At 40.8% G+C, this 144,179-nt stretch overlaps 2 protein-coding genes, 1 long non-coding RNA gene, 1 other non-coding gene and 1 pseudogene across 15 annotated transcripts, besides 2 other annotated features; 3 read left to right on the top strand and 2 right to left on the bottom strand.

Moving 5' to 3' along the window:
* Positions 1-10,333: 10,333 nt before the first annotated feature.
* Positions 10,334-10,455, bottom strand: Gm25539. Its single transcript, XR_003956579.1, has one exon. It is a non-coding gene; the product is annotated as a small nucleolar RNA SNORA3/SNORA45 family (small nucleolar RNA).
* Positions 10,456-30,641: 20,186 nt separating this feature from the next.
* On the bottom strand, positions 30,642-32,914 carry 3010003L21Rik (RIKEN cDNA 3010003L21 gene). The gene is made up of 2 exons (NR_144294.1): positions 31,351-32,914; positions 30,642-30,834 (listed from the first exon to the last, which is right to left on the bottom strand). It is a non-coding gene; the product is annotated as an RIKEN cDNA 3010003L21 gene (long non-coding RNA).
* Positions 31,104-31,138: an enhancer, noted in NCBI's record as "m1b fragment". NCBI's record gives its function as "high activity enhancer in undifferentiated mouse and human ES cells" and the evidence as "EXISTENCE:reporter gene assay evidence [ECO:0000049][PMID:17784790]".
* Positions 31,117-31,123: a transcriptional cis regulatory region, noted in NCBI's record as "motif 1b; binds an ES cell factor". NCBI's record gives its function as "necessary for full enhancer activity in ES cells" and the evidence as "EXISTENCE:site-directed mutagenesis evidence [ECO:0005528][PMID:17784790]".
* Positions 31,301-56,714, top strand: Sinhcaf (SIN3-HDAC complex associated factor). Of its 5 annotated transcripts, none has more exons than NM_019643.4 (6): positions 31,301-31,479; positions 44,623-44,769; positions 47,121-47,220; positions 49,136-49,262; positions 51,608-51,758; positions 54,741-56,714. In NM_019643.4, the coding sequence occupies exons 2-6, from the start codon at positions 44,642-44,644 to the stop codon at positions 54,898-54,900; spliced, it is 666 nt and encodes a 221-aa protein (NP_062617.2). In that variant the 5' UTR covers positions 31,301-31,479; positions 44,623-44,641; the 3' UTR covers positions 54,901-56,714. The 5 variants fall into 5 exon arrangements, with proteins under 5 accessions (NP_062617.2, NP_001348327.1, XP_006507137.1 ...); XM_006507074.4 differs by lacking the exon at positions 31,301-31,479 and adding an exon at positions 31,607-31,724; XM_006507075.3 differs by lacking the exon at positions 31,301-31,479 and adding an exon at positions 32,361-33,021.
* On the top strand, positions 76,602-76,910 carry Gm7618 (predicted pseudogene 7618; annotated as a pseudogene).
* Caprin2 (caprin family member 2) lies at positions 81,514-135,279 on the top strand. 8 transcript variants are annotated; one of them, XM_006507041.4, is made up of 19 exons: positions 81,514-81,753; positions 82,615-82,834; positions 87,100-87,162; positions 94,237-94,323; positions 99,791-100,029; positions 101,236-101,288; positions 104,608-104,763; positions 107,115-107,158; positions 108,126-108,782; positions 111,819-111,941; positions 114,199-114,268; positions 115,303-115,367; positions 117,183-117,284; positions 119,030-119,170; positions 126,328-126,496; positions 129,480-129,665; positions 131,518-131,618; positions 132,536-132,599; positions 134,373-135,279. In XM_006507041.4, the coding sequence occupies exons 2-19, from the start codon at positions 82,658-82,660 to the stop codon at positions 134,939-134,941; spliced, it is 3,066 nt and encodes a 1,021-aa protein (XP_006507104.1). In that variant the 5' UTR covers positions 81,514-81,753; positions 82,615-82,657; the 3' UTR covers positions 134,942-135,279. The 8 variants fall into 8 exon arrangements, with proteins under 8 accessions (XP_006507104.1, XP_006507103.1, XP_006507102.1 ...); XM_006507040.4 differs by having other exon boundaries at positions 101,236-101,318; positions 134,376-135,279; XM_006507039.4 differs by having other exon boundaries at positions 81,514-81,774; positions 101,236-101,318.
* Positions 135,280-144,179: the final 8,900 nt, after the last annotated feature.

Below are 144,179 nucleotides of genomic sequence, written 5' to 3'. Positions count from 1 at the left end.
GCTGAGAGCAGGAAAAACAATCTCCTCTGGAGAGGAACACATCAGTTGATTATCCAATACCAAATGGGCAGTCCTGAACGCATATATAAATATATAGCATGTAATCGCAATAATGAAGACAGAAGCCAGGAATTTGAAAAAGCACAAGGAGGCATGTATGGGAAGGTTTGGATGCAAGAAAGGAAAGGAAGAAACGGTGTAGTTGTAGTATAATCTCAAAAATAAAAACTTTTAAATAAAGAAGAATACAGGGGCAATAGAAGAAGCCATGCACTCCAGGACAGAGTGAGAATCAACTGGGAACCACTCGACCTGGCCGTAACCTGCCCTTCACTAGCCTACTGGGCTCTTTTACCAACCCTATGTGGAGGATGACTGACTTACAAATGTCACAGACCATTTAATTTATAGTACAGCTCTCGTTTGCTTCGTTTTAACTGTCATTACAAGCATCCTCTCTTTACTAAGTATATGGATATATTTTATAGTTGTTTTTTCTCTGTGGGAAGTCACTTTGTTGAATACTTGTTTTAAATATTCTACTAGAGTTTTAAATGTAACAATCAGATCAATCAGTTTGTTTTCATTTTGTCACCAAGGACACGGGTTACCTTTCACAGGTTCCTGCTCTCATCCTATATAGATAAAAGAATTTAGGGCAGGCATGGTAGCTTATGCCTTTAAACCCAGCACTCAGGTGGCAGAGGCAGGCTGATCTTTAAGTTCAAAGCCAGCCTGGTCTAAAGAGTGAGTTTCAAGCCAGACAGGGCTACATAGAGAGATCCTTTCTCAACAAAGGGAGGATGGATGGGAAGTTGAGGCTATTTAAGCAACTGGATCAAGGAAGGGATTCTGGGATATATATGTACTAACTCATTGAGGAGTTAGTCATGCTTCTATCTCATATCTTTGAGTGAAACACACACACACACACACACACGCGCGCGCACACACACCCCTTCTTGCTTCAGGCATATTTTCTTTAAGATATAAAACTGACTACCCATCTGTCTCCAGAGTTCTAGGAATAAAGGTGTATACCATCACACCTGGCCTGGCTTGGTTTTTGTTTTTAATCTTTTTTTTTTTTTTTTTTTTTTTTTTACTTTATATTTACTCTTTGTTTGTTTCACATCATGCACCCCAGTCCCATTCATCTCCCCATCTCCTCATATCTGCCCTTTGCCATTGCAACCTCCCCCCCCCCCAAGATAACACACACACACAAATAAATCAACCAGAACAAACCATAGAAAACATCTCATCGTGGAAGCTGTAGTGTTTCACAGTGTGTCCACAGTATACCCCTCTATCCACACATTTTTAATTGCAAGTGTTCATTGCAATGAGTCATTGTTCTGGTTCTTTGAGACCTCTGGCTTCTGTGATACCATCAATATTGGATCCTCACTGGGAACCTCACAGTTTTCTTGTTGCCCTGTGTCATGGAGATCCTGCAGCTTTGGATCAGTAGGACTGGCCCTTTCATCCATCACAACCATTTGCAAATGATACAGATTTTGGAGTGAGCCAGCTCAGAGCCCTGAATCTGGGCCTGGGTGGCATCTGAGCTGATCAGCATACCAGCTCTTCCCTATTCTCACCACAAAGATGAACTCTGCAGCACTGCTCAGGTTTAGCTACCCAATGACACTATCAGGAGGCAGGGTTGGCTAATCATGCTCTCATGCTCTTGGGGCTGGCTCACCTGCACCCATGCCTCCAGGACCAGCTCCACTGTGATACACAGTCAAAGGGGCTGGAGGCACTCTGTAAAGTGCTGCAGTCTTCCAGGGGCTGGACTAGCTCTTCTGCTCTCAAATCTCCTGGTCTGACCCACCGGGGCCTTTGCCATCAGGGCCAGCTCCATTGTGTTGCCCAGGCAAGGCACAGGGCTAGCTCTTCTGCCCTCAGGACTAGCTCTTCCTACTACTGCAGGTGATAGGTGGGGAGAGCATCACCCTCACACCCATGCCACCTCAAGGCAAAGGAGTGGAGTATCAGTTCTCCCTTATCTTTGGGCAGGTTCACCTGCATCCCCACCACCAAGGATCAGCTCTGCTATGCTGTCCAGGGCCTACTTTCTGGAGTGTTGCAGCTGGTGAGGGTCAGGTCTAGCTCTCTCAGGCTCATAACTATGTGGGCAGTTTTCCCAACTGCCAGAGGTGATAATGGGGTGGGGTTTGGGGGAGTGACATCACCTCTGTGCCTGTGCCACCCTATGACAGATGAGTGGCAAGGTCAGCTCTCCCACTTTGGAGCTGGCTTACTCATGCCCTTGCCACCAGAGTCAGCTTCACTGTGCTGCTTGAGTGAGGGGCAGAGCCCACTCTCCTGGGAGTGCTGCCACCAGTGAGAGGTGAGGCCAATTCTCCAGAGCAATACAACCAGTGAAGGGTGGGGCCAGTTCTGCACAGTCCCTAGACATCTACATGGTATCCAGCAGCTGCTCCAACCAGGGATATCCCCATGTTCTCTAGTGGTAAAATGAGTCATGGACATCAACACTGACCTCTGCCGCTGCATAGCCACAGACCCAGACATGGGCTTCAGCAGCAGCTAGGGCTAACCTCATCATGGTAGTGTGGTTGGCCACTCAAAACAGGCTACTTGCCGGGCGTGGTGGCACATGCCTTTAATCCCAACACTCAGGAGGCAGAGGCAGGTGGATTTCTGAGTTCAAGGCCAGCCTGGTCTACAAAGTGAGTTCCAGGACAGCCAGGGCTACACAGAGAAACAGTATCTTGAAAAAACAAAACAAAACAAAACAAAAAACAAAAACAAAAACAAAAACAAAAAACATGATAATAATAAATAAAATAAAATAAAATAAAATTCCACAAAGCTTTACACAGGACCCATCAAATCAAAGGTCAATATGAACTATTATATCTAAAATGGCTTGAGTCAGAACTGACCACTAGGCAGCCCTTCCTGTACCTACATATGAGCTCACTGTGTTTTTTGTAGTTGACACTGAAGAATGCTAATAATAAGCCAAAATGTTATGATTATAATACTCATGCTCTCTTATCTCAATATTTTGAAATTCTCCTGTTCACTACCTATCCACTACCACCCTTACCTTACTCAGGACCAGTCAGCTTAAAGGTTAGCTGGCAATACTTGACCTAGTAAGCCTATTGCTCCCCTCCTTGCCCTTTAAACTTTTTTTTTTTCCTTTGGTTTTTCGAGACAGGGTTTCTCTGTATAGCCCTGGCTGTCCTGGAACTCACTTTGTAGACCAGGCTGGCCTTGAATTCAGAAATCCGCCTGCCTCTGCCTCCCGAGTGCCAGGATTAAAGGCATGCACCACCACCGCCCGGCTGCACTTTAAACTTTTGAACCTGGTTTTTCCTATAAAAAGCCAACCCTGAGAGCAGATTGGGACCACAGTCCTTTTTGCTATCCTGGATGCCCAGTATTATTGGTGTGCATTCAATTAACTATTCTTGCTTAGCTGAGATCAGTGTTTGATTGGTTTGAGTGATGATTCCTGAACTCCAACATCCACCACATACTTGCCCATTGTAGTAGTTCCTGATGCAGGTTGGCCAAGCAGCTGGTGGGACCCTGGGTGACATCCTCCCATAAATGGGTATCAATGGCCCATCTTTGCTGTGCACTGGAGGGCAGGTCTTGTGGGTGACCTGGTGCTTCTCAGCTCTCTGTCTTCCTCCTCCCATGCTGCTCTTTGTGGTAGTAGAAGGGGCTCTGTGTCTATGACCACCCTTGAATATTTGTATATCGCTCACAATCAGCATCTGGATGCTTCTGATGCTCTAGTCTGCATTTATCCCCATTCCTCTGAGGAGCTCTCCAGACCTCTATCCCTCTTCATTCGCCTATCAACACACATGACTTTTGACCACGTCCATTTTCTGGACTTCATCTCAGAGAATGACTTTTCTTAGTTACTCAAGCCAGAAAGCCAGAAAGTGCTTTCATCTGGGCATGATGCTGTATTTATAATCCCAGCACTTAAAAATCAGAGGAAGGAGGATTTCGTGAGTGTAGGAGCAACCAGCTTATCCAACATAGCAAATCTCGAGGCTGAGCTGGAGAGTTGGTAGAGTGCTTGCTGAGCATACATGAAACCCTGAGTTTGATCCCTTTTCCATAGTGGTTTTTTTTTTTTTTTTTTTTTTTTTTTTTGGTTTTTCGAGACAGGGTTTCTCTGTATAGTCTTGGCTGTCCTGGAACTCACTTTGTAGACCAGGCTGGCCTTGAACTCAGAAATCTGCCTGTCTCTGCCTCCCAAGTGCTGGGATTAAAGGCATGCACCACCACCACCCGGCCCTAGTTTTTTTTTTTTTTTTTTTTTAAATGACTTAACACTCCATCTGCCTCTCTGGTCACTCACTACCTTGGTTTAGGATTACTAGTTGGCTCTCCCTTCCCTTCCCTCTCTTTCAAGTCAGTCACTCTCTCTCTCTGTAGTCCACACTGGTCTTTCGAGTGCTGATTCCAGGCATGTGCCACCATGCTCCATTCCACTTTTAATATTTTAAAAGGCATTTCTTCCACATTAGCCACCAGGATGAAGTTCTCTTTTTTATTTTTTTTTAAAAAAGGTCTTCATCTGCAAGAGAGCCAGCCCTTCTTTCAAGAGAACCACAGAGAAGCCAGATAGAATCAGTCAGCCTAGAGAGGACTTTGAACCAGAACAGCTGAGTTGAACCAGACAGCCAGACAGAGATCAGAAAGAACTAGGAAGGCATGAGCTTATTCAGCAGCAAGTCTCAGAGGCTGAAAACATTCCAGGCCTAGATAAGATTATATATGGAGGCTAGAAGCTTCCAGGATTTCGTATAAGTTAACAGACTGCGATAGTAAGCCTTGGAGGCAACAATTACATCAGGAGCATAAAAGATCCTTTTATATATACACACACACACACACACACACACACACTTGCAAGTATGTCCTCTCTCAGCCGTACTGAATTTTGCCTGTGTTCACTGCCCTAGCCATTCTTGTTTGTTTGTTTGGGATTTTGTTGTTTTGTTATTGTTGGAGACAGAGTTTCTCTGTGCAGCTCTGGCTGTCCTGGAACTCACTCTGTAGACCAGGTTGGCCTTGAATTCAAGATATCTGCCCAGTGCTGGGAGTAAAGGTGTGTGCCACCAGCCCTAACCAGTCTTAGTTCCTGCCCTCTCTTCTTACTCAGCCCTGTTGCTTGCTCCCCAGATAATTAATAATAATAATTAATAATAATAGTGTGGGTACTGTGACATGTATGCAGCCTTCAACCTCCCAAGTGACTCTTATACCCGCTGTGATCCTGGCCTCCGGGCATTCCTGCCCCTACATAATAAGCCACTTCCCTCCAGTGCACTATTTCTGGGTGCAATTCTGAATAGCAGAATTATTAATCAGTAATGGGATGTAAACTCTGAGGCTAGGTTGCCTGCAAACTGTAGTTTTTTGTTGTTGCTCACCCTTGCTCTTCAGACTCCCTGCCTGTGAGCAGTGGAGGGAAGCCTGTGGCGCTCCGGAAAAGGAATTCAGCACCATTCCTGTGGGTGGGCCTGGGGTGCAAGGCTTTCTTCACTAAGGGGCATCCCGGCAGGCAGCTTCCCACTACTTCAGGAAAGATTAGTTAAGCAGCGCTCTGTCAAGCAAACCAGATTTCTTACACAGTGTGTTTGGGAAGTTAATTACATAGTAATAGATAACCGATGTTGCCACGGAACCCCTGCCTGCCTCCACACCAGATTCACCATCCTGTTCTAGGGCAAAGTGTCTGTATCTGCTATCTCTAGCCCTGAAGCCTTTCCTATAAGTGACCAGTGTCTTGTTCATACTCAGGCCTCCAGGTTGTGATACTGAACTGAGAGAAGGGAGGAAGGGAGGAAGTTGGCACGATTCTCCCCAGTCCTCTTAATCCTTGCCTCTTACTGTCAACAGATGTTTGCAGCGAACTTGGTGAGGGGGAGGAGGGCACTCTCCTGGAACTTTCTGAATGAAGGTGGGGAGGACGCCTTCCAGAGTGGGGGTGGAACGCCCAGTGGGGTGTGTGTGTGTGTGTGGTCCCTGCAGAAGTGAAACTGGAAAGTGGAGCCTGGTGTCTTCTAGCAACTTTCTTTTGGAGCTGCAGAGCAAGAACGACATCACCACCCCACCCCATCCCCTGAGGGCACCTGAAGCCTGGCCTGGCCTGGCCTGTCTGTCACCGGGTCCTGAAGGGTTGGAATGCAGGAATACAGTGGTCCCTGAACTCTATAGAGAGTGTCTGGGGACAGAAAGGCAGTCCCACTGTGTTGTACTGCTGTCTCCCAACCAGTTGTTGTGAGTCCTCCAACACTCCTTTGATTTCGGTCCGCTGTACTGAGGTTGCATAAGCGGACTGTGGTACACATTCATGGCTAAATGGTTACTAAAGGGAGTAGGTTAGAGAAAGAGAATCCTCCTGAATTTCAGTTGTGTCATTTATGACATGACTTGACCTGACCATCTTTCGTTCTCTGAGTTGGCTGGAAAGCCATTTCCCAAGGTTGTTCTGAAATAAAACTAAATGGCAGGTAGGACATTTTGTGGTATGCAAATACTTGTGTATTTTAAAGGGAGCTTAGGGCTGGAGAGATGGCTCAGCGGTTAAGAGCACTGATTGTTCTTCCGGAGGTCCTGAGTTCAAATCCCAGCAACCACATGGTGGCTCACAATCATCTTTAATGAGATACAATGCCCTCTTCTGGGGTGTCTGAATACAGCTACAGTGTACTTACATATAATAAATAAATAAAAAAATAAAATAAAAGGAGCTTAACAATCTTATTTTTTCATTGGCAATGTAAGAAACAAAAGAAGCTCTGGGGTTTTGTTGTTGTTGTTTGTTTTCTAATACTGAGGCTCAAACCCAAGGCTCTTCCAATGCCAGCAAGTACTTACTACTGAGTGAAACTACCAGCCTTAAAAAGATACTGGTATCCAGTTGACAAGATGCCACATTGAGTTTTTTTGGTGTGGTGGAAAAATTTAAAGGTAATGTTGAGGGACTTTTTGTTGTTGTTGTTGTTTGTTTTTGTTTTTCAAGACAGGGTTTCTCTGTATAGCCCTGGCTGTCCTGGAACTCACTCTGTAGACCAGGTTGGCCTCGAACTCAGAAATCCGGCTGCCTCTGCCTCCCAAGTGCTAGGATTAAGGGCATGTGCCACCACTGCCTGGCTTGTTGAGGGACTTTTATGATTGTTTTTATTGCTTGGTTGTTTTATTTCCCAAGATAGGGTCTTGATATATAGCCGAGGCTAGCCTCAAATTCATTATGTAGCCTAGTGGGCCTTACACTCCTGCCTTAGCCTTGTGAATAGTGAGCTTATAGGCAAATTACAACCTTGTAACTTCTGTTTTACTGTTTTGTTTTTTATTTTCCTGTTGTTGTTTGTTTCTTTGTGTAGAGAGGATCAAACCCAGAGCCTTGCTCCATTAGGTAAGTGCTCTGCCATAGTCCTGTGTTATTAGTTTTTTGGCTTGACTCTCAGGCCTGCTGTTTTAGGTGATTGCTGTAAACCAGCTCTAATGCCAGAACAGATGTGCCTGAACCTGCCCCTGCCCCTCAGGAGGAGAGGTATTGCTCCTGTTTGTAGTCAGATATCTGCACCTTTGTGCTCCAGTCCTGAAGCAGATGGATGTGGCCATGGAAGATCCAGAAGCACAAGAAATACAATGGTGGTGTGCTAAGTGCCCCCTGTCATTGTCAGCAGACTCACACACATCATTCCATTCTCCAGTCGACAAACCTGTCTTCATATTCTGTTCCTTATTCAGATTAGAACTGGTAAGGAAGATCACTAACTCCAGGTTTTTGTTATTTTTCCAATCAGCCATGATTATCACCTGACAGTGTTTAACTGCCCAGATCTAAGCATGATCAGAAAAAGATCCAAACACATTATACTAGGGGACTGGGGATGTGGCTCAGTTGGCTGAATGCGTGTCTTGCACTCATAAATTCCTAGCATTTCACAGAATAAGTTGAATGCTGTACCCTATAGTCTGGAAGATCAGAAATTAAAAGTCATTGTTGGCTACATAGTAAGTTCCAAGCTAACTTGGGATACCTGAGACCTGATAGTTAAGAGCACTGGTTACTCTTTCGCAGTACTGGGGTTCAATTCCCGACACCCACATAAAAGCTTGCAACTGTAACTTCAGTCTCTGGGGATATGACACCCTCACACAGACATCCATGCAGGCAAAATATCAATACATATAGAAAATAAGTAAAATCATTAAAACAAAACAAAACAGAAAAGCCAGGTATAGTGGCCCACACCTTTAATTCCAGCCCTCGGGAACCTGAAGCAGGCAGATCTTTGTGAGTTTGAAGCCAGCCTGGTCTATATAGTGAGTTTCAGAACAGCCAGATCTACATACATAGTGAAACCCTGTCCTATCAAAAAAGAAAAAATAATTTTTTGTTTATTGTTTTTTTGAGACAGAGTTTTTTTGTGAGCTCTGGCTGTCCTAGAAGTTGCTCTGTACATCAGGCAGGCTTTGAACTTCAAGAGGGCTGTCTTGGGGGAAAAAACCCAACATATTAAAAAAAATTAAATAAATAAATAAAATTAGTGTTAGTTGTCAATGATGGTAATTAAGATAATCAAGATGTTGTGAAGCTAAATGAGTTTGGCTGGTTAAAAATTTTGTGACCTGGGTTGGAGAGATGGCTCAGTGGTTAAGAGCAATGATTGTTCTTCCAATTAAACTATGAAAATTTCTCTAGAAGTCTATATAGCATCATGAAAACAAACATACAAGATGATTCCTGGAGAATCATAAGTCAGGCACGATTATAAGTACTTTATGTGTCTAAACTCTCTGAACCCAGTGATAATCGTACCAGGGAGAAGAAAAAAAAAAAAAAAAAGCCAAAGAACATTAAATGCAGACAAGGCCACACCTCCTGTCTTAGTTAGGGTCTTATTGCTTTGAACACACACCATGACCAAGGCAATTCTTTTTTTTTTTTTTTTTTTAAAGATTTATTTATTATATGTAAGTACACTGTAGCTGTCTTCAGACACTCCAGAAAAGGACGTCAGATCTTGTTACAGATGGTTGTGAGCCACCATGTGGTTGCTGGGATTTGAACTTCAGACCTTCCGAAGAGCAGTCGGGTGCTCTTACCCACTGAGCCATCTCACCAGCCCAACCAAGGCAATTCTTATAAGGACAACATTTAATTGGGGCTGGTTTACAGTTTCAGAGGTTCAGTCCATCATCATCCAGGCAGGTACCTGGCAGCATCCAGGCAGGCATGGTGCAGGAGATGCTGAGAGTTCCACATCTTCATCTGAAGGCTGCTAGCAGAATAATCACTTCTGGGCAGCTAGGATGAGGGTCTTATACCCCACACCCACAGTGACACACCTACTCCAAAAAGGCCACACCTTCCAACAGTGCCACTCCCTGGGCCAAGCATATACAAACCATCACACCTTCATTTCTTTTTTTTTTTTAATTAATTTTTTTAATTAGGTATTTTCTTCATTTACATTTCCAATGCTACCCCGAAAGTCCCCCAAACCCTCCCCCCCAACACCTTCATTTCTTTTTTATGTAGTGAGTCTCTTTCCTGACATTAGTTCATCAGGGCGACACAAAAATTAAAGTCTAGAACAAGTCTAAAGTCAGCAAATTCTAGGTCACAGACAGAGTGCAACCTGCACCTTTTTCTATAAGGTCAATGAACTGAGACTAATTTATATATATTTAAGTTATAAGGAAAAAATAAAGAAGAGACTATTCTGTAAAACCTAAAAGTTGCATGAAATTCAAGTCTAAGTGTCCACAAGTACAGTTGGATTAAATATTGCCATTGACATGCTCACTGACATATGTCCTGTGACTGGTTTTCTGATATAAGGGTTAAAATAAATAACTGCAATTCAAAGAAGGACTATAAGAATATTTAATTATAATAATTAGTGTCCTTCTGTTTACTGTATACGTATATTGAGTTGTCATACTATAAACATACCTATAAACATGTATATTCATGCATGTGTATATATATGTAATTCATCTTTTGATGTGTTATGTTCAGGTGTTTTTTTCTTTTTTTCTTTTTTCTTTTGGTTTTTTGAGACAGGGTTTCTCTGTGTAGCCCTGGCTGTCCTGGAACTCACTCTGTAGACCAGGCTGGCCTCGAACTCAGAAATCTGCCTGCCTCTGCTTCCCAAGTGCTAGAATTAAAGGCGTGCACCACCACTGCCCGGCGTGTGCAGGTGTTTTATGTTTTGCTGGGCGTGTTCTTTCATGTCTGCATGTGTGGAGGTCGGAGGTTGGCATCATTGTTTTCTTCAGTTTCCTGTGCTCTTTTGCAGACAGGACATGTTTCTGGTCTGGGTACTAACAGGGGCACTGAAGACTTCCACCAGTGAATCAAGACCTGTAGATCCTCCTCCAGAACTCTGGAGCACCAGGGAAAGTACCAAAGCACCATGTCAGGATATGATTCTAGTCTCCTGTCCTTGTTTTGTTTTGTTTTGTTTTGTTTTGTTTTGTTTTGTTTTGTTTTAATAGTCTCACTATATAGCACTAGCTGGCCTCAAACTCACAGATTCACTTGCCTCTCTCAATATTTTTGCCTCTGAGTATTGAGATTAAAGGCATGCGTTACCATGCCTTCAAAAGTTTTTAAATTGTTGTTGTTTTTTAAAGTATGTGTACCCATGAGACTATGTGTACATGAGGGTAGTTGCCTATGAATGTCAAAAGAGTGTGTCAGATCTTCTGAAGCTGGAGTTGTAAGCCATTGCGATGTATATGCTGGGAAGCTTTTAACTTCTGAGTCATGTCTCTAGCTCTCTTTACTGTAAATGTGACTTTTATTCACCTGATATAATTGTTGTTTCTGTGACTTCACTGCCTCAGTCCCTAACCTAGGCCTAGTCCTGGAAGTTTCTAGACTTTGTACAATCTTATCTTGGTTTAGAATGTTTTCTGACTCTGAAACTTACAGCTGAATAAGCTCACTCTTTCTTGTTCTTTCTGATCTCTGGCTAGCTGGATAACTCAGCTGTTCAGGCTCAAATTCCTCTCCAAACTGACTGATTCAATCTGGCTTCTCTCTCAGCCTCTGACTATTTGCTTTGCTTTGGCCTCAAACTAACTCTGGCAATCTATTCTAAACTTGTGGCTCCTTCTCATTCTCTGGCTTGTTCTAACCTGTGTCTAACTTATTCTCTCTGTGTAACCTGTCTCTGTAAAACTGCCTCCTTTTTTTTTCTTTCTTTTTCTGCACTGCTCTTTTGAATAGCTTCCCTTCCCTCTCTCTTTTCATGAGGGTTGGGCCTATCCTATTCTGTCCAATACTCTGCTGAAAATGTTTGCCAAAAGCCCTAAGCCAGGTGTAATGAAGAGATGGAGGCAGAAGTCTTAGAGTTTGGAATCAGCCTTGACTACAAAATGAATTTGAGGCCAGCCTAAAGTTACATGAGTCTCTAATCCAAAACAACAGCAAATACTGACATGAAAAGAGCTTTTATTCATCAAGTGTCAATTTCCAACTCAGAGCCCTCTAAACTGTTCCTTGCCTGTTCCTCTTCCCAAGTAACTACAGGTGAAGTGAGGTCTGTTTACATTTACACATAGGTCTCTCTTGTTGAGCTTCCACCAGGGTCCTCCAGTGCTGCTATTGTGCCTTCCAGTTGAGACCACTAAAACACAAAGACCATAAACAGGCTACTTGCAATTGTTTTCAGGGTGTTTGAGATGTATTCTCAACCCACTCATCACCTCCCTGGGCTTCTTAGTTTTTTACAGGTTGCATTTCTTTTTCTATGATTCTTGATTTCTTCCTATTTGTGATGGGCAACAGAAAGGTAGAGCCCTGAGCCTAGTTTAAGGCAAGTAGTTATAGAGGCAAGAATGGATATCTAGCCTGGTACACATCTGACTCAGGGGACATTATGGCCTTTAACATAATTGGCTGGTGCTGGTAGCCAAACCATAAACTTAACTTCTGCTTTCCTCCTAAATTGGTGGTTGTTAGGAAGTGAAGTGTCAGGGCGGCTTGTAACCTGGGAGTTTAGATTTGTTGGGGAATAACCTGGAAACTAGTGCTAGATGCAAGTTTTGTTGTGCAGGGTAGCCTGGAAACTGGCGCTAGGTACCAGCCTGTTAGTTAACTTGCATTGAATCTTAGGTCAAGTTCTCTAAGATGGAGCCTGAACCCAAAAGATTTGGTGTCTCATGGCCATTGGGACCACTGATTGGAACATCTATATATCCATGTGTTCTTTACCCCCTTCTAGGATCTTCATTGCCATTTCTGCCAAATATTACAAAGAAGGGACTCATGATGAGTACCCAATTGTCACCCAAGGCTTCCTCCAACAGTTGTTAGAGTCCCATAGCCAAACATAGGCAGAAAGAGGCCAAATTAGAGATCTCCATCGGGTTCCTTGGGGAGTTTGAGGAACCCTGTGAAAGAGAGAGAAGAATTATAGGAGCAAGAGGGGTCAAGGAAACCATGAAAATATGGCCCACAGAATCAAGTAAGAAAGGCTCATAGAGGCTCACAGAAACTAAAAGGACAATCATGGATGATTAGGTCCTCTGCATATGTTACGGTTGTCAGCTTGGTGTTTTTGTAGAACTCCTAAAAGTGTGAGAGAGGTCTCTCTGACTATTTTGCCTGCTCTTGGGACCCTTTTCCCCCTGCTGAGTTGCTTTGCCCAGCCTTGATGTGAGGGTTGGTGCCTAGACTTATTGTACCTTGTTATGCCTTGTTTGGTTGATAGCCCTGGGAGGCCTGCTCCTTTTTAAAGGGAAATGGAGTATCAGTGGATCTGAGAAAGAGGGTAAGGACTGGGAGGTGTGGAGATAATAAGAAGAAGAAAAAAATGGGGGCTGGAGCGATGGCTCAGTGGTTAAGAACATTGACTTCTTCCAGAGGTCCTAAGTTCAATTATCAGCAACCACATGGTGGCTCACAACCATCTGTAATGGGACCTGATGCCCTTTTCTGATGTGTCTGAAGATATCGACAGTGTAATCATCCACATAAAATAAATAAATAAAATCCTTAAAAAAAAAACTTTAAAAAAGAAAAGAAAATAATTTAAATCAAAACAAAAGTAATAAGATGAGAGCGCAGCCTTGATGGATACAGGGGGAGAGATAGCTATGATTAGATCTAATCCTCAGTGAGGCAGGGTCCACAGAGAATACCTGACCAGAATCATCTCGTAATGAGGGTGCTTCAGCAGTAATTCAGTCTGCCCACTATGTAGCCCTGACTGACCTGGAACTCACTGTCTCAGAGATAGGCTCATCTCTGTCTTTGTCCACCTTCCCCACTCCGCACCCCCACACCCCCGAAATACTGGAGTTAAAGGCCTTGCCAAGAATGTTGATTTTGTTTGTTTGTTTGTTTGTTTGTTTGTTTGTTTGAGACAAGGTTTCTCTGTATAGCCCTGGCTGTCCTGGAACTCACTCTGTAGACCAGGCTGGCCTCGAACTCAGAAATTCACCTGCCTCTGCCTCCCAAGTGCTGGGATTAAAGGCATGTGCCACTGTGCCCAGCCAGGAATGTTGATCTTATAGCTCAGCTTGCCTCAGTCATGTACATCTGGACCTGCATTTGACTAGGAATGAGAAGTTAAACTTGCATAGGGCCATCAGAAGACTGCAGAGCAGTGTGAGCCTGCAGAGCAGTGTACTTGAGATGTCTGCTGGTGTCCAACTGTGGTATCAGTTTCCACAGAAGATGCCTACTAGAAGGACATGGATTTTCTCCTTCCTATTGCTAGGGGTTGAATCTAGAACCTCTAAAAGCACTCTACCATGTAGTACACCCCCAGTCCAAGAAGACATGTACTTATTCATCCCCCGACCACCGCTAAGGGCCTCATGTATCGCAGCTACCTTAGGAAGGATGCCTTAGGAAGGATGAATGGTATAAAGTGATAACAAGGATATGTGATTTCTAGTCACTGAATGTTTAGCTTATGGGGAAAATACATTAAGTAAATGTGAATGCAAAATAAATACTATTAATACGTAATTAAAATATGTAGAAAATATTCTGGAGGAAAGTGGTGAAAAAACATCGGAAAGCCCTACTTTTTTATTTTTGCTTTTGAGTCAGGGTCTCAAGTATCCCAGGCTAGCCTCAAACTCTCTGTGTAGTTGAGTATGACCTTGAAGTTCTGATCCTCCTGCTTCTTTCTTCCTAGCGCCACCAAACCCAGTTTATGGGATGGTGGGTATAAAACCCAGGGCTTCATGCCTGCTAGACAAGCACTCTTCTAACTGAGCTGTTACATCATGCCTTATTTGTCTTTTGAGATTGTCTTGCTATGAAGCCCAGGCTGACCTCAAACATATTTCAATGCTGCTGCTTTAGTCTCCTGTATACTAAGACTATAGGAATGTACTACCATAACTGCTATAGTTTCGTTCTTTAGGAAGTATTTCCATTTTTTTTTTTTTTTTAGTTATACTGTACTGATAAGTTTTCTTTCCCAACACAACTGTATTCTGTGAGCAGTTGCTCAGCTGTGATTGCAACACCTAATAAAATTCATCTGCCCTCAAGTATCATTTAATAAGAGCTAATAATAATTAACCTTAAGTATAAGAGTTATATTTAATAATCATCTTAATGCCACAGATATTACCTCATTTAATCTTCACAGTGAAGTATGCTTTGTTACCTCTTTTAAAATATATACATATATATTTATATATACATATAGAAACCTTTTAAAAAAGAATTATATATATATATATATATATATATATATATATGAATACACCGTAGCTGTCTTCAAACACACCAGAAGAGGACATCGGAACCCAGTATAGATGGTTGTGAGACACCATGTGGTCACAGGAAATTGAACTGAGGACTTCTGGAAGAGCAATCAGTACTCTTAACCACTGAGCCATCTCTCCAGTCCCTAGAAATCTTTTTTATTGAAAATAGATTCTTCTCTCATACAATAGTTATCTCTTTACAGAAATGAAGAAACTGAGCCAAGAGATGTTCAGGGCTGGTAAGGTCACATGACCAGTGTGAGATCAGATTCTGAGTAACAGACACTCAAATATCAAGAAATGTGGTTCTTCCCACATGTAGTGTCATGGCACTTGAAGCTGATGTTTCTGAGGTAATCACAAATACTTTGACTACCTATCAACCAGGAGGAGCCTTTAAAGAGAAGCTGGGAGAAAGACTAGAAAAAGAAATGCAAAATTTTGCTGGACCCATGGAGCAGCTGCTTCAGAAGCTAAGTCAAAAGAAAAGAAAGTTCAAAGTCAGCCTAGGTGGCTTCATAAAACTATGTGTCAAAATAAAAGTCAAATATGTGCTGGGAATGTACCTCAATGGTAAGAAAGAAGGAGAAAAAAGGGGCTGGCGAGATGGCTCAGTGGGTAAGAGCACTGACTGCTCTTCCAAAGGTCCTGAGTTCAAATCCCAGCAACCACATGGTGGCTCACAACCATCTGTAATGAGATCTGACGCCCTCTTCTGTTGTGTCTGAAGACAGCTACAGTGTACTTGCATATAATAAATAAATAAATCTTTAAAAAAAAAAAAAAGAAGAAGGAGAAAAAAGAGACTGGCCAAAAAAAAAAAAAAAAAAAAAAAAAAGCCGGGCGTGGTAGTACATGCCTTTAATCCCAGCACTTGGGAGGCAGAGGCAGGCAGATTTCTGAGTTTGAGTCCAGCCTGGTCTACAAAGTGAGTTCCAGGACAGCCAGGGCTATACAGAGAAACCCTGTCTCGAATAACAAAAAAAAGAAAGAAAGAAAAGAAGAGAGAGAGAGAGAGAGAGAGAGAGAGAGAGAGAGAGAGAGAGAGAGAGAGAGAGAGAGAGACTGGGAGGGTTGAGGAAGAAAGAAAAGAAAGAAGTGCTTATTTGAAATGGCGTCTTACTAGATTGTCCTTGCTGGCCTCTAGCTTGTGGCAATCCTGAATCTGCTTGCTGAGTGCTGGGATTATATTATATTATTATAGTCCTGTGCCACCACACCTTGACTGAAAAGAAAAACAAATAGATCGTTCAGCTTGGTGAGGTGATTGTGTGAGTGTTCTGAATTCATTACTGAGGGTCTTTCTCAGGTCAGTCTTGCTTCTGGTAATTCAGCCTTTGTGTTAGAAGTTCCAGGGACACTGAGAAACATTCTGGTTCCCTCCCCAGTCACACCAGACTCTTGTGTTTACTAGCAGCTGCTATAGGAACATGCTGGTAGTATTTCCTTTCCCACCTCACTGTGGAGCTTTCTTACCTTTCTGTTCAGAGAAGTGTGTTTGATGTTTGGATGAGATCACAGACATGAGAGAGCCACGTTGCTATGTGACCAGTCTCTCACACCACAGCCAGGAGACTGAATGTGGAGGCAGAGTGGAGCTCTGTGGTGGTGGTGGTGGTGGTGGTACATGCCTGTAATTCCAGTATTTGGGACATTGTGATAGGATTTCTGTGAATTCAAGGCCAGCCTGGCCTATGTGGTGAATCACAGACAAGACTGTGTGAGTGTCTGCCTCAAACACTACCCTCCATCCCAGTTCTCCCCCCACCCCCCACCAAAAAGAAAAAAAAATATTTCTCTGTTGTGTCCTTTGCCAGCTGTCAGAATGGGTCAGAAATGCAAAGTGATTACGTTTGAACAAAGTGAACTAGTGTTTGGGAACCATCCACCACACTGAAGTTATACTGTCAGTCTCAATATACTTATAATAACGCTATAGACTGAGAAGAGGAAGCCCTCTCCTAGGAAATTGTCCATAAACACCAAGTAGACAAAATGCTAGCTTGAAGGCAATTGGATTAAGCCTAGAATATTTAAAATCGAAAGTTACTACACTGGGCAGGCGAGATAGCTCATGGTAAAAACACTTGCTGTCAAGTCTGTTAATGTGAATTCAGTCTCTGGGTCCCACACAGTGAAAGGAGGGAACCAACTCCCACAACTTGTCCTGTGATCTCCGTGTGAGCATGTACACATTTACACAATTAAAAAAAAAAAAAACATTTAAAAGCCTATGGAAAGGACTGATTCCATGCTCATTAGCCATGAGAGCTGAATTGATTGTCTCAAGTTCATTTTCTCAAGTGATAAAATAGGTGTAAAGATTAGATGCTTGCAACCCAGGGAAGGTGTGCCCTAAAGAGATCAAGTTGATAACTGTTCCTTCACATTGTTTATCAGGGCCTCTAGTCAGCATTAACTCTTCTCTGCCTTAGCTGTGGGTCTGAGACGCCTCCAAGAAAACATGAAGAATCCAAAAGGTTTTATTTGTTTGTCTTGTTTTTCCCTTTCTCAATCTCTGCCTTCTTTCCTTCTTTTTGTTTTTTCATTTGTTTGTTTTGTTTTTAGGAGGCAGGGTTTCATGCAGCCAAGTCTGGCCTTGAGCTCCTGTCACCCTAGCCATCTCCTTCGAGCTTTTGAAAATAGTAATTTAGAAGTAGGAGTGGGAAAATGAATGGTGTTTGGAGAACTGGGGAGCTGGGAGGCATGCTACCCTCAGCATTGTAGTAAAGGTGTGAGTGTTTAGTAAAATCTGGACTAACGGCTGTAAAATATGTCACCAATCATTCCTGACACACAGATGGAGTCTTTAGAACCTCTAACTTCCAGGTTTAACTCGCCTTGGGACTCAGGCAGCGTTTGACAGCTGGATCCTTGCTGGTCCTGTTCTTCCTGAGCTCAGAACCTGTTTATCAAGACCAAGACCAAGGCTGTTGGCTGGTCTGCAAAAAAACAAAGCCATTAATGACAGTTAATGTATTAATTGCAGAAAGTGCTTCTTTAGGTTTCTGTTGGCAACAAGTTACCAGCTTACTCAGTAAGTGAAGTATATCCAGACTCAATTTACAACCTGGGCACGAAGGGGTTTAATCCTCCTGCTGCAGGCTTTCATTATTACAGTTGCCCAAGTGCCAAGCTATCTACAAGCCATACTCACATGTCATTTAGAAAGAAACCCAAGCCTAAAAATAGGAATGAATCTCATGAAAACACCAGTTAAATAAAGTTTATGTCCAAAGGGGGAAGCTTGTAAACCAGTGCTCAGGGTTACACTAATTACTTACATTCCAACTGATTAAAGCAACTGCATTCATTGGTCAGTCTGCCACCACTCAGAGGAAGCCAGCAGCCTCATGGTTCAGAAAATGTCCTCATTTTTAACTCCTGTCTCCTTTTTTTTTTTTTTTCAAGACAGGGTTTCTCTGTTTAGCCCTGGCTGTCCTGGAACTCACTCTGTAGACGAGGCCGGCCTCAAACTCCTGTCTCCTCCTTATTCATCTTTACTAACATAGTGCTCTTTCTACAGCATCCAGGAGAATATGTTCCCTGGGATGAACTGTACTCAAAGTGTGGCCCTTATTGGGAAGGGTTTCCACTGCTCATCAACATGTGCCACTTAGTCATTTGGCCACCCTCTCTATCTATAACCAGCCAGATGGTATACATATACAAAATTTTCAAGCCAAGACAGAGCAAGAATGAAGAAGAATACCTGAAAAACATTGCTTCTGAGCCTCAAAACCTGGAACTTTCTTATGGCTAATCAATTCATTCTATTATTTCTTTAGGGTTATAGTTGTCTCAAAAAAATTTTTTTAGACTTATTTTACTTCATCTGTGCGTTTTGCCTGTGTGTGTGTGTGTGTGTGTGTGTCTGTTATGGGAGTGGTAGAAGAAGGCTTTGGGACCCTAGAAACTGGAGTCACAGAGGGTTTTGAGTCACTGAGTGAGTGAGTGAGTGCAGGGAACTGAATGCTGGTCCTCTGCAAGAATGGGAAGTACTCTTTTGTTCTCTCTCTCTCTCTCTCTCTTTTAAAAAGATTTATTTATTTATTATGTATACAGCTTTCTGCTTGCATAGATCCTGCAGGCCAGAAGAGGGCACTAATCTCATTATAGATGGTTCTGAGCCACCATGTAGTTGCTGGGAATTGAACTCAGAACCTCCAAAAGAGCAGACCGTGCTCTTAACCTGAGCCATCTCTCCAGCCCTGGGAAGTACTCTTAACCACTGACCTATATCTCTCATCCTGCTGTCCCTCATATGGTAGTTTCAAGAATCAGTTCAGTGGGGCTGGAGAGATGGCTCAGCGATTAAGAGCATTGCCTGCTCTTTCAGAAGTCCTGAGTTCAATTCCCAGCAACCACATGGCGGCTCACAACCATCTGTAATGGAATCTGATGCCTTCTTCTGGTGTCTCCGAAGACAGCTACATTGTACTTGTCATATATATATATGTATATATGTATATATGTATATATGTATATATATACATATATATATGTGTGTGTGTGTGTGTAAAATAAATAAATAAATAAATAGAATCTTTAAAAAAAAAGAGTCAGTTCAGCTAGGCTTTTGTACTGTCTTTAATTGAATTAGGTGTTGTTAAGGTATTTTGTAGATGTGCTTAACATCCTCAGTCAGTTGGCTTTAAGTACGTTGTATGGGTAAGCCTTACCCAATCATTTGAAAGTACATGAGAGAGAAACTTTTCCTCATTCTTAGATTCAGTGGCTGAGATCTGAAATCAAATTCACACATATCCAAAACAAATCAGTGGAGATAGGGAAGAGTCAGTTTATCAATATCCAACAGGCACACAGAAGAAAGTACCTAGTGTTAAATTACTCAGAGGGGAAGTTAGGATTTCTTGTTTCTGTTGCCTGTAGTCTTATACTAGGCTAAGGGGAATGAAAGGTAGGTTCTTGGAGGACCTGGGAAAGGATTAAGTGTGTTTTCAGAACGATGGAAGTAAGAGCTTTTGTGATAGTTTGTATGGGGATGAGTCGTCTTACTGTCTGCCTCCTGTGGTCTATAGCTCCCTGAAGGAGCAATTCAGACATGATTCAGTCCTGAAGAGGCATGTAAGGCAACTTCATTCCCCTCAGCTTGTTTTCAGTCAGATGAGAGAGGTTCCAGGCAGCTATGTTCCTACATCTGGTGAATCTCTAATGTCATCACTTAAAAATAATATTGATATCAACTCTAGATTTCAGGTAGATGTCTGTGAAAGGACTATTTGTAGATGGAGAGAAAAACAAAAAGAAAGAAAACAAACCGAGACTCAGTTCCTCCTATCACTGCAGGGGTTGCCTCTGATACCTGTAGTCTGTAATTTAAGCATGAAAACCTTATCTGTTCCTGTTCTAACTCTCTAATAATTGACACAAAGCCCTATTAAGTTTATTCACAAGCTTTAGTACTATGACTGGGCAGACAGAATAGATGGACATCTATTCTAACTAAGTATTTACCTCTCAGACATGTGGTCCTGTACCTTCAAAATGAGTATTGCCCTGGCTTGCTCTGTTCCATGTACGTCCTCATGGCGAAACCACCTGGTCTCTACCTCTTTCCTTGTGGTTCTTTTTCTACTTCTCTCTACCTGAGACCCCTGGCCCTGGGATCAGAAGTCCTACCTTCTCTGCCCAGCCATAGTCAGCTCTTTCTTACTCAGTCAAAAATAGTTGGGGAGATGGTTCAATTATCAAGACAATGCTAACATCCGGACTGATCTCTGGACTTAGAAATCAGCATCTGAATACACAGTGCACAAGACTAACTCCCGCCGGGAAACATATGTAGGGGTTCCTGAGACACAGAGCAGTATGTAACTGACAATGGATTATGGGCCCCAATTTGTTTTATTTTTTTGTGGTGCTGGGAACTGACCCTAGGGAATTTTAGGGAACCCACACATTGTAGGCAAGTGCCCTACTACTGAGCTACAGCCTACTCTTTCTCCTAAGTTTTGTTTTTGTTTGATACTGGGTGTCACTATATAGCCCTGGTTGATCTCTAATTCACTATATAAACCAGGCTGGCTTTGAATTCTCTTATGTTTGAACCTGACCCTGAACTTCTGCTCTTCATAATTACTGTATAGCCCAGGCAAGCTTGGAATTTGTGACAATCCTCCAGTGTCAGCCACCTGATTGTTGGAATTATAGACATGAGCCATCATGCTCAGCTCTTCTCCCTTAATTTAGCGTGGTGTTGCAACCACCTATTGGAGATAGTGTCAGATCCCAGAGGTGGAAGTTCATCACTAGGCCCCAATGGCTTCAACTATGGTTTTGCTCAATCACTGCCAGTCAGTGTTTTAGAATGTCTCATTTACAACTAATTTACTTAAATAGCTCTCAGACTTCAGGGAAACATGTTTGTCATGTAATAGTGTGAAGGATCGGATGCTCTAGACACAGTTGTTGTAGTAAATCTCCAACTCCAATATGCCTGTGCAAAAACACACAACTCAGTTATAATATTAAGCTGCATGCCTAGATTGGACAGATTTATCATTACACTACTTTATTCCCCAGGTATGACATCCCTGTTACTTGCAAATTTTCTGGGACATGTGGTTTTCTTCCATCTTCACTTCCTCTCCTCTCCCTCATCTTCCTCCATCTTTCCTGTCTTCCTCTCTTCCCCCTCCTCTCTAAAACTTCTAGTCCCACCTTTCCCTTCCACTGCCCAATCACAGGCTTTAGCCTTTATTTGAATGGGAGAAGGTTCATGTGAAGTCACCTGAGTAGTACTTGATCCACTCCTCCTCTGGGCAGTCCCCCTGGAGGAAGCAGAATTAACATCAGAATACAAACAGCACCAGGGCAACCAACAACCCTTGCCACAGGAGCCCCACTCCCAACAGCCATGTACTCAGGCAAAATGAGACTGACTCTCTGAACCAAGTCAATTGAGTCTTTATGGAAACTTCTTTAGGTAGGTATGATCAAACAATGCACTGCAATATTGCAATGGGATTGGACCAGAAGTTGATGACATAATCAAGTCTAACAGACACCTGTCAGGTGGGAAGCCCAGCAAGGCCTGTCTGTCAGGATTCTTCAGTATTTCTCCTCTACCTATGGGGGCAGGACCCTTTGTGAAACTGGTCTTACCCTCATCTGACAAAGGGCCAGAGGAACTTTTGGCCAGTTTCAGGGCTGGAGGAGATAAGCATTTCTAAGAACTGCCTGGGGGAGGGAGAGGAGGAGACAAGGAGGCAGAAGGTCAGGGGTGTTGCTGGCTGAGGCAACATCAATTCTAGTCACTTAGTAACAAGAGCTACAGAAGTGGTTGCTATTTTTGAGACAGGGTCTCCTGTACTACAAGGTAGCCTCATATTTAGTATGTATCCAAGGCTGATCTTGAACTCCTGATCTCCTGCCTCCACACCTTTAGTGCTGGGATTACAGGTATTTGCCTCTACATCCATTTTATGCAGAATTGAGGACTGAACCCTGTCTTCCTGCTTGTTAGGCAAGCACTCTGTCAACTGAGCTATCTCCTCCAGCCCATGATGTTTAGTATATAAGGTTGTTTGAGGAAAGCTCACCTCACACACTCAGATGTACACATGTACACACAGACACACAGGTTTTTGTTGTTAAAAAGTTACCAATGGAGAAACAGCAATCTCATCTAAAATGACTCCTCAGGTAAGAAAAATCTTTATGGGCTGGAAAGATGGCTCAGAGGTTAAGAGCACGGACTGCTCTTCTGAAGGGCCTGAGTTCAATTCCCAGCAACCACATGGTGACTCACAAGCATCCTAAGTGAGAGCTAATGCCCTCTTATGGGGTGTCCGAAGATAGCTACAGTGTACTTACATATAATTAATAAATAAATAAATCTTAAAGCTGGGCGTGGTGGTGCACACCTTTAATCCCAGCACTTGGGAGGCAGAGGCAGGTGGATTTCTGAGTTCGAGGCCAGCCTGGTCTACAAAGTGAGTTCCAGGACAGCCAGGGCTATACAGAGAAACCCTGTCTTGAAAAACCAAATAAATAAATAAATAAATAAATAAATAAATAAATAAATAAATAAATCTTAAAAGAAAAAAGGAAAAGGGGCTGGTGAGATGGCTCAGTGGGTAAGAGCACCCGACTGCTCTTCCGAAGGTCCAGAGTTCAAATCCCAGCAACCACATGGTGGCTCACAACCATCCGTAACAAGATCTGACTCCCTCTTCTGGTGTGTCTGAAGACAGCTACAGTGTACTTACATATAATAATAAATAAATAAGTCTTTACAAAAAAAAAAAAAAAAAAGAAAGAAAAAAGGAAAAGAGTCTTTACAGTGCATGTATGCTAAGTTCTATTCAACCATACTCCTGCCAGGTCTCCATAAGCCCTTCCCCTAGGTCAACTATTCAAAGGACAAGCAGCTTGATCTAGTACTCCTTGTTAAAGATTTTATTTATTTTATTTTATGAATATGAGTAAACTGTAGCTGTCTTCAGACACACCAGAAGAGGGCATTGTATCCCATTAAAGGTGATTGTGAGCCACCCTATGGTTGCTGGAGATTGAACTCAGGACCTTAGGAAGACGAGTCAGTGTTCTTAACCACTGAGCCATCTCTCCAGCCTTGATCTAGTATTCTTGCTGTCTTACAAGTCTGGGAGAGTTTAGGAAGCTGGACTCATTTATTCTTCTATGGTCATAAACGTTTTCAAACAGATGAAAGCTGGACAAAATGAGTATTCTTCAAAGAAAAACGGCTGTTATGACAAAGATGCGTCCAGATCTCATGGCCTGTGAGCCTGTGTCCATTCTCTGTGGCGGTTTCTGTGCTAACATTTTAGGTGTGTTCCTGTACACCTTCATGTCATTCTGTTAACCTGTGGTCTACCATGCTCTCTGTAACCTCACCCACCCTATCCTCACAGTGCCCCTCACATATGTGGGCTTATCTTCTAAGAAAAGCAGTGCTTATTCCACATTTGGGCTTAGAAATTTTTTTTCAATTAAAAATATAGGTCAGCTTAGAGAATGATGGATTTTAATATGCCATTTTTATCCATATGTACCATTATACTTTGTTCTCCCTTTGTTCTTCCATGCCCTGATCTATCTAGTTGGTCCCTTTTCTTCCTCCAGATAATCTGACTTTCTGTTCTCTTATGTACACATTTCTTCACTTTCCATTTCTTCCTTTGCTCTCACGAACCCCTTTCTAGTTTCATATCTCTCTCTCTCTCTCTCTCTCTCTCTCTCTCTCTCTCTCATACACACACACAAACACTTACACACTCATGTGCACACATTCCCATATGCACGCATACCAATTAAAACGTTTTATTTTCAAGCCAGGCGTGGTGGCACATGCCTTTAATCCCAGCACTCAGGAGGCAGAGGCAGGTGGATTTCTGAGTTTGAGGCCAGCATGGTCTACAAAGTGAGTTACAGGACAGCCAGGGCTATACAGAGAAACCCTGTCTCGAAAAAAAAAAAAAGAGAAAAGTTTTATTTTCACTTGGGAGGCAGAGGCAGGCAGATTTCTTTCTTTCTTTCTGTTTTATTTTGTTTTTTTTTAAATTAGGTATTTATTTCATTTACATTTCCAATGCTATCCCAAAAGTCCCCCGTCCACTCCCCCACCCACCCACTCCCACTTCTTGGCCCTGGTGTTCCCCTGTACTGAGGCAGATAAAGTTTGGCAGGCAGATTTCTGAGTTCGAGGTCAGCCTGGTCTACAAGTGAGTTCCAGGACAGCCAGGGCTACACAGAGAAACCCTGTCTCGAAGAAACAAATTGTTTGTTTGTTTGTTTTTTCGAGACAGGGTTTCTCTGTACAGCCCTGGCTGTCCTGGGACTCACTTGTAGACCAGGCTGGCCTCGAACTCAGAAATCTGCCTGCCTCTGCCTCCCAAGTGCTGGGATTAAAGGCGTGCGCCACTATGCCCCGCTATTTGAATTATTAGTATTTTTTATTTTGCATGTATTTATTTAGCAGGTAAAGGCACTTGTCACCAACCTCATGAGTTGAGTTTGATCCCTGGACCCTATGTGATAGAAGAAACTTAACTTCTGGTAATTATCTTCTTACTTCCACATGGCATGCTCAAATTCATATACATATAACACACATATGATAAAAATAAATAATTCTAAGAAAATTCCAGGGCTGGTGAGATGGCTCAGTGGGTTAGAGCACCCGACTGCTCTTCCGAAGGTCCAGAGTTCAAATCCCAGCAACCCCATGGTGGCTCACAACCATCCGTAACAAGATCTGACCTCCTCTTCTGGAGTGTCTGAAGACAGCTACAATGTACTTACATATAATAAATAAATAAATAAATAAATAAATCTTAAAAAAAAAAAAAAAGAAAGAAAATTCCAGGGCTGGTGAGATGGCTTCAGCGGGTAAGAACACCCGACTGCCCTTCTAAAGGTCCTGAGTTCAAATCCCAGCAACCACATGGTGGCTCACAACCATCTGTAAGGAGATCTGACTTCCTCTTCTGGAATGTCTGAAGACAGCTACAGTGTACTTACATATAATAAATAAATAAATAAATAAATAAATAAATAAATAAATAAATTCCATTGTGTGTCTGCACCATGGTTTCTTTCTGTATTCATCTGTTGATGAACAGCTGGTTGCTTCCATTTTCTGGCTACGGTGAGTATACAGCAGTGAGCATGGTGGATATCTCATCAGCCCTAACATGTTTTCTTAAATCACTTTTGTTTATGTTGTGTGGATGGGGTGGGGTAGGGTTGGGATTCATCATGGCATGTCTGGAGAGGTCAGAGAACAACTTGCAGAAGTTAGTTTTCTACTTCCACCATGTGCATCCTGGAGGTCAAACCCAGATTGTCAAGCTTGGGAACAAGCAATCTTGCCAGTGCCCATTTTCAACTTTTTTTTTAGAAACTTCTTGCTGATTTCCATAGTGGTTATATGAGTTTACATGCTTTTTCTTTTTTTTAAAAAATTATGCTTACGGTTGTTTTGCCTACATGTATGTTTGTAGACTGTCAGGTTCAAAGGGCAAAACACTCCACCCCCATCTCCATCTTTGTTAGGGTTATTGTTGTTGTAATGAAACACCAATACCAAGGCATCTTGGGGAAAAAAGGTTTCTTTATCTTACCATTCCACAGCACTGTTCATCATAGAAGGAAGTCAGGATGGAAACTCAAATAGAGCAGAAATCTGGAGTCAGGAGCTGATACAGAGGCCATGGAGGAGTGCTGCTTACTGGCTTGCTCATTAATCATGGCCTGCTCAGACTGATTTCTTATAGACTTTAGGACTAGCAGCCCAGGGGTGGCACCACTCACAATGGGCTGTGTCCTCCCCATCAATCACTAATTAAGAAAATGTCCTATAGGCTTGTCTTATGGAAGCATTTCCTTTTTTTTTTTTTTTTTTTTTTTTTAGAGACAGGGTTTCTCTGTGTAGCCCTGGCTGTCCTGGAACTCACTTTGTAGACCAGCCTGGCCTCAAACTCAGAAATCTTCAGACACACCAGAAGAGAGCATTGAATCCCATTACAGATGGCTATTAGTTACCATGTGGTTACTGGGAATTAAACTCAGGATCTCTGGAAGAGCAGTCAGTGCCCTTAACCACTGAGGCATCTCTCCAACCCAGGAGGCATTCTCTTAATTGAGGTTTTTCCTTCCTCTTAGATAACTCTAGCTTGTGTCAAGTTGACATAAAACTAGTCAGCACCCCCCTCCCCCAAAAAGAGCAGGCCACCGACTTTGTCCAAAATTGAGTCTAGGCCCAGCTCAACCCATACTATGGAGGAATGTATAGTGGTTAAATAAAACTAGCATTCCTCAGGGACTTGTGAAACTGGTTTTTGTGTCTCAAAATGGGTAACATAGGGCTCTCCACTGATGTGTACCTGTGGCTGCTTGTCAAAGCCCATGCTGGCCTCTAGGCTCCCTCAGTCTCTACAAAAATTTCAGTTACCCTGGTCTGGGCCTTTTCACTTCCCCAGGGGTCTCTCCTTCCAGATATCCTTTTTTAAAGAGCTTCCCCTGCTGCTCCTCCTATTGTCCATTCTCTCACTGATAGCCCTGGCAGCCAGCCACATTAAGTCTGTTTCTCTTACTCTTGACCGCTGGCCATTTTCACTATTCTTTCTCTCGTTATTATCTATCTTCTTGCTATGGCCACTACTCTCCCTCCTCCTATGATCTCTCCTGCTCTCCTGCTCCTTAGCATTGGCAATATTCAGTCTGCTTTTTCTCTCTGCTCTGGACTCTCTTTTACTTGCCACAAACACCTTTGCCTTAACCATATCATGGGGCAGTCATGTTGGCAAGCTCTTTACTGTGGCCCCTAACATACATGGGCCACTTGTGTGGCTGGTGCTCAGGGAGGCCTGAAGAGGGTACAAAGTTCTGAGGCACAGTGTGGATGCAGGGAACCAAAGCTCTGAAAGAGCTTTAAAGTAGTGATAACTGCTAAGCCATCTCTCCTGCACAAGTGTACATTTTTAAAAATTATTTATTTATTTTATGTATATAAGTACACATCAGAATAGGGCATCAGACCCCAGGACCTCTGAAAGAACAGTCAGTGCTCTTACAGCTGAGCCATCTCTCCAGTCCCATCCAAGCTTATATTCTTTTGTCATTTGGGTTTACAAAAACAGTTGATAGTGACACATCATTTAACAGACGTTTGTTAGGCATCTGTGGTGATGAACACTGATCGTCAATTTGACAGACAAGGAATGAGAAGGTTGTAGTTTCTCACTCACCAACCACTGAACACTGAACATGGAAGACACTGAAGTAGCTCCCTAACTGCTGACAGACCAGCCTGACTCCATCTTAAGATTAAAAGCCATCTTATTAGAAGGTCAAGATAAGTTTATTCCCATTTTCTGTAAAGCTTGGGTTTGACCATGTCTTGACCTATTTTCTGGAATTTGACATGTTCCACACCCTTTACCTAACCTCTTACCATGATAGGATAAGAAGCTTTGCTAAATAATTTTGATTTGTTCTGCCAAGTTCCTATGTAACCAAAAACCTTTGAAAACCCCTAGCCTTGCAGTCTAGGGATTCATATAAACCCTCTCTTCTCCTGTGTTCCATGCTATTTTCCCAAACCCTGCTTTAGGGACATAGGCCTGTCTGACAGAAAATAAAGCTTAACATAATTTGACAAAAAATTTGGGTAAAATGCTCTTTACTCTTATCTGGTTGGATTGATACTACCAAGTTTTATTTTATACATAAATGAGAAAGAGTTGGCATCTCTACTAGAGGGTCCCTGAGATGATGTTAGGCAAGGAGAGATAAAACATATGGACACACAAGGAACAAAGCTCAGCATAGAGAAAAGTTCTGATCCATAAACACCAGATATATAGTTTATAGGGCTGGAGATATGGTTCTGTGGTTAGGAGCATGTACCCACTCCGAAAGAACAGTTTGTTTCTCCGAACTAGTGTTGGGTGGTTCAAAACCATCTCTAAGCCCAGGTCCAGGGCATTTAATCCTTTCTCCTAGCCTCTTAGGCAACTGCATTCAAATGTACATACTCATGCAAAGACATACACAAGCACATATTTAACAGTAAATGGAAAAATAATCTTTAAAAATATAAAAAAACAGTTTGTAAAAATTTAAAGAGTAGCTGGGCAGTGGCGACACATGTCTTGAGACCCAGCACTTGGGAGGCAGAGGTAGGTGGATCTCTAAGTTTGAGGCCAGCCTGGTCTACAAAGTGAGTTCCAGGACAGCCAGCTACATAGAGAAACTCTGTCTCAAAACAAAACAAAACAAAACAAAACAAAACAAAAAAAAAACCAGCAAACAATAACAAAATTCAGAGTGCAAAATAAATGTCACTTACAGCTTGTGCTGACTGGTTTTGTGTGACACAAGCAGAGAGAAAGGAGCCTTGGTTAAAGAAATGAGGAGATCCAGTTGTAAGGCTTTTTTATTTTATTTTATTTTTTCAAATGTGATCAGTGGGGGAGGGCCCAGTTCATTTGGGTGGAGACACTCTTGGGTTGTTGGTCTTGGGTTCTATAAGAAAGCAGGCTATGTGAAGCAAGCCAGTAAGCAGCATCCTTCTACTGCCTGTGCTTCTTATCTTATTTTTGAGATAGGATATCACTATGTAGTCTTGGCTGGCTGGACTGGAACTTGCTTTGTAGACCAGGCTGGCTTTAAACTCACAGAGATCCATCTGCCTCAGCCTCTAGAGTGCTAGAACTCCAAGTGTGTACCATTATACCTACACTAAAGTATTATCTTTACTTGACAGCAGTGGTTTGGGGAGAATGCAGGCATTTCCTATGATGTAAACAATACTGTACCTAATAGTGTCAAATTATTTGTCTTGCTTTGATTCCTTGCTAGTTGCACATTATAGTAACTTAAGTAGCAAAATAGTGTAATTGTTTTGTGTGAGGTTATAAAGTCTTTAGTTTTTGTTTTTTGTTTTTTGTTTTTTTTTTGGTTTTTTTGAGACAGGGTTTCTCTGTATAGCCCTGGCTGTCCTGGAACTCACTTTTTTAGACCAGGCTGGCCTCGAACTCAGAAATCTGCCTGCCTCTGCCTCCCTGAGTGCTGGGATTAAAGGCGTGTGCCACCAAGGCTGGCTGGAAAAAAAATTCTTTTTTTTTTTTTTTTTTTTTTTTTTTTTTTTTTTTTTAAACTTTTTTTTTTTTTTTAAGATTTATTTATTTATTATATGTAAGTACACAGTAGCTGTCTTCAGACCCTCCAGAAGAGGGAGTCAGATCTCATTAGGGATGGTTGTGAGCCACCATGTGGTTGCTGGGATTTGAACTTCGGACCTTCGGAAGAGCAGTCGGGTGCTCTTACCCACTGAGCCATCTCACCAGCCCGGAAAAAAAATTCTTAAAGCTGTAAAATTTTATTACCTAAGGACAAAGATGTCAATTAAAGTTCACTATAAGCCCCCAAACTCCTTTTAGGTCAAATGCAAAAACTGTAAGGTATTTTAACTTGCAATAAACCAATAGGAAAATTTAAAAATTCAAGTATATTTTATAAGCAGTTACTAAGAATCCATCATGTGGTGAGCATTGTTTTAGGTGCCTGAATACAAACATAAGGGAAAAATCTTTGCCTTTAAGAGTTGTATTTTAGTGACAGTTGTCAGGTTTATTTATTTTACTCCTTTACAGGAAGAGTGTTACAGAACTTTAAAAAAAAAAAACGTTGAGGTCTTCACAAGTAGGTTTAAACTGTGTTTTAGGAATTGGCTATTGAATTAAAGTAGCATTTCAGAAATATTTGTTTGAATCTGCATACAGCAAAAGCAGTGAATCTTGTCTTTTTTTTTTTTGTTTGTTTTTATAGTTGGTTTCCATACTTTGCAGCAAAGGACCAGTATCAAGTTTTGGTGAAAAAACATTCTCTTTCCTACCTATCCTCCCAGGATCACTGAACCAGGTGTTATGGGTCGCTGGGCTTAAGGAGTATCACAATTATATTTTCATTTCTTACTTTTTCATCTGAAAAGTTACTTAAGCGTCTTCCTCCTTTTTCCTCCCTCCTCATTGTCTGGAACCTCCCTATTCTTTGTTTTCTCTAGATTACTCCCTTTCTTCTACAATCACCTCCCTTTTAGGTTTTCTTTAGAAACATTTTGATGTTCGATTATCGTATATTCCACAAGGAATAGTGTGTATTTTGCTTCCACTTTCTCCCCTCACAAGTGGTTTTTCTGGGCAGAGGAGCTCTTCACGGCTGGAGGATTTGTGTGTTTTCAGAAAGTGGCACCATTCCCACGGTAATTACCACCATGAAATTCGCAGAGGCTTGAAAACTTCAGTTCAAGTGAGCAAAGCAAAACCACTCAGTTATGGGTTGGGTCATGTTTGAGAGGGACAAGACGGAATTACTGAATGGACCATTTCAAAATGCGACTTTATTAAACAATTTATCATCAAAGCCCCAAAGAACGAAAACTCTGTTGGAGAATTGAAATTTTAATTTGTGTGTGCATGTGGTGCGCGGGGCGAATTTGCAGAAGTTGGTTATTGCCTTCAGGTGATCAGACTTGAAAGTACCAGTTGAGCAGTCTCACAAGCCAGGCAGGCCCTGAAAGACAAAATGTAAAGCTCACCTTCAAACAGAGTTTAGGAAAGGCAGGAACAAGTACAAACTGAGTGGTTCCACGACAACTTTCTCTGCCACCTCAAGCCAGAAACTGGGCATAGGTGCGCGAATGCTGCAAAAGCAGCTTCCAGAACTTTCCAAGCTCAGTAGCTTCCTAAGGGGTGCCATTCGGTGAGGACAACGCTCACCTTTACACCTTTCGCGTCCTGCCACGCCCCCGCGTCGCCTCCTTTTCCCCCGGGGGCTGGGGAGGGCGTTTGTTTACGTGACGTTGCGGAGTAGGCAGGACCCGCCCCCGTCCCCGCGGGCCGCCGCGTTTCCCGCGCCTCGCCGCTTCTCCCCTTAAAAGGACAATAGAGGCCGCGGGAACGCGCGCGGACGCCCTGCCCTCTCCCCGCCCAGCCCGCGGCGCGCACGCGCCCGTATGCAAATCAGCTCGATTCAAGAGAATTTGGTCCCGGGAGCCGCGCCTGCGCAGAGGGAAAGCGGAATCTATACCTCCGTTCGCGGTAGCAACTGAAGAACTGCTGGAGACAATCTTTCTGGACTCGGCGCTGGCGGAGGGAGTGCTTGCAGGAGGTTGGCCTGGTGCAGTTTGCACCGTGGGGACGCTGCTGCGCGTGGAAGGTGAGTGATTCTAGTCCGGACATCGGTGCAAAACTGTCTCCGAGGTTTTGTTTTCTGTGATTTTTTTTTTTTCTTTCCTCCCTTTACCTCCCCCGCCTCCTCCGTCCTTCCCATACACAAACACACAGGAAGTTTTGTCTTGGAGATGGCATTGCGGGGAGCGCTGCCCTCGTGCTCTCCGGACTCCAGATTCTTTTGTACAGAGGCGTTGGAGATGCGCTTCTTAATTGAGGAGGATATTTGAGGTAAACCGAAAGTCAGGGTGTGGGGAAAGTGAGTGCAGCGTGGAAACGAACGAGCTGCGGCGGACTTGCATCCACGCTGAAAGTGACAATGACTTTTCTAGGTCGTAGTGTTTCCTGCAGACCCGGAGAGCAGGGTCGGGGTCGCAGATCCCGTGTGGGCTCTGCTCTGGCCAGGGGCTTGGGCTCCGCGTGCACCCGCGTGTTGCGCTACCCCGGCGCTCGCGACGGTGTTTGCACGCGGGTGAACAACAAAGCCGGAGCTCGGAAACTAACTTGCCAGTTCCTGGAGCCGGCGGCCACACAGGCTGAAGGCAGCTGGTGAGGGCCAGCGCCGGGATGGCGCGACGCACGCGGCGTGGCGTTGTTGGAGAAGTCCGCAGGGACGCGGCTGCGACAATGAGCGCGCAGCACGCGGTCTTTGCACTCGGCCGGTGCCGAGTGGTCTCTGCAGCCCAAAGTTCGCTGTCCGTCTGGTCACCTGTAGCGTGGGTGCGGGCGACACGGGAGGGGTGGCCGTGGCCCGCGGCACCAAACAGTGCGGATGAAGGCGGCGGCGCGGTCCGCTGCTTGAGGCACCCAACTCTTTTTTTTTTTTTTTTTTTCCCTTTTTGTTGTGTGTGCTTCACCTGACAAGCCACGTGCTTAGGGCCGCGACCGTGCTACATCTCAGTGTCCAGCTCGGAGTGAGCCGCGGGCTGCGGTCGCCGTCGGGGCTGTCGGGAGCAGGACAATGTGATTTCCTGGTGATGGCGTCTTGCCAGTTTCCAAAGCACAGCGAAAGTCGCCAACTCGCAGCATATGCACGGCGGCGGGGACCTCTGGGCGTTTCTCATCCGGGACTCCGCAAAAGTTTGGCCCCAGGGACCAGTGGCTCAGGATACCCGAGCTCGCGTGGGTCCCCGGGCGCGGGTCCGGGTCGCCCCGACGTCGCCGATGCCGCCGGACAACAAAGGGCCGCGTGTGCCCGAGCGGCGCGGGCCGGGCGGGGCGCGGGGCGGCTTTTGTCCCTTAGGTCCTCTCGGAAACTTCAGCGGCGGCTCAGCGAGGCTGTGTCCGTGGGGGCGCCTCGGCCTGCGGGTCACCCATGCGGAGCGACGGAGCGCTGCTCGGCGGGACGCACGCGTGGCCGGGGCTCCGAGGCACGGGAGGCCGCGTCTGGGAGGTCCGTGCATCCGCCTTTGAAGTGGAACTGTTGCCATGTTTGAATTACGTCAGGCCGAGCGTGCGGAGCGGCCCGGGAGCAGAGGCGCGGCCTTCGGGCGGCGCCGGCGGGGCGCGGGCCGTTGTTCCAGCGCAGGTGAGGGCGGCGGATGGCGCGTGGTGCCCGGGGACCCCGGAGCGCTGGGCTCCCTCCAGGAGTGGAGCTCCGCGCCCTACCCAGGACCTCCGACTACACGCGGGGAAGTTTCGGGGCGCCGGCTCTTGCCCCTCTTGGAAGTGGAGACTGAGGAACTGGGGGTGCGTGCAGCCTTTGTGTGTTTACACGTGGGGCGACCGGCGAGGCGCAGGGCAGGTTGGGTTGGGCGGCTTTTAAGACGGAGCAGTTCTGGTAACCAGCACCCCAGTCCGCCTCTTGTTATTTTTCTTCTCACCTTTCCTTATTGCAGGTGAAGAATGACTACGAGCCAGACGTGCACCGTGTCCCCCCTCCCCCTCCATGTTAGGAGTTCGTTTCAAGTAGGCTCTTGGTCTTCTCTTAATGCTTTCTAAAGAAGGATCCGGCAACTTTTTTAGTGAGAGGTGGACGTAAAACTTGTTTCTAGCAGTGTCCGGAAAACATCTGCTTTTGAACTGAAGTTTGTCAGACTTGAAAATCATTTTAATGGTTTTTGTGCTGCAAAACTGAACGCGAAAGTCTGGGGTTCGTTTTTTGAGTCCCCGCAAAGCATAAATGCATTTAAAGTATTCTGAGGATGTTTTGTGTTTTGACCTTAAAGTATGCAGGACTCAGATAAATCTTAGATAACCTTGAGAACTGCTGCATCTGGGGAGTAGGGCCTTTCCGAGATAAAGGATGCTGGGAGAAGTTGCCAGTGTAGGGAGCCCTTGCTAGTTTCACAATTCCTGGGAACTGGGACTGACCTTCTACTTACCCTCTTACACTTTTTTCAAGCTAACTTTTTGGTATGTGGCTCCAGGCATAGCTCAAAAATTATGCTCGTTTGACACATGGATGCTTCTTTGGTATTTGGGGTTTGCTTGCAGTCTAGACATCCAGCCCAGCAACACCATATCTGTTGCGACTTTCACAATTAATCCTGTGTTTCAGTTAGCTTGTTTTCATCTAGATGTGGCCTTGACTGGGAAATAATAATTTTTGAAGTGAATAGAGAGTGTGTCAAGAAAATTAAAAACCTTGGATATTACAACCTTGGCTTTCCTTTGGGTGACTCCAGGGACATGTGAAAATAACATGAGGTACTTTGCAAACATTGTTTTGTTTTTAAGTAGACTACTTACTGCAAGACTTCAGCTTCCTAGGAAAGTCTATACACACATGTAGAACTAAATGATTCTGTTATTATCAAATGATGTTTCTAAGAGAGATTTGAATGAGTTAAGAGAGAAAGAAAAGCAAGGTCTTCACTGCCTTCTTTTATTTTTGTGGGTGGCTGGAGATTTTAAAGAACATCTGTGTGTGTGTATCTTCATATATGAGGCCAGGTGACTATTGGGGATAGTCACCTCAACCACATGAATTTAGGGATCAAATTCAGGTAGGTGGTCAGGCTTCATTGGCTGAGTCATCTTGCCAGCCCTGTTTTAAATGCCCACCCTCAAAACTTGCTATGCTTGTTTTGAACCCCATGATATAGCACCTGTTAGATAAGTGTTGTACCACTGAGCTGCCTCCACAGGTATAAAATGCCACCCCCCTCCCCAAGACAGGGGTTCCATTGTAGCCTTGGTTGTCCTACAAATCACTTTTTAGACCAGACTGGTCTTGAATTTGGAGATCCACCTGCCTCTGCCTCTGCCTTCCAAATGCTTGGGATTAAAGGCCCATGCCACTGCCAGCCAACTAAAATAAACTTTTAAATGGGAAAATATTTTTCTCTTGTTTTGATCTCTCTTTCTCTCTCTGAAGATTAATTAATGTGTGTTGGCATTTTGCCTTTATGTATGTCTGTGTGAGGGTGCCAGATCCCCTGGAACTGGAATTGTGAGCTGCCATGTGGGTGCTGGGAATAGAACCAGGGTCCTGAAGAACAGCTATCAATCTTAACTGCTGAGCCATTCCTCCAGCCTCAATGGGAAAAAATCTGAAGCCAACTTCTTAAGGCTGCTTTGAGGACAATTAATTTCCTATGCCAAGCTTTAGAAATATGTCCTTTGGGGTTGCTTGCTGCTCTTCCTAAAATCTTGATAATGGGATCCCAGCACTCATGCCAGGTGTTCCATAACCACCTGTAAGCTGCAGAAGACCAAACGCCCTCTCCTGGCCTCTTTGGGCACTCTGACACTTGTGCACACACCTACATTGACATACATACAGGTAATTAAAAATAAAAGAAGAGCCGAGCATGGTGGTGCACGCCTTTAATCCCAGCAGAGGCAGGTGGATTTCTGAGTTCGAGGCCAGCCTGGTCTACAAAGTGAGTTTCAGGACAGCCAGGGCTACACAGAGAAACCCTGTCTTGAAAAAACCAAAAAAATAAATAAATAAATAAATAAATAAATAAATAAATAAAAATAAAAGAAATCTTTTTAAGGTTTGAACTATTTCCTAAGTACCTAAAAACAATTCTTTAAAAGAAATCATTTTCCCTTTCTCCGGAGATGATAAGACAAGACTGACTGACTGGGAAGAACGGTAACACAATTCTCAAGCCATACTTAATTGTTCAGAATGCTTAGTGTGACACCTGTAAAAGGGGCCTGCAAGCAAGTGGGATGGGTCTCTGAGTTTGAGTCAGCCAGGGTTTCACAGAGGGACCCCATCTCAAAAGAAAGAATGCCTCCGGTGGGAAGCTGCAATTCTTTTGATTCACTTTGATAATGGTAGTAATACCTAATTTCACAGGGTTGAAAACGACTGAAATGTGAAAGTAAGTGGCTGCTGTCCTCAGGGTTGGGAAGTGGACATCTTACAGAAGATAACACTGAGACGAGGGTCAGTTGCTTTGCCCAGAGAAACAGTGAATGCTGAATGAAAAGAGTGAGTGAGTGTGTTGTGGCCCCTTCCCCCACCATCAGAAACCAGTTCTGGGAAGACACTGCCCTCAACTTCTGTTTGTCATTCCAGATCTGATTCAACCATTTTACACCAAAAAGTCCGGTGAAGACCTAGTAAATGTCACTGCTTTGTTCCTGGTTTCTCTGCGGTGCCACCCTGGGGTCCCTCACTTTTGAGTCCTTGCAGATTTAAGTAGGAAATTCTTGATGTCATTTGGTTCTCAAATCTGTTTTCTTTCTTTCAAATTGTTTCTGCAACTAAGAATTCTAGTATTGTAGAAGTAATCTTTTAAATCTAGTTCAAAAAGAAAGGCATTTGTTTCCAAGGCGAGAAGGCTTTCTTTCTCCACCAGGAATGCAAAGGTCACAGATAGTTAGTGGCTGTTACAGATTTATTTTGTCGTAGTACAAAAGTTGAAACCTGAGCTAAAATAACTCATTTCTAGTTGTGTATTTTGTTTCCATCTATTAAAAGTTTGATTGGGTTTGACATTTTTATCTGGTTAATGTTAATGAATGCTAGGTTGAAGTAGGCTCATTTCTTCTCATTTTCCCCCTCTTGAAATAGTAATATTTTTGTACTATTTGCTATAAAAATTGTTTACCATTAATCTTCTTAGTAATTCATTTCATTTACATTTTCTGGAAATATTTAAACTTTTATTTTTTTAAACTACAGGAACCCATAGATTAGAAAGTTACTTTTGGAAACTTACAATCTTTTTGTTCACTTATTTTATGTGTATAAATGTTTTACCTGCATGTATGTATGTGCACCAAGTATGTGTCTGGTTCTTGCAAAGGCCAGAAGATGATTTCAGATCTCCTAGAACTGAAGCTAATAGATAGTTTTGAGCCTCCATGTGGGTGCTAGGAATTAAACTTGGGTCTCCTGGAAGAGCAATAATTGCTTTAAACTGCTAAGCAATGTCTGTAGTCTTCACATTTTTATTATTCTTATTATAAATTATTATTTTCTTTATAATAATATAGTTATTTTTCTAGTCTCTGCCTTTATGTTCATCTTTGCTATCCTGCTTTTTTGGTAGTAAATGCATGCCCATTTTTGGGTATAGGGTTAGTACCTGGGTGTAATGTATGACTTCCTGATCTGCCAGGGTTAATTTTTTGTGTGTGTGTTTTGGTTTATCGAGACACACACACACACACACACACACTGTGTAGCTTTGGCCATCCTGGAACTTGTTCTATAGACCAAGCTGAACTTGAATTCAGAGATCCATTTGCTTCTGCTTTCTACACCCACAAGGAGGCTTACAACTATCTGTAATGGGATCTGCTGCCCCCTTCTGCTGTGTCTGAAGAGAGTGTCAGGGTACTCATAAAATAAGTCTTTTTTTTTTTTTTTTTTTTTTTTGGTTTTTCGAGACAGGGTTTCTCTGTGTAGCCCTGGCTGTCCTGGAACTCACTTTGTAGACCAGACTGGCCTCGAACTCAGAAATCCACCTGCCTCTGCCTCCTGAGTGCTGGGATTAAAGGCGTGCGCCACCACACCCGGCTAAATAAAATAAATCTTTTAAAAAAAGAAAAAGTTGTGTGCTGCCACCACCACCTGGCCAAAGTTAAGCAATAAGAGGGATCCTATTTGTTAAGCATTTTATTAAATAAACGTGTAAAAGAGCTAGGCTTTGTAGCACAGTCCTGTAATCCCAGACTGGGAGATGTAGGGGGAGAATCAAGAATTTGAGGTCATCTTCAGTTATATGGTGAGTTTCAGGACCTCCTGAACATGTGACAGCCTCAAAACAATAAAATTGAGCTGATTGGTGGTGGTGCACATCCTTAATCCTAACTCTGTGGAGACAGGGTCAGGTGATTGTTCAAGAGTTCAAGGATAGAAAGGGCTAACCAGAAATCCTATCTTCAACAATCAACTAAACAAAACAATAAAACTGTAGTGATGAGGGGCTTGGTGAGGTAGCTCAAAGATATGTGCATGAATTTCAGAGGACCCAAGTTCAGATCTTAATGCATACGACACAGCTCCATAGGGAACCAGTTATGCTCTCCCTGACCGCCACTGGGCCCACACACAGCAATATGTCCACACGTGTAGAAACCCATACACATGAATAAAGATTAAGTGAGTTTTGAAAGAATGAAGGTGTGGAAAAGTTTTATGAATAAAATTTTCCTAGTGAGGGATAGAAAAGAAGCCATCTCAGACAGAATATCAGCCTGAGTCCTGGAGTGGCTAGTTGTGAAATCTTGATTTGGCTCTCTTGGAATACCAGTATTACAAGGTGGGAGCAGTTGGTAGGCAGGACTAGATTCTGAAAAGCTTTGAATTCATTGCCAAGGAGTTCAGAGCTTATCCTGCAGCCAGAGTTGGTACCCTGGAAGGATGATTAATATTTGAGTTGTAGAAGATAGTCTCCAAGATAGACAGAGAAGTAAATAAAGCAGCAGACTATCTAAGGGCCTTTGAGATGTGATGGAGGGCCATGGACAGAGTGAGAAGCAATCAGTTAATTTTTCAGATTTTTATCTATGGCCGTGGATCATAACCAAGGAAGAGCAGATTTGTAGGGGCACTGTTATCATCAGTTTGGGGCATTTCAAGGTTGGAATGGTTGGTAGTCACAAAAGGAGGAGATTGGATCTGGTCAAGGATGTTTGAGAATTTCCTGAGAGTGGACTAGTCCAAACTAATGGTAGAATATGATGTTGAGGGAGAGTGGTGGGAGAGGAGCTGGCCTTAAAACAAAACTGTCAGTTGAGTTAGAAGTACAGCATAGTGGATACACAAGTCCTGGTCCATCCTTACCACCACAAAAAGCAGCTGTCAGTAAAGAATGCTTGCTGAATACCAGGCCCTATTTTAAGATGAGATGAAGTTTAAGAATGCACCTGAAGTTTGGGCCAGGTGTGTATCTGTCATTCCTGCATTTTCCTGAAGAAAACACTCAGTCGAATACCCAGGATATATTCTAGGAATAGAAAACTTTGTATTTCAGTTTATGTGCAGATTGTAACAAATTGAAAGGAAAAATGTATCCCAGAATTTTTCATATTCTTGTCAAGAACTGAGATTTCACTTTAATGTTACTGAAGGGCCAATGCAACCAGAATCAATTTTTTGTTTTTCTTGTGTTTTGAGACAAGGTTTTTCTGTATAACCCTGGTTGTCCTAGGACTTGCTCTGTAGACCAGGATCCTTGGACTCACAGATATCCACCTGCCTCTGCCTCTGAGTGCCTTTAATCAAAGGCATGTGCCATCGTGCTCGACTAGAAGCAGTTCTTTCTCTTTTTTCCAAAAGATTTTACTTTTAGTTATTTCTAAATGGGTTTATGGATTTGGGTATGTGCATAAATTCAAGTACCCGTGGAAGCCTTCCTCTGAAAGAGCAGCAAGTGCTCTTAACCACTGAGTCTCCCTAAGAGCATTTTTTTTAATCATCTAAACTTCAGAGGCCTGGGTTTGTGATTTAATTTTTAACCTTTGCTATCTCAGTAGACTTGTTTATGAGTTAAGATGTCTTTCTTGTTAGTATTAGGCTCTGCCAAATGCAACTACAGTTAAAAATACTTCAGCATATGGTTTCTCAGAGATAGGATATATGTTTGGAGCTCTTGGCAAACAAGTGGGAACTACCTCTGAGATTCAGCACTCCAGGTAAATTTGGAAGCTTTAATGCAGGGAGTAGGCAGGTATCTAGGAGAGGGGAGGAAACAGTAATGCCTTACTGGTCTCCTTCTCTCCCTGAGCGCTGATCAGTGAGTGGCTTTCATTGAGTTCTGCAGCCAAATGGTCTGGCAGTGGGAGATACACGAAGCTTCTTCTCTTGACCCTTTATGGAGGGTGTTACTCCAGTTACACTTTGTTTGTTGGGTCCTGTGAGCACAGGTGGTTACAGATAGCAGCTCACAGTTAATTCAGATACTACCATTAGCAAGTGCAGCTACTTGGGAATCCCCATACCATGTGGTCATCAGTGGGTTTTCATGTTGACTTTACATTTTCCTTTTCTGTCTTTATTTCAAAGTTGGCTTGGGATTTTTCTTAGTTCCTTTTGTTTTTTCCATAGCTGTGTCCTTTGCTGCTTTATAAAGGTGTTCTCATTCTATCTATTCTGTAGTATCTGCAGGGGAGTGGAGTGTCTAACAGGTAGGTATCTTTTTCCACCTGTTTTGATTTTAAGAAATTTACTCAAGCTCTCTGCTTTTTAAGATCCTTGGGGCTCCCAATGGAGGAGCTAGAGAAAGTACCCAAGGAGCTAAAAGGGATCTGCAACCCTATAGGCGGAACAACATTATGAACTAACCAGTATCCCGGAGCTCTTGACTCTAGCTGCATATGTATCAAAAGATGGCCTAGTCGGCCATCACTGGAAAGAGAGGCCCATTGGACACACAAACTTTATATGCCCCAGTACAGGGTAACGCCAGGGCCAAAAAGGGGGAGTGGGTGGGTAGGGGAGTGGGGGTGGGTGGGTATGGGGGACTTTTGGTATAGCATTGGAAATGTAAATGAGCTAAATACCTAATAAAAAATGGAAAAAAAAATCCTTGAAGTGAATGAAGGTGTGATAATATAATGGTTACTGGGATGTGGTGTAATACTAACCTGTGGAATAGGATAAAGCGAGGATACCACTATTTTCTATTTATTTTATTATTTACTTACTTTTTATGACTTCTTAAAAGCAAAAGTATTACAGCAGGCTCCAGCATAACACTTCATTGTGGCGATAAGCAGGGAATTCAGATAATTAAGTAGGAATAGAAGAGGGTCACCATGTCAGGTGCAAGGAATAGCTTTTTACTAGATTTCTTTTTAATTTTAATTTTTTATTTTCCAGAGCTGAGGGCCAAACCCAGGGCCTTGCGCTTGCTAGGCAAGCACTCTACCACTGAGTTAAATCCCCAACCCCTTTACTAGAATTCTTAATTCTGCCTGGGGCTGGAGTGGGGGAGGGCCCTGGTTCTTTTTTCTGTTTTTGCTTGAAAGTTCTGTCTGCTTCTTGGGCTGTTACAGGGCTGTCTTCTTTCTGACTTCCACAGTTGCCTTCCCCATACACTGATCCTTTTTTTTTTTCTTTCTTTCAATTTTTGAGACACCAAGAAAGTGAATATAAAGGATGCTTTTTTTGTTTTTGCTTTTCTTATGTCTTATGTGTATTTTGTGTGCATTTGTGTCTATGTACCACATGTGTTCTGGTGCCCAAAGAGGCCAAGAGAGGGTGTTAGATGGTTGTGGGTCACCATGTGTATACTAGGAATTGAACCTGTGTCTTCTAGCAACAAGCGCACCTAAGTGTTCAGCCATTTTTGTGGGCTCTTTTCTTATTTTACATAGGATCTCATATGGTCCAAGCTTGCCTGAATTCCGTGTACTGTGATTAAGATTGTGTGTGTGTGTGTGTGGGGGGGGGTGTTGTGTGCATGAGTATGTAGTGGAGGCCAGCAGAGTTTTGGATGCCCTGGAGCAGAAATTATAGGAGGTTATGAGCTCACCCATGTGGATCCTGAGACCAAGAGTAAGAATCCTGAGCCATCATTCCAACTTAGCCCTTAATCTTTCATATGGAAGATTAGCTCACCTCTTTTGTTGTTCTAATAGTACCTCTGATTTTATTAATAGAGCATAGTGTTTATAGTCATTCATCCTCTATAATTTTATGAGACATTCACTTTGTAACAAAATAGCCATACTTTGATATCAATGCAAATACGATATTTATACAAGGAAGTTAAAGAAAGGAGTGTATATGTTGAATGGATATGTTATTACATATTAACTATTTATTGTGGATAATAAATTGAGAAATCATAGCTTGTGGTTTCTGGTCTGCATGCATTTATGACTTTGAGACACAGTTTGTGTGTCATAAAATTTATTCTTGGCTATGCATATAGTTCTGTGGGTTTAGATACTCAGTTTGTCACCACCCCCTCTATCTGTACCTTTAGGGAAGAAATTGCACTTTTAAAGTCCTTTCAGAGTTTTTACTTTGTTTCTAAGTCCCTTAAACACATACACGCAAATGAGATTGTGTGGGGTCTTCTCTGCTGTGAGATGCATCTGACTTAAGCTCAGTCAGAAGCAGGTGAATGCATCTGGTGCAGAATGGCGTGGTGAGGATGCTTGCCAGTACAGATACGATGCATAGCTAGCTGGCTGGCCAAGCGATTTGAGCAAGTGAGACAGTTTCACAGGAACCACTTACTGTTTGACAGAGGTGGGACTTAGGTCGCTGTAAACAAAGTGTTTGCTGTAGGTTCCCAGGTTCCTCTTAAGGGCAGCTCAGAGGGGCTTTAATAGGGTTAAGTCCATCCAATCAAAGACTTCCTGGGTGCTCTTTGAGTAGTGCTTCATTTCTCATAGCAGTCTAGAAGAGGCTGGACCCTGGGTCTCTGCTCCCACTCAATCCTTTTTCTAGCAAAAGCCAGGCCGCAGGACCCTGGTGGATTGTTAAAAGCCACTTGACAGGGGCTGGTGGGTTACTATTGTGTTTGTCCTCACCAAGAAAGTTAAAGATTGACAATGACTTGTTGGTTAAAAAAAAAAGTCTCACTGTCAAACAGTGGCCATAGCATTTCTTCACAGCTTGTCAGTATGGTAAATGACCAACCTGGCTTCTCCTGGATCCAGTCTTGAGGGCGTGTCTCACAGCTTACACAGATAGTCTGAGTGCCCTGTAGTTTTGACATGGTGTTTTTTTGCAAGGAAGGAAGGGGAGTGAGGGTAGATTTGGAGAGCGCTTTGCTGTGTGTACTTCCTTTGTCCTTGCTCAGGAGGAGGCTGAAATTTCCTAGTGCTATTGATGATTGTAAGAGGAACTGCAGACTTTTGACCTTGATGGCCAGGGTGTTTAGAGAAGAAACAGAAATATGCACAATCAAGAACTACTTTGTCTACTTTCTTGAGTCTGTCATTTGATACTATGTAGCCAAAGTGGCATTTGCTTGCAAGGACATTTCTTGATAGTTTTTCCATGAGTTCAGTTTAAGAAAAACAAATCTCATCTTTGCAAGTCTTGTCCTTTAGTTTTGTGTATTATGTAGCACTGTTCTCACTTTCCTTATACTATCTAATGTTCCAGCTACTTAGTTTCTTTCTGTCTTAACAGATTTTACAGGTAGCTGTTAGCTTAGACTTAATAATTAAAGTGTGTTACTGATCTTACTCATCCACTTTTGCATGACTTTGATCCTAGCACTCAGGAGGAGGAAGAATTTTTTTTCTAAGTCATTATTTTCAGACTTTCTTCAATCTCCAAAAAATGATACACGTGCCCCTGGAAAGAGGTTCCTTCTGAACCTCTTTAATTGTACCTTTTGTGGCTTACTGAACAACACTGGACTCGGGCAAAAGATAATCTAGTAGCAGAAAGGAAGCTTTGTTGCTCAGACATTTCATTCATGTATATATATTCCCTTAACGACCCAATGCTAGCCCTTCCTCTCCTCCCAGTACCCCCTCATGAAAGTTCTCCCCCATTCCCTTTCCCCTTCTTTTTTGAGAAGAAGCTCCCCTCTGATGTCAACACTCCCAACCCCCCTTTTATTTCTAAAATAACATAAAGATGGTTCTGTGGCTATACAAAGGAAATTGTCCTTTTTTCTTGCTTTGTATGATGCCTTTGTGGTAATTGGTCCACACATTCTCTGTCTGGTTGGTCCATTGGGGTTTAAGTTAGCATTGTTTATTGTCCCTCCACCCACACCTTGGAGTCACAGTGGTCCTCCTGCCTCAGCTTCCCTAGTGCTGGGATTATAGGCATGTGCCACCACATTGAGCATTCACTGTCTTTTTTTTTTTTAAGATTTATTTATTTATCATATGTAAGTACACTGTAGCTGTCTTCAGACACTCCAGAAGAGGGTATCAGGTATCAGATCTCATTATGGATGGTTGTGAGCCACCATATGGTTGCTGGGATTTGAACTCAGAACCTTTAGAAGAACAGTCAGTGCTGTTACCCCCTGAGGTTGATGTATATGTGGCTTCTTGTTCCCTAGGGACAGAGTGGTCATGGTGAATGCACACACTTTCCTAGCAGGGAATTAGATTAACTTAAAGGCACAAAATACCAAGATTATTGTAACTAAAGTTTTATGCTCAATCTTAATGGCGTGTGGGGTATGTGAGAAACTGCAAACACGACTGCTCCATGATATGGTTACGGTTTTTATTACAGATATGAGAGTAAGAACGGCCAGTGGCATCTGAAAGAGTCCAGAGCAGAGAGAGAACAGTAGACTGCACATGGCCAGGGCTCTCTGAGAGAGAAGTGAAAATAACCAGAGTTAGAGAATAGAGAGAGCACAGTGACAATAGCTGGGTTCTAAGAAGGATGAGTAGCTGGAGGGAGGGCGCTTGAGGGAGTTTAGGGTAAAAGGGGAGGTGAGAAGGACTGGGTAATACAGATATTTGTGATACTGAGAGAGCCTGGAGCCCAGAACGGCTTATATATGCTGCTAGGTGCCACAGGTAGCCATATATTATAAGTTGATAATGCTATCCCCTTTCTAGAGTATTTGCAGAATTAGCAAAGCAAAGGAGGTAGTGGATGCCTCCTAGTGAACACTTTTCTGTATACTTTGTATACAGAGTAGTAGATCTGGGGCGCCTTCTTCAGTTTGTTTGACTTGGTTTTTTTTTTTTTTTTTTTATAAAATTCCCTGTGCTATGGAGTAGAGAAAAGTCCTTGCATGGTTTCTTCTTATTGACCTCAATCCCCTTGTCTTTACAGCTTTGAACCAGAAGAAAAGATGTTTGGTTTTCACAAGCCAAAGATGTACCGAAGTATAGAGGGCTGCTGTATATGCAGAGCCAAGTCCTCCAGCTCCCGGTTCACGGACAGTAAACGTTACGAAAAGGACTTCCAGAGCTGTTTTGGGTAAGATTAATTATGTTCCATTCTTACAGGGAAAAATAGTTTTAGAAAAATGTGGAGATAATTCCATGAAAAGCAATGGGAGCAATGAAAAGGGAGCAATGTGCTAATAATTAAAACCACTAGTTTCTAATACCTGGGTATTAAGGATTTCATGTTCTTAAAATGAGTTAGTACTGACTGCTTACTCTGCCTCTTTATGGTTTTAGCTGGACAAACCCTTTTGTTCCTAAAAGTGTATTTTAAAAATGTATCCTTATTCTCTGACCAGGAGTGGTCCTCCTGTATTCTTTCTGCATTGTTTTTTTTTTTTTTTTTGGTTTTTTCGAGACAGGGTTTCTCTGTATAGCCCTGGCGGTCCTGGAACTCACTTTGTAGACCAGGCTGGCCTCGAACTCAGAAATCCACCTGCCTCTGCCTCCCGAGTGCTGGGATTAAAGGCATGCGTCACCACCGCCCGGCTCTGCATTGTATTTGAAAACAGTTATCGTTTAACTTGCTGAGGAGGATGGTAGTAGTATACTTAAATATTCTGCCCTGAAACTTAACAGGGTATGTTAACTTTCCAAGAGATACTTGAATAAAATATTGAATACTGAACCATTTTTCATAGTAAAAGCTACATGTGCACACCTGCACTTGATGAGACAGACATTGATTTTGGTTTGTTTGATTGAGTGCATATGTACCTTTCCTTTTTGTTTTTTGTTTTGATTTTGTTTGTTTCAGGAAAAGGGTGCGTATAACCCTGGTTGCCCTGCATCTCTCTGTAGACCAAGCTCGCTTCAAACTCAGAAACTCGCCTGCCTCTGCCTCAACTGCTGGGATTAAAATCGTGTGCCACTACTGCCTGGTGCATGTACACGTTTGAGTGCTTGCATGTGCTGTGGGATTCATGTTGGGGGTTGGGGCAATCGTGAGTGTTGATCCTTGGCATACAGGTGATTATTTTATGTATTTTCTGCTTCTTAGGCCAGGCTACTTGGTTGTGAGTTTCTAGAAATTCTCCTGCTCCTAAGTATATTATATATATGTATGTAGAGCACTTGGGCTGGAGAAATGGCTCAACAATTAGGAACACATGTTGCATTTCCAGGGACCCTAGTTCAGTTCCCAGCACCCACATGACAGCTCTGTAATTCCAGTTTGAGGAGATCCTGTTCTCCATGGCGCATGGCACACACACACTGATATACATACATAAAAACTAAGTGAATTTAATTTTAAAAATACTTTTACTAATTTTGTTTTATGTACATTGGTTTTTACCTGCATGCATGTCTCTGTGAGGGTGTCAGGTGCCCTGGAACTGGAGTTACAGATAGTTGTGGACTGCGTGAACTCGGGTCCTTTAGAAGAGAGCAGTCAGTGCTCCCAACTAACCGCTGAATCATCTCATCTCATCTCTAGCCACCTCCTCCCCACTCTTTTTCAAGACTTATTTATTTATTATATGTAAGTACATTGTAGCTGTCTTCAGACACTCCAGAAGGGGGCGCCAGATCTCCTTACAGATGGTGATTGCTGGGAGTTGAACTTAGGACCTTCGGAAGATCAGTCAGTGCTCTTAACCGCTGAGCCATCTCTCCAGCCCTCCTCCCCCCTCTTTTAAGGCAGGCTCTCACTGTGCAGCTTTGACTGTTCTGGAACTCACTATACAGACCAGGCTGGCTTTGAACTCAAGAGATTCATCTGTCCCTGCCTCCCAAGTGCTGGCTGTTAGTGGTGGCATGCACTACTACATCTGGCTTAAAGATTTTTTAATTGGAATACATTGATTTGATTGATTGGGTTTCTTTAAGCTAATTTTTTAAATTAAGAAGTTTGTTTCTTTATTCATGTTTTCATCAAATCTATCCTTATCCTTTCTACCACTCTCCCAACTTCAACTGCCTAAGTTCCTTCATTTCCTCTCTCTCTCTCTCTCTCTCTCTCTCTCTCCCTCCCTCCCTCCCTCCTTCCCATGGTACATGCCTTTAATCCCAGCACTGTGGAGGCAGAGACAGGCAGATGTCTATGAGGCCAGACCAGTCTACAAATTGAGTTCCAGGACAGCCAGGGTTGCTTAGTGAAGTCCTGTCTAAAACCAATACATAAAATACATAGTTTGTTTTTAATTCTTTTAAGATGCTACTGAATCCACTTAGTGCTACTCACTTAAACGTGGGTGTAGGACCACTACCAGAACATTAATTTTATATCTGAAATGTACTAGAGAAACAATGGAAAGACTATGTTAGGATCGGCAGAAGTTGCATTTATGAACCATAAATGGATGTGTTTTTCTCCAAGAGAAGTCTCCACACAGAGTCCTCACGAATGCAAAGCATGATGACTTGTTGATTTCCTGTCAGGTTGCATGAGACTCGCTCAGGAGACATCTGTAATGCCTGTGTGCTGCTTGTGAAAAGATGGAAGAAGTTGCCGGCAGGATCAAAAAAAAACTGGAATCACGTTAGTTCATCTTTTTCTATCTAAAACAATGTTAATATCACCATCCCCAATTTAGGAAATTCTGTATCACCGGGATAGAAAAGGCTAAAAGAATAAAGAAAACCACTAGCCTGGCGTGGCATTTCCTAGACTAGTAGTAATTCTGATTTAGACACAGTTCCTCTTCACCTTCAAGAGTGGCATGCTGCTTTGAACTCATGACGCACAAATTTAGTCTTGTTTGCCTTTTGTGTTTACTGTTTGCTAGTTGTAGACTTCTGGCAGGTTATAAAGCTTTTAGCTGTCCATAGAGATACTCTAGGGCCTAAATGAGATGGTGCCTATAAAAGAAAAAGCTAGATGGTGCTGTTCTATATTTATGCTGTGATCAAGTCAGCAATGTAGATGTGGATTTTGTTGGCCTTTTTGCTCCTGTCACTAGAATTTTCATAATAGGTCTTTTTAGATATATTTGCAGTTTTGTAAAATTATATCTACTTCTGTGTGTATTCCACCTGTGTGAGTGAACCAGAGGGGACTATGGGACCCCTTGGAGCTGAAATTGCAGGCAGTCGTGAACTACCTGGTGCTAGGCATGGCTGTCTAGTCCGCTGGGAAGCAGACCTCTCATAATTTAACTTAGATGACATGAGCAACACTTTTTATTTTTATTTATTTTTTAAAGATTCATTTATTTTTTTATATGTAAGTACACTATAGCTGTCTTCAGACCAGAAGAGGGAGCCAGATCTCGTTACAGCTCCATGTGGTTGCTGGGATTTGAACTCTGAACCTTCGGAAGAGCAGTCGGGTGTTCTTACCCACTGAGCCATCTCACCAGCCCACTTTTTATTTTTTTAAAAGATGTTTTTATTTTAATATGTATGAGTGTTTGTCTACATGTAATATACAACATGTCCTTGGTGCCTGCAGAGGCCAAAAGAAAATATTGGATCTCCTGGTACTGGAGTTAGGTGAACATTGTGAACTAAACTCGCTTCTGCAAGAAACAGCAAATTTTCTTTTTTAAAGATTTTATTTATTTATTTATTTATTTATTTATTTATTTATTTATTATATGTAAGTACACTGTCGCTGTCTTCAGACACTCCAGAAGAAGGAGTCAGATTTCATTACGGATGGTTGTGAGCCACCATGTGGTTGCTGGGATTTGAACTCTGGACCTTCAGAAGAGCAGTCGGGTGCTCTTACCCACTGAGCCATCTCACCAGCCCCCAACAGCAAATGTTTTTAATCCCTGTGCCATTTTTCTATCCCCAAATAATGTGTGTGTGTGTGTGTCTGTGTGTGTGTACGTGTGTGTGCGCCAGGGATTGAGGCATGCAAGAATAAAGCTGTGGTGTTCAGAGTCCCCTAGTCTAGAATTTTGTTAAATTCTTTTATAATATTAGCTGTTTTTTTCAAATGTTTGTTTTGTTTTTTGATTTATTAAGACAAAGTCTCATGTGTCCCTGGCTAGCCTCCAGCTCCCAGTATGACAGGTGACAACTTTGAACTTCTGATGCCTCCCAGGAATCAGGATTACAGGTGTGAGCCACCATCTCTGGCCAGGGTTTATGAAATTTGCTTTATATATAATTTTCTTAGATAGGCAGACATTTTTCTTTACACAACACAGTGCTGTTATCTTTTGATAGTGTTAAGAATCCTACAGTAGGATTCTTATGGCTCGTGATCTTAATATATAAAATAAATAAGCTTTTCTTAAATAGCTTATCTGAGAAAAATCACACATGTGGTATTTATTTGAAGGTGATGACTCTCTTTTTACTTTGAAGGCCTAAGTAGAACCATGCTATGCCAGACAAGGGAGAGAAAATGCTTCTGTAATTGATAAAGTTACTCATGAGCATAAAACTGGTTCTCAGGTAAGCATGGGCCTAAGTGGTATTAAATATTCAGTATTTTCTTCCAGGTGGTAGATGCAAGAGCAGGCCCTAGTCTAAAGACAACATTGAAACCAAAGAAAGTGAAAACTCTATCTGGAAACAGGATGAAAAGCAACCAGATCAGCAAACTGCAGAAGGAATTTAAACGCCACAGTAAGTTTGCTGTTGAACACTGTACTGAGAGTGATGTTTTAGTGTTTTATTTTTGACTAGGGCTGGGTGATTCCGTTTTCTGCATATTGTCTGTTAAGTATGAGGTAGATTCCCACTTCCTGTTTTGGCGTCTTACTTTAGCCTTTGGAAGGCACTATTGACTTGGTTGTTAACTAAAGGGGCTTGGGAGATCCTGGAGTGGATGAGGAGCTTGCTGCAAAAACATGAGGACCAGCTGGAGTCAGAGCCCCACACCCACATAAAACCTGGGTGGAGGTCTTCGAAGAGCTCACTGGAAAGGTGGTTGTTGTCCAGGCCTGACAACCAGAGTTCTGATTGCCCAGGACCAACATATTAGGAGAGAACCATTCACATAAGTTATCCTATGGCTTATGTGCTATAGAATGTGTATGCCTACACACACACACACACACACACACACACTGCATGCATGCATGCATGCTGCAACAACAAAAAACTGGGCAGACATGTCTGCTTGTGACCACAGTAGTCATGAGCCAACAATAAATTATACCTGGGACAAGGTGGCTAGCACTGAGCATTAGGTTCAGTGAGAGACCCTGCCTCGGTATAGTCTGGACAAAACTCAACAAATTCATATTCATTCATTCTCTCTCTCTCTCTCTCTCTCTCTCTCTCTCTCTCAAATACACACACATACACATACACACAGTACTTAAAGTAGGTAGCTACTATTTCAAGTCATACTAAGGCTGTGTCTTTAGACTGTGTGCTGCTAACTTACTGTATTTTTTACATAAGGGCAGCAAATTGGTGGACACAGCATGCAACCAAAAAGTTACTTTTGGAAAGAAACTTTAGAAATCATAACTCACATAGAGAAAAACAGTTTCTGACCTTTCATGTGTAAGACACACGTGTTGTATAGGGGATAGAATGTGAAAGTCAAATGCACACTAGGTTCATATAGGTTGATAGAGGTTGTTGTTATCTACATATTCAGTTTAGACTTTGGATTCTTAGGAGGGAAGCAGCCTCTTACCACTACATAATACCTGTTTCACCCTGAGGTATAACTGCTGGGTTAAACACAAGAGTATTTCATATTAATAATGTAGTTCACAGCAGGTAGAATGATCAGGTTGTTGTCTCTTTTTTATGCATTTAGTGAGTCATACTACAATAAAGATAAGTTAAAATTGCTAGGAATTTTGGAGGTCCTGATTCTGAGAAGCACGAGGCTTGACTTGTTGTCCATCTGCCTTTGTGCCTAACTGATTGATCCTCAGTGATTAAGACTTACAATTTCAGTTCTTCATTGTATGTAATTATATCTTAGTGTTGTAAGGTCTTAGATTAAATCTAAGGATATTGCTGCTTTTAAATGTTGAAAGAATGGTACCTATCGAAATTTCAAATGGTTCAAAAAACACTAATCACTTGGGCTCATGACCCTCCCTGCTGGTGTTTTTGGGAGGTTTAAGTATCATGCTAGATTTATTCCTTTAAGGTGTGATGCTCTTGAAGATTGTGTTTTTAGGAAATTGAATACCCTTTATTAAAGTGAATTAGCATACTAATAACACAAGGGATACTTCAGTTTAGGAGTTTGATTTTATTTATGTAAGTATTTATTAAGAGGCATCTGTGAGATCCTTAGGTTTGTAACCTTTTCTCATCCTTGTAATGTGATGTGTGCCAGGGAAGCACATCACTACTAAACTGTACTGCTTGTCCTTGTAAGCACTGCAGAAAAGTGTTTTAATAAGGCTGAGGAGATGAGTCAGCAGGCAACTGCTCTTCTAGGGAACCGAAGCTGGATGCCCAGAAAACCAACCACCCTTTTCTGGTGGATAATAACTGTCTTTCTAACTCCAGCTCCAGGGCATCAGATAACTGTGGTCTTCAAAGGTGTATACACATCTGTGCGTGCACACCCACAAAATTTATTAGGTCTTAGTGCTTAGTAAATGTCTAATAATTGTTCCTCTAGGTTAGAGGACCATTTGTTCTATCCATGTCCTGGATAGATGAGAAATCTAAGTGGTGCGTGTAATCTTTTACAGTCTAGCATAATATCTATCAACCAAAAAGGCTTAATTTCTGGCATTTATTTATTTATTTATTCATTCATTGTTTGTTTGCTTGCTTGCTTGTTTTGACATCAGGTCTCTACATAGCTCTGGCTGTACCTGCTTTATTTTTTGGCATATAAATACATGGTGCAAACATGCTGTTGTAGCTCTAAGCTAGTAAATTATCTCTTTCCTTAAGTTTTTTTCCCCTGCTAGAGATGGGGCAGCACCTGGACTTTGGTGTTGCCATGATGCAGCTGAAATGTCTTCTCTTTTTTTTAAATGCAGACTCTGATGCTCACAGTACCACCTCAAGTGCCTCTCCAGCCCAGTCTCCATGCTACAGTAACCAGTCAGATGAGGGCTCAGATACAGAGATGGCTTCCAGCTCTAATAGAACTCCGGTTTTTTCCTTCTTAGATCTTACCTACTGGAAAAGGTAAAAGCAAAAGAGAAATCTGTTTATAGTCACCAGCCTATCTCAGCCACTGGCTGCGGCATTTTCTATGTGTGTAGCAGTTGAGAGTATTGACAGGTAACTGGTGGCATTAGCAGGAACTTAGCAGACTGTGGATTGTGCGTGTTCTTTCTGTTAAAAAAAAAATCAACGTAAGAAATCCATCAGGGTACTTAAATTCTGACAGTGCCTTGGTTTCCTTTTTACTTGCGATGATAAAATACTTGGGGAAAGGAAAGGAAGGGTTTATTTTGGCTCACAGTTTCATAGTAGTCCATCACCCAGGGGGAGACACAGCAATAGAAGCCTGAGAGAACCAGGTACATCACATCACTGTCAAGGGAAGGGGACATGTGTCAACCTATGTGTGCCTATGCTCAGCCCACTGTGGGTGGCAGAATCTAGGTTGTTTTCCCACCTCAGTTCTATTCTAGATTATGCCAAGTTGGCAGTTACAGCTGTCATTAGTAATGGGGAACACTTGGACTAGATGCAAAGTGGATTAAAGACCAAAAAGACAATTTTAAAAGAGAAATATTTTCAAAGAAAAATTAGACTTCCTAGAACCAAAAAACAGATGTTTTCTGTAGCTGGGCGTGGTGGTGCACGCCTTTAATTACAGTACTCGGGAGGCAGAGGCAGGTGGATTTCTTAGTTCAAGGCCAGCCAGGGCTACACATAGAAACCCTGTCTCGAAAAAACAAACAAACAAAAAAACTAAAAAAGATGTTTTCTGTAGATGTGCTGAGAACTGTAAGATGGAAAACAGTGCAGGAAGTATAGACAAAATAATACTACTTTCACAGGAACAACTAAGAAACAAAGTCGAATCTTTAGAAACATGCATAAAGCAAGCCAGAAAACAGTATATATGTCTTCAGTTGGCCAAGAGATACTAGTTCTGAGCCAGGCATAGAGGCCTTTAAATCCCTGCACTTGCGATGCAGAGGTCACTCTGTTCTACATAGTGAGTCTAGATCAGCCTAAATTACATTTAGCTAAAAACAAAAACAAAACACCAAATAACACTTTATGAACAAGTGCGTAATTGACAAGAGCCAAGCCTGATGTCACATGCCCATAGCCCATTGAGGAAGGAGGATCATGGATTTGAAGCAGCCCTGGGTTGCATACTCTGCTTCAAAACGAAATTATTTTGACTGGAAAGTAACCTCATTACACGCTGACACTCAGAGACAGAGATCTCAGATTAAGGAATGGAAAAAGTGGTAAATATTGAGGTGAATTTAGTGAAATACCTCAAAAAATATATAACTATAATCTGGGCATGGTTGTGATGCATGCCACACTTGGGAGGCAGGCGGTTCTCTGAGGCCTGCCTAGTCTTACAGAGCTTTGTCTTGAAGACCCTCCCCACCCCCAAATATAATTGTAGAAGTTTAAAATGAAGAAGAGCTGATGAGCTTGCTTGGTGGTTAAAAGCATGTTTCAGGGCTGGCGAGATGGCTCAGCGGGTAAGAGCACTGACTGCTCTTCCAAAGGTCCTGAGTTCAAATCCCAGCAACCACATGGTGGCTCACAACCATCCGTAATAAGATCTGACACCCTCTTCTGGAATGTCTGAAGACAGCTACAGTGTACTTACATATAATAAATAAATAAATAAATAAATAAATAAATAAATAAATAAATAAATATTTTTAAAAAAAAAGCATGTTTCAATTGAGAGCAGTTGGTGCTTTTAGAGAGGACCTGAGTTCAGCTCCTAGCACCCTTGTCTGGCAGCTAACAGAACTGCCTATAACTGCAGCCTTAGCTAATTTGATATCCTTTGGCCTCAGTGACCACCTTTATACACACAAAGATAGCTATATAAAAAATAAAATAAAGGGCAAGGGCTAATTAATTCGTCTGAGGTATTAAAGATGCAAGCTAAATAAAATATACTGAGTAACTAGAATTTTAAAGAGTAAGGAAAGCCAGTAGCTGAATTAGCATAAATTAACCCATATAAAAGATGGCCAAACTGGAAAATAAAGACAAAAAAAGTGGAACAGAGAAAGTGAAGTAATATGCTAGATCATGGCTGGGCTCATAAGTTTACTAGTTAATATGTGTAAGGACCTAGGTTCAGTATGTATCTAGCTCTGCCCAAACCCAAATTAATTAGTGGTTATAGTGATTATAGTTTTAGTTAAGATACTCAAAGCTAGCTATTGAAAGACCACTTAGTACTCTAGCAAGCAGTAAAGTATATTCTATACAAGATAGTTTAAAAATTAAAGAGACAGTAAAATTACATCAGCCAGAACACAGTAATAGAAACCAACCCATATAAATGGAAATGACAGTATAATACAAGTGGGCTTGAGGTTGATTCTCAGCAGGGGGAAGGGAGAGGATCCCAGGCCTTTGCTATGTATGACCAATAAGTCTAACTAAAGCGGTGAGGTGTTGCCTCAAAAAATAAAGTGTGGAGCAGTGAGGAAGACTGCTATTGTTGATCTCTAGTCTCTGCAGACATGTACATGTGTACACCCACACACCCACCCACCCACACCCACACACCCACACACACACACACACACACACACACACACACACACACACACGCCATGCACACAAAATAAAGATGTGTGGACAAACGATGACTGCTTTTAAGAAGTAGAGGTGGGATAAGCAAGCTTATTTTTATAAATAATCTGATGAGTATCCAAGATTGATAAAATACGGAAATCCTAAACATGAGCATAGACATAAAGGAAATCGAAATGGAAAAAAAGATGTGGAGAGATTCAGGGAAGAGTGGAATTTGCTAAAAAGATCTAACCAAAAAGTGCTTCAAGAGAAGAGAATCTATGGGGCTGCAGAGATGGCTTAGGGTAAAGGAGACCCTACTGCCAAGCTTGACTTAGTTGGATCCTACATGAAGAGGGGAGCCAACTTCAGAAAATGCATGTTTGTAATATATTTTGTTCTCCATTTTTTTCTCTTTCTTTTTAGACAGAAAATATGTTGTGGGATCATCTATAAAGGCCGTTTTGGGGAAGTCCTCATCGACACTCATCTCTTCAAGCCTTGCTGCAGCAGTAAGAAAGCAGCTGCCGAGAAGCCCGAGGAGCAGGGGCCGGCACCTCTGCCCATCTCCACTCAGGAGTGGTGACTGAGGTTCATTTAGAAGGGAGCAAAGAGCGTTTTAAACTTTGAAAAGACCACAAAACAAACTGACCCTCCTATTTTTAACTTGGATACCTGCTATTCTGCCAAAAGACATTTTCTAGAATAGTTTTTAATGGGTTACTGTCCTTACCCTTCATCCAACAAACTCTGAAGCCAGTCTCTAGCTTACTGCAAGAAAAAGAAGTGTACATAATATTTAAGATGCTGAGTATTTCATAGGAAAGCTGAATGCTGCTGTAAAGTGCTCTTTAAGTCTTTTTTTTTTTTTTTTTTTAAATCCCCTCTAATGAATGGAATTAGGGGAATTTCAGGGGACAGAGATGGGATTTGTTGTGTGATAAACCATATGTAGTTTAGTCTTTCTGTGGAGAGGCAGTGGTTGGGGCATTTTTAAATGGCTGGCTACACTTGTTTTCCCTCATGATAATTTGTCATAACTCAGTAGCATGACCTGCCCCTAGAAGGTAGTTAAAATTTGTAAATGCTAAGGCGTTGCCAGGTCCTAATGAGTCAGACCTGTACTACTGATTATTAAGCAGGACAGACTGAGCTTTCTGCAAATAGCTTGAAGGAGGAAACAATTTCTGAACACACAAGTAGCACCGTGTCGCCTCCCTTTATCTTCATATTGATAAAAGACTTTATGTGGATCTTGTAAAACAGAACCAGATCTCCTTCTGGGGAAGGCCTTGCCTCTAGGATGGGCAAGGTTGACTAGGGATAGTCCCAAAGCATGACCACAAAGTAGAGAGCACGTGGTTAGAAACCACTTCATCAGAATGTGTGAGTCCTGGGGATGCATGGGGCACAGTTGATGCTGCTTGGGACACGTTTCTTAGAGGGCTTACAGTATGTAAATAATTGACATTGGTGTTAACACGACTGTCGGGGATTCACTGAAATCCACATGATTCAGTTCTAGCTCTGGATTACCTCAGTTGACCTTTGTGGAGGTTTTATCTATAGAGTAGTTCTTGCCTTGTCATAGACCTTATTAGGGTTTGGGGTTTTGTTCCTTCGTTGTTTTCCTCTCACTATTTAAAGTTGACTAGAAGAGAAGAGTTGTGTGTTGAGGCTAAGTTGGTGGGTTGGGTTGGCTTCTTAACATCAAGAAACTGAATGGAGCTCCACACCTCTAGATCTCAATGATTCGGTTGGCTTCTCAGTGGAACCCAACTGAAGTTGTCTAATTGCCTCTTCTCAGAGTTCAGGAAAAACAGTAGTGCCACTTGAGACCTCGTAGAGGAGGTATACGTGGCTGCCTTAGTATTCTGTTCCTCATGATTATTTTAGAAACTGGATTTTAAAAAGTCTTTTAGAGTTTCACAACAAGGAGAAGCCACAGTTTGTGGCATCCTATAGTTTTACATTGTGTATTTCTTCCTTTTAGGAAAAACCTACCTAGTACAAGCTACCACGTGCACAGACAGCCCAATGAGTGGGCCATTTCTCCACAACCCTGGTGTAATACAGAGTCCAGCCATTACCATTCTCCTGCGTTACTTTGACATGGGATTTTTTTTTTTTTTTGTACATTTTGGCTGCAGTATTGGTGGTAGAATATACTTTGATGGATCATCTCTACTTCTGTATTTATTTATTTATTACTAGACCTCAACCACAGCCTTCTCCCCCTCCACTCTCTGCCTGTAGGATGTACTGTATGTAGTCATGCACTTTGTATTAATATATTAGAAATCTACAGATCTGTTTTGTACTTTTTATACTGTTGGATACTTATAATCAAAACTTTACTCTAGGGTATTGAATAAATTTAGTCTTATTAGAAAAATAAAAGTTGTCTCATGACTTTGTTTTAGAGGTCTCTGGTAAGAATTTTTTCAGGACCTGGAGAGATAGCTTAGTAGTTAAGAATACTAACTGTACTTGCACAGAGGGTCCAAGATGGATTCCCAGCACCCACATGACAGCTCAAAACCATCTTTGGCTCTTGTTCCCAGGGCTCTGATACCTTTGGTACTCCTTGGGGATCAGATAGGCACAAGAGGGACAGATGAATGGAGACAAAACCACCCATTTACATAAAATGGATATAAAGTTTAAGATTTATTTATTTAATTTATCTATTTATTTAAGATTTATTTATTTTTGTATGTGGGTACACTGTCTTCAGACATACCAGAAGAGGGCACCGGATACTCATTACAGATGGTTGTGAGCCACAATGTGGTTGCTGGGAATTGAACTCGGGACCTCTGAAAGAGCAGTCAGTGCTCTTAACCGCTGAGCCATCTCTCCAGCTCCAAGCTTAATTTTTGATGAGCAGGGGTTTGGGTAGAAAAGTCTTCAGACTCTAGGATAAGTGGATATGGTAGCTACATACAAAGGACTTTGTGTAGTGGTTTTAACATGAATGGAATGTCCATGACAAGGGTTGCTTATCTGTGGGGAGAGTTAGACCGGGACTTTTGTGTGAAACAACTTTACAGAATTATGAGGAACTGAAATGAAATCAAACATGGAAGTTTTAAACAAAATTTTTGAGACAGTTATGTATCCAGGCTGGCCTCAGTAATCACTGTTGGGCAGGTAAGATGGCTTTGGCTATGTGCCTGCCAAGCCTGACAATCTGGAATTTGGTCTCTAGAACCCACAAGGTAGGAGAAAACTAGCTCCCACCATTTTCCTCAGACCTTTTCACATGTGCTGTGGCACAATCAAGATTGCTTTTTCCTTTGTCTTTAGTGTGCCTAGAGTCAGGGTGCTTTTATATACAAAATATGTTTCTCAGACTTCATATTCCAGTTTCTGTGAGCTGGGAAGCTTGTATATAGACTGTTTGCTTCTGTCCTTCCAGTGCCAGGAGTCAGAATGTCAAGGTGAGAACTGAAGCAGAGACCATAGAGGAGAGCTGCCGACTGTTTGTTTGCTTTTCATGGTTCTACAACCTGGGACTAATTCCCCAGTGAGCTGGGCCCTCCCACATCAATCATTAGTCGGGAAAACGTGCCACATATTACAGAGGCTGCCTTAGTTATTCTGTTGGTGTGAGAGACACCATGACCAAGGCACCTCTGATAAAGCATTTAGTTGAGAGCTTGCTCACAGTTTCAGAGGGTTACTTTGTTATCATGGCAGGCATGGTGCTTGCAAGTAGCTGAGGGCTTTACATTCTTACCAGAAGTCAGTGGACAGTAAAGCAACTTAGCCTGGGCTTTTGAAACCTCAAAGCGCACCATCTCCAACATGTCCTAACCCTTTCCAACAGCTGACCAACTGGAAACGAGGATTCAAATACATGAACCTATGAGGCCATTCTTATTTAAACCAACACAGAGGCATTTAGATTCTCTTCCCTGAGAAGTCTAGGTTTGTGAAATTGGCAAACCAACTAGGACAAACTGAACCAACACACTAGCATTTTGATCTATGATGCTACCACTGATTACAGAAGTAGGAAGGTGGATCTGTTCTGAAACACCCATGAGCCAAGTGATCAAACACTGATCAAAAGTCCTGTAAAGTTCAGTCTTAATTACATTTTTGTACCATGTCCAGAGAAACTTACAAAAGAAAGCATTTAATTGGGATCTTGCCTAACAGTTTCAGAAGGAAATGTCAATGACCATTGTGGGAGCTTGACAGCAGGCAGTCAGGCATGAAGCTGAATCAAGCTGAAAGCTTTCAGATTGAGACAATCATGAGAGAGACACAACCCAGAGGTAGAGAAAGCTGGGTGGGCTTTTGATTCCTCAAAGCCTAGTTCCAGTAACATACCTTCAACAAGCCCACACCTAATCCTCCCCATACTTTTACAAGCTGCAGCCCAAACATTGAAACAAATATATGAGCCTTTGAGAGCCATTCTTATCCAAATCACCACTATTCTTAAACAAACCTGCAGCTGAGTGGAAGTGTAAAGAGTTTAACTTGAATAAAGCCTGCTTTTCTGATTCCTGTTTGCTTTCTTTTTCTTCAAAACAGGGTTTCTGTATAGGCCTCAGTCCTGAAACTCATTCTGTACACCAGGCTGGCCTGGGACTCAGAGGCTCACCTTCTTCTTCCTACTGAGTGGTGGGATTAAAGGGGTGTGCCACCTCATCAGGCAATGTTTGCTTGCTTTTTATTTATTTTATGTATATGATACACTGTAGCTGTACAAATGGTTGTGAACCACTATGTGGTTCCTGGGAATTGAACTCAGGACCTCTGCTCACTCCGGGCCCACTTGCTGTGGCCCAAAGTACACTGTAGCTGTCTTCAGACACACCAGAAGAGGGCATCAGATCTCATTACAGATGGTTGTGAGCCACTGTGGTTGCTGGGATTTGAACTCGGGACCTTCGGAAGAGCAGTCAGTACTCTTAACAGCTGAGCCATCTCTCCAGCCTGCTTGCTTGCTTTTTAAATTATTTATTTATTCTTAAATTTGTGTACGTTGGTGTTCCTTCCTCTGGAAAAGGAAAGCAACCAGGGACCTTAACTCTCCAGCCCACATTTGTTTACTCTGTAAACTAGCTTGATGGTCCAGCAGCCAGTGCCTCTTTAATCCAGAAAAGTTTTCTGCTTCCTGCAAAGGCTGGTCATGGAAGATGAGTTTACCTGTTTGTGTGTGGTTCATGTGTACGCCTTTAGTGTTTGAAACAAGATCTCTTACTAAAGCTGTGGCATAACTAGAAACACCAGGGACCCCCTCCTGCCTCCACTACTGAGATTACAGCTGTGCCCCAACATGACTGGATACAAGGGATCTGAACTTTGGTCCTCGCCTTACTAGACAGCAGCACTCTTCCAGCTGATCCAGAAAACCCCAGTTTTGTTTTTAATGCCAGTTTGAAATGTATTATAAAAGATGGGGGCAGGAAGATCACAATTCTAGACCACCTGAGGTATATGAAATCCTGGGTTAAAAACAGCTTCAAAACAGCCAGAACTTAGTGCCAGCTGTCAATGTCATGCTGAAGTTCTCCAGGCACCCGTAGTCCAGTGTCCATATTGATCCAGCATCCTGATGCCTGGCAGTTTTTGTGTGATGTTTAATGAACTGGGACTGGAAAAGGAAGAGACAGCCAAGTTGGATCAAAGGTAGGAGTTTCATGGGCTCATTCATGAAAGAAAGGAGCCAGAGGGTCCTATTGGATAATTTCTCTAGCTAGCAGTGGAGTTTGGTTACTCATTGTTGGTATCATGTTCCCTGCACCATGGGCAAAGGCTACTTATTATTGTGGTATGTTGAGTCTAGGGGATCTTAGACAAATCTTTTCATTCTGTGTAGAAGGTGACTAAAATCAGAGCTGCCCTTTTGTCTCCATGTCTGGAAAGGAGGAAATTACTCTATTTTAGAATGTCTATACTTACATAGCTTACCTGCACTTAACTTCAGGCAGGGGATTTTGCAGCTGCAAGGAAAGACGGGGTTTGTGCCTGTGTTTATGTTTCAGTCTTAAATAATGGCTCAGCAGCCTCAAGTTGTTAAGCAGGTCCCTGGTAGTATTAGAAAAGGAACTGAACAGTTGTGTTGCTGTTTAAGACACAAGTGTATTCTTGGACTTGAGCTATTTAGATAAACTTACTGTTCACTATTCCATCACTCAAGGTCCCTGCTTCCTATGGGAAATGGCAAATCCCCTATAGTTCTATAGCCTCTTTGCCGGTTACTTGGGGCCTCTGAACTTTAACACCAGGTTGCAAACTCAGCTTCAATTAGAGCGAGTTTACCTGTCCTCAGACTCACAATCCTCAGTAGAGGATTGGCTATAACCCCCAAGTTCAGTAACAAAAACATTTCATAGACTGCAAGTGGGCTGAAGTACTGAGAAAACTGTCCCAGGAAACAGGCTCAATCAATTTTCTTCTGGTGCACCACCAGGTGGCGTTGGTGAAAAACATGTTAAGAATTTAGGTATACTTTTCTAAAAGACAGGATCTCAACAGGTTGGTGATTGCACATGCTTTTAATCCCAACATTTGGGAGGCAGTGCCCAGTAGATCTCCGAGTTCCAGGCCACTCTGGTCTTTAGAGCAAGTTCCAGGACAGCCAGTGCTAGGCAGAGAAACCCTATCTAAGAAGGGGGGGGGGGGGGGCGCGGAAGGACCTGTATAATTTCAGATGGGTTTATGTAGACCAGGCTGTCCTGGAACTCACAAAGATCTTCCTGCCTCTGCTCCCTGAGTGCTGGGATTAAAGGCTTGTGCTCCCATGCCCAGTAGGCATTCCCCCACCCACCCTTTAATGACAAAATGTTACTGGCTGGAGAATGACTTAATCTTGAGGACTGAGGTTTGGATCCTAGAACCCACATAATAAGGTCCACACAAACATTTAGCCTTGAGTTGACCATGCTGTCCCTGAAGGAACAGGGGGAAAGTGATAGAGATTACCCAAGGCCTTCTAGGCGTTCACACACACTCACAGATAAATATGTACAGGTAATCATTTAGAGAAAGTAAGAAAACACTTAAATTTCTTTCTTTTTTTTTTTAATTTGGTTTTTTGAGACAGGCTTTCTCTGTGTAGTCCTGTCTGTCCTGGAACTCACTCTGTAGACCAAGCTGGCCTTGAACTCAGAAATCTGCCTGCCTCTGCCTCCCAAGTGCTGGGATTAAAGGTGTGCACCACCACTGCCCGGCAACACTTAAATTTCTTAACACCCTCATTTTAGATAAACTCACTGAGTGGTCACTCTAATATTTTAGGGCAAAGATGAGTTAATCTGTTGCTTCACCCATAGTTTAGTAAGTAGCTACTTCAGCCCAAATGTAAATGTTAAAAATGGTTTCTTTTTAATTTTATTTTAGTGTGTGTGTGTTGCCTATATGCATATGTCTTGGATTCCCTGGAACTAGAATTAAAGTTGTGAGCTGCCATGTAAGTATTGAGAATAGAACCTGAGTCTCTTAAACCACTGAGCAAACTCCCCCCCAACCCCCCACCCCGGGCCCCCAGGATCTCACTTTAGCTTGCTATCTGAGTGTTGAGATTACAGCCTGAGTCACCACACTCAATTTACAATCTGTTCCTGTTTGTTTAGCCAGGATAATCCCAGAATTGAGAAGCAGAAGCAGGATGACCACACTAAACTTAGAGCCTCACCCGTGACCTCTTTCTTTTACATTTATTTTTACAATGTATGTGAATATTTTGTGTATAAGTGTTTTGTCTGTATGCTTATGTGCACTATGTGCATTCCTGGTGCTCTCAGAAGCTGGAAGAGGTTACTGAATCAGGATTGGTAGCTAGCAGCCCTGGGAACTGAACTCAGATCCTCTCTGAGAACAGCCAGTGCTTAACTGCTGAGCCATCTTCCAGTCCACTCATTTTTTCTTGGGACAGTCTCAATATATAGTGCCCACTGCCTTGGCACTTACAGCAGTCCTGTCTTAGCCTCCAGAGTGTTGGGTTTACATATGTATGTTACATGTCTAGCTCTTTTACTTTTTTCTGTAGTTAAATTATCAAGGATAGAAAGAAGCACATTGATGTCGTCCTCTGCATGTTCTTTCCCAGAAGTCTGCCAGACACATGCCCAGAAAAGTGCAATGTGAATAAGCCAGCAACCATTGACAGCAGCTTCATACTTGCCAGCATATATTTAATTTAAATTTATTTACTTATTGTTTGTCTTATTTAAATTTTTAAAATTGTAATTAATTTTAAATTAAAATTTAATTTAAAATTTAAATTATTACTTATTTATTTGTATTTTGTTTTGTTTTGTTGTTTTTTTCAAGATAGAGTTTCTCTGTGTAGCCCTGGCTGTCCTGGAACTCACTCTGTAGACTAGGCTGGCCTCGAACTCAGAAATCTTCCTGCCTCTGCCTCCCAAGTGCTGGAATGAAAGGCATGTGCCACCACTGCCCAGCTTTATTATTTATTTATTTATTTATTTATTGTGTGTGTGTGTGTGTGTGTGTGTGCATGTGTGTGTATCCCAGAGATTGAACTCAGGTTTTCAGGCAAGCCTGTATTTACATGGGAATCTGATATACTCTTCTGGTCTCTGCGGAAGTCCTCACTCAACATATACATTCCCCTCCTTCCCAGACAGACATATAATAGACACATAATTAAACACAAAAATAAAAATCTTAAAAAAATAACTTGAAGCACAACATTGTGATTGCGGATTGTATTTAAAAAGCTGAACCAGATATATTTTAGTCTATATCAGGGTTTCCAGGGCACGGTGATACCTGTCTTTTGTTTTGTTTTAAATGTAGCCCAGGGAGGACTAAAACTCACTATATGTAGGTAGGAATAATCTTGAGTTCCTGATCCTCCTGGTTCTGCCTGTCAAATGCTAGGGTTGCAGGCATGGTCTGCCAAAGCTTGCCAGTACCTTGCCACCTTTTAAAAAATATATATTATTTTTAAACATTTATTTTGTGTCTATGTGTGGGCAGTTTTTATTGTTGTTGGTTTTTGTTTGTTTGTTGTTTGGTTTGGTTTGTTTTTTTTTAGAGGGTTTCTCTGTATAGCCCTGGCTCTGTGTCCATCTGTCTTACTCATCAGACTCAGAGGCATGGTGCCTGCTTTGGAGGGGAAGGAAAGATTGTACTCTGAAATAGTTGTAGGCCTGGCTAATGTGTATCCACAGGGATTGCGGTATATATGTGGGACTGGGTCCTGGGGACTGGACACAGGGAATGGAATTTTAAATGGGAAAAGGGAGAGTTTACTTACAACATTTTTTTCATGGTACAGAAATTGGTGCCCTGGCTAGTCCAGAAGATGGCGCTAATACACTGTATGGTTGTGTCTTACAAGTATTGCTTCTGTGACCTGAGGAAAACACTGGAAGCTCTGCTGTAGCAAATAGTTAAAGAAGGAAGTGGCTATGCCAAAATGCATATATTAGGGCTGTGCTTACTGAACAGATACTGGGGAGATTGAAGAAGGAGGACTATGAGTTGAAACCTGGCTTCAAAATAAAAGTGTGAAAAGAAGGAGGAGGAGAAGGAGGAAGAGGAGAAAGAGGAAGAGATGAAGGAAATGGAGAGAACAAGGAAAGGAGGGGAAAAGGAGGAAGACAAGTGTTTATAGGAAGATCTTGAAGATGCCATGTAAAACAAGTAAGTATACCCAGTAACAATGAGAAGTTGCTAAGTTAAATTTATTATAATGCATTTGACTTACTACTAAAACAAATAAATGAGCATTCTTCTTAATAAAACTGTATTATAAAAAAGAAAGGAAAAGGAAGACAGAAAGAAGAGAGTAGAGAGGGAAATGGTATTAATAAAATGGAATGGTGGAGTGTGTGACTGGCATATGAAAGGCTCCTGGGTTTGATCTCAAGAACCTCATATTTTGGTCAGAAAACCCACATCCCCCATGTTAAATGGCAGACCTAGAGGATATTCTATTCACACACATGCACTGGCAGAGAGAGAGAGAGAGAGAGAGAGAGAGAGAGAGAGAGAGAGAGACCCAGAGAAGGGAGCCAATGTAAAAAGTAAGAGTGGTAGGAGATAGTATCAGAGATCACAGTACTGGGCATGTCACTACCAGAGGCCTTCCAGAGCAGTACTGAGCAGTGTGGGGGCAGCATCAGATAACAGTCAGAAGCAGATGGACATGGAAGTCAGGGTTGGAACAGTCAGATCAGCTTGTAGTAGCTCATAAGGCCAAAAGTTCTCTCTCCTGAGGTAGATTTGTTGTTTTTAGACAGGATCTCGTTTTTGTTTTTGTTTTTTGTTTTTGTTTTTGTTTTTGTTTTTTAGCTCTATGCTCCTCCTCATCTTTTCCTATACGTCAAACTAAACTCATGCCAGCCAAACTCAGGGCCTCTTGGTTCATGTCATTATTCAGCCAGTGTTATCAACCATATTTCAAAAATCTACCCCTCTGCTCAGACGAGTTATTACCAGTGTATTTGACCTGAAGTACAGGACCATTGCTAGTGTAGAATACTAACATTTCCCTTGCTTGTCTCTCTGCCTCACCCTTGACTTTTATTCCATACTGAAGCCAAAGAGTCTTGTACAAGAACTAAGACTCAGATTAAAACATGACATCATCTAATGACTCTATTTAATGTCCTCTCTTCATTTCCCATCACACTTTGATTGAAAACCAAGCCTCTTCTTCTACTGCTCTCAAGACCCTAATGACCTTGACTTCCTTCTCTGTTTTTTTTTTTTTTTTTTTTAAATCACTTTCTCTCTGGCTTGAAGTTCTATGCATAGACACATAGGATCTCTCCCTCTCCCTCTCTCTGCCTCCCCTCTCCTTCCTTCTCTCCCTCCCTCCCTTCCTCCTTCCCTTCTTCTCTGTTGACCCATCCAGCAGGTCCAGTTATTCGAGGGTCTCGAGGGGACCTCCTCCTAATAACCAAATGGGGGGGTAGAGAGAGACGAGGGCCTTGTGCGAATAACGACACAGAAACCGTTCTGGAATGCATCAAAGCCCCCAATGTATTAGCCAGGCCCAAGGTTTAAAAGCACAAGAAAAAAGGGGAAGTGCCTTTCAGCAGGAGGAATGGGGCAGAGGAAATGCACCTCAGCAGGAGGGATGGGGCAGCAGAAATTTTTCTTTTGGCGACTACAAGGGGAAGCAGGAACTTGGTGGTATCAGGGTACATCTTGAGGTCAGGACATCTGGCGCTGACTTTCTCGGAGCGGTGCATCTGGTGGCCCGCTTTTGACCCCCTTTTCTTCTCGGGGGGAGAGGCCCAATTCAGAGATCAGGACAATAGCGTTGCCTTAATAGCTCCCAACACTCTGTCTCTCCCTCTGTCTCTCACTCATTAAAAAAATTCAACCTTTGGCTGGAGAGATAGCTCAGTGGTTAAGAGCACTGACTGCTCTTCCACATGGTGACTTACAACCATCTGAAATGGGGTCCGATGCCCCCTTCTGGTATGTCTGAAGACAGCTACAGTGTATTCACATACATTAAATACATACATACATACATACATACATACATAATTTAGAAAAAAACCCTCGACCTTAATTCAATACACTCCTGAATTGTTCTTACTCAGATATTCATGAAGCTTGTTCTATGTCAAAGAGGAAGGGTTAAAAAAGAGAATTGTAAAGTGAATAAGTAAAAAAATAATAATTTAAAAAGAGAGAATTAGGGCTGGTGAGATGGCTCAGTGGGTAAGAGTACCCGACTGCTCTTCCAAAGGTCCAGTGTTCAAGTCCCAGCAACCACATGGTGGCTCACAACCATCCGTAACAAGATCTGACGCCCTCTTCTGGTGTGTCTGAAGACAGCTACAGTGTACTTACATATAATAAATAAATAAATCTTTAAAAAAAAGAGAGAGAATTAAATATTTTTCTTCCTTTTGGTTTGATCAACTTGGAGTGAGTGGGTCTATTCACTGGTATGTGAGTATTGGGGGGAGGGGAAAGGAACTAGAGAATTCTGTCACTAGCCGACATTTGTAGGGTACTTGATACCATTTAACTTATTGCCAAAAAAGAAATTATCCCTAGATAGTGTATAATAACTTACTATAACTTTTTTTTTTTTTTGAAACAGGGTTTCTCTGTATAGCCCTGGCTGTCTTGGAACTCACTCTGTAGACCAGGCTGGCCTCGAACTCAGAAATCTGACTGCCTCTGCCTCCCGAGTGCTGGGATTAAAGGCATGCGCCACCACGCCTGGCAACATTTTTTTTTTTTTAAAGACAGGATTTCACTATGCAGCTCTATCTGGCCAAGAACTCACAAAGGTCCTGAAAGACTCAGAGAGGAACCCCTCACTCAGGCCTCGGGACAATGGCGGACACTCAAGAACTCAAGAGAGACCAAGTTGATGCAAACTACATGAGGCTTTATTCGGGGAAAGCCAGAGCTCTGGGGACGACTCATATCCCATGCAGGGGTAGAGGAGTCGACCTCGAGGGGAAAGGGGTCCAAGTCTTTATAGGCCCTCATGGAGGGAAGGAGAAGGGGGGAGTAGGGGATTTCCAGATTTAAACAATGTCTGTCTATTCTAAAATGATTGATTCCTCAAGAAATGGGTATGGGAGGGAAACTAGGAAGGAGTCTAATGAAGGTGCAGCAATTCCGGATTGGCCCCGACTGTGGTTGCTGGGGAGATTTTCCGACTCTTTCCCAGCAACCAATATAGCAACCAATATCACAAACACCTGGCAATGTGGTGCAGCAGTGGGCACACACCTGGTCAGAACATTGGCAGACACACAGGTTCGAGGAGCGGCCAGAGCATTGTGCACCTCTATTTTTCTAAATCAGTGAAGCTAGTTCTACTAACAATGAAATCTATTTTGCCAATTTCAGGGCTTCTGTGACCTTTTACATTCTGTCAGGATCTTCCAGTCCACCTGCCTCTGCCTCATGAATTCTGGGATCAAAGGCATGCACCACCATGCCTGACTTAACACAGCTATTATTAGTTAAATTTCTGTGTATCAGGGATCTGGCTGTACTCAGGCTATGTTTTCAGAGGCAGCTAAAACTCAGTCAGGAGGGATGAGCTGCTTCCTTACTTGGACATTAATTAGGTGGATGAGATTCCTTGCAAATTGTTCTACTAAGTCATCATTTTCTCATGGCCTGGTAGCTAAAGGCTTGCCTCAGTTTCTTACTACACAAGCCTCTCCTAGGAGCAGTTCACAGCACTGCAGGGGCAGAGGGTGGGGTGGGGATGAGATTAGCAACAGAAGGAGGGGAAGTAGGAAGTGGTATCAGTTTGCAAGCTGGAGACCTAGGAAAACCACTGGTAGAGTTTCCTTCTACGTAAAGAAAGGCCTGAGGACCAGGAAGCACATGGCAGTAGACAAGATTGATCAAAATGTCTATCTTAGCTCAAGCAGAGTAAATTTAAACTTTGTTCTGGCTGTGTTCTTCTTGGGTAGGGTGACGCCCACTACGTTGGTGAATGCACTTTCCTTCACTTAATCCATACAGACAAATGCTAATCTTTTCTGGAAACATCTTCACATATGCAGACAGATGCACAATTTTTATCAGCTATCTGGGTATCTTATAGCCCAGTTAAATTCATATATTAAAAAAAAATCACCATCGAAGGCAAGTGGTAGTGGTGAATGTCTTTGACCCCAGCATTCAGGAAGAAGGAACAGGTGGATTTCTGATTTGAGGCCAGCCTGGTCTACAGAGTGAGTTCCAGGACAGCCAAGGCTATACAGGGAAACCCTGTCTCAAAAACAAATAAACAAACAAACATTTACCATCCACTGTCACTTTTGTTATAGTCCATGTGTTGAGAGGAAGTCATTAGGTTCTAGCTCACACTCAAGGGGAGGTATCACAGATCTAAACCAAGAATCAGAGATCATTGGAAACTGTCGGGAGTTGCCTACCACAGGAAGGTGGACCATCCAAAAACACTCTATAGGCTGAGCGTGGTGGCGCACGCCTTTAATCCCAGCACTCCGGAGGCAGAGGCAGGCGGATTTCTGAGTTCGAGGCCAGCCTGGTCTACAGAGTGAGTTCCAGGACAGCCAGGGCTATACAGAGAAACCCTGCCTCAAAAACACCAAAAAAAAAAAAAACCCAACCAAGCAAACAAACAAAAAAAAAACACTCTATATGTCTTAATTCACTTAATCTTTTTTCTTTCTTTTCCATTTAATGATTTGTTTCTCTCATTTTTAAGTTATGCATACGAGTGCAATGCCTGTGGAGGTCAAAGATATAGAATCCTCTAGAGCTGGAGTTGAGGCAGTTGTGAGCACTTGCTATGGAACTATGGTCTTCTGGAAGAGCAGTAAGTGCTTTTAACTGCCAAACCATCTCTCCAGCCCCAACTTGTAGGAATCTGATTGAGGCTTGGTCATCTTATCTTAAACTGTGCTAATATTGTTTCCATTTACAGTGTCAACATCTAAAGTGACTGTCTGAGGCCCATCAGCTTTCAACCCAGGCTGCCCACTTCCAGCATTTGTGTCTTTTTCTTTTTAGTTCTGGGGATTGAAAGCAGAATCTTGAGTATACTAGGCAAATACCTAACTGCATCCCAATAATGCTATTACTTTTAGATAGGATCTGTCTTGCTCTGTAGCTCAGGCCAGCCTTGAACTTGCCATCCTCCTGCCTCAGACTCCTGAGTGCTGGGGCATCTGGGATATATCATCACATCTGGCTCAGCATCTGCATTCTCAGAGAGTTGGCTGGAATGTGAAGTAGAGGCCAGAGGTAGGATTGTGTGGAGAGTAGTGGGTTGGCAAAGAGAACTGGAGGAAGAAATTCCCTAGTGCTGAAAGGAGAATCTCAGCTAACCCTTAGGTAATTCCTCTCTCACTTGCAAATCCCCAGTGCCAGCAGTAGTTACTTGTTCCTTCCTTATTTCCTTTACTTCTTTAAAGATTAAGACAGATGTGGTGGTGCACACCAGCACTTGGGAGAATGAGGCAGGAGGATCTTTCAACTTCCACTCTCCCCTCAAAAAACGACTCAGATATTTAACTCACTGTCACACAGGTGCTGGGAGAATACTATTCCTGGGACTATATTTCTAGCTCACTGGCTATAAAGATGAAATATAACTTGAGATTTTTGAATGACTTACTCAAATCATTCACTTAACTGTCATTTATTAAAATTGAACTCTCCCCATTAAATGTACTACTGTGTAGTGTTATGATATTAGAACATAAGCAGTTTGTAAATTGCTCACACAGCTTTTACCAGGCTCATGACTTTGGCTTTCTCTATTATCTACATAGCAATCAAAGCATCTCCTTCATTTAGCATATGAAGTTGAAAATAATTTCACAATATTTCCAGTTGAGCTGCTTTTCATATTGCTGTTGCTGTTTCTGTAACCAAGTTTTGTTGCATATCTTAATGAATCTGTGCCGTGTTCTTCCATTCGGTTCACTAAGTCACTGTGTCTTAATTTTAGAGAAATTGAGTTAAATGCTATTCTACAAAATATGCAATAACCAGTTTCTCCAAATGAACCATACTTCAAAGTTTAACTACTTTTTCTTCATTTTGAAAATTTATAACAAGCCAAAGCTTGATAGCTCATTTTAGCTAAGCAGAATGGGCAAAATTCAGGAATTTATTGGTAGGAAGTCTGACCCAGAACCCAGAGAGGACATTATAGGAGAAAAACAAAATCACCTATGTTATCTAATTTATAATTTAGAGTTATAGAATAAAATTGGAAGGCAACTTTGTTTCTTGTTTTTTCTTTTTTTTTTTTTTAGATTTATTTATTTATTTTGTATATGAGTACACCATTGCTCTCTTCAGACACACCAGAAGAGGGCATCCGATTCTATTACAAATGGTTGTGTGCCACCGTGTGGTTGCTGGGAATTGAACTCAGGACCTCTGGAAGAGCAGTTGGTGCTCTTAACCGCTGAGCCATCTCACCTAAAGTAGAACAATGTTGTTCTGCATTCAATACTTATTAAATAATTATGGAGAGAGATAGGCTGTAAAAACTTATTTATAAAGTAGGTGGGGTGTCAGTCATCTCTGATCCTAACGCCAAGGAGGCAGAGACAGGAGGATCGACACAGGTTCAAGACCAACCTGGTCTACATGTTGATTTCCAGGCTGGGCAGGGATATATAGTGAGACAGGTCCTGCCTTAAAAAAAAATGAAAACAAGACTGGGGAGATGACACAAGGGTTAAGAGCATAGGCTGTTCTTCTAGAGGACTTGGGGTGGACTCCAAGTGTACACATGACAACTCACAACTGTGTGTAACTCCAGTTCCAGGGATCACAACCCTTTTCTGAATTCTGTGGGCACCAGACATGGGTGTGGTGCACAGACATACATAGAGGCAAAACACCCGTACCCAGAAGATAATAGCCGTTTAAAAAATTAAAACATCGCCGGGCGTGGTGGTGCACGCCTTTAATCCCAACACTCGGGAGGCAGAGGCAGGCACTGGTCGAATTTTCTGAGTTCGAGGCCAGCCTGGTCTACAAAGTGAGTTTCAGAACAGCCAGGGCTATACAGAGAAACCCTGTCTCAAAAAAGACAAAAACAAAAACAAAAACAAAAAACCCAAAAGAAGAAAAAAAAATTAAAACATCTTAAAAACAAATAAAGAAACAAACCAAAAAGCCAATAGTGTATAGAGAATGTTGGAAAAGTAGTACTAGCTGGGGAAATCTATTAATTTTTGTTGTTGCTTGAAAAAGCATCTTGCTACATAGTCCAGGTTGCCTAAAACTTACCATGTAGCACGTGCTGGCTTAGAACTTGCAGCAATCTTTCTGCCTCAGTTGCCTGAGTGATGGGCTTACAGGTGTGTGCTGCTCTGCCTTGCTTAAATATTGAGTTTTGATGAATGTATGACCTTTCTGGTTATACTGTTAGACTTAGGTGAAAGACAATCAATTTCTGAGGGATAAAGTTGTCAAGCTGATGATTACCCATTTATTAGGCCAGTTTTACAAATTTTCATGTTGTTGCTTTGGAAGCATTCCAATGATTTACATGGCTCTGCCAGAGGCCTTCTTGTCTCCTAGAATTGTTAAGACCTTCCTTTATGAAAGTGTTTATTTTTATGTAACTAAGAGACCAATATAGTTATTCTCCAAAGAATATCGATATCAAGATTTAAATTTAAAAGCAACATACAAGAGAGTCACATTTGAATCCTGAAAGTGTTCTGTGATCTAAATAAGTACATCTGATGAGCTTTAGTAGCCTGAGACCCTTACTATGTGGCTCATGCTCAGCTTCCTAAGGACTGGGTTACAGGCTGAGGCTGCTCTTTTCTCTCCCTTCCTTCCTTGATTGGCCCCCTACCCCCACCTTCCAAACAGGGTTTCTCTATGTAGCTCTAGCTAGACTGTCCTCAAACCTGTGGCAGTCCTTCTGCCTCAGACTCCCAAGTGCTAGGATTATAGGCATGTGCATTTCTGGGTTCTCAAGCCTGTGAAACATCATATTTGCTAAACACCAAGATGTAACTTGGAGGTTTGTCAAATAAGCCAGTAAACAGAAACCTGTGGCTACACTGCTGGAGAGCTTAACTGGGTTCTGGCACACAGACTTTTGTGCTTTTTGAACCTCACTTGTGATTCTGATGAAATATTGGGCCTGGTAACTGTCGGTCTGGTCCCTGGCCTTACACTATCAACAGCACCAAGGAGGGAGCTTGTTAGACATGTATGTTCCCATCCCACCCAGTGGAGCCCGCAGTCAGGGACTAACAGTCGAACCTTCCTGGTAATCCTGATGCCGAATAAGTTACCCTGTAGTCTCTCAGCCTTTACAGTGGTGCCTATGGGTGTCTGTGTTTTGCTCTCTTCCTGCAGTGGTAAGGAAACAGGACTTGAGTTCAGCTCCCCCTCCCTTAGTTTTCTCTCACTTTTAGCACATCTGAAGAAGTATGTCTGCAAATGATTATTGTTTTGGGGAGTGAGTCTGAAATCTGATGTAGAACTCTCAGCTAACTCTGCAGCACCATGTCTGGCTGCATGCCACCATGCTTCCCACCAAGATGACAATGAGTTGAACCTCTGAACCTGTAAGCCAGCCCCAATGAAATGTTTTCCTTTATAGGAGCTGCCATGGTCATGATGTCTCTTCAACAGCAATAAAAACCCTAAGACAGAAGGGACTGTGTAGGCCTGACTATGCTATTGTTTGGGAAAATGTGGATTTTGGGGCTTTAGGTTAGAAAAACAGTTGAAGACTTAAATGGCACTCAGTGGGTCACACTAAGAGAAGCACAGGAGACAGTGGTGCTGAGGGTGATCTAAACTGGGGCTCTGGCTCAAAAGGTTTCAGAGAAGAAGGATATTAATATGTCATGGTCTAGAGATCATTTTTGTGATATTTTTGTGAAGAATGTGGCTGCTTTTTGCTCCTGTCCAGAAAGTCTGCCTGAGTCTAAATTGAAGAGTTTTGGATTAATGTTGGCAGAGGAAATTTCAAAACAGCCTAGTATTGACTGGGTTGCTTGGTTATTAGTATCCAGGCTTATGCAGATCTATAAGGAAAGTAGCAATCTGACCAAGGGAAAAAAAACACAAAAAGTACAGTTTGAGAAGGGCACCCCATTCCAGGAAGTGGAATGGAGCTAAGTCCTGCGTTCAAGGAGATAAACAGATTAAAGGAAAGCCTGCTCCTAAATGGAATAAATAGAGTGGTGACCTCAGGGCACCGCTTAATCCTTTGCCTCCATGGCTAAGGAAAGCTGCTGAGTCTGAGCATGTGTTAGGGATGCCCCTGCATGCAGGCCCACAAAGGCCATTGTGTGAAACTGTGAAGGTGAAGCCTGGATTGCCTTGAAGACACCAAGATATTAGAGATGGCAGAGCTGTTGGATACTCGCAAAGAGAGTTGCTAATGGGGAGGGGAGCTAGCTCAAGAGAGTGAAGCGTGTTGCAGTCCACAAAGCTGAAAGGAGTTGGAGATCTGAAGAGAACTTTGACACCAGACACGGAGAGGCAGAGTTTGGAGTTTTCCTGGTTGTCTTTTGGTCTTGCTTTGGTGCAGTATTTCCTCGCTGTGCTCCCTTCCCCTTTTGTAATGGTGTTGTATATTCTACGCCATTGCATGTTGGAAGTGTGTGATATGCTTATTCTTTTTCTTTCTTTTTTTTTTTTTTTTTTTCAAGTCAGGGTTTCTCTATGTAGCTCCAGCTGTCCTGGAACTCCTTCTGTAGACCAGGTTGTTCCCAAACTCTGAGATCTTGCCTCTGCCTCCTAAGTGCTAGGACTGGAAGTGTGCACCACCACCATCTAGTTGTGATCTGCTTTTTCATTTCAATTTTACTGGGAGTTACTGTTAAGAGGTTGCCATCAGTCTCAGAAGAAACTTTGAGCTTTGCACTTTTAAACAGAGTTAAGATTGTGATAAACTATGGATGGGGACTTTTGAAGTTGGACTCTATGAAGTTTTACATTATGATATGGCCACAAGCCCATGGGAAACAGGGAGTGGAATGGGGTGGCACTATTAGGAGCTGTGGCCTTGTTTGAGGAAGTATGTCACTGGGGGTGGGCCAGATGACAAGGTGGGGTGGGCCAAGAGAGAACAAGTTCAGTGTCTCTCTTTCTCCCTCTGTCTGCCCATCCAGATGTAGAACTATCAGCTAACTCTCCAGCACCATGTGTGCCTGTGTTCTGCCATGCTTCCTACCATGATGACAGTGAATTAAACCTCTGAACCTGTAAAGCAGTCCCAATTAAATGCTTTCTTTTATAAGAGTTGCTGTGGGCATAGTATCTCTTCACAGCAATAGAACAGTAACTATGACACCTTCCCTCAATAAAAGAAAAGAAAAGCTTTTCCTTTCTTTTTTTTTTTTTAAATAAGACTGGACCAGCTAACTCAAAGTGATCCTTCTGCTTCTTCTGTCTTCGTAGTGATGAGATGATAGGAGAATGCTAGCTCACTTTCATGGCTGGATCTTGTCCTTGCCCTCTCTCATGATGGGCTTCTTCGCTGTCATGGGGTAAGAGGCTTTTTCTTGCAGTCCCCACAGGCCAAGGCACAGCCACAGAACCAGTGGTTTGTGGAAGGGAACCTCTGAAACCGTGAGTTTATTTTCCTCCTTTAGATTGATGTCAGGTGTTTTTGTCAGAGCAACTCAAAGTGACTAAGACGGTGGCAGATAGATGGGGACACCAACAGCAGTTGTCCAGGAGAAGATGCTACTCCAGTGTTGACCTGGAGTCCTGTGTGATTTTCTTTGTAGCAACATCTGGCTGTCTCTTTGGACATATGTACTGAAGCCTGGGCAGCTCCAGTAGTGTGAAGCATGTGAATGGAGATCTGCACTCGTCTAAGATGGGGGCTGTCTTAATTAGTTTTCTATTGCTGTGAACATAAAGCATGGCCAAGGTAACTTACCATAATGGTGGGGAGCGTGGCAGCAGGCAGGCAAGGCCTGGCACTGGATCAGTAGCTGAGAATTTCCTTTTTTTTTTTTTTTTTTCTGAGTCAAGGTCTCTCTACTTAGCTGTGGCTGTCCTAGAAGTCAATCTGTAAATCAGGCTGGCCTTGAACACACAGAAATCTGCCTGTCTTTGCCTTTTGAGGGCTGGGATTAAACACATGCGCCACCACCACTCCTGGCAAGAGCTCACATCTTATCTACAGGTAGCAAGCATTGAAAAAGAAGCTTGATAGGCCTGACAAAGGCTTTTGAATCCTCAAAGCCCACCCCAGTGAAAACGCCTCTTTCAACCAGGCCATACCTTTTAATTGTTGCTAAATTGTCTGCCAGCTAAGAACTGCGGGGTGTGTGTGTGTGTGTGTGTGTGTGTGTGTGTGTGTGTATGTGTGTTGGGGGGGGTTGGGGGGGGTTGTCGAGGGTATTTCTCATTCAAACCACCACTGGGGCTGTTCTGTTTCAGGAACTCCTACTAAGGACCAGGTCCTTGTCTTTGTCTGACTGTGAGAACTTTCCATGGGTTGTGTATTTTTCTATTTCTTATGAAAATCAGTATGTTAATTTCCTTTTATTCTCCATGACCTGTAGGTTGCTAACTTGTAGGAAGAATATCATTCTCTCAGGATTCCTACTGAGATTACAGGAAATATTATTCTTTGAATAATTAACTGAATTTATTCTGGTACAGACATTCGCTTTAAAGCTTTAATGAATGTGGCATGATTTGAAAGAGGTTCATTTTCAAAAGCTTTAAAAATAAAATTATGATGGATGAGGTAGGTGATAGCAATTTATATCAATGAGTCAGAAACTCAATTGCCATAGGGGATATAGAGCTACCTTGCACAGTTTTGTCTAGTTTATTTTTTTTCAATGTGATATGTAATCTGTGTATCTATTCATTTGTATGCATGTGTGTATGTGGAAGCTAGAGATCAATTATGGATGTTTTTTCCTCAGTTGCCCTCTTATTTTTGGAGACAAGGTCTCTTGCTGAAACTGGAACCCCTCACCACTTCTGCTAGACTGCCTGACCTGCAAGCCCCAAGGTATTCTTCTGTCTCTGCCTCTCTTTACGTAGTTTACAGAAGCATCCTATCATACTGTATTTTTTATGTGGGGATCCAAGCACCATTTTTTCAGCTTGTTTTTTATGAGACAGATTCCCACTTTGCCAACCAGCTTGGCCTCCAGCTTGCAAAGATTTTTCCTTTCCCAGCCTCCCAAACGCTGGGATTAGAGGCCCCTGCCACAACTGGCTGCCTGAAAGTGGGCAGGTGGGAGGTGATACCAGGAAGGGAAGTAGGAAAGAGTCATAGACAGTGTTAGGCAGCTAGGAACTACTTACCATTCTCCTAAAGGACTTTAAAAAGAGTGCAATATAGTCATTCCAGTACCACAAGCAGCATTAAAAAAAAAAAGCTACTGAAATCTGATTATAATTTGAAGGAAAATATAAGGCCCCCAAACATTAATCTTAGCTGGACATAGCAAACATATGCCTTTTGTAAAAGTACTTTTTATTCTCCTGAGTAATTGTTGTCTCCGAGGCTTATTGCCTCTGTGTGGTCACCTAGGTCTTGTCCTGGAAGCTTCTAGCCTCTGTATCTAGGCCTAGAATGTTGTCAGCCTGTGAGATTTACTGCTGAATAAGCTCATCCTTTGTGGTTCTTTCTGAACTCTGGCTCACTGATTCAACTCAGCTGTTCTGGCTCAAACTCCTCTCCTAGCTGGCTGATTCAATTTGGCTTCTCTTAGTTTCTTACTGAATTGCTCTGCTTAGCTTCACACTAATTTTGCAATATGTTCTGATCGTCTGGCTTCTTGTTCTGTCTTCAATTGTATCTAGTTTATCTTCTCTCTCTCTTCAACCTGTCTTTGTAAAACTCTCCTAGAGCCTTTCTCCTCGTTGGGCGTCTGAAGGCAAGATGGGTCACCAGCAGCTCTACTGGAGTCACCCACGGAAGTTCGGCCAGGGTTCTCGCTCTTGCCGCGTCTGCTCCAACCGCCACTGTCTGATCCGCAAATACGGGCTGAACAAGTGCCGCCAGTGCTTCCGGCAGTACGCGAAGGACATAGGCTTCATTAAGTTGGACTAAGCGACCTTGAATGGATTCGTCTGACTACCAAGTGGAACCGATCATGCTAGTCTTTGTGCACAAAGAATAAAAATGTGAAGAACTTTAAAAAAAAAAAAAAAAAAAAACTCTCCTAGAAAACTGCCTCCTTCCACTCTCTGTATTGTTCCCTCAAGTAGCTTCTCTTTCTTCTCAATTCTCATGTGAGTTAGATATATTCTATTCTGTCAAATTTTTCTCTGATTCACCACTTTGTCTGCCACTCAATTAGACATCACTTTCACACATGAGTGCTTCCTTCTACAAACTAACTTTACCTTCATTTACCTTTAATTATTTGTGATTAAAGGGGTGTACTAAGGACATGTCTGTATAACAGCCAGAGGGATCAAAGATGTGTGCTAAGGCTGAGCCATACCACAACTACAAACAGTTTTTTTTTTTTTCAGTAAATAACACAATTTTGGGGTTTACAGTGTGATCCTAAAACAGCCTTTAGTCCCAGAATTTGAGATGGTTCTCTGAGTTCCAAGCCAGACTGGTCTACATAGTGAGTTCTAGGCCAGACAAAGCTGCACATTAATTAATTAGAAACTAAAAAGTTTTTCAAAAATAATCTAAATGGGGAGAAGAAGGGACCAAACAAAGAAAGGGTGTTGAATAAGAACAAAATTTACAGGGAATGGTGGCACATGCCTGTAATCCGAGAATCTCAGGAGACAGAGGCAGAGTTTGAGGCCATCCTGGTCTACATAGGGAGTTTCAGGATAGCTAGAACTATGTAAAGAGACCCTGTCTCAAAAAACCAAAAAAAAAAAAAAAAAAAGCCACCAAAAAAAATCCATCAAATTAAAAAAAAATCCCCAAATGAACAAAACAAAAAACCCCGAATTTCAGTGATATATATGTGTAGAAATGCCATAATGAAACATTACTTTTTATAATAACTAGACAAGCATCTAATTATGAGTATATGTGTGGTTATGGCAACAATTTCTTTCTATCTGTCTTAGTTACTGTTCTATTGCTGTGCAGAGACACCATGAACAAGGCAACTTATTAAAAAAATCATTTAATTGGGCAGTGGTGACATAGGCCTTTAATCCCAGCACTGGGGAGGCAGAGGCAGAGGCAGAGGCAGAGGCAGGTAAGTTTGAGGCCAGCGTGGTCTATAGCACAAGTTCTAGGACAGCCAGGAGTGTTACCCAGAGAAATCCTGTCTCAATAAACAAAACAAAACAAAACAAAACAAAACAAAACAAAACAAAACAATTCACTTTAGCATCAGTGTTGGAGACACTGACTGCTCATGCAGAGGACCTAAGTTTGATTCCTAACACCTACATGGCACTTCATAACTGTCTGTATGTTCAGATTCCAGGGAATCTGAAGCCCTCTTCTATCCAGCCTTTGAGGGTACCACCCACATAAAACACTTGCACACATTAAAAAACAAACAAACAAACAAACAAACAAACAAACAAACACTTTAGTTTTTTATACCTGTAGGTTCTTTTTTGTTTTGTTTTGTTTTTGTTTTTGAGCTAGGGTCACACAATGTAGACTAGGCTGGCTTTGAACTAACTCATAGATATCCTGCTGCTTCTGCCTCCCAAGTGCTGGGATTCAAGGCATGTGAAGCAATACCCAGCCTTACTTGCAACTTTTATGAATCCCTGCTCAATTCCATATGGGCTGGTGCTGGGTTGTCTCAGTGACTGACATTTATAGGGGTGGACCTAGCACTGCAGGTGTCCAACAAGTGTTTATTGAATGCATTGAATATGTTCTTTCCTCATTGATTAAAAGTGACATTTTTTACTCATCTGGAATATAATAATTTCATGGTAAACTCTGAGTTTACTTCCCAATTGATGAGACAAAAAAAAAAATTATGAAAAAATAAGGAACTGAGGAAGGGAAAATGAAACATCAGCCTAAAGATTCTAGGGGTATATCTTCCCCCCCCCAAAGGATTTATTTATTATTCCTATCATTGTTTTGTTTTGTTTTGCAACAGGGTCTCACTATGAAATCTTGGCTGATCTGGGGCTCTTTATATAGACCAGACTAGCTTGAACTCACAGTGATCTGCCTCTATTTCCTAGAGTACTGGGGTTATAAGCTGCCCCACTACACCTGGCAAAAGTTTTTTTTTTTTTTTTTAAATTTTATGTGTATGAGGTTATCTTTTTGCCAGCATATGTGTCTCTGAACAATATGCATGCCTAGTGCCCACAGAAGGCAGAAGACAGAATTACAGACAGACAGTTGTGAGCCCTCTTGTAATGCTGAGAATTGAACTCAGGTCATCTGGAAGAGCTGCCCTTAACCACTGAGCTTCCTCTCTGGCCCCTATCTCTGAATACTTTCAAAATCTTTTTTTTTTTTTTTTAAGATTTACTTGTTTATCTTATGTATATGAGTGCACCATTGTTCTCTTCAGACAAAAGAGGGCATAAGATCCCACTACAGATGGTTGTGAACCACCATGTGGTAGCTGAGAATTGAACTCAGGATCTCTGGAAGAGCAGTCAGTGCTCTTAACCGATGAGCCATCTCTCCAGCCCTATTTTAAAATTCATATTTACAATTCTGTTGTGCTGACGATGGAATCCTAGGCCTCATACATGCTAGGCAGGCAATCTACCACTGTACCCCACCCTCACTCCCGTGAGCCCCTCTCTTCTGTTTGTTGTTTTGTACCTAAGTGGTACAAGCTGGTCTAGATCTCGTGATCCTCCTGCCTCGGCTGCTGAAGAGCTGGCATGAAAAGTTGAGAGTTTTTCCCAATTCATTCTCCTTTTTTGTGTGTGTATGTCATTCTCCTTTTTTAATTTTCAGAAAACACTGCTGCAACATTATTGTGGGGGTATTCTCTTACTAGTGTTATTACAAGCTTATACAAACTATACCCTTATTGCAACTGAAATTTAATTATTTGTGCTTTTGTATTTTCTCTTGATTCAGCCTATGTCCCATGTTATTAAATAAATTAACAGATTTATTAGCAATTCTCCCATTGAGTAGTTAGGATTATATCTCAATCTAATGGCCCAAATGATAGTTATGGTAAATCTGGAGATTCAGGCTATCCTCAGACTTATAATCTTCCTGCCTCGGCCTCTTGAGTGCTGGGAGTTGTGTGCCTGTAAAGGTATGTGCCACAACCCCTGGTTGGAAATATTATTTTTGGGTTCATTATTAGCATAGGCCAACAAAGGCATATGCAAATATAAATGTGTCAGTTCAGTTATCTGAAGGTGTGCTCATCACAGGCTTCATGGCCACTCTGTGTGGCAAAAGGTAAGTCTATTGGTCAGTTCAGCAGCCTGTTCTTTCTCTAGTTATAAATGAGGAAAACAGACAACATAGTGTTTGTCTAATATTCAAGTTGCAGGTATAGTTCAGAGATTCAAAGCTAAAATACAACATTAAAGAACATAATAGGACAGGGAGGAGAGATGACTCAGTGGTTAAGAGCACTGGCTGCTCTTCCACAGGCCCTCCCTGGGCTCAATTCCCTGCACCCACGTGGTGGTTCACAACTGTTTATAACTCCAGTTCCAGGGTATCCAACACCCTTTTCTGACCTACAGCAGGAACCAGGCAACCATGTACATAAACATACATGCAGGTAAACATGTAATAGGTAACAAGAAGTGCCAAAGCCAAGGTGATTTTTGGGTGGTCTTGTCCAGACTTTCCATTTATTTACTTGATTATGCTTTTGACTGCCCTGTTCTAAATAATTACCCTTGCCTCAAGGATAGGACTTAAAACCAATTCTATTTGGTAAAATACTTGGGCACAAGTTTTAATTTATTAACTTTATTATTTTATTTAGTTTATGAGGTAGTGTTTTTTGTTTAGGTCTGTTCCTGCCTCCCTGGTATTAGGGAGTAATCTACCCCTAAAACCTCATTTGATACAGGAACTACCACCAGTCCTTCAGAAGCTGACATTCTTCCTGTTTTCTGTTAACTTTATGCAACCCAACAAATAACTTTTTTTTGTTGTTGTTTTTTTTTTCTTTTTTTCGAGACAGGGTTTCTCTGTGTAGCCCTGGCTGTCCTGGAACTCACGCTGTAGACCAGGCTGGCCTCGAACTCAGAAATCTGCCTGCCTCTGCCTCCCGAGTGCTGGGATTAAAGGCGTGCGCCACCACTGCCCGGCCCAACAAATAATTTTAACAACTCTTTTAGTGCCAATGAAATGAATTGCTTCATAGCGACACATAGCCTTGGCGCATACCCTCCTACTACAAAGGCTGCAGTCATCTACTCTGCTGCTCTTACAGGCTGAGTCCTCTGACTCATTCTACAATGAAAAATCATCTGTGGGGCAAGGGTGCTCTTGTATTTTAGAAGTGCCCATTTAAACCATTAGAGCCTGAAGGCTGGCTTATCTGGTCATTCTGCGCAGGACTTGCTGCCTCTTTTCCAAGAATTGAAATCATCTGCACCAGTGCTGGCTGAAACAAGCGGGCCCATCCATGCTACCAGGTGCAGTATCTCACACCAGCCTCAGGCGCAACAGAGAAGCGCAGGGAAGGTACGCGCCAAGCGCAGGCTTGCAGAGAGGGGCACCGGAAAGGACCTGTCCCTCGCAGGTCCCGGGTACCGGAAAAGGGCGGACTGTGGTGGTCTAGCGCACGAGAGGGGAGTGGGAGGGGACACCGGAAGGCGAAGCCTCCGAGGGGAGCTCGCGTGCTAGAGGGCGGGGCAGAGGACCGGAAATAGGCGGGATTTGGGCGTGGTCGCGCCGTGCGCGGCCTACATAAGTTGCGCGCGCCTTGAGGGGGACAGCTTGGGCGCGAGCAGCGGAGTTGGCTGGGTGCACTGTCGGCGGTGGCCGCAGGCTAAGCTGAGGCGGGAGGAAGGGACGCGGGGGGAGAAGGGAGTGCGGGGTGGAGTTCGCCCACTTTGCAGCGCGCAGGACTCCCGCGCGCTTTCGGAGGCAGCCGGGGAGGTGAAGCAGGACGGCGGCGGGGTGGGTGGGTCTGCGCGGCCGCGGCGGGGTGGAGAAGCGTGGTGCCCCAGCATTCTGGGGTCGGGCTTCTCAGCGGCTTTGCAGAGCGCTCTGCGTCTGGTGGGCTGCGTGGGCCCTTAGACTGTGACCCTGACTGGGGCTCCTCTACTCGGGCCCTTGGGGCACTTGAACGAGCAATGGTGTCCAGGGGCTGTCTAGCTCTGGTCTTGCTCCTTACGGGCAGGATTTCTGAATAGAGTTGAAGTGTCCGACTCCTTGGTTTCCCGGTTCCTTGGTGCGGGTAGCGGAAGGCTTGCCAGTATAGGAGTGAGTGATTGTGAGTTACTGTAAACACAACTGGAAGCCACCTCGGCGTACAGTTTGTGAGACTTGGCAGCAGTGTCCAGGGGGATGCACTTGGTTAGGTCCTGGACAGTCAAAGAGTGTTGTCATTTAGTACAAGAAACTTGGTTCACGTAGACTTTGAGATAGCTTGAAGTTGTGGCTGCAACCCTCACCCTCCGCCCCCGACCATAGAAATTATTCAGAATGAGATCAGAAGCCTTCCGCTTGCTTAGCAGTTCTCCATGTGGGGAATAGAACTTCTGGAAACATTCCTATAGTGTAAATTTTGCCTACGTATAGACTGTCTTTATTGGCTATTGCTTGTGTCAATTAACCTTAGTAGGGGAGTGGAAGTACGCTGTCTGAATCAACGTTATGTTTTGACTTCATTTCATTTTAAAGAAGCTCCTCGTTGTGCACCTTTAGTTTACATTGGTACTTAACTCCTCCTGCCCCCATCCTTTAGCCTCATCTGTTTCAGTGGTGCAACTCTCTCCATCCCTTTTCGGTTACCAGTCACCTTCAGGCCGGCCATTCAGAGGAGGGAAAAGTGGGAAGTATGAAGTCAGCCAAGTCCCAAGTGAACCAGGATCAGCAAGGGGAAAACCAGCGGGCTCTGAGCCCCCTGCAGTCTACTCTCAGTTCTGCTGCATCTCCTTCCCAGGCATATGAAACCTATATTGATAATGGACTTATATGCCTTAAACACAAAATTAGGAACATCGAGAAGAAGAAGGTAACCTTTCTACCCCTCCCATCCCTGAGTGTGCATTACCATAAGCCAGGTTAAGGATTCGACATTCTTTATATCAGAGAACATAGATCTTCTTGCAAGTTTAATCGACCTTGAGACTTAGTTGCCTGGGAACAATTAAGCATCCAGGCTAAATGTTTGCTCTGTTTGCCGACACAGCTGAATAACTATTCTTCACACATTGCTTTTGAAATATTTGAAGAGTTGGCTATTATAGGTCTGATGCATTTCTTGAGTTATATTATTGTAGCTTAGATAAGGAATAGCTTGATAGTTTAGTTCGTTTTCCTTGTGACTGTAGCAAGTGATACAGCAGTATGGCTGCTGCAGTCTCTGGAAGCATTTTACCATGAGCCAGAAAGTGTTTCAGCATTTATTATTTTTCCCCACTGCTAGATACCAGTTTAAGATTGGTGAAAGTATTGTAGACAGCTTTGTAAAGAGACTTGGATTCTTACTAGCCTAACATCACAGTTAGTTGTATGGTAAAGATTAGATAATTTCTTACTTCCTGAGTCATTTAGCCTGTGATCCAGTCATCCCAGTTCTTTGGGATGCATTGTTGGGTCGAGATTCTCATCTGCATTTGACAGATAAAGCTGAATAAGTATCTGGATCTATATTGTGCTGAAAACCTAGTAAAACCTTAGGAAGGTTGTTTTGTTTTTGTTTTTTGAGTCAGGGTTTCTCTCTAGACCAGGCTGGTCTCAAACTCATAGAGATCTGTCTATGCCTCCTGAGTGCTGGGAATAAAGAGGCAAGCCACCACCGCCTGGCAGGTAGGTTTTTTGTTTTTGATTTTATAGTGGAGAGGTATATGTACTTCCCTTGCTTTGGAAATTAGTGCTGAAGCCCTGGCTGGTAGTTGTTTCTGTTTATCTTTTTCCATACATCTTTGGCATTTGATTACTAAGTTGTTCCTGGGTCAGCACAAGTTCCTTAGCTCTGAGAACTAGTCAGTGCAAGGTCTATTAGTGGAAATTCATTGATGTTTTTCCTCAGAGCAGAAATATGTGTATTCCTGTATTATCCAGCCTAGTACCACCTCTTTAATTCTGAATGCCTGTATGCTAGACCAGTGCCTTTGTTTTCACCTTCTAGGAAAGCATTTTAAGACTGAAAACCAGTATAGGAAGAATCTGCAAAATGCTTGTGGTATAGTATAGTGGTTTATGTCATGAATTTGTGGCTAATAGATGAATTTTATTTTTATGAGTTTTATTTTTAAATTTATGTTTTTATTTTATGTGCATTGGTGTTTGCATATATGTCTGTGATGGTGTCAGATCCAGGAGTTTCAGACAATTGTGAGCTGCCATATGGGTGCTGGGAATTGAACCTGGGGTCCTCTGAAACAGCAGTCAGCACTCTTAACTGCTGAGTCTCCCTAGCCCATTTTATATATTTTCTTTTTTTTTTCTTTCTTTTTTTTTTTTTTTTTTTTTTGGCTTTTTGAGACAGGGTTTCTCTGTATAGCTCTGGCTGTCCTGGAACTCACTCTGTAGACCAGGCTGGCCTGGAACTCAGAAATCCGCCTGCCTCTGCCTCCCGAGTGCTGGGATTAAAGGCATGCGCCACCATGCCCGGCTTGTATATTTTCTTAACTAGAAAATTTTGTATGAAAGATAGCTTTACATTTTGGCACTACTGTTCTAAAGTTAACTGTTATGAATATGCCACACAGTTCAACAGGTAATAATAGTATATGCAAGCATGAGCTAATGTAGATAAGCTAGCCAGCTATGATGCCTCTGATGTTTTGTGCTAGATAGTTGTTCTCAACCTTCCTAATGCTGAGGCCCTTTAATAGAGTTCCTCAAGCCGGGCGTGGTGGTGCATGCCTTTAATCCCAGCACTCGGGAGGCAGAGGCAGGTGGATTTCTAAGTTCAAGGCCAGCCTGGTCTACAAAGTGAGTTCCAGGACAGCCAGGACTGCACAGAGAAACCCTGTCTCAAAAAACAAAACAAAACAAAAAAAAAATTTCCTCATGTTGTAGTGACCCTTCCATCCTAAAATTATTTTATTGCTACTTAATAACTAATTTTGCTACTGTTATGAATCATAATGTAAATATCTAAGATAAAGGATATCTGATAAGTGACCTCAAAGGGGTCAGGACTCACAGGTTGAGAACCACTGTGCTAGATCATTTCTGGCTGTCCTGAGTATTGTGGGATGTTTATCAACAACCTTGGTGTCTGCCTAAAAAATACTACAAGCACTGTCTACCTCCCCTAGACTCTGCAATTTGTGATAACTTCAACTATTTCTGGGAATAAATTACCTTGATTGAGTACCTCTAGTTTGGGGCATATGATTGACTTAAAACCCTACTTAAGAAGATTTAATATAAAAAGAGGAAAAATTCAGGCTGTTGAAATGACTTTATGGTCATTGGTAAAGCTGCTTCCTATACAAACCTGATGACCTGAGTTCAGTCCCAGGATTCTGCAGTGGAAGGAGATCATTAACTCCCAAAAGTCCTCTGACCTCCACACATACACATACACATACACATACACATACACATACACATACACATACACATACACATACACATTCACATACACATACACATACACATACACATACACATACACATACACATACACATACACATACACATACACACAATGTTAAAAAGATTTGGGTCTGGAGAGATGGCTCAAAGGTTAAGAGTATGTATAGAAAGCTGGTCATTGTGACAAATGCTTTAATCCTAGTAAGTGGGGCAGAGACAGGCAAATCTTTAAGTTTAAAGTCAGTCTGGTCTGCAAGAGTTCCAGGACAGTCAGAGCTATGTAGAAAGACCCCGTCTCAACAAAAACAAAGAGTACTTACAGTTCTTCTAGAGGACCTGGGTTTGAATTGTTTTTTTTTTTAAGCTCCCACATCTTGCAACTTACAAACTACAACTTCAGTTCAGAGGTGGTGGTGGTGGAGGAAGAGGAGGAGGGAGAAGAGGAAAGAGGAGAAAGAGGAAGAAGTGGAATGTTCAGTGATAACTCTGAAGTTATCACTGAAGTGGGGTACCTGCACTTAACTTGCATATACCTCCACACAGATACATATAATTAAATCTTTAAAAGACTTATTTTTTTGTAATTTCAGAGTAATATTTTTTTAAAATGTTAAATGTCCTTAGAGATTCTGGAAATAGAGTTATTTGTAACTGGCACATGAGCTAATATAAAATTTTCAATCACTTGATTATATGTACTAGTTAATAGCAGTGAACTTACCCTACCATACTGACAGCTCTATGTATCTTGTTAGCTTGCCACATTTTTCTCCCTTAAAATTTTTTTATCAGTGTTGATATTTTCATATTCTAGCTAGGTAACTGCAATGAACCCATTCACACTTCAGTATGCTACACATATCAGAAACTCCAAACACACTGGCCTGTTGCTTTTGTACCTGATTTTGGGAAACTTTAGGTTCTACAATGCTTTTAAATATAAGGAGGAGCTTATATTCTTAACAATGCTACTATAGTTCTTTTCCAAAAATAAGCCTTAACTGTTAAATAATTTGTACTGGGATACCACATTTTTAGTATTGCTATTATTCACATAGAAAGTTATTTCTGTGAGGCTCTTTGAGTTCATATATGGAGCTCAAATCCTCTAACCTGTTCACTGATGCTCCTCAATTTAAGTTGAGAGACTGGACCTTATCTCAGAATTGTGAATGTTAAGTGACCGGGGAATGAAACATTTGCCACACTGCCCTGTCACCACAAGCTCTGTCTGCTGTTATAACTCCTTTGCAGGTGTGCCTCCTGATGTATGACTGTTCCACTTTCTAGTTTTAACTGTAGGGAGATAATTGAGATAGTTAAAATACTAGCATCAAAGTTTCTCAATGATAATGGTTTGTATCTGTAGTGTTCAAATTGTTCTCAGAGCTGAGGCTGCTACATTTTTGAGATGCAGACAAATTTTTGGGAGTCCACAGCCCTGGTTGGGTGTATATTCTCTTTTTCTATTGTCCAAGTACCTAAAATATTTACCAAGTTGTGGTAAGTCTAACTAGAATCTGAAGACTGATTAGATGGGACAAAGACAGACTGGTAACTGCTCTGTTTTTTTTTTTTTTTTTTTTTTCACCTTACTTGGAACTCAAATACAGTTGCTCTCTGCCTGTATGGAATTGTAGTCTGGCACTCTAGTTTATTTCAAGACTCTTATTTGCTTCAGTTTTATATCAGACTATACCATAGATATATGTTTCTCTTTTGTAGCTCAAACTGGAAGATTATAAAGATCGCCTTAAAAATGGAGAGCAGCTTAACCCAGACCAGTTGGTAAGTAGTTGTAAGAGTCTTTGTTTGACCTACTGGTCTGCTTTCTTTTCTCTTTTTGTTTGTTGAGATAGGGTCTCTACATAGCCTTGGCTACCCTGGAACTCACTGTGTTGATCAGGCTGGTCTTGAACTCACAGAGATCTACCTCTCAGTCCTGAGATTCAAGATATGTGTCACCACACCTGGCTGGTTTCCTATCTTGATAGAACTTGATAAGGATTTAGTAAAGCTATAGACTTGATAGGCCAATGAGATAGAATCCACTGGTTTTCCTCAATGACTTTTGTTGTTTTGCCTGTTAGATCTTACAGATGGGCTTATTTCTGCTGTACTATTGGATGATACAGATGATTAGATAACAGCACAAATTAGATTAGATGAGTTACCATATACATTGAAACTTCTAGGAAGACTGAGTATACTCAAGTTTTTAACTCTTCACTGGCTTTCTACAAAGTTGACACCCTTCTTTTCTAAAATCTGTTCCTTGTAGCTTTGTCTCATGATTCCTCAGTTGTTCTTTTTTACTTTCTTTCATAATTGAGCTATGACCCCAGCCTTTTAAAAATTACATTTACTATAAACATTGGTGATAATTTTCTTCTTTTGAATTCACAGTGATACTCCTACATTACCCTTTGAAATTCTGGCATTACAGACAGTTGAGGCATCATGCCCAGCTACAACTTTATCTTTTACATGTTTGACTTGTTAATGGGTATACTTGGTAATTTCATTTTTTATCTAATTTGTGGAGTTCCACAATTTTGCAATATGAACTAAAAGAAAATACATTATTGATATTTGCAGTTTGGCTTGATCACATTTCCTGTTTTATAAGAAGGGACAAAATGTGCTTGAAGTTATTTAAGATTTATTTCTTAAAATATATATCTATACATGTCTATGTGTGGGTATGTGCATGTTAGTGCAGGTGCCTGTGGAGGTATTGGATCCCCTGAAGCTCTAGTTACAGGCAGTTCTGAGGTACCTTCCCAGTGTGGGTGATAGAAACCAAATCCACGTTCTCTGGAAAGCAGCAAGTGCTTCTTTAACTCCTTCCAGCCCTGGTCTGGCTCACGGGCCTGTTATCTTTTCAACTAAAATGACTGGTTTTGTATTGTAGGCATTTAAGGTGTTTTCTTCCTTGCTTTGTTGTCATCTTTTCTGGCCCCAAAGTTCTGTGGCACAGCAATTACGATTCTGTTGAGGCTTAGCTTTGAAATGTGTTAGCTCTGAGCATGGTGTACCCTTCAGCTGGTGGAGGGGCTTATCTTCTCAGCCAGAATTTATTTCCTTGATGGAGGCTTCATGCTCTGTCCACTAACTTAAATGTGGAAGCTTCTCTTTCTGTAAGAATTATAGAGTAGTATCACTGAGGGTTTTTTGTTTTTTTGTTTTTTTTTAAAATCTGAGCCCAGGTAAAGTGCTTGGTGTACAAGCATGAGAGCCTGAGTTCAGTCTCCAAAGTCCACGTAACAATCAGGGTGCAGTGGTGCATTCTTGTAATCCCAGCACTGGTATGGTGAAGGCAGATTCCTGGGGCTTCCTAGCCTATTTGGCATGTTCCAGGCCAATTGTTTCCAAAAACCAAACCAAACCAAACCAAACCAAACCAAAAACCACCAAAATAACAAAAAGAAAGCAAAACAAAAAAACAGTGAAGGATTGGAGAGATTGTTCACTGGTTAGGAAAAGAACACTTACTACTCTTCCAGAGAACCTGAGTCCAGTTTTTAATACCCGTGGCAGTCAGCTTACAACTCCAGCTCCAGGGAATCTGAAATTTTGGCATTCTTGGTTACTAGAATTCATATGCATATATCTATCTATACACATACATGAGTAGCATTAAAAATAAATGTTGGGGCTCACTGATTCAGAGCAGAGGTCCAGGTTCAAGTCACAGCATCCACATGATGGCTCACAACCATATATAACATCATCCATAATGGTATCTTCTGTCATCAGTGACCAACATGCACACAAGTGGTACATAGACACATGTACACACAAAACACTCATATACATTAAATTAAATTTAAAAGAAAAAAAATCCTAAAACACACCAATGGGCTAGGCTTGGTGGTACACCAGCAGTCTGGAGGGAGAGGAGAGGCAGGGAGATCTCTGTGAGTTTGGGGATGGCCTGGTCTCCATAGTAAGTTCCAGGAAGCCAGGCTATATAGAGAGAGTCTGTCTCAAAACAAAACAACAAACAAACAGTGTGGATAGTGCTTGAAGAATTATATCTGAGGTTTCTCTTTGGCTTCCATACTCACATGAGAACACATACACATAGTAACATAAAAGAGGAATCACAGAGGTTTCCTATGAAGGCAGAATTGAATTTTGTCTAGGACTGGGCTAGAAAGACCTTTCATCATTAGGTGGAGACATTGAGATAGTACCTGGCTAATATTGCTGCCTTTTGAGAGGGTGTGGAATGGTATTCCTTCTAGTTTCAGAGCCCTCTGAAGATTATGCGCCATCATTACATTTTCTGCCCATATAGCTGGAGGGCTTCTTTACTTTCTCTATTATGAAGTAATATGGTCCCGGCAAAATGTTGCCCATAGGTCACAATCTTAATGGATAATAAACAAGCATAGTGCTCATCTTGACTCAAGTAATACATACAAACACCACCAATACTCCTTCCTAGTACTTTTTTCCCTCTTCTCACTGTGATCTTAAAATCTCTCCCTTCCCTTTCTTATGCCTTTCCCCCCCCTTAACTTAGATTTTATTTTTGTGATTATTTTGCTTACATATATGTACGTGTATTACATGTGTGCTTGGTGCCTTTGGAAGTCAGAAGAGGATATTGAGTACCTTGGAACTGGAGTTCTGGATAGTTGTGACCCACCATGAGGACGCTTGGAATTGAACTGAGGTCTTCTGCAAGAGCAAGTGTCCTTAACTACTGAGTCATCTCTCTAGCTCCTGCTTTTGTTTTTAACAAAACCTGTTGCTATTAAATCTAGTAGAGCTGTTCTTTTTGTACCTTGTGATCAATAAATTGCTATATATTTTACAGGGTTTTTCTTCATTCTATTTAGGACTATTCACTCAATTTATAATAATTATATAGCTGTATTTTATTTTTTGTTTACTCACTGTGTGAATAGGTGAATATTTGAGTTGTTTTTGTTTTTGACAGTATAAACAATTAAGCTTTCATCACTTTTACATATTTTGACAGGTAAAAGACTTTTCAGGGAACACATTAAAATTGGTCTATAGCAGTGGTTCTCAACCTTCTTAATGTTGCAACCCTTCAAAACAGTTCACGTTGTTGTGGTGACCTCCCCACCCCCAACCATAAAATTATTTCATTACTACTTCATAACTGTAAATTTGCTATTGTTACAAATTGTATTATAAAAATCTAATATGCAGGATATATGATAGGCAACCCTAAAGGGGTTGCAACCCACAGGTTGAGACCTGCTGAACTATAGAGTTTATCTGTAGTTAACTTTATAGATAAAAAATGCCTGATTTTTAGAATTATTGTATTCATTTATAGTAAGAGTATTTAGGAGTTCCTCTGTCTCCATACTGTTATCAGAATTTTGTTGTTGTTGTTGTTGTTATTGTTATGGAAATTGAACCCAGGGCCTTGCTCATGCTAGGTCAGTACTCTACTTACCCAGTTTGTCAAACTTTTTTCTAGCAGTAGTACTTAACTATGATGTATATATCATAAAAGAAGCATAAGTGTACAATTTAATTTATAGCATATTTGAATATGCTATATGCAGTTATTACCATAATCCAGTTCTAGAAAATTTCATCAACTTCTGAGGTTCCCTTTTTTTCCTTTGCTTTGTTTTAAATCTCTATAAATGTTTAATTTCTGGACATCTCATATAAAGATTTTGGCATAGTGGTACACACCTTTAATCTTAGCACTTGGGAGGAAGAGGCAGAAATAGATCTCCATGAGTTCAAGGGTAGTCTGCCTTATATAGTGAGTTTCAGGACATTTAGAACTGCATCATATAGAGAGACCCTGTCTCAAAAAACAACAGAAGAATTTCTTATTTAAAAATTTTATGTGATTGAATTTTTGTCTGCATATATGTCTGTGCAACACTTGTGTGCCTAGGGCCCTCAGAGGCCAGAAGAGGGTGTTAGATCTGGCTTTTTAAATTTAGCATATTTTTTCAGGTTTGTCTGCTTTGTGGCAATGTTTTACAGTTTCTGTGTACTTGAGTTTTTATTTGGGACTATTACGAATAATACTTTTTTTTTAAAGATTTGTCTGTTTATCATATGTAAGTACACTGTAGCTGTTCTTAGACACCCCAGAAAAGGGTATCATATCTCATTTTGAATGGCTGTGAGCCTCCATGTGGTTGCTGGGATCTGAACTCGGGACCTTTGGAAGAACAGTCAGCGCTCCCAACTGCTGAGCCATCTCTCCAGCACCACGAATAAAACTTCTAAATGATCTGTTTATTTGTACTTTATATGCGTTGGTGTTTTACCTGCATGTATGTCTGAGTGAAGGTGTCAGATCCCCAAGAACTGGAGTTATGGACAGTTGTGAGTTGCCATATGGGTGCTGAGAATTAAACCCTGGTTTTTTGGAAGAGCATCCAGTGCTCTGCTGAGCCATCTCTCCAGCTCCATGAATAATCTTTCTATGTATATGGACTTATACATGTATGTAGATATTCTTTCTTTTGAGTAACACCTATGAATAGAATAATGCACATTTTGTAAATATGTGTATGTTTTGTTTTGCTTTTACATATGTTTACTATTTTGTGAATGTGTGGATGTGCCTTTGCTATAGCATATATGTGAAGGCCAGAGAGCAACCTACAGTAAGTAGTCTATTCTTTCCCCCTACTGTGTGGGTTCTAGGAATTGAACCCAGGTTGTCAGTTTTGGTGGCAAGTACATTCATCTACCAGCAATCTATTGGTCCTACTACACTCTCTTAATTACTGGACTCTCCTATATCTCTGACTGCTTGAATAAGTTCCTAAACTTGTTCTGTTCAAAGTTGACCTTTTTCTTAATTTTAAATTAAAAGGTAGATGGCTATGGTGGCATACACCATTAATCCTAGAACTCAGTAGGCAAGGTAGATCTCTGAGTTTGAGCCCAGCCTGGTCTAAAGAGTGAGTTCTAGGACAGCCACAGCTACATAAGACCAAGATTTTGTCTCAAAAAGACAAAAGCACAGGGCTGGAGAGATGGATGGCTCAGTGAGTTGTTAAGGGCACTGACTGCTCTTTCAGAGGGCTTGGGTTCAATTCCCAGCACCCACGTGGCAGCCCACACCTGTCTGTAACTCTACTTATAGAAGACCTGACAAAACACCAATGCACATAAGATAAACATTTTTAAAAACAATAATTATAAGCAGAATTACAAAGAACAACAAGAAGCAAAATTATATTTATGTACTTGTATGTGTGGGCATGGGGGGGGGGGATCAGGAAATAGCTTGTGAGAGTTCTTTTCTTTCACCTTGAAAATCCTGGAGATCAAAGTTGGTAATCAGGCTTGACAGCAATTGCCTTTAACACACTGAGCCATCTTATCAGCTGGCCCCAAACTGACCTCTGCCTTTCTCCACAAAGATTAAAATTTCCAGGACAAGTTTAACTCTTTTCTGATTACTAGTTTGGTTCAAGAATAAAATCTCTCTCTCTCTTTCTTTAATTTATGTGTAAGAGTATTTTGCCTGCACATGTGTATATCCACCATGTGTGTGCATGGTGTCTGTGGAGAACAGAAGAAAGCATTAGATCTTCTGGAACTGGAGTTACAGATGGTTAAGAGCTACCACATGAATGCTGTGAACCAAACCCAGGGCCCCTGCAAGAGCAACAAATACTCCTGAGCCATTTCTTAGCCCCTCCAGTAAAGTCTTTTTTGTTGTTTTTGGTTTTTGAGACAGTGTTTCTTTGTGTAAGAGCCCCTGTTGTCCTGGAATACTCTTTGTACACTAGGCTGTCCTCAGATTCCCTTGCCTCTGCCTTCTGAGTACTGAGATTAAAGGTGTGTGCCAATACACACCCAGCTTAAAGGTAGGTTTGCATGAAGTCTTAAAAGAAAAAAAATATTGCTTCTTTAATTTTAGTAGGATATTGCTTGTCACTGTATTTATGTTGTCTGCTACAGGTAATTATTTACACATTTTTCATATGGCTTTTTACAGTATTTATGATGTCTGTTACAGGTAATTATTTACACTTTTTCCCCACCATATTGTAGATGTTTTGAAGTTGCTGTTCTCCTGTGTATTATTCCTATAGTACATTTGAATGGTGAATTATATTGACCAAGGTATCTTAATGGCTTAGTTAGTGTTCTTAAAGCCTATATATATCTTTAATGTAAACATTATAGATAGGGTAGAATTAGGGTTTGCTTCTTTATTATTATTTTAAATATTTATTTATTTATTTCATGTATGTGAGTACACTGTTGCTGTCTTCAAACACACCAGAAGAGGGCATCAGATCTCCACTACAGATGGTTGTGAGCCACCATGTGGTTGCTGGGAATTGAACTCAGGACCTTTAGAAGAGCAGTCAGTGCTCTTAACTGAGCCATCTCTCTAGCCCTCTTTATTATTATTAAATTAATTTTATTATATGTGTATATGTATGTAGGTGGGCCAGATGAAACTTGCTGGAGTTGGTTCTATTTTCCTGCCATTGGGATTGAATTCAAGTCTTCAGTTTGGCAGCAAGAACCTTTATCCGCTGAACCATCTCACTGACCCAGGGCTCTGATTTCTAATATAAAATTGAAGCGAAGCATGGTGGTATATCTAAAGATGTGCTTGAGGATTGAGGCAGGGGAATCACAAGTTTGAGTTTAGCCTGGAGTACATACAAACATGTACATGTATGTATGTAGGTATCCGAGGAGACCAGAAGAGGATGTCAGATCTTCTAGACCTGTATAGTACGGGTAACTAACTGCCTGATGGGTTGCTGGGAAAGCAGTGTGTGCTCTTAACAACTAAGCTATCACCTCAGTGCTTTAGCAATTTAAGGAATACTTATTAATTCTGAGATTGTTTTTAATTCTATCTGATAGGAAGCAGTAGAAAAGTATGAAGAAGTACTTCATAATTTGGAATTTGCCAAGGAGCTTCAGAAAACTTTTTCTGCACTGAGCCAAGATGTGAGTATGCTTTCATTACTTACTTAGAATCATTTTAATTACTGGCCTTAAAGAAATACTACTACCTTGTTGCAAGAAATAGTAAAATGGCAAGTTCCCGGGCTACACCTAGCTACTCCCAGCCCCAGAGTTCTTGCAGGCCAGTTCTTAATCTCTCGGAGACAGTCTGGCCCAGAGATCTCCACCCAGCTAGCTAAGTTCCCACTGGTGTGTAGCTACCATGCCAGCCCTATGCCTCAAAACCCCCACAACCTTAGTGGTACACATTTGGCAAACCTATGCTTTGCCAATCTGCCTTTCTCTCTGGAACCCAGATGAGCCGCTGCAAAAACACAACACAAATTTAGTTCAGAAACAATGGTAACTCAATTGCTGGGCGCAACAACCAGAATCCTGATCTTGTAAGCCTTATTAAATCTAAACCCTTGGGAGCTGGAGATATGACTTAGCGGTTAAGAGCACTGACTGCTCTTCTGAAGGTCCTGAGTTCAAATTCCCAGCAACCACATGGTGGCTTAGTGTACTCATATATATATATAAAATAAATAAATAAATAAATATTTAAAAATAAATTCTAAATCCCCTGGTGCTGAATCCTGATGGACTGGGAGACACTAGTTTCATCTTGTCTTCACCCTAACCCTGTCCAAAAGGACTCTCTCTCCCTCTTGCTTCCTCTTCCCCTCTCCAACCTGGAAGTCCACCTCCTTGCCCAGTGACTGGGTCCTTTACTTCTTAGGGGATGGTTTACAAGAAGTCTCTTCCCAGCCCCTCCCAGGGGAGCAGAATTAGCATCAAAATACAAGCAACCCCAGGGCTATCCACAACACTCCCTTATTTATTATTCTATTGCTGGACTGTCTTGACCCACCAGCTACCAATAGTGACATGGAGGCTTTTTTTTTTTAGATTTATTTATTTATTGTATGTATATGAGTACACTGCTACTGTCTTCAGACACATCCGAAGAGGGCATCAGATCCCATTACAGATGGTTGTGAGCTACCATGTGATTGCTGGGAATTGAACTCAGGATCTCTGGAAGAGCAGTCAGTGCTCTTAATCGCTGAGCCATCTCTCCAGCCCAACATTGAGGCTTTTTATTATTTATGAAAGCTTAGGTACTATAGTTTAGGCTATTTTCCATCTCATATAACTTAATTAACCCGTTTATTCTAATCCATGTTTGCCTTTAGCCATTACCTTCTCATTCAGTCTGGGGAAGTCCAACTTCCTATGTGTCTAGCTGGTGAATTTTCCTGCCTAGATTCTTTTCCCAGAGACTCTGTCACAGCCTAGAAATCCCATTTTCTCTTTCCTGCCTACCTATAGGCTGTCAGCACTTTATTAAAGCCAATTAGAGAAAGCCTTACAGGTGAGGAAGGACAGAGACATACCTTCACACAGTATACAAAAATGTTACCCAACATCATTCATTCGATACCATGCAGACTAAAGTGAGGAAGTCTCACTAAATTGTCTAGGATGTCCTTGGACTCAACTGCATAGCCCAGACAAGCCTGGAAGTTTTGGTTCTTTGCCTTAGTTGCCTGAGTATCTTGGATTATAAGTGTGCACCATTGTGTCCAGCTCTAGAATATTTTAAATTTTTTTCTAAATTTGTTTAGGTTTTGTTTAGTTAACCATGAATAGATTTCTCATATCTCTTTGTGTATTAGTCAGGGTTCTCTAGAGTCACTTATGGATAGGCTCTATATAGTAAAGGAATTTACTGATGACTTACAGTCTGCAGTCCAATTCCCAACAATGGTTCAGTAGTAGCTGTGAATGGAAGTCCAAGGATCTAGCAGTTGCTCAGTCCCACACGGCAAGCAGGTGAAAAAGCGAGAGAGCAACTCCCTTCTTCTGATGTCCTTATATGGTCTCCAGTAGAAGGTGTAGCCCAGATTAAAGGTGTGTGCTACCACACCTTTAATCCCAGATGACCTTGAACTCGGAGATCTCCCTGTAATAATCTTCTGGAATCCATAACCACTATGCCTCAAGATCTCCATACCAAGGTCCAGGTCAGAAACTTCTATCTCCCAGCCTCCAGATTAGGGTCATTGGTGAGCCTTCCAACTCTGGATTGTAGTTCATTCCAAATATAGTCAAGTTGACAACCTGGAATAGCCACTACACTTTGTTTAGATAGGTAGAAGTATATGTATAATACAGTTCTGTCTTCTCAAAGCTGCTCTGTCATTTTAGTTTCTATTCAGCTATTTTTTCCCCTCAGCTCTGATGTTCATTCTTTTTCTTCTTTTTTTTTGGGTTGATTTATTTTATGTTTATAAGTGTTTTGCCTGAGTGTATGTTATATGCACCATGTACATACCTGGTGCCCACAGAGATCAGGAGAGTTTCTTACGTCTTGTGGAATTGAGTTACAGATGGTTGTGAGCTACCATGTGAGTGCTGGGAATGAAACCATGGCCGACTGCAAAAGCAGTGCTCTGAGTCATCTCTTCTGCCTAAGAATTACATCTTTCTAAAAACTTGCCACCACCAGCCCTATTAAGTATTCTTAGATTATTTTTATGTGTGTGTTTTGCCTGCATGCGTATATATGTATATCATGTGCATACTTGATGCCTCAGGAGGTTTCAGGGTTAGGGTTAGGATTACCTGGAACTAGAGTCAAGGATGGTTATGAACTATGTGGGTGCTGGGAATCAAGCTAGGGTCCTCTGCAAAATCAACAACTGCTTTTAATTGCTGAGCCATCTCTCTGGCCCTGAGCTTCCCCTCTTGAGTTAAGCTCCCAAGATATTTGCCATTACCTTCCTGTTCTTTTTTTTTCTGGTAAGTTTTGGGCTGCTGTGAAATATATATATATATATGTATGTATGTATGTATGTATGTATGTATGTGTGTGTGTGTGTGTGTGTGTGTATATATATATATATATATAATTTTTGTGGTGGTTGTTCTGGTTATGTATAAATTGTGGAACTCCTTTTTTTTTTTTAAGTGCCCAGTCTACTCACATTTTCCTTAGTTTCTTGGGGTGATTTGTGTCCCTTGGCAAGAATCCATTATCCTAAGTCATGGTTTAGAAAATAAACTTTCATTCAACATTGCTAATAAAATTGTTTATTTTATGTATTCTCCTTTTCAAACTATCAACAAAGCAGAAAAAAAAGGTGTAAGGTCTTAGTTTCTACATAGATAAGGAGAAGCAAGCTTTTTAGTGGCTTTTTATGACATTTGATCATGAGTTAGGAGATAGTGAACTTTGTTGACTTATTTAACAGATGTTTGAATTTCTGTTATGTATAAGTTTATGTACAAGATAGTGATGTATTGATAAATAACTAATATAAGTCTGTGTCATCATGGATGCAGAAAAAAAGAGATAATTAGAAGCTAGAGGTATAGCTCAGTAGTAAAACACTTGCCTAGCGTATGCATGGCCCTGTGTTTGATTCCCAATAAATAAATGAATTACACACATGACTATTTGGTATGACAAATACTTTGCTGGAGGACTTTCAGGTTGGCATAAACCCATAAAAAACCTTATTTATTTATTTATTTATTTATCTTTGGTTTTTCGAGACAGGGTTCTTCGTGTAGCCCTGGCTGTCCTGGAACTCACTCTGTAGACCAGGCTGGCCTCAAACTCAGAAATCTACCTATAGCTTTGGGAAGTGTGATTGATGTATCCATGTCTAGGTCTCAGAAGAAGCCTTGCTGATCTTTTGCTCTCTTCAGAACACAGCCCTGATTATATAATCCCTTCCCATTGTTTCCTTTCTCTACTAGTAACTAAAGTTAGTTGACCATTCCCTAGACAGGAATGAATATTGAATATTTTTGTGTGTTTCTTTTTAATTTTCTAATCTCAATTTATTAGGATTTAGGAATATACTTTAAAATTATCTTTTTGTTTTGCTTTCTTTATATTTTCCCCAGTCTTTTTATTTTTGTCCTTTCCTTTGTCTTGCTGTGTAAAAAGAGTTTGTTTGGAACTCATCATGTAGCCAGGCTATGCTCATATTTGTGAACCTGTCTTAGCCTTCTCAGTGCTGAGATCTTAGGTCTGAATATATTTTTGTAGACTTTAAGATATTGATACTTATATCAGTTACCCATTTATAGGAAAAAAATTAGAATTTTTTTCTTTCTTTGCTGTTTTGTTTTTAAAAATATCCAATATTATGGAAACATAATCATAAAAACTTAAGTAGAAAAACTATGTTTTCTTAGTGGAAACAGGTGCACTATTATTACAAATTGTTAGGCTTTGTTTTGTTTTATGTATGTATTTATTTATGTATTTATTTATTTTTGAGACAGGGTTTCTCTGAGTAACCTCAGCTGTTTTGTAACTCACTCTAGACCAGACTGGCCTTGAACTCACAGAGATCCACTTGCCTTTGCCTCTCTATTGTTGAGATTAAAGGAGTGTGCCACCACTGCTTGTCTAGATTTATTTTTTATTTTATATATATGATTATTTTACTTTCATGTATTTATGTATACCATGTGTGTGCCTGGTGACCAAAGAATCAGAAGAGGGTATTATATAGTGAACTAGAGTTACAGGGAATTGTGACCCGGCATGTAGACTGAACCTGAATGAGTCCTCTGAAGAACAAGTGCTCTTAACCACTGAGCCATCTTCCCAGGCCCCAGTTGTTGTTATTATTATTACTGTTTTTTAAGACAGGGTTTCTTTTCTGTGTAGCCTTGGCTGTCCTGAAATTTGCTCTGTAGACCAGGCTGGCCTTAAACTCACAGAGCTCCACCTACTTCTGCCTCTCGAGTGTTGAGATTAAAGGTTCCACCACTGGCTAGCCAGTTATTATTTTTGAGATAGGATCTCACTATGTAGACCAGGTTGTGCTGTACTCCTTATGGCTACCAGGCTAGCCTTGAACTCACAACAGCCTACCTTTCTGTGCCTCCTGAGTACTGGGATTCAAGGCATGTTCCATCATGCCTGGCAATATACTTTTTACTTAAATGGTATGTTACCTTGCTTATATAACATGTTAAGCTCCAATATATAGTTATGAACCTTAACATAGACTCAAGGTGCATAATTTGCACATAGAAATTATTGCAGTGGAAACAAGTACCATCAATTTTTTGTCTTTTTTATCAATTTAATATAGCGCCATCTAGATTGATAGACAAATTGTTACTAAAAATGAATCTTGTATAAGGCCCCATGTTTAATACCCAACTCCGTGATGAGAAACAATCACAAGCCCCTTATTTCTCAGATTCCCTTTGCCTCACCCCAGCTGAGCAGTTTATGGCAGCTGAGGAAGGAAGTTTACTTTTCTTTGGGGAGAGTAGCCTGGACATTGTTGCCCATGACACTTCACTCTACACATATGCAAATGAGCAGCACTAATTGTATCATCTAATCCCAGCTATTTGTGGTTGAATTTTGTTATATATGGATTGCTAATATGGGTGTTTGAGATAGGTGAACCTGTATTTGTTTTAACAGCTGCTGAAAGCGCAGAAAAAGGCCCAGAGAAGGGAGCATATGCTGAAACTTGAGACTGAGAAGAAAAAGCTTCGAACTATGCTTCAAATTCAGTATGTATTACAGAATTTGACACAAGAACATGTACAAAAAGACTTCAAAGGGGGCTTGAATGGTGCAATGTATTTGCCTTCAAAAGAACTTGACTACCTCATTAAATTCTCAAAACTGACCTGCCCTGAAAGAAATGAAAGTCTGAGGTAAGTCAGTCAGTGAAAAGATTTTCCTGAAATAATAGAACTTATTGTGCTTGTAGCTTTTCTCTTATAGGCACAGTTAATTTTAGAAAGAAAATACTAATTTGATTTAGTATGGGAAATTTTGGTGTGTTTGTTAGATCACTCAGAAATTCAGTAAATTTGAATGTTCTCATTAACACATTAAAGGATTAAAAAAATATTGCTTGGCTTGGTGTGGTGAGACCCTTTCTCAAAAACAAGCAAGCAAACAAACAACATCAAAAAGCTTGACAATTCTTTTAATCTTATGTAGATATGAATTGTAATGCTGTTATAAATGAATTAATGTTATAAATGAATTAATAATTTTATGTATGTGAGTATACTGTAGCTGTCTCCAGACACAGCAGAAGAGGGCATCAGATCCCATTACAGATGGTTGTGAGTTACCATGTGGTTGCTGGGAATTGAACTAAGGACCTCTGAAAGAGCAGTCATTGCTCTTAACCGCTGGGCCATCTCTCTAGTCTGAATTAATAATTTTAAACTGTATAATTGAGGCTACCTAATATTTCCTCCCATAATTAGCTACTGTTTTTATATTGGAATAAATCAGCTGATAGATCTTTATGCCTTTGCTTTGTTAAATATGGATCGGTCCAACTCTTTGTTAGCTGTAGAAGCAGAACTAAGCGGAATTCAGCTGTTATTAAAATTAGCTTGATGTCAGGGGAGAAGCTGAATAAAGCTCTGCTTGCGAGAGAGCTGTGTGCCTCACTTCAGGCTGCTGCTTGGCTGCATTGCCACCTGTTTGTTGCTTGTTGGTTGCTTCCTTTTCACTTCAGTTGGTTTAGGTAATGGAGCTTTCTCCAAGTTGAAATAAGCTACCCTCTACAAAGTGACCTAAGTAAAGCTTTGAATGTTTCCATTTCATACTTATTTCTGAGGTACGTATTTGATAACTAATGATACTGCACTGGCAGCTTAAATCTTAGTCTGTTCCTTAAAGTTGTATTTAGTAATATCTTTTTATTCATTTTAAGGAAAACATTAACTTTTGATCAATATTTATAGAACTTAGTATTTTCTTCCAAATAGTAAAAGGGTAAAATGAGCATGTTTGCATATCTTGACTTTTGGTGGGTTATATTTCATACATTATAGTGCTCTTCATTTATGTGTGTGTGTCTAAAGTCACTCTGTTCTGCTGCTGCTTTTCCTTGTCAGTGTTGAAGACCAGATGGAGCAGTCATCCTTGTACTTTTGGGACCTTTTGGAAGGTAGTGAAAAAACAGTGGTAGGAACAACATGTGAGTTTTCTCTACTTTGAACTTAGGCAGTATATAGTAAACTTTTTGTTTAGAATTTTAGTACAATACTGGGGGTCTAAACTGTGTCAGTCCATCAGAACTTACATATCTGGCAACGCTGTATTCATTGGGGAAATGATCCATTGATTTATGTTAAAGTAGTTACCATATATTCCTATTTACTAAAAGAGAACTAACAAAATTTTGAAGTGACAATATGATTTTGGAACAACATCTAAGTACTAGTTCTGACTTCAATACTAGCTTAATCATTTTGGGGTTCAGTCTCATATTAGAATAAGGGTACATGTTCTTCTATTTAGTAGGTCATTGTAAGAAATGACAAATATTTGGCTAGTCTGTTGAACAATTAAATGACCACATTCAAATGGATAGACATGAAATATGAAGTACATAGCTTAGGATCATAAAAACCCCCTAGAAGTTAATGAACATTTTGCCATTAGTTAATTTCTTCCTCTTTAGAAAATATCCAAGTCTGGGGCTGGTGATATAACTTAGTAAAATGCTTTCTGTGACACATGAAACCTGAGTTTGATCCCCTACCTAGTACCTGTGTAAAAAAAAGACTGGCCATGCAATGGCTGAAATTCTATTGCTGGGGAGATGAAGAAAAGAAGATCCTTGGGACTTGCTGGCCAGCCAGTCTGACTGAATCCACAAGCTCCAAGTTTAATGAGAGAGTGATTGAAAAAGACTCCTGATATTGACCAGTAGCCTCCGTTGTCATGTGTACATGCAACCACACACAAATATACACACCTACAGAGAAAAATACTCATGTCTGTATAACTATCAAGATTTGTAACTGTGTTTAATACTTAAATTATAAGTGAAAGTTTATATTTTTTAATCTGGGCATGGTGAGATGCATCTCCAGCCAGTCAGGAAGCAGAGATCAGAAGATAGCTTGAGCCTAGGAATTCAGAGTTATCCTGAGCAACATGGAAAATCCTGTCTTGAAGAGAAAAAGAAACAGAAAGCAAAAATAAAGAAAAAACTGGTTTGGAAAATAGCTTGGCACTTTCTTATAAAATTAAATGTATACTTATTGTATGGCCAAACAGTTGCATTTCTATAACTCAACAGAAATGAAAACATGTGCTCATTTAAATACCTGTATATATTTATACTATCTATTCATAGTGGTTTTCAATTGGAGTCAGTGTAGATGCATGGCAGTAAATTGATAAAATATGGTATATTTGTCCAGTCGATTTTTAGCAATTAAGAAAAAGAAATGGCTGGGTATGGTGGCTCTTGCCTGTAATCTCAGCATTTGGAAGGCAGAGGTAAGAAGATCTTTACAAGTTTGAGGCCAGCCTGATCTACAGTTCTATTTTTTTTTTTAGATTTATTTATTTATTATATGTAAGTACACTGTAACTGTCTTCAGACACCCCAGAAAAGGGCATCAGATTTTGTTACGGATAGTTGTGAGCCACCATGTGGCTGCTGGGATTTGAACTCAGGTCCTTCAGAAGAGCAGTTGTTGCTCTTAACCCCTGAGCCATCTCTCCAGCTCCCTACAGTTAGTTCTAATTCAGCTAGAGCTACATAGTGAGATCTTATCTCAGAACAAACAAACAAAGTCCAAAACTCCAAAACAAACATTAACAACCAAAAAACATACTAATACATACAAGGGCATGGATGAATCTCAAAATAATTATGCTTAGTAAAAGAAGCCAGAGAGTACATGAGTATATATCATAAGACTTCATTTATATGAAATTCTAGAAAGTCACTTATTGCCAGGGGAGGGGACTAGTTTAAGAGGGCCTTGAGAGATTTTGTGGGTGATAAAAATGCCTTAAAATTGTGGTTCTGTTGATGGAAGCATGGCTCTGTTAAAGCTATGCAGTTGAAGTAGGTAAAAAATATTATTGTAAGTAATACTTCAAAAGTGACTAAAATATAGCCATGGTGGTGCATGCCTATAATGCCAGCATCCAGGTGGCTGAGTCAGGAGAATTGCTGTAAGTTTGTGGCCAGCCTAGTCTACAAAGTGAGACCTTGTTTCCAAAAACCCAAAAGGCTGATTAAAAAAAAGAATATTATTGCATTAGTTAGGGTTTCCATTGCTGTACAAAGTCACTATGTCCAAGGCAACTCCTATAAGGACAATATTTAGTTGGGACTGGCTTACAGGTTCTGAGGTTCAGTTCATTATCATCATGGCAGGAAGCATGGCAGCATCCAGGCAGGTATGGTGCTGGAGTTGCTGAGAGTTCTGGCATCTTGTTCAGAAGGCAAAGAGGAGAAGATTGTCTTCCAGGCAGCTAGAAGTCTCAAAGCCAACCCCCACAGTGACACACTTCCTCTAACAAGGCCACACCTACTTCTACAAGGCCACACCTCCTAATAGCGCCACTCCCTGAGCCAAGCATATTCAAACCACCACAATTATAATACTCTAATGAATAATAGACACAGACCAAGTTTAGATGTTCTGCCTGATTTGGAATTGGTTTTTATTGGGCATTTAAAATAAAATATATGTAACTTTGACATTATTTTTATGATTTAAAAAAAAACTATCTAGTGCCAGTATGTCAGTAGTGACAGACAGTATAACTTGAATGAAATATTAATGAAGGAATTTTGTAATTTAACAGTACTTAGCCAGATATGGTGTATCAAGCTTGTAATCCCATCCCTTGAGGGGGGGGGGTGCTAAAGCAGGAGAATAACCAAAGACTGCCTGGACTATGTAGTGAAACTTAGTCTCCACATAACGAATCAAATAGAAGAATATCACGAACAGAAGTGTCCAAGATAAAGTTTCCTATTGGTTATGATTGAGGAACTAGCTTTTAATTCTGCAAATCCTTAATGAATGGTTAACACAGAGTAGTGACTAGATATAGTGTCTTGGTGGCACTTGGTAAAAATGTCTCAGCTCAGGGAATATATGCTTTGTCAAGTTCTTTGATTAAATTCGTTGTTTTTTAGTCATTTTTCAAATAGTGGAAATAGAGACCCAGAGAAACTTAAGTAATTTTTTTAAATATCTAGTCTTATCTTTTTTGTTTGTATTGATTCATCATGAAGTAAGTGTAAAGATGAATTACTCTCTTATTTTTCCTGTATAGACAATTCCAGGTGTCAACCCCCTCCCTGTGGCCAATAAGTTGTCAACCCCCACCCTGTGGCCAATATTCTTGTGATGATTGACTATAAGCAGGATAGCATTGAGTCTTATTCTCCATACCTTTTAAAGAACTCTCAGGTTATGTGCTAACTAACCTAATTACTTTTTTCTTAGATAAACATGTGAAAGACCTGCTGTCTAAATTGCTGCACTCAGGTTATTTTGAAAGTGTCCCAGTTCTCAGGAATTCTAAGGAAAAAGCAGAAGAAGTGCTAATGCAATCAGAAATGAAAAAACAGTTACTGAAGAGTGAGTCTATCAAAGAGTCAGGTTTGTTGCAATCTTTGAAGTTCTTTAGCATGCTCTTTTTTGAGACAGGGTATAACTATGTAGCCCAGGTTGGATGGACTTTAATTTTTCATAGGCTGGTTTTGAACTTGGAAGATTGTCCTGCTTCTGAGTACTGAGATTAATAAGTTTGTACCAGGACTCCTGTTTTGTTTTGTTTTTAAATATTTGTTTAGAATACAAAGAATTGGTTACATTATGGCATTTATTCCTAATAACTTTTACACTCCCTCTTGGTGGTATCCTTTTGCTTTCACATATACTTCATTATAGAGGTTGCATCTCTTACTACACTTTAAAACCATCATTTTGAAATGATTTAGTTTCTATTTTGTTTTGAGATAAAACATTAGGTTAAAACAAGTCATTTGTGAAACTTGAACGAACCTCTTTGTTAAACTATATAGGATAATTCCATATAGCTTAAATGTAAATCATAGCAGAAAACAGAATTTTGAGGAAGAATGTAAATTTTGTTTCAGTTACTGATTTAGGGTTGAAGAAACAAAATGAGTGTTTGGGGATTTAGCTCTCAGTGGTAGAGCTGGATGTGGAGTTGCGTGCCTTTAATCCCAACACTCCAGAGGCAGTGAGTTTGAGGTCAGTCTCCTCTATGAAATGAGTTCCAGGACAGCCAGGGCTGTTAAACAGAGAAACCCTGTCTACAAACAAACAGAAAGAAAACAAGAAAATGAAATATATTACTTGATCAGCCATTTATTTTCTTCTTTATCTTTTTTTTTTAATGGTTTTAGAGCTTTATTGTAGAAAGACAGGGAGAAAGAGAGAAGGTAGAAAGAGGGAGAGAGGCCGGTCATGGCCAGGTGGAGAGAGGGGGGAAGGGAGAGAGAAAGAAGGAAGGCTACAGATGAGAGTAAGAAAGGTGAGAGCTTAAAGAAAGAGCTGCCTTTCTCTTTTTAAAATAAAAAAAATATTTTTTATTTGGCAAGGTCTCAAGGCTGGCCTTAAATTTACTATATAACTAGGGTGGCCTTGAACTTTTGATCCTCCTGCTTCTGTCTCCCCAGTACTAGAATTAAAAGTTTGTATTCAGTTGCTTACTTTATATTGTATTAGGAACCATACTGAGGAACCCAATGCTTTGTGCATAATAGCAAAAATAACCAATTAAGCTACCTCCCCACTCCTACTTTGCTGATTCTACTAGGACTGTGCTAGGAAATGAAGCCTCCTCAAATGCTGGAATATGCTTCCAGAACCTGATGACTGAAAAGAAGCAAAGTCCTAGGAGTCCTGGGAGTCTTTTAATGTCCAGTGCTTCCCTGTCTCCCTCTCTTACTCTCCTAACCGTAGTACAGTTTGACAGAGGCTCCATTTCAAGCTGAGGTTACTAATTTGTCTTCGTAAACTTTAACTGTCATTACAGTTTTAATAAGGCTATTTGTGGGTAGAAGGAGATAGGTAAAGGCAGCCTGGTCTACAGAGCAAGTTTTAGAATAGCCAGGACTATAGAGAAACCTTGTCTCACAAAACCAAATCAAACCAACCAACCCAACCAACCAAAAAGCAAACAAAATATTTTTAACTGGATATGATGGTCCACACTTTTGTTTTTGTTTTTGTTTTTGTTTTGGCTTTTTTGAGACAGGGTTTCTCTGAATAGCTCCTGCTGTCCTGGAACTTACTTTGTAGACCAGGCTGGCTTCGAACTCAGAAATCTGCCTGCCTCTGCCTCCCGAGTGCTGGGATTAAAGGTGTGTACCATCACGCCTGGCCCGGATGGTCCACACTTGAATCCTTGCACCCAGGACTACATAATAAGACCCTGTCCTTAAATTAAGTTTTAATGGAAATGACTTCAGTCAATATCTTATATAGGAGAAATACTAACTTCAATTATAATTATCCTTAGAACGCATTCCTTTTTTCCTTCCTATTTTTGTATTCCACTCCTTGTACATGTTGTGCAAGTGCTCTACCACTGAGCTATAAAACCTAGGCTGTCCACATACTTATGACCAATAAGTAATAGATGAAAGAGTCCAGCTATGAATATATTTAATCGTATTAATTCTTCTGAGTCCTTTGAAATTCATGGCTGGAATGAATTACAGGAATAATAAGAAAGCTTAGAACAGCCGGGCATGGTGGCGCAGGCCTTTGATCCCAGCACTTGGGAGGCAGAGGCAGGTGGATTTCTGAGTTCGAGGCCAGCCTGGTCTACAAAGTGAGTTCCAGGACAGCCAGCCAGAGCTATACAGAGAAACCCTGTCTCGAAAAACCAAAAAAAAAAAAAAAAAAAAAAAAAAGAAAAGAAAAAAGAAAAAAGAAAGCTTAGAACTTTGTATTTATTAATCATTTTATCTTCCCAGAATCTCTTACGGAACTTGTACAACCAGAGATACAGCCACAAGAGGTAAGATGTGATTAGGTTGTTTCCATCTTTCATCTGTTACTTGTGGTTTAGTCTGAGGCTTGGGCAGACAGACTGAACTATAATCCTGCTTTGGGGTGTTTTAGTTTTGTGTCTGGCTGGATTGTTGTTCTCTTCTATGTAGTAAACAGGAGGACCACATCTGTTCTATGGTGAGAGCTAATGGGGGCTAGTATGATAAACAGTAACTTGTCCAGCATTAGCTATTGCTACTTTATACCCTTATGTTAGACTTTTAAGGATGTATAGAATTTTGTTAGCAGAATTTACATAATAGCAGAAAAGATTGTTTACTCTTTGAAAATGACATTGAAATTTGTGAAAGTTGAAGAGAATTGGAGAACCAGATACACAATATAATAGATAATGTGAGCAAAATAGAGAAAAATCTGGAAACTGAGGAGACATACAGATAAACAGTATAATTTCATAATTGAACTATCCTGGCTGTGACTTATAAAGGAGGGTAACAGGTAGGTGGAAAAACTCAGGCTGGCAAAGGCAAAATTGGTAGATTTAGGTACTTCCTAAATCGGTTGTAGTGCCATATCATGTAGTTTCTTCTAGTTTTTAAAAAATTTTTTTCAAAGATATATTTATTTATTATATGTATATGAGTACACTGTAGCTGTCTTCAGACACACCAGAAGAGGGCATTAGATTCCATTACAGATGGTTGTAAACCTCCACGTGGGTGCTCTTAACCACAGTCAGTGCTCTTAACTGCTGAGCAATCTCTCCAGTCCCAATTTTCTACTTTTGAAGTGTCAAAATTTACATTTTGTTAATTGAGTAGATAGAAAAATAGGCCAGTTTCTTCAAGGACAAGTTTCATGTGACATGGTTTCATGTGAGACTAAGGGACATATGAATACCAATAGAGTTAAACATTACATTCAGAGTCTATGCATTTTAAGCCTGAAGCACATTGTTTATTTCTCTGACTTAGTTTCTTAACAGACGCTATATGACAGAAGTAAAATTTTCAAGAAAACAAGAAAATGTAGAACAATCCTGGGAAGCAGATTATGCTAGGAAACCAAGTCTCCTCAAATGCTGGAATACACTTCCAGAGCCAGATGGTCAGGAGAAGAAGAAAGAGTCCTTGGAGTCCTGGAAGTCTTCTCTTAAGACTCAGGAGGTATCAAAGCCTGTGGTTTCCTTAGTACAGGGGAAACTCAGGCCAACATTGCAGGAAGAGCAGAAGCAGCAGGTTCCTATAACACCTGTCAGTCAGTGGAAGCCAGAAAGCCCTAAGTCCAAAGTGGGCAGTCCTCAAGAAGAGCAGAATGTACAGGAGACACCAAAGCCATGGGTGGTTCAGTCACAGAAAGAACAAGATCCAAAGAAGCTGCCTCCTGGATCCTGGGCAGTATCTGTGCAGAGTGAACAGAGTGGCAGCAGATCCTGGACCACCCCTGTGTGCAGAGAACAGGCTTCAGTGCAGCCTGGGACTCCAGTATCCTGGGAAAACAATGCTGAGAACCAGAAACACTCCTTAGTACCACAATCACAGATTTCTCTAAAGTCCTGGGGAGCAGCTTCAGCAGGCCTCTTACCAAATGGCCAAGTCCTGACGAGGAAGTTAAATGTAGAACCCAAAGATGTGAGTAGTAGATTTTTATGTCTGCCTCCTGTTAATGATAAGATCCTAGGATGTGAGGTTTATATGGAATGATCCTTGGATATAATCTTTTCTAGTATTGGTTGTTAAATTATGTTATTAATTATATATAATTAATTATAGATTATAATTATAAATTACTTAATATTGCTTATGAAGCAAACATATCACTTTGGTTTTTTTAGTCAGGAACTTTCTGATCAAGTCTTTGGTCATCTAATAGTGTGAAGAACCCTTTTCTTTGGAGAGATCAAAGCATCAGCATTTTATAAATAAAGAAAACTGCCAGGCGTGGTGGCGCACGCCTTTGATCCCAGCACTTGGGAGGCAGAGGCAGGCGGATTTCTGAGTTCGAGGCCAGCCTGGTCTACAAAGTGAGTTCCAGGACAGCCAGGGCTACACAGAGAAACCCTGTCTCAAAAAGCAAAAAAAAAAAAAAAACTTCTCAATGCTGCCTTATAGAAAGAGAATTTTAAGCCAGGCAGTGGTGGCGCTTGCTTTTAATCCCAGCACTTGGGAGGCAGAGGTAGGTGGATTTTTGAGTTTGAGGCCAGCCTGGTCTATAGAGTCAATTCCAGGACAACCAGGGCTACACAAAGAAACCCTGTCTCAAAAAAACCAAAAGAAAAAAAAAAAAAAAGAAAGAAAGAAAGAAAAGAAGGAGAATTTTAGAGTTGTCCTTTTCTTTTTCTTTTTCTTCCCAAAGTAAGGTTTCTCTATGTAATAGCCCTGGCTGTCCTGGGACTTGCTTTGAAGATCAGGCTGGCCTTGAACTCACAGAAATCTGCCAGCCTCTCCTCCAGAGTGCTGGAATTAAAGACCTATACCACTACACCTATATTTTTTTTTTGTTTTTGAGACAAGATCTCACTGGGCAGCTCTGGCTGTCTTGGAACTCAGTATATAGACCAGTCTTGCCTTAAAATTCATAGAGATTCACTTGCCTCTGCCTCCTAAGTGCTGGGATTGGAGGCATGTGCCACCACTCACTTTTTTCTTTTCCTTTGCCATGACTTTCCTCCCTTCAAGTCCTATTTTTTTCTCTCCTTTTCTTTTTTACAAGTGCTAATGTGTTTATATTATTCCTGCCCTTGTAGAAATTTGACAGCCACACCTTATTAACTTAGAATATCTAATAGTAATTGCATGATTGCTGTTGAGAAGCATATTAAAAACTCAGGTTAATACCCCAATAAAGCTCTTAAAACAAAACAAAACAAAACAAAACAACAAAACTGTAATTTGAGAGTTTGAGCCTAGCCTTGTCTACATATAGCAAGTTCCACACTAATTAGTGCTGCATAGTGAGAACCTGTCTTAAAACAAAAAGCAAACAAACACATAGAAAACCAAGCCAAACCAAACCAAACCAAACCAAACCAAACCAACCAACCCAACCCAACCAACCAGCCAGCCAACCAACCAACCAACCAACCAACCAGCCAACCAACCAATTGTTGTTTTTGTTTTTTTAGATCCACTTGGCATTTGAACCTTTACCTTATTAGAATATTGATCTTATGATGTTTTGAATGATATTAAAAACCAGGGATGTTTAATTTATTGAATTTGCTTTTATGGGACAGGCAACATTGTATTGATGTTTTAGGCTCTTTGAGTAACTAAGAGGGCATTCACTTCTCTGCGAACAGCTGTTCGCAGCTATAAAGAATACGGCTAATGGCTAGAGAGAGATGGCTCAGTGGTTAAAAGTACTCACTGACTATTCTTCTAGAGGAGATTGGGGTTTGATTTCAGACGTTGTTATGGCAGCTCACACTGCGTTTCAGTTCTGGGTATCTGATGTATTTTAGCCTTTGCATTCACCAAGCACATAAATGGTATACACACGTACACAGACAAAACACCACATATATGTTAAAAAATAACAAGGGGCTGGAGAGATGGCTCAGTGGTTAAGAGCACTGACTGGCTGGGCTGTGGTGATGTACGCCTTTAATTCCAGCACTTGGGAGGCAGAAGCAGGCGGATTTCTGAGTTCAAGGCCAGTCTGGTCTACAAAGTGAGTTCCAGGACAGCCAGAGCTATACAGGGAAACCCTGTCTCGAAAAACCAAAAAAAAAAAAAAAAAAAAAAAAAAAAAGAGCACTGACTGCTCTTCTAGAGGTCCTGAGTTCAAGTCCCAGCAACCATATGGTGGTTCACAACCATGTGTAATGGGATCTGATGCCCTCTTCTGGTGTGTCTGAGGATAGCTACAGCGTACTCACATACATTAAATAAATAAATAAATAAATAAATAAATTAAAAGAAGAACTTTAAATTGTTAATTAAGGTAAATTCAAGATGTCTAGCAGTTTATCATGAGAGTTTCTAACAGCAGACGCCTCCAAGAGTATGTTTTTAAATTAAATATAACAAAATACTTTATTACTATTGTGTATGTTTTGTATATGGATATATATATAGCTATATAGTATTTAATGTCTCTGAAATCATATGCATCTTAAGAATGAGATGCATATTTGTTAACGTGATAATAGTAATTCTTGACTTGATGAGAAACATATCATTGGTATGTGTCATAGTCAGTGAGTTCTTATCACAGAACAAATGCTATGTATAATGAAAGGAAGTATACTGAGTGAATGTATACTTTTCAGGAAGGCCTTTTATTCTGTGTCCTTTTAGAAAGACAGTGCTTTAGCTGGGTCTGGTGGTGCATGCCTTTGCAGCACTCTGGAAGCAGAGGCAGGTGGATCTCTGTGAGTTTGAGGCCAGCCTGATCTACAAAGTGAGTCTAGGAGAACAAGAGGTATTACACAGAGAAACCTGTTTTGAAAAACCAAAGAGAAGAAAAAAAAAAAGAAAGAAAGAGATTACTTTATGTTTTAGAAAGACTTTCATTTAAGTTGTTTGAAAGGGGAAAACTGAAATAGATTTTTGTGAGAATTCTTACTGTGATAAATCTAATAAATATTTCCATTTGATTTCCTGAAGATGTGCTAGTAATGTAAGCTTCCTGGTGAGTTTCACACATGGTGGGTTGTCTTGTAGGTGCCTAAGCCCCTGCCTCAGCCTATAGACTCTTCTTCTGCCCTTCCAAAGGATCCAGTATTGAGGAAAGAAAAACTGCAGGACCTCATGAGCCAGATTCAAGGAACTTATAACTTTATGCAAGTATGAGCAGTGTTATTTTATTTTTTGTTTTGTTTGACTTTATTGTATTTTTTGTTCTTTGACAGTTTCTTACATTACATCATATCCAGTTCAAATTTCCCTGTCCCATGGTCCCTTGTACCCACCTTCATATTCTCTCCCCCCTCTTAAAAAAAAACAAAACAACATAGCATTTAGTTAGTGCTATCCGCATGTGTGTGAGTGTGGGCTCATTTACCAGAGCAAAAGCAATCTACTCACGGACACAGACCTAAAGAAAAGTGATATGTGTCCCATCTCCTATGTCGTGCCTCCCTCCACTCATGCATGATAGCACCCCAGAATATATCAAGGGGTGATATAGCTCCTCAGCTAGGGGCAGAACTTTATGAGTCCCTGTCTCATCCATGTTGAAATAGTGACTGGCTTGGACTTCTGTAGATTACCATGAGTTCATGAGTACAAAAGCTATGTCATATCCAGAAGAGAGCATTTCAAGGCACGCCTCCCTATTTGGGTCTCACACTTTCTATGCTCTCCTCTGGGATATTCCCTGAGCTGTGAAGGAGTTGATACAAAATGTCCCGTTTAGAGCTGAGCATTCAAGACACTCTATACACTTTGACCACTTATGAATTTATGCATTGACTGATGCTTACTGCCCAAAAGCTTCTTTGACCAAGGATGATAGTAGTACTAATCTGTGGGTATAAATATATGTATTTAAAAGGCAGTTTGAAAAAAATCCATTTATCAAAACAGTACCAGTAGTTTTTCTTCCTAGGGCCTCTGGTCCCTGCAGCCCTAAGTCTTGGGCATATAGTATCAGGGACAAATTACTTCCTGTGAAACAGGCATAAAGTTCAACCAGGAAATGGTTGGCTGTTCCCATAACTTTCCTGTCACACATTTTGCCTATGAGACATTTTAAAAATGACTCTTAAGTGATATTTCTGGAACTAGTAACTTGTGTATGAAACATTGTGTTAAAATTCTTAAGATTCTAGATCCCATTATGTAGAATGGTGTCCTAGTTCTTCAGTTTCCTTGCTATCAGGACAAGTTGGTTTTTCTGCTTTGTTGTTATTATTATTTTTTAATGTGAAAAAAATTGCAGTCTTCACTTCCTAAGTTTGTTGTGTGTAAAAAAATTAATTAAATATATCAAAATATCATGTGTATAAGTGTCAGGACTGCTGCAGATTTTTGGTAGATGTATTAAAACTGAGAACCATGTTAGCTGCTTGGTCTTTCCAGGTCCCACTGCCTAAAAATGTATGAGACACTCATCACCTGTCTTCAAAGCTATAGAAGATTGGAAATTTGTGCTAAATCAATAATTAAATTGTGTAAAAGACTATTTTCCCCTTGAAGACAGGGTCTCCTCACTGTGTAGCTCTGCTAGTCTGGTACTCACAATGTAGACCAGGCCGGTCTGGAATTCAGAGAGTTCAGCTTGCTTCTGCTTCCCAGGTGCTGGAATTAAAGGTGTGACCAATAATCCATTATGAAATTCTGTGTTTAGTTAAATTGTATGACACAGAGTCTTAGAAAATTTCAGAGCAGCATTATATTACTGAGGCCTCTCAAGTAAACTAAGTAAATTTACTCAAGTAAACAAAGTAAATTTAAATAGAGGAAATAAGTCTTGAGCTTTGGATATAGGCCTGGGTGTAAACACCAGTACTGTTTCTTGACAGCTGCATAACTCAAGTCAAATTCTTTCTTTAATTTCCAGCCCTCTAGTTTGCAGAATGAAAGATAATTTGTTTATCTTTCATTTTATTTCAAGATAAATGAAAGAAGAAAGATGCTTTCTGCAAATTTCTAGCTTCAGTAAGCAGAGTCTGGGAAGTTTTCTTAAGAGAACCCTCTTATACAGATATGAGAAGGGAATAGTTTCTCATCATAAAATGTTTACCAGCAGGAACCAGTAAGTAGTTGAGATAAAAATAATTAGACCTTCACATTTGTTAGGTATAATAAAAATTTAAGTTCAAACTAGACTGAGACTAACATTTTATGCTTAAGACTCAGATCAGGCATGCATACTATATAGAATTTCTAGTTTTAATACTTGACCCAATCTTGAGGTTTGTTTGACAGTAACTTTAGGGTTTAGTTTTGACTCTTCAACTTGTTAACATCACAAGGTAGAAATTAGCTACTTGCCTGCAGCTTAGCTAGCATCTTTGGTAATAGCTATGGTCAATACAGTGAACTACTTATTAAACGAATCATCTGTGTTTCTTTTTGCTATCTAAAATCTCCTCTTTAGGAGTCTGTTCTAGATTTTGACAAACCCTCAAGTGCAATTCCATCATCACAGCCGCCTTCAGCTTGTCCAGGTAACCCACTAGGAACATAGTTATTCTAAAGACTTAAACAGCTTTGGAGCTAACAGTCATTTCTTTTATGAATCATTCACTCACTCCAGATAGCTTAAGTGTGTTAATTTATTCTAGTTGTATCCATTAATCAGTAGAGTTACATAGGGATAAATTATCATTAGGACGTAAGCATCCTTTAGTAACATACTATATTTGTTCGAAAATATAATGTCCTCAGATGGGCAAGTAAAAATGCCTAATAGCTGCTTTAGCAATTTTCCATGTTCTTTCTGGGATTGTGATTTCTGAGTACAACCTACTTGACTTTTGAGTTGTCGGTCTAGTGTGGAGGCTTTTGGATCATCCTAGCTGACAAGATTACTTCAATAATACTTAGAACAATGAATATCATGATAACAAATGATGGTGCCAAAATGGTGTGATGCTTCAAAGCTCGGGGCTGTGGTTCCATGATAATTTCTCTTAGGTAAGGAGTGACATGATCAAAACTACAGTCTAACTGTGGTAAGCATTGAACAGCTGCTAAAGACTGATGCTGTAAGGCTGTAAGACTGGTGAAGCAAGGAGAATAGTTCACATCATAGTTAATAGAAGTGATTGATATTAATGAGTGAAACCAAACTGAAAACTATATAATTATAAAAAGTATATTAATATGTATAGCCACAGTGAGGAAATCCAAACAAACAGATGACCAGCTAAGACTTATGAAGATTATGTGTATCAGTGACAACTCACAGTGGCTTAATCTTTGTCTTCTAGATTATTATCCCTAATAATTTTTTAAGTGATAGTTTGTTTGCTCCTTTTTAGAAGCTTTGGAATACTGGTTTTACCCATATAACTTTAGAACATCACTGTATACCACACATGGAATTAGTGTTTCTGACTAGTACCCAGTCTATTCTCTTCAAAGTTGCAATAGGAACCTGTTCTTCTAATTGACACTTACTTTGTAAAGAATAAACTTTGTTTTGTTAAATTGATATGTATTAACTTTTCTCTCCCTGTAATTGTTTGGTTTTCTTTAGTCTCTACAGTATCTGCAGAACAAAACTTGTCCAACCAAAGTGATTTTCTTCAAGAACCATCACAGGTAACTTTTGGATTAATTTGTTTTATACTCTTTTTTGCTGTATGGGGAGGACTTCTTACTTTAGCAAGAGTAATCAGACTTATTCTGATATATCTGATTGAGAAAAAAAATGTTTTTATCTTAGACCAACTAGAATAATATTGTGTGTTTATGTGTGTGTGTGCATGTGCGTGTGTGTGTGCATGTGTGTGTGTGTGTGCGTGCACGCAAGCGAGTGCATGTTGTTATTAGTGACAAAGTCTTTAATGTAGCCCAGGATGACCTTGAATTCACTTTGTAGCCTAGGCCGGTTTAGAACTTGTGATCCTCCTGCCTCAGGAGTGCTGGGATGTTGGCCTGTGCAAGAATGACCAGTAGCATTTGTCTTTAAATATCTTCTAGGTGAGTCTGCATACCTACATTTAGAACCACTGGTCTCAAACACCATGTTTATTCACCAGTACTTAAAACTACTTCTGGCCACTCTACTTGAAGTGATAATTTGCAGGCAAGAGTAATTGCAACTTATAAATGAATACTAATATAAAGATTTTGTTGTTGTTAAGTAAAATGTTTTGTCCCTACTGTGGTGCTGGACATTGAATGCATTTAGCTTCTGTGGTTGCCTGCCAGGCAAGTGTTATGTCATGAGCTGCAGCTGAAACCCTATTAAGTGAAACTTTTAAGTAGAATTTATCATTTTGTTTTTAAGCCAGAGTTTTGCTCTGTAGTTCAGGGTGGTCCTGAACTTCTGGTCTTCTTGTTTTATTCTTCTAGCCCTGGGGAAATATATATGTTCCACTGGACTGGCTTCCAGTCTTTTTAGCTTGACTATTAAGAGGACAAAGGAGGGTTAAGTTAGAGTTTCTGGGATTCTCCTTGTATACAAGTATAGCCCAACAGCAACCAGTCCCACTTATGATGGGTAGTTAGTTGCTTTATTACCTTAATTAAAAGTACTGAAAAACAAGCATAATTTTAGAACATTTCCATAATTCTCATATGTTGGTTAGCTACTAATCATGTATATTAGTATATAAACTGTTCTGAAGTATTAAACAATTTCCCCTGATCTCTTTCTGAGTGGTGGTGGTTAGATGGAGCAGGGTCTGGAAATATAGCTCTGGTTGGCCTGTAGACCGGGCTGGCCTTTCAAACTCTTACTGGTGTGCGTGTGTGTGTGTGTGTGTGTGTGTGTGTGTGTGTGTGTGTGTGTAACTGGGGCAGAAGCAGTGTATGAATTTAAGTGTCCTGAAATTGAACTATATTATTCTGATCTTGGGCAGATTACTTCACTTTGCTTTGCTTTGCTGTTGCTGCTGCTTCTTCACATCTTCCTCTTGTTCTCCAAGACAAAGTTTCTCTTTGTAGCCCTGGCTGTTCTGGAACTTACTCTGTGGACCAGGCTGGCCTCAAGTTTAGAGATCCGCCTGCCTCAGCCTCTGCCTTCCAAGTGCTGGGATTAAAGGCATGTGCCACCACCACCTGGCCAGAAACAAGCTTTTTAACATAGGGTTTTTCTGTGTAGCCCTGGCTATCCTGTAACTTTTTCTGTATACTAGGCCAGGCTGGCCTTAAACTCTGAGATCTGCCAGCCTCAGCTTCCCAAGAGTGGGGGTAAAGGTATGTACCACTATTCTTTGTGTGCCTGATTATTCATTGCTTCTTGATGTCACTAAAATGAAGGTAATTGTGCTTACTCACCATGTTTGTTAGGATTAAGTGTATTAATATATATAACACATTTAGCATACTGCCTGGTACCAATCAGGGCCCAGGAAATATGAAGTAAGCACAGTATATATTGACAATGCTTTCTATCTTCCTTGTATCTAGGCCTCTTCTCCGGTTACTTGTAGCTCAAATGCTTGCTTGGTGACTACTGATCAGGCTTCTTCGGGATCTGAAACAGAGTTTACGACCTCAGAGACCCCTGAGGTAATGAGACCCATGGTCTTAATTACTTTGCTGTCTCAAAGAATTGCCAAATGAGCTTATTAGTTACTGGCATGATTGATGGAATTAAAATGTTTGTATTTATTAATGCATTACCTTCTGTAGATGTTGTGGTCCTAGAACATACACAGGTCACTATTGTGGCTTTGCCATGTATATAGAATTAATAGTACATATCTTACTTGATGTAATAAATATATCCAGAATTATTATTACTCATTTTTTAAAGATTTATTCATTTTGTTTCATGCATGTATATATGTGTACCACATGGTGTTTGGTGCCCAAGGAGGTTAGAAGAGGACATTAGTTCCTGTAATTGAAGTTATATAGTTTCTAAGAATTGAACCTAGGTCTTCTGCAAGAGCAACAAGGTCTCTTAATCACTGAGCCATTTCTCCGGCCTCTCTATTACTGTTTTTTGGGATGATCTCCTGTAGCACAGGTTGGCCTTGAATTCCTGATCCTTTTGCTCCCACTTCTCAAGTGTAGGGATTTCAGGAGAGTATGGCCAAGCTTAGTCAATTTATTATTTTAATAAGTAGCATACAGGGCTGAAGAGATAGTTCAGTGACTAAGAATATATATTGATTTTGGAGAGGAGCCAAATCTTTTTTTTTTAACTCCCACCCCCCAACCAGGAGCCAAATCTTAAGTCCCAGCACTCATATCCAGTAGCTCACAACTACCTGTAATTCTAGCCTCAGAATCTGAGACATTTGGCTTACATGGACACTTGCACTCATGTGCACAAACAGATGTATTCACACATAGACAGACTTAAAAATAAAGTAAAACTCTTATCATTAGCAAAGTATTAGGTTTCCTTATGTTATTTTAAATATATAATAGAGAAAAGCTTCATGTAGAATTAAGAGATATTATCATATAACTGAAGATTTGGTTTTTATAGTGTTATTAGCATTGACTGAGTTGAAATGAGTTATAGTCTTTCTGGCTCATATTATCAAAAGCATTTTGACAGTATGAGGTTTGTGAGTATAGATCTAAATTTCAGCCTTTGTTCTTTGAGCAAATCCTAGATAGACATGGATGGGGTGAATTTGGGGGGAATTTATTAGGTTATAATTTTGAGGTGCACTAATAAATGAGATTTCATTATAGAATGTAAGAAAACATGGGTTATTAGTCTTTAAAGTGTTCACTTGCTCTAAATTAGGGTAGTTGGCTTTTTGACAAAGAAAAAGTGATTTTTTTTTTTTAATCAAGTGACCTATAATGGTCTGATTTATAATCTGGTTGAAATTGGGCTTTATGTGATATTAAATAATTTGGCTTTATAGGTAAGAATTACTTAAATTAGACGATTTTTTTTTTGGCAGAGGACTTAGAAATCCACTATATTTTTAAAATAATTAAGGAACGAATTAACCCAAAGTTTTTCTTAAACTCAGTATTTGCATATAAATGGAGTAATATTAGATTATTAGTTGGGAAATAGCAATTTTTGCAGAACTCTTGATGCTGGTAGGAAGTTGAGAACCCCTTGTGTGACACTCTCTTTGTCAGAACCCTATCAAAGCAAGTGTACTGTGCATCCTCAGCAGTCTAGATTTGAAACTGTAAGCAAACGCTGCTCTCTGCATTCCTGTGTTCCCATGTCACCCTAAAGAACTTGCTGACTTCTGTCAGCTTGGGGCTTAGTGTAAGTTAACCTCCTGGCATATGGCAAGCATGGCTGATGCTGCATTTCTTCTCCTCCACAGATGGTGGTCTCCCCCTGCAAGCCAAAGCCAGCTTCTGCACTTGCTTCTCCAAATCCTCCCCTGTCAAAGAGCTTCCAGTTACCTCCTGCAAGTGGGAGTTCAGAAGCCATTAGCACAGCACCTTTTCAGGCCATGCAGACAGTGAGTATGAAAGGGAAACGATGGCTGTGGGCAAGCTGAGGTTTCTCCCACACCTAGCTTTGGTACTGGGTAAAAAGTTTGCTTTCATGTTGCTCTTATTTGGGTTGCTGGAGTTTAAATCTGTCACTGTTTGTGACAGAGTATTAAATCTACAACCCCCAGAATTTTCAAGAAGTATTTTTTTAATTAAAAGTAGATTTTTTTTTCATACAATATATTCTGATTATGGTTTCCCTTTCCCTTACTCATCCTAGGTCCCCCCCACTTACTCTCCTCTCCAGTCCACATCCTTTCTATTTCTCTTTCATAAATAAACAGGCATCTAAGTAATGCTGATAAAGAAAAATAAAATACAATCAATCAATCAAACAAACAAACAAACAAACTGGAATATGACAAAACACCAAACAAGAAAAAGAGCCAAAGGAAAGGCACATAAATGCATTTAGAAGTAGAGATACATACAGGAGTCCATTTAAAAATCCCCAAACTAGAAGCCATAGTGTGTGTGTGCGCATACAAAGGACCTATAAGGTAGGGGGAAAAATGTCCTAACTTAATATGATATAGACAACCTCCAAAAACGCTATTGAGTTTTTTGTTGTTGTTGTTCACTGCTAGGCGTGGTACCTGCCCTTAAGAGTGATTTGTCCAAGGAGTATTTTTATCAGAACCTTGTTTCCTCTCTGAAAATTAACAGGCAAAGCTTTGAACCCATGTGAAAATGAATATGACTGACCCCTAATACTCCCTCCCCACAAAAGGAATATGTGAATGATAAACATTGTTTTGGCAACAGTTATGCATATTATTAATCATTACTGATACTGCATTACTTAAGGTTTTAGCTTTAATAACTTGAAGTAAGAGATAAGTTAAAATTCATTTAATTTTATTTTAATCTCATTCTGGCTCACAGAGTTTTAGTTTTCTTCAGATTTGTGTGTATTCTGAAAATGTATTTCTCTAGAAATTGTAGTGTAAGGCTGGACAGTGGTGGCGCATGCCTTTAATCCCAGCACTTGGGAGGCAGAGGCAGGTAGATTTCTAAAGTTCCGAGGCCAGCCTGGTCTACAGAGTGAGTTCCAGGACAGCCAGGGCTACACAGAGAAACTCTGTCTCAAAAGAAGAAGAAGAAGAAGAAGAGGAGGAGGAGGAGGAGGAGGAGGAGGAGGAGGAGGAGGAGGAGCAGGAGGAGGAGGAGAAGGAGAAGAAAAAATAATTGTAGTGCAAAACTTTTTTAAGAATAATATTGCAGGGGCTGGAAAGGTGGCTCAGTGGTTAAGAGCATTTGCTGTTCTTATAGAGGACTCAGATTTGATTTCCGGTACCTACATGGTGGCTTACAGCTGTCTGTAACATTCAATAACATCCATTGGATCCCATACCCTCTTTTGGCCTTTCTGGGCAGCAGCTGTCGACATGGTGCACATATTATATATGAAGCCAACATGTACACACCCAAAGAAAAATCTTTTAAAAAGAAAAGAAAGAAAAAGATAGTGTGACACTAGATTGTGTATTTTGGGGGAGAAAACTATTTAGTAAGGGAGAAAGTGCCTTTATTGTTGGTGCTTCCTGCTTCACACTAGCACCTTGCAAATAATAGTAGTGGGTGAACAGTGTAGAGCAGGCCCAGTGCAGGGCTGCTGAACTCCCCCTACTCTCCTTGCTTTTCTACTTTCCCTGGCAGTCTCATAATATTAGCACTCAAATTTATTTTTTCTTTTGCCTAATCAAAAGCAGACAGTGGTTCATCACATGATGAAATAGAATCCTTCATCTGACATTACCTATTGAAGTATAGTCTAATCTGTCAGACTAGTCCACTGGGCTTGTCTTGTGTGGTTTTGTCATAGTGCCTCTTTATTGATGGCTCCCTGTCTGCTCTTCCTCTTTAAAGCCTGCCCAGTTCAAACAGGTTCTGTTGTATTGATTTTATAGGGGGTTTCTGCCCTACTCTATCCCATTTAGCTCCTGTGTGAACAACGGAGAGACATCAGCTGTGGTACTGTGATAGGCAGGCTCTACACTATTCTAACCCAACTAGTCTATTAATAACCAGATAAATGTCCCGTTATTTGCTGAGTCTTGCTCTGTTTCATGTGTGTCCTCATGGTCCATCCTGTCTCATGGAGATCTCCTCCTTTTCCTCTCCTTTGTCCTCTCTTCTTGTCCCTACCTGAGATTCCCTCACTCGATCTGAATTTCTGTCCTATTTTTTTCTCCTGCTCAGTTACAAGCTCTACCTTTTTATTTACCAAGCAGGTACTATTGGGGAACATTCTTTACAGAACATTGGTCAATACAATGCCCATGTCCATAGTGGGGTACAGAACTCAGTATCTGAATACACAGCACACAAGACAAACCCAACATTTCTCCTTTTTTTGTTTTGTTTTTGTTTTTGTTTTTGTGTTTTTTCAAGACAGGGTTTCCCTGTGTAGCCCTGGCTGACCTGGAACTCACTCTGTAGACCAGGCTGGACTCGAACTCAGAAATCCACCTGCCTTTGCCTCCCAAGTGCTGGGATTAAAGGCGTCTACCACCATGCCCGACTTTTTTTTTTTTTTTTATTTAAAGTTCAATAAAAGTCTCTTTCTCTTCTAAAGCATATAAAATAAGAACAATTATGAAAAACTATTATGTAAGGTTTACATTGACAGTGTCTAGTCCATTTGTATATATCAGTTTAGGAGAAAGCACTCTTGGTGAGTTCAGAGTTTTGTACCTAAATCATTTAAATAATCTTACAATAAAAGCTTAACTTGTTTAGGACTCGAGAAAATATGTTTAGGTATAAGAAGATGTTTTTAGGTTGGTAATACAAGTTATGATAGAAGTCATAATCACCAAGATAGAATAAATTATAGTATTATAAGATTATAACTATGTAGTCTTTAACCCCATCAGAGACTTGTGAAGGAATAAATAGTACCTGAGTATACAGGAAGTGCAGTGCAAGCACCTTCCAAAACTATAGAAATGTCAGGGATAGTTGGCTGCCTAGACAGTCTCCCAAATTTTCTTTAGAACATTGGAGCTCTATCTTCAGCCTTTTGGCCCAGAATATCTGAGACTTTTTTTGTGAAGCAGGAATTAGAAAGGGCTTACCTACCTTGTCTTTGCAAAGCTTGGCAGTTGAGTTTCCTGCATCTCTCTCTCTCTCTCTTTCTTTTCCTTTCTCTCCCCCCCTCCCGTCTCCCTCTCCCCATCTCCATCTCCCTCTCCCTCTCTCTCTGTCTCTCTCCCTCCCCGCCTTTTTTTGTCCATTTTGGACATCATATTGTCAGCAGTTAAAATGAGGATAATTTCTTGTCCAATGGCTAGCTTGCCACTTTTGAAGCAAATTCCATATGGAGGTTCTTCAATGCTCATTTCATCATCTTCTTTGAAGTAGAATTGAGGTGCCGCTGGAGCTGACTTGTTCATTATCCAAAAAGCCTTAAAATAATAAAAGATTTTAGCTGGGCGTGGTGGTGCACGCCTTTAATCCCAGCACTCCGGAGGCAGAGGCAGGCATATTTCTGAGTTTGAGACAAGCCTGGTCTACAGAGTGAGTTCTAGGACAGCCAGGGCTATACAGAGAAACCCTGTCTCAAAAAAAAAAAAAAAAAAACAACCAACAAACAAAAAATAATAATAATAAAAGATCTTTAAATGCCATATTCTGTGGATCTCAGGTTTTTGAAGACTGACTGAATATCTATCTATCCATCTATCCACCCATCCATCTATCCATCCATCCATCCATCCATCCATCCATCCATCCATCCATCTATCTATCTATCTATCTATCTATCTATCTATCTATCGTATATGTGAATAGGCAAAGATTGCTCATTTTTAGATATTTATTATATGTTCAACCAAGGAAGTATATTCTGTAATAAACTAGACTAGTATCTAACATGACCATAAGTTTAGTTGTTTAACTATTAACTTGTGTTAATATTTAACTTTTTAATTATCCTAAATAGCTTATAATAGCAGCTTTTAAAGGATTAGGGCTCAACATTGCATTTTAAAGAATTTTGTAGGTACAATACCTTAAAAGGAGTCAATACATACTATGTTTCAACCAAATATAATCTTAATTTCTAGCAATATGTTAAAATCTTCTGGCTCTTTTTCATTCACTGGCTCATCTGTCTTTATTTGTGCCTCGCTTGTTCTCTCTTCAACCTGTCTCTGTAAAACTGTCCTAGTAAAACTGCTTCCTTCTTTCTCTGAAACTCAAGTGGTTTCCCTTTCCTCTCTTTTCTCATGAGAGTTAGGCATATTTTATTCTGTGAAATCTTTCTCTAATTTATCACTTTGTCTGTCACTCAAGACACCACTTTAAAGCATGGGTGCTTTCTTCTACCAACTATCTTTATCTTCATTGATTGGGATTAAAGATATGTACTAAGGACATGCCTGTATTACAGCCAGAGGGATTAAAGATGTGTGCTAAGAGCACACCTTTAATCCCAGCACTTGGGAGGCAGAGGCAGGTGGATTTCTGAGTTCAAGGCCAGCCTGGTCTACAGAGTGAGTTCCAGGACAGCCAGAGCTACACAGAGAAACCCTGTCTCAAAAAACCAGTGCAACACTTCTCTGATCAAAATTCAAAGCAAAATAAGTGTATGGTTAAAAATAGAAATATTTAAAAATCTGACAGATTTATGACAGAATAAATATGTCATAAACCACTAACAGTAGCTTTTGACCAGGTTTATAGTATCAGGCATGAAATCCATGCTGTGGTACAGGCTTCATATCCAGTCAGAAAATAGCAGGTTACCTTATTAAACATTATGCCATGACAGCGCCAGTTGGCTCTTTTTGCCAGGTTGGTATTATAACATGCAGGGCCCATCACCAGTTGAGACTTGATGTCTTTTCTCCTCTAGTAGCTCCAGTAGCAACTTCTAGCACTGTGTAAGTCATCCAGAAGGGAGAGAGTTTCCTAGTCAGTTTGATTTCTCTTATGTCCTGCATCCAAATGAATGGCATCTTCAGCAATAGGGTCCTACTACCATGTTATGGTAGGCAACCCAGAGTAATGGCAGTACCCTGTGCTGTTTTAGACCATTCCTGACCAGTAACTCAGAGGGATGAATTCCTTGATTTGGTACTGTTTATTTATGTGAGACATGGTTTCACTATAGCCTTGCCTGGCCTGGAACTCCCAATGTAGATCAGGCTGGCTTTAAATTCAGAGAGGTCTTCCAAGTTCAAAGGCATGCAATATTATACCCCAACATAAGGATAATCTCTTTTGTACTGTGTGGAAGCATCATCTGTCAATAAAAAGCTGATGGCCCATTAGCAAAAGGCAGAAAGTAGAAGGTGGGAGTTCTGGTAAAGAGATTGGAACTCTGGGAGATAGAGGCAAGAGATTTACCCCAGACTTGGAGGATGTCAGAAGTATGAAACAGAGGAGAGGTATCTAGCCATGTGGCAGACAGAACAGTTTAGGTTAAATAAATCACAAGCTGTTATTACCTTGAAACAACTCAAAGTTACCTGGAAGGAGGTAACCTCCAGTGACACATTATTGAGATCAGAATGGCCTGTGGGCTCTTATCTGTAGGGCATTGTCTTGATTGCAAATTGATGTAAGAGGACCCAGAAAGCCCTCTCATCTCCATGTGTGGTGTGTGTGTGTGTGTGTGTGTGTGTGTGTGTGTGTGTGTTTATCCTTAGGCAGGTGGCCTTAAGCTGTATAAGAAAGCCCTCCCATCTCCCTGTGGTGTGGTGTGGTGTGGTGTGGTGTGGTGTGGTGTGGTGTGGTGTGGTGTGTGTGTGTTTGGTTATCCTTAGGCAGGTGGTCTTAAGCTGAATAAGAAAGCTAGGTTAGCAAGAGCTTAGGAGCAAGCTGTCTTGCAGCGTTCCCCTGTGGGTTCTAATTCCTTGACTGTGATTGAGCTTCATGGTGAGATGTAATGTTGCATGGGCTAGCAAGCAGGTCTGCTTTCAAGTTTCTGCTTCAGTTATTGTCCTGACTTACCTCAGTGATGAACTGTGACTTGGAAGTATAAGCCATACAAATCCTTTATCAATAAAATACTGGTCAGAGTTCTTTTTTTTTTTTAAAGATTTATTTATTTATCATATATAAGTACACTGTAGCTGTCTTCAGACACACCAGAAGAGGGAATCAGATCTCATTATAGATGGTTGTGAGCCACCATGTGGTTGCTGGGAATTGAACTCGGGACCTCTGGAAGAGCAGTCAGTGCTCTTAACCGCTGAGCCATCTCCAGCCCCTGTTTTTTGTTTTTAATCACAGGAACAAAAGGGAAACTAGAACACTCGATTAGATTATAGTTCCCAATATTTCTCCCTCCTTGAACCTTTATTCTACTTCTATGTAGTTACTTATTCTAGGTAGAAATGAAACCATATATTTCTTTTCAAAAGCAATATTATTTATTATTATCATGTGCAAAGCACTACAGTTTGCATATGGCGGTCAGAGGACAATTATAATGCAATTAGTTCTCTTCTACCACCTTTACCTGGATTAACTCCGGTCACTAAGGTTGCTCAGTAAGCGTCTTTACCCAGGGAGCCATCTCATCTTTTCCCAATTGTTTTTTAACTTGCTTGTTTCACTAACATAATGTTTTTGCTATGTAATATATATTATATTTTCATTCTTTTTATGGCTGAATAATACTTAATGTACTTGTCTCATTTCATTTAGATTTTTTTGACATTTTACTATTAGGAATAATGTTGCTAAGCTCATATCTGTTCAACTCTTGACTTTTACTCCTTTTGGGAGACTATCTAGACATGAAACTGGTGGGTTTATGTTTATCTTCACAAGGAACCATCATCTGTTTTCCACAGTGTTTGTACTATTTTACCTTTCCAGCAGTAAAAAGATTACAGTTCCCCTGCTCCCTGTTTAGTCTTGCTTTCCATCTTTTGACAATGGTGGACCCAGAGGGTATGAACTGATATCCCGTAGTGGTCTTGGTTTACTTTCCCTGATGTCTAAGGATGATCATGCTCCTCAGTTTTAGTTGTTTGTTATCTTTGGAGAAATGTCTGTTCAAATCCTTTGCTCATCTAGTGCCTTAGGATCTGGTGAGTGGTACAGATGGTATTGAGGCACTTCCTCTGAACCATACCCAGTGGCTTTGTGTGCTCTTTCTTTTAAGGTGTTTAATGTTAATGCACCTCTGCCTCCACGGAAAGAACAAGAAATGAAAGAACCTCCTTATTCATCTGGCTACAATCAAAATTTTACTTCATCAAGTACACAGACAGTATCCCAATGCCAGCTCCCAGCTGTACACATAGACCAGACAACTCAGCCTCCAGAGACTGGTATGACCTCTGCATATATTCTTTATAAGTACCACATGCCAACTTGGTGCTTTACTGGAGTACCCTCTATAGCCCTTCTGAAAACTTAGACAGTAGCCTTTCAAGTAAACAGTCTGTAGTGCCCTTACAGCTGTAAATACTTATCTCTTTAATGTTTGTCTGGTAGAAAGACATTTTGATGTATTTTCCTCCATTTAGTTAAGTTTACCTCTAGTGGAGAATTAGTTAAACCACTTTGGCTCCTGAAGGGTCTCATGTGCATATGCGCTGTACTCTCCCAAGAGCTCTGTGGATTCTCGAATGAAAGATACACACACCAGCTAATTTTTATATGCCTTGACTAGCTCAAGGGCTGGGCACTTCTAAACCTCTCCGAGGCTAGCATACATTCCCCTCCTGTATTTCTGGCTTAACATCTTTTAAAAATCTATATTTCATATCTGCTTGCTGTCTTCTGGGGAGCCTCCCCATAGGGCCACATCCCCTTTCCATCTACATTGTTGGATGGTTTCTCTCCTTCAGCTCTTAAATCTAATCCCTCTGTCTCTGAGTTATGGCGATTCCCTTCTTCCTCCTCTCTCTCCTGGTCCCTTGCCTGTGCAGTCTCAAAGTCCTACCCAGTCTCCCTGCCCAGCCAGTGGCTGTATGAAATTCCTAATTACCAATCGAAGCTAGCTAGGGACAGGGACCCTCAGGTCTGGAAGCATGGCTTTTGGGAGCTGAAATAAGACAAAGTATTAGAACCAATTCCCAACATTTACCTACCAACTTAACTTTTGAAGGCTTTTTTTGTCTTATTTTTGTTTTGTTTTTGTTGTTTTGATCTTTTGTTTTTCAAGACAGGGTTTCTCTGTGTAGACCTGGGTATCCTGGAACTTGCTTTGTTGACCAGGCTGGGCTTGAACTCAGAGATCTCTTTGCTTTTGTCTCCCAGGCCCTTAGCCTTTGTTTGTTTGTTTGTTTGTTTGTTTGTTTTAAAGAAAACTTTTTTTTTTTTTTAGATTTATTGGTGGTGGGTGCTGGGGGTCTTCTGAAAGAACAGGAACTGCCCTTAACTGTTGAACCATTTCTTCAGTTCCCTAGTTTGAACTATGAAGAGATAGAACTTGAGTGGCTGCTTTAGTCTTGTTGGCTCTTGATTTCAAGTTCGATTGCTTTCATTATCTAGACAGAGGCTGAGCTAGATAGGGCCTCTAGATGTTCTCGTGGAGATTGTGAAGCTATTGTTCTACACTGTGTTACCCCTTAAGTACAGATGATGGGTTTTATAGAAAATAAAAACTAAAGCGAGGAGATAAATGCTATTGTACTGTTAGCTCATAGACAAGTTTAAACCTTTTAAAGCTGTTTTGAATGTTGAAAGCATAGGTAACCTTTTTAAGGTTTATTTATTTTTTTCCTTTTTAAAATTTATTACCTTCCTTAATACAGAAGCACTGGTAGGTTTGTAGTGTTGGTATTGAAGCCTTTGACATGCTGAGCAAATGAGCTGAGCCTCTGGGTGCTTTTCCCTTTAATGGTGAGAGGTTAAGGGGAGATCCCAGATCTTGCTGTGGAGGCACTCATTCTGCTGTTACCGTATTGCTGAAACAGAGGCATTTTACCTAACAGACACTGTGGTCATAGACTTTCTCAATTTTGAATTCTCAAGATTATAATTCATGGCCAAGGGATGTAGTTCAGCTATAAAGTGTTTGTCTAACATGTCAGAAGTCCCAGGTTTCATCTTCAACACTGGCATCAACTGGGCATGATGGACGATGTCTACAATCTTAGAACTTGGGAGTTGGAGACAGCAAGATAAGAAGAAGTTCATGATTATCCTTGGCTCAAGACCAGCTTGTGCTACATGAGAACCTCCCATTCTTCACCCCTCCCCCCAAAATTAGGATTTTCTTTTACTCCTTGATCTGGAATTTTTAGCTTGAGATGTCTTACTTTGTAGCCCTAGTGCATCAGGAACTTGTAGTGTAGACTAGTATGGTCTCAAAGCCAGAGAGAGTCACCTGTCTCTGTCTCCAAGTACTGCTTTTAAAGACATACATCATGATACCTGGCATCATTCTTAACATTTTTACACCTTGTAAAAGTAGGGGCTTTTCTAGGTCCATTCTTGCTCTGAATAACGTTATGGAAACCACTAATTATTTATTATAAACTAGGCATAGTAGCTGGGTGTTTTCTAGGGTATTCTAACCCAACAATGCTGGCCTGGCCTACTTAACAGCCACATGGCATGTTACCTGCCATCTTAGTCTCGCCTGGCACCTCCTTCTTTGTTCACCTCCCAGTGATGACTCCCCTGGTCCCCACCTGAAACCTTCTCTCTGGGCCTGAGAGTTCTGTCTTCTCCTGTCCTGTCCAGCAATAGGCTGCACAGCCCTTTATTTAGCCAATCAGAAGATGGTGAAGAACAGTGTTTTATAAAATATTGAATCAGGAGATGCTTCAAAATAATGACAGTACTAAAGTAGGGACTGCTACAGATCCCTGTGTACAGAAATCAGCATTTGAATACACAGTGCACAAAAACATCCTCCCACAGATGTGATACCACATCTGAATTGTGCATTCCACACTGGCTATAACACTATATCTGCTTACCACTAACTCCTTTTCATTTCCCACTGGCCCCTGGAATCAACCATTCTACTTTATGAGTTTGAATTTGACTACCCTGCCTACCTCATGTAAGTTGGCATCATATACTTATTCAATATAACCCCTGTAAAGCTCACTTATACTGTGACATGTGCCAGATTTTTTTTCCCCTTTATAACTGAGTAATATTCTATTTCTCATATATGCTCATAAATCATGTTTTTAAAGGGAGAAAATATGTTAGAGGTATGTATATATATATGTGTGTGTGTGTATATATATGTGTATATATATATACATATAGCAATATATTTTTATATATATTGACAAATGGGGCCTTTGGACCCATTTAATTCTTGACTCTAAATTGTTTTCTCTTAAGGTGCAGGTTATCATCCTGATGGAACTGTTCAAGTAAGCAATGGCAGCCTTGCCTTTTACCCAGCACCCACGAGTATGTTTCCCAGACCTGCTCAGCCATTTATCAGTAGTCGGGGGACTCTGAGAGGGTGTTCACATGGAGGGAGGTTACTAATGAGTTCCTATCAGTCTCCTGGTGGCTACAAAGGTATGCTTTTAATCTAGTGTACTAAATTATTTTAATCTGTATATTAACCTGACTGAAATTTGACTTTTCTCTTGTTCTTTTTTTTGTCATTCCCATTTATAATTGTCTGTTAGTAGATGAACTGTTTTTTTACTTATGCTCTTAAGCATTGAGTTACCTCTCCAGCACTCCAGTACTTTAGCATACTTATTCTCTGCACGGACCTAACTTGCTGTCTGCAAAGAGGATTAATTCTGTGATTTACTAAAGAAGCTTGGTTTTCATGTGGGATTTTGATTTTCATGTTTGAATTGTACTTTTTTACTGATTGATTTACTCTTAAAATGTGCCCTAATTGCTGGGCGGTGGTGGCGCATGCCTTTAATCCCAGCACTTGGGAGGCAGAGGCAGGCAGATTTCTGAGTTCGAGGCCAGCCTGGTCTACAAAGTGAGTTCCAGGACAGCCAGGGCTATACAGAGAAACCCTGTCTCCAAAAAGAAAAAAAAAACAAAAAAACAAAACAAAACAAAAAAAAAGTGCCCTAATTAGACAAAGCTCATTTGCAGGTTACTTTCAAACTATACTTCAGATAACAAGAGAATTTGAGTCCATATAGTGGACTGCTAAGATTTAGTTACGGTTCTAAGTATTGTGGTGGCAGCTTGATATTAGCAAAAGTACTTGATGTTGAGGTTTTTTTTTTTTTTTTTTAAATAACATTTATTTATTTATTTATTATATGTAAGTACACTATAGCTGTTTTCAGACACTCCAGAAGAGGGCGTCAGATCTTGTTACAGATGGTTGTGAGCCACCATGTGGTTGCTGGGATTTGAACTCCAGACCTTCGGAAGAGCAGTCGGGTGCTCTTACCCACTGAGTCATCTCACCAGCCCGATGTTGAGGTTTTAAGTGCCTAAGTACATTAGTCCCATCTTTGCCCAACCACAACTTGCGTTTCAACAGTATTAGAAGTCAGGAGAAAATACTGGATGTGGTGGTGCATGCTTTTAATCCAGCATGTGGTAGGCAGAGGCCCAGCATGTGGGAGGCAGAGGCATGTGGATTTCTGAGTGTGAGTCCAACTTGATCTATAGAATGAATTCTAGGACAGCCAGGATTACACAGAAAAACCATGTCTAGAAAAATCAAGATAAACAAATAAGTAAATAAATAGCCAGCAGGATTATGTGTATTTTGCTATAGAAACGTTGTAGTATGTTTTTACTTTAAGACACATATCTCTTTTGCTCTGGTCCATGGTGCCAGCAAGATGGGCAAATATTATGGTCTCTGTACTACCAGGAAGCTCCACAGTATGTGACAGGACTAGAAGTGGCATGACAAACTGTATAAGAAATACACGCCCACTTGGGCACAGCCTTAGGGGTTATCCTTTTAGAGGTGCTCATGCAAAGAGAACTGTGCTGGAAAGAGTAGGGGTTGAAGCCAAATAGCCAAGTTTTGCTGTTAGAAAGTGTGTCAGGATTCAGCTCATCAAGAATGGCAAGATGATCACAGCATTTGTGCCCATTGATGGAAAATGATGAGGTTCTGGTTGTTGGATTTAGTCAAAAAGGGCATGCTGTAGGTGAAAGTCTTAGAGTCTACTTTAAGTTGTTAATGTAGCCAGTGTTTCTCCATTGGCCCTATACAAAGGCAAGAAGGAAAGACTAAAACTATAAATTTTGGCAATGGAAAACACAGTAATAAAATTTCATATTCTGATAAAAACAAAAAAAGAAAACATATCTAATGGTGACATTGTAAGATCTGTCCAATTTTTTCCCCTCCAGTTTAACTTTTAAAGCCACAGAGTTTGTTGAACTTCATTTCCTATCGTTTTATGTATGTTGTTTGTTAATTTATTAGGTTTTGATAGTTACAGAGGACTTCCTTCAGTTTCAAGTGGGAATTACAGCCAGCTGCAGCTGCAAGCTAGAGAATATTCTGGAACAGCTTACTCTCAAAGGGTAAGTAGAAATAGCTGTTGCTGCTAAACTTTGGAACAGTTGTGGTTGTTAGATATAAACATTTTTCCTATCATCAAGTGAGATGGAATTTGAAAGGACCTTAATCATGTTCACATAAGCTCATTTACTCTTCCATTTTATAGGAAAAAGGTTCAGAGGTTAAATTTCTTGTTTGTGGTCACATAGCAAGTAAATGGGGTAAAAATTGGATTGCAAACTTTTTTTCTAAATTCCCAAGCTTCTGTATCTTATAGTGTTACTAAATTGCCTTCAACTTAACTTACCTGTTATATATAGCAGAGTTCATCTTTACAAGTTTAATTGTTTTATTTGGATTTTGACCACTCAGCAAATTTTCTTCCTTATATCTGACAAGACTGATAGGGGTTTACACATTGCATTTTAGCAAACTTTGTAAACTTTCTATCATATTTAGATTAACATACTACACCAGTGTTTTTCTTTTAAAGCTTTGTTTTATTTACTTTGTGTGTGTGTGTGTGTGTGTGTGTGTGTGTGTGTGTATGTATGTACACTGTGGTATATATAGAGAGAGGTTAGAGGAAAATTTGTAGGCATGGATTATCTCTGTCTTGTGGATTCTGGGGATTCAGTCAGGCTTGGTTACTATTGTCTTCACCTACTAAGACTTCTCTCTGTCCCTAGTCTTAACATTGATTTACAGTCTGGGTCATATTGAAGAATTTATGTGCTTTTCTTGCTATACTGTGCCCTTTATGAAGATGAATGACAAAGGTCACTGTCTGCTTCTGTGATTACTCAGCACTGACTGACAAAGGCCATTGTTTGCTCCTGTGATTGATTACTCAGCACTGTACTCATTCCCTAGATGCTAATTAATTAATCTGTACTTTTAGTTTTCGTGCCAAGTTAAAATATTCATGTATTCATTTCAGGATAATTTCCAGCAGTGTTATAAAAGATCAGGGACATCTAGTGGTCTTCAGGCAAATTCAAGAGGTAAGGGTACTTATCTGCATACATTTACCTAAAGCAAGCTTTTACTTCACTATATCCTCTACCAACTTCTCTCTAAAGCACAACGTTTTCACCATTTCTCTCCTGAAGTTTTCAGTTTGCTAACCAAAATTGAAATTCAGTGCTAACCCGAATGGAATGAGGCAATAGACTATTAGGAAAGGTATTAACACTCTCAGTCTAGTTGTGTATGTTTTCTAAGAAGTGTTATTTTCTTTATGTGAACATAATTTAACCTTTTTTGTTATATATTTTTTATTTGTTTATTTGTAGTGTGTGTGTATGTGTGTGTGTGTGTGCCTGTATGCTGCAAGTGCATGTGAATTTGAGTGTGCTTGTGCCAAAGCACACATGTGGAAGTCAGATAATTTAACCTTTGACACAATTTCCTATGCTAACTTTAGGTAGAGTCTGATGATTCAGAAAGATGGCTTAAAAAAATTTTTTTTTAGGTTTATTATTATTTTTTTTTTTTAGTGTTTTTTACCTGCATGTTTGTCTGTGCACCACGTGCATGCTTGGTGGTCCCTTTGGAGGTCAGAAGAAGGAATTGGATCCCCTGGAAATGGAGTTACAGATGGTTGTAGCCCACCATGTGGGTGCTGGGAACTGAACCCAGATCCTCTGCAAGAGCAACAAGTGTTCTTAACCATTGAACCACTTCTCTAGTCCCCAGAATGATGGCTTTTAAAATGAATGGTGCTTGTGTTAGTGCAATGATAGATTTGAATAAGCAGCAGTTAAAACACTGGGCAGTGTACTTACACATGTTAAAATGAGAAGAGACCATTAAATGATTCAGTGTAATTGAAAAAGAATTACTAAAGAGAGAAACTTCAAAGGAAAACAACCTTTCTACTTTGATCATATTGAGCAGTGCTTTTTACACTGCACCTAAAACATTATTATTTCAGATCTGTGGAGAAGGTTGTGTTGGGAAAACTGCTTACTGTGCAGTATGAAGACCTGAGTTGAGATTCCTGCCATACATGTAAAAAGCTGGGTTCTGTGGCAGTTGCCTATAGCCCTAGTGGTAGGGTTATAGATCTCAGAGGACTGCCAGGACATTCTGTCTAGCTATCAATGAGCTCCAGGGGCAGTGACAGACTCTGTCTAAAAACAAAAAAAAAAGGGACTGAGGAAGCTATTGATGCAAACTTCTGGACTTTATATGCATACATATGTGCACCCACACCTATATGTACACACACACACACACACACACACACACACACACACACACGCACACACGCACGCACGCACGCGCGCGCGCATGCATGCATATAATTTTATAACAGTTATAAAGTTGAAATGAGAACTAAGCATTTATCTTGGGGTTTACTCCTCCTGTCAGAACATCTCTTAATTGGCTAGTAGTTGGTACTTCTATGTCTTTTAAGCTAATCTTAAATTTTCTTGAGCCCTTTTATATTACTTACTCTGAATAGAAGATTAGTCACTGAAAAGAATTAGTCGCCGAATGAGAATTATGGAAGTAAGATATGTAAAAAAAAATGCCCAAATCTGGTTTTAGTTTTCTGATATTGATGAGTTTTGGTAAGTTACTCAATTTCAGGACAACAGTGCATTTTTTTGACCTTTAAAAATTAGAAAGCAATCAACACAAGATTACCTAGGACCTTCTGACTACATTTTTATTGCTTTTGTTTTGGAATCTTGTGTTTCAGTAGCTAATGTTAAATATCCTGTCAAAGTTAAGGCCTCACTGAAAAACTCACTGTTATTAATGAACAGCAGGGTGGAGTGACTCCTCTCAGGTGAGCAGCCCAGAAAGAGACAGCGAGACTTTTAACAGTGGAGACTCTGGGCTAGGAGACTCTCGGAGCATGACCCCAGTGGATGTGCCAGTGACAAGCCCAGCAGCCGCCATCCTGCCAGTCCATATCTATCCCCTGCCTCAGCAAATGCGAGTTGCCTTCTCAGCTGCCAGAACATCCAATCTGGCTCCTGGAACTTTAGACCAACCTATTGTGTTTGATCTTCTCCTGAACAACTTGGGAGAGACCTTTGATCTTCAGCTTGGTAGATTCAATTGCCCAGTGAATGGCACTTACGTGTTCATTTTTCACATGCTAAAGCTGGCTGTGAATGTACCACTGTATGTCAACCTGATGAAGAATGAGGAGGTCTTGGTGTCAGCCTATGCCAACGATGGTGCTCCAGACCATGAGACAGCAAGCAACCATGCCGTTCTCCAGCTCCTCCAGGGAGACCAGATATGGCTGCGCTTACACAGGGGAGCGATTTATGGAAGTAGCTGGAAATACTCTACATTTTCAGGCTATCTTCTTTATCAAGATTAAAATTCAGTTCAGAATAAAAGAATGAAGTTCTCACTAGTGGATCTAAGGAAAAGCAGTCCTTGCCCTAGTGATTGACTGGTTGGGAAAAATATTTTTGTTCCTAGAGAAAGAAGGAGGTCCTCACTTTTTTGTTTTCCATTTTATGTGAAGACTTTGAAGCAGAATGATAATTAGCACTAACTTTATAAATTGTGATGTAGCCTTGCTAGTCACACAGCGAATGTGTATTGTTTGCACTTAATCCTGAACTGTGTTAATGGTCAGCTTACTGAATTGAATGCCTCAACTTCAGATAAGTTACCATGCCTCGTTGTGCCTCAATAAAAATTTAAACTGCACCTCCAGTTGTTTCTGTTTGCATAAACATTTGATTGAGAGTTAAGAATTTATCACTGACAACTCTGGAATTAATGGGTTCATGGTGCTAGACCTTTATATTGTCTAGGTCCTTCTAAGGTCATTTTCCTCTGATGAGTATCTAATTAAAAGATGGATGTAGCTGGGCAACAGTGGCACAAATCTTTAATCTCAGCACTTGGGAGGCAGAGGCAGATGGATCTCTGAGTTAGAGGCCAGTTTGGTCTACAGATCAAGTTCTAGGACAGCTAAGGCTATACAGGGAAACCCTGTTTCAAAAAAACAAACAAACAAAAAAAAAACAACCAAACAAGATGGATCTTTTCCACTGGCCGAACTATATATTTTCCTGAACATATTATGACTTCCTTTCCATAGGGCATATTCTCCATTTAGCTACATTTTGTTGTCTGCTGTGTGTATTAAAACAAGGCATAGTAAGAGATGTACATGTGTACTCTGTTCTTTGTAAAATATTTGGTTTAATTGTATGGACAAAATGCTGAGTAATCAAAAAGTTTAGGCTTTTTTTGTTTGTTTGTTTACATCTTGCCTCTGCTACTCCTAATTAACCTTGGGCTGGCTATTTTATCTCTAGGATTGAGCTCTTTTCCTCCCTTCTTCCCTCCTTCATGTTTTTAAAGACTATCTTCCCATGTGTATACAGGATCAGTGTAATGGTGCAGTTATAAATTTTACTAAGGATATACCTAAACACTTAACAGTTCCTGGCCCATAAATGTTATGTGCTATAGTTTTCTTTTTTTCATATTTTATATTTTAGATATAAATCTCTTAGTTATTAAATATTTTATTTTTCAGTTCCTATAAGGAGTTATTGTCAGAAGTACTTTGTTATAATATTTAGAAATATGTGAAGGACTGGAGAAATATTTTTGCTTATCAATTGATGCAGCTCATCTGCTAAGGCAGAAAATTGTTTTGATTTTTGATTTTCAAGTCCAGAACACAAAGTACATAGAGAAGGCACTGCTACTATTAAATAAATGACTGACAGCAGATCAGTGCTCAGAAGCAGCTAGTTTATCAGGTCCATGAGGTCTTTCTCAAGCCTTTAGTTTATTTAGTTTTCCTCATCACCACACAATCAACATGTTTTCAATATTGTTGGCAACTTTATTCTCTCCGGTTAAGTCCAATTAACAATAAATTTGCTGACTAGGTTGTCTCCTAGCTGTCTGGAACTTCCTATGTATAACAAGTTGTCCTAGAATTTACAGAGATCTGCCTGTCTCTGCCTCCTGAGCTCTTGATTTACAGGTCCTAATGAGCTAATTTATTTGTCAGTTTTCTCTTGGCCCTTGGGATTTGAACTGAAATTCTTATGATTGAACAGCAAGCATTTTACCCAATGAGCCATCTTTCCAGCCGAGATTAGGAATTTTAAAATGCCTTCCTTCTTTAACTAGGAAGTTTGTCACATTCTTTTGGGAAAGTCTGCTCAGGGATTCTGGTTACTTGTGCTATTTTAAGGACTACTGCCGCTGACATTTATTAATATAGTACTAAAGTTCTTAAATGTACAAGCCGTGGCTCTCACCGGGCACCATGATGCAGAGTCCTGCTGAGATAGGCCCTTTTGGAGGAGAGGTGCGCAAGTGTAAGCTAAATAACAGTCACTGACAGATTACTTAATGCGGTTTTAAATGTGCTCTAGTAAACTTGTAAGATTTATTTGTTTTAAATTAGATGAGATCAAATGCATTCTGGGTGTTGTGGCCACAGACTATTGTGTTTTGAGACAGGGTCTCATATATTCTAGGCTGGCCTCAAACTTGTTCTGTATCTGAGTCTGGCCCTGTCATGATTCCTCTACTTCTACCACTTCCAGTGCACTATCAGGCCTGGCTCTAGGTAGTTTTCAGGTCTGAGCTATTAGCTTTCATTTTCTCTATACCATATGAACCACTAACAGATTAATAAGTGAGCTACTGTCCACTGGCAGGGTAGACAGTTGGGTGATATTCTGTTTGGATGGCTAAGGTGTTAAATACTTAAATAGACTGTAGTGGCATTGCCCAAATAAACATTACTTTGGTATTTTAAACTGTAAGCATGCCAATTATTTTTACCCTGAGCCATAGCCCCTAGCAGAACCGTCCATGAGACATCTCTGGGTACAGAGCTGACATTTTCTCTTCCCATGCAAGCTTTTGTGAACGGGGATGTAGGTTTTCCATGGCAGTTTCTAGTTGAAGAAACTATCAAAACACTCAGCTGGCATGTGCAAAAGCAGCCTCCGTAACCCAGTCCAGCTTGCCTTGGATAGTGACTTCCTAAAAGCCATCAAAGCTAGAATTTTACAATCATTCTTGTCTTTCTATAGTTAACTTTTTATTCTTACCTAACCACACAATTCTGTTGGTTATACTCATGAGATGTTGCATATCTTTCTCACCCATGTTCCTATTTTGGCCATCCTGCTTCAGACCTCCATCACTCTTGTGTTCATTTATTTTCTTCCCTCAGTACTTACAGATTGACACAGCCTCACACTGTATGTTGCATAAGCAAAGACAGAATAAGGTAGCTTTCAGTTAAACACACCGAATTTGTAACAATGAACACTTACTGGGTATGCCTATGTTTATCTCATTAAGTCCTCATAACAGCTCTTAGACAGGATAGTCAAGTCAACAAAGTGAGGGCATTTTTAAATGTAAATATCCTTGTATGCAAAGTAATAAAAAATAGGGATGCATAATGAGCCATAGGTAAGTTAAATTACAGTTTAAGGCAAGTCATTTAAAGTGTGATGAGAGCAAAGTTTGAGCTTACAGTTTATGCTGACTTTTCCTGTTGTCTTTAGTTTAATAACATTGTCTTTAGTGAATATCCTAATTTGATTTCTATTGCTATAACAATAATTCTGACCAATAGCAACTTGGGGAGGAAAGGGTTTATTTTATCTTACAACTCTAGGTCACAGTCCATTATGAAGTAAGGGCAGGAACTTAAGGCAGGGACCTGGAGGTGGGAACTGAACTGCTATTGGTTTGCCCTCATGGCTTACTCACCTGCCAAAGAATGGCACTACATGTTGTGGGCTTGACCCTTTGGGCTCATCATGTCAATCTTTAATCAAAAAAATCATTACAGACTTGCTTATAGGTCAGTCTGATGGATGCATTTGAGGCTTCCTCTTTACAGATGACCTTAGCTTGAGTCAGGTTGAAAAAGGGCTAATCAGCACATTGTGCTCCAAAGGTAGGAAAAATTTCATGGGAAAATTTGGCTTTTAAATTATGTATTTTAAGTTATTTAGAGACAATTATAGGACCACATGTAGTTGTAGGGAATAAGATGGATTCCATGAAATCTTACCCAGTTTCCTTTGACAATAACATGTTACAAAGCTATAGTCCAATATCAGCCAGAATGCCAGCACTATAAGGCATTTTGATCAGGTTATATTACGATATCTCTACCCACTTCCCTTATGTTCTCTCCAGTGTTAATCCTTTGATCATTGAATAGTATTTAAGGGATTATATATAGACAGTCCACATCAGTTTAAGGTTGGCACTCTCCTTGTAGTCCTCTGCACATCTGTTCAAGTTGATGCGTGTTTCATTGTGTCTTAGCTCCTTTCTGTTTCTATGATAAAACACTCTGACAAAAGTAACTGGAGGGGAAAGGGTTTATTTGAGCTCACAATCCCAACTTACTGTCCATACTGCAGGGAAGTCAGCAATAGGAACTTAAAATGTCTAATCATGTCACATCCATTATAAAGAAGCAGAGAGGAAGGATTCATGCATTGTGCTTAGCTTGCTTTCTCTACTCACACATATCTGCTGGCCAATCTCCTCCTCTCAGCCTTCTCCCAGCACTGGAACATCTGCCCTCCACTTCCTGCCCAGCTAGTGGCTATCAGATCTTTATTACAGCCAATCAGATACAATTCTAGATTGCCTTAGGGAGGTGAGGGAGAATAAGTATTTACAAAATATGAGACAGGTGTTGGGCTTGAATAGAATAGAATAGAATAGAAATAACAATACCAATGGAGGAACTAGAGAAAGTACCCAAGGAGCTGAAGGGGTCTGCAACCCTATAGGTGGAACAACAATATGAACTAACCAGTACCCCTAGAGCTCGTGTCTCTAGCTGCATATGTATCAGAAGATGGCCTAGTCAGCCATCATTGGAAAGAGAGGCCCCTAGGTCTTGCAAACTTTATATGCCCCAGTACAGGGGAACTCCAGGGCCAAGAAGTGGGAGTGGGTGGGTAGGGGAGCAGGGTGGGGGGAGGGTATAGGGAACTTTCAGGATAGCATTTGAAATGTAAATAAAGAAAATATCTAATAAAAAAAGAAATAACAATACCAAGATCCTGCCAACATTTAGCTCTCTGCTGGTATAGAATTAACAATTGAACATACAGAGACACACCTTCACACAATGTATCCCAATACCCACTGAAGAACAGTTGTTTTCAGGTTTAGACTGTAAGAAATAGAGTTACACACACCCACATGTAGAGAGAATCTCTTGTAAGCACCACCTGTCAATAAAGAAGCCAATGAGGTGAGGCAGGAAATGGGAGATGTGACAGTGGCAGGAAGAGAGAGGATTCTGGGGAATAGTGAAAGTATAAAAGAGATTCAAGAGAGCCATGGGAAATGAACCAAGGAGATGGATGTAAACCAATAGGTAGATGAACTCAGGGTTATGCTGAAGAGATGTAAAGAAAGAAGCAGTCAGGACTGAAGTCGGGGAGATAACTAACCACATGGTAGACATAGAATAGTTTAAATGATTAAATAAGTTACATGTTGGGTAGAGAATGAACCAAAGATTATGGCCAAGGCATTTAATACTAATTAGTCTCCAAGTTGTCATTCTGGGAGCTGGGGCTGGGAAAGGAAAAATGGATTTAAAAATTATTTTAACAGCTGGTACCCAAAGTGGGGTGCCACCTGTAGGCTTAGATTTTTCTCTAAACCTAGAAAATGCTTAAATGCTTCAACCTTCTAACCCACCAACTAGAGGTAGGGAGAAAAGAAGATACATAGGAAAAGGGGGTTGTGGACCTGTTTAGAAATAGTTCTTTGTGGGCAATTCCACTCTTCATTGTCAGAATTCCAGCAGTCCAGTACAATAGCAAACACCAAACATGAATCAGTAGTGGTAGTCCAGTACAATGGCAAATATCAAACACACATCAGTGGTCCAGTTCAATAGTAAATATCAAACATGAATCAGTAGCAGCAGCTCAATCCAGTGGACACCACAAGGCTCTGCTGAATTGGCAGGAGGTGAAGGGGCAAAAATCAGCTGCAATACCACGAGAAGCTCTTTGGCACCTTTCTCTTTACAAAGGAAGACCAGCAAAGAAGGAAGCCCAGAGAAGCCCAGTGAAGTGTTGCAAGGTGTCTCAGTGTAAGAGTATCCTTTCAGTATGGGATTCCACTTAGACTCTTTCCAAACATGATGTGTTGTTCAAGTGTCTGCCCCAGGGAAACATCACTTGCTCTCTCATGTGTCTGCTTCAGCAAAACATCCTCTCACAAGACAGCTTCCAGGAAAACATCACCTTACACACTGAGTCTCCAAAGAAACCAGAAATTTCCACTTCACCCATATACAAGTTTTTTTTTCTTTCCTCTCCTCTACTTTTGTTTCCTCTTCCCTCCAATCCATCTTCCAAGACATGTTTTCTCTGTCAGCCCTGGCTGTCCATGGCTGTCGTAGAACTTGCTCTGTAGACCAGGCTGACCTGAAATTCACAGAGATCCACCTGCCCCTTCCTCCTGAGTGTAGAAATTAAAGGTGTGCACCACCATGCCTGGCTTCATGTACAAGTTATTATTATTATTTTTTTAATAGCGCTCTGCTCTAGGGCAAATGCTTAGAAGTGTGGCTGCTTGCCCATGTGTTGGTCCCATGTTTTAGTTTTTCTTGGTTTTGTTCTTTTTGTTTGTTTGTTTTAAAGAAACGGATAAATTATTTTCCATAGTGTTTGTACTAGTTGGCATTCTGACCAGTAGTATAAGTAATCACTTCGCTCTCTTTACTAGCTTTAAATGGTGCCACTGGCTTTTTTTTTTAATCTCCTCTCTTTATATTGAAATAACTGCTATAAAGTCTTTCCCTGTAGAGAGAATCTCTTATGTACTGTATGGTTGCATCACTTGTAAATTAAAAAAAACAAAACAAAACACCTATGGCCTATAGGAAAGGGTAGAATAGAAGGTGGGATATCTAGTAGGTAGAAAGTATTCTGGGATAGAACCAGGCAGGGATCCATGCCTGGAACATGAAAGAGGTCAGAAGCACGGGAGCTGAACCAAGGTAATCAGCCTTGTGGCAAAATGTAGACTAGAGTAATGGATAATCAACTTATGAGCTAGTCAGGGAACAAAGTTTATAGCCAAGGTGTTTGTACATATAATTAAGTCTCAGAGTCCTAACTCTGGGTGCTTGGGGTTAAGAGAAAAAACTTGCATTTAATATTCTCCCTAATCAACAATCTTCTTTGAGAACATTCTGGTAGACATAATAGGCATTGGAACACATTTAGTTTAACTCAAGAGAATGTGGTTAAAACTTTGTCACATGTCTGTTTTGTTGATTCTATTGCTGTGAAAAAGACACCATAACCACAGCAACATTTTTTTTTCAATTTTTTTCCTCTTTTAAAAAATGTATTTCATGTATGTGGGCACACTCACTGTCTTCAGACACATCAGAAGACAGCATCGGATACCCATTCCAGAGGGTTGTGAGCCATCATGTGGTTGTTGAGAATTGAACTTAAGACCTCTGGAAGAATAGTCCGTGCTCTTAACCGAACTGCTGAGCCATCTCTCCAGCCCATCACAGCAACTCTTAACAAAGGAAAACATTTAACTGGGGGCTTGCATACACTTTGAGTGGCTTAGTCCATTATTATCATGGTAGTGAGAATGGCAGGCATGGCAAGCATGGTGCTGGAGGATAGATGAGAGCTACATTCTTATCTGCAGGCAGAGAGAATGAGACTGGGTCTGGAATGGGCTTTTGAAATTTCAAACTTCACATACTTCCTTTAATTAGGCCTTACCTCCTAATCCTTCTAATCCTATTAGGCAGTTCCACTCTCTGGTGACTAGGCATTTAAATATATGAGCCTATGGGAGCTGTACTTATTCAAACCACTAGTTAGAGTTATAGAAGTTGTGAAATACCTCAAGTAGAATGGATAGAAGAGAATGAGAAAAGAACCAAGGATAGAATCCTAAGCAGAGTGTGTGTGTGAGTTGGGAGATAATATGGTCAAAGTGCTAGGAGTATCTCTCTCTCTCTCTCTTTCTCTCTCTCTCTCTCTCTCTCTCTCTCTCTCTCTCTCTCTTTCTCTCTCTCTCTCTCTCTTTGAGACAGTCTCACTTTATAGGTCAGGCTGGCCTTGAATTTGCAGCAACCCTTTTCAACCTCCTTAGTGCTGAGATTACAGGTGTGAGCTATCATACCCAGCAACAGACTTTTTTTTTTTTTTTTTTTTAAAGAAAGGTACTGGAGAGATGGCTCATTGGTTATGGGTAGTGGTTGCTTATCCAGAGGACCTAGGCTTAATTCTCAGTACCCATATGCTGGCTCACAGTGATCTAGCCATCTATAACGCCAATTCCAGGGGAACTGACAATTTCTTTTGGTCTCTTTGGGCACTGTGTGCACATACATATATGCAGGCAAAATACTCATATGTGAAATAAGAAAAAAATTAATAAACAGAATAAAGTAAAGGGCCAACCAAAAGGAGATAATTTAATATGAAGAATTGAATGAAAAACAGCTCCTCCATTTGGTCTCTGAAGGGACCAGTGCTGATCTTTACCTGTCAGTTTCAGTAGAAACAAAGCCAGAAGTGTGGGGACACCTGCTTGAATAGTAGATGGAAAGAAAAGAGAATTAGTGAAGAACACTCATTGCAACAAAAGCAAAAAAATGAAGAATTAGCATTTGTGGTGGTTTGAATATGCTTGGCTTGGGGAGTGGCACTATAAGGAGGTGTGGCCTTGTTGGAGAAAGTGTGTCACTGTGGGTGTGGGCAATGAGACCATCCTAACCATGTGGGAACCAGTCTTCTCCTAGTGACCTTTATATAAAAATGTAGAACTCTCAGCCCTGCCTGCACCATGCCTTCTGGGACGCTCCCTTGATGATAAATAATGGACTAAACCTCAGACCCAATTAAATGCTGTCCTTATAAGAGTTGCTTAGGTCATGGTGTCTGTTCACATCAGTAAAACCCTAACTAAGACATCATTAGTTAAGGTTTTAAAGTTCTTCCTTTTTTTTTTTTTAATGTTTTTTATGTTTTTAAGTTGGTGTTTAGCTGTCTTGTCCAGGTTGGTGATTCTCTCACCCCATCTTTCTGTGCAGCTGGAAGGACTTAGAAATTGAAGTTGAGTTAGTTGGGGAGAAAGAGGGCGGACATCTAGGAAAAAAGAAATCTTAAGAAATTGTCAGCAAAGAACATGTAATAAATAGCCCAACTTTATTTTATTTTTATGTCAATTTTTAAAAGATTTACTTTACAGGTTTTGCTTGATTGTATAACTGTGAATGCCTGGTACCTGATGAGGTCAGAAGAGGGTATTAGATTCTCTGGAACCAGTGTTATGAATGGTTTTGAGCCAACTTGTGGGTACTGAGAATCAATCCCAGGCCCTTTTGATAAGTGAGTCACCTCTCCAGCCCACCAAATTTATTTTAATGAGAAAATATTTAAAATAGAGGTGGAGTTTATGGAGCCAGACTCTGGAGAAGATGGGAGAGATTCCATTCAGGATGTAGGGAATGAGGTGCACAGGTACACAGGTGAATCTGGGAATGGGTGAATGGAGCTGCCAGGGCTTTGCTCATTTTTGTAGTT

Source organism: Mus musculus, chromosome 6 (assembly GCF_000001635.26).
Source record: "Mus musculus strain C57BL/6J chromosome 6, GRCm38.p6 C57BL/6J".
Lineage (NCBI taxonomy): Eukaryota > Metazoa > Chordata > Mammalia > Rodentia > Muridae > Mus > Mus musculus.
Note: the sequence above shows the minus strand (reverse complement) of the source record. Positions and strands in the feature narration are given on the sequence as shown.

Excerpts from the sequence above, each read along its gene's own strand:
- Sinhcaf (NM_019643.4), top strand. The coding sequence starts at position 44,642 with ATGTTTGGTTTTCACAAGCCAAAGATGTACCGAAGTATAGAGGGCTGC. Across the intron at positions 44,770-47,120 it reads GACTTCCAGAGCTGTTTTGG|GTTGCATGAGACTCGCTCAG; the intron begins GTAAGATTAATT and ends ATTTCCTGTCAG. Across the intron at positions 47,221-49,135 it reads CAAAAAAAAACTGGAATCAC|GTGGTAGATGCAAGAGCAGG; the intron begins GTTAGTTCATCT and ends ATTTTCTTCCAG.
- Caprin2 (XM_006507039.4), top strand. The coding sequence starts at position 82,658 with ATGAAGTCAGCCAAGTCCCAAGTGAACCAGGATCAGCAAGGGGAAAAC. Across the intron at positions 101,319-104,607 it reads AACAGTGGTAGGAACAACAT|ATAAACATGTGAAAGACCTG; the intron begins GTGAGTTTTCTC and ends CTTTTTTCTTAG. Across the intron at positions 129,666-131,517 it reads GTCTCCTGGTGGCTACAAAG|GTTTTGATAGTTACAGAGGA; the intron begins GTATGCTTTTAA and ends TTAATTTATTAG.